The sequence below is a fragment of the Rhea pennata genome, chromosome 7 (assembly GCF_028389875.1).
Source record: "Rhea pennata isolate bPtePen1 chromosome 7, bPtePen1.pri, whole genome shotgun sequence".
Taxonomy (NCBI): Eukaryota; Metazoa; Chordata; class Aves; order Rheiformes; family Rheidae; genus Rhea; species Rhea pennata.
In genome coordinates this window covers 39,756,090-39,900,268 of record NC_084669.1, presented here as the reverse complement: position 1 = coordinate 39,900,268, position 144,179 = coordinate 39,756,090, and the positions used below count along the sequence as shown (strand labels likewise).

At 41.6% G+C, this 144,179-nt stretch overlaps 2 protein-coding genes and 1 pseudogene across 6 annotated transcripts; 1 reads left to right on the top strand and 2 right to left on the bottom strand.

Annotated features, from left to right (window-relative positions):
- Window positions 1-3,033: 3,033 nt before the first annotated feature.
- LOC134142922 (lipase member M-like) lies at window positions 3,034-11,370 on the bottom strand. Its single transcript, XM_062580491.1, has 9 exons — window positions 11,266-11,370; window positions 10,485-10,650; window positions 8,921-9,119; window positions 8,298-8,407; window positions 7,822-7,958; window positions 6,632-6,775; window positions 5,114-5,185; window positions 3,634-3,699; window positions 3,034-3,267 (listed from the first exon to the last, which is right to left on the bottom strand). Exons 1-9 carry the CDS (start codon window positions 11,368-11,370, stop codon window positions 3,034-3,036), a joined length of 1,233 nt encoding a protein of 410 aa, XP_062436475.1.
- A 19,330-nt stretch (window positions 11,371-30,700) lies between these two features.
- Window positions 30,701-36,257, bottom strand: LOC134142920 (lipase member M-like; annotated as a pseudogene).
- A 6,155-nt stretch (window positions 36,258-42,412) lies between these two features.
- Window positions 42,413-128,380, top strand: RNLS (renalase, FAD dependent amine oxidase). Of its 5 annotated transcripts, none has more exons than XR_009958945.1 (8): window positions 42,413-42,533; window positions 42,680-42,785; window positions 44,376-44,518; window positions 45,728-45,889; window positions 103,352-103,525; window positions 122,888-123,063; window positions 124,154-124,242; window positions 128,098-128,187. XR_009958945.1 is itself a non-coding variant. In XM_062580136.1 (7 exons), exons 1-7 carry the CDS (start codon window positions 42,422-42,424, stop codon window positions 128,248-128,250), a joined length of 1,023 nt encoding a protein of 340 aa, XP_062436120.1. In that variant the 5' UTR covers window positions 42,413-42,421; the 3' UTR covers window positions 128,251-128,380. The 5 variants fall into 5 exon arrangements, 3 of the variants coding, with proteins under 3 accessions (XP_062436120.1, XP_062436119.1, XP_062436121.1); XR_009958944.1 differs by lacking the exon at window positions 124,154-124,242 and adding an exon at window positions 127,415-127,539 and having other exon boundaries at window positions 128,098-128,183; XM_062580136.1 differs by lacking the exon at window positions 124,154-124,242 and having other exon boundaries at window positions 45,731-45,889; window positions 128,098-128,380.
- Window positions 128,381-144,179: the final 15,799 nt, after the last annotated feature.

Here is a 144,179-nt window from a genome sequence, read left to right as displayed (position 1 = left end):
TGAGCAATACCCTGCACACATGTGGGAATATGATTGAGTTTACTTCTCTTGCTTACCCCAGGGAACTATCGGCCCCTGCAGCACCCTAACATCCTTGTTCTACCAAGATAAAGTTCAGGTCCCAAAGCGACAGACTTCAGACAATGAAGGACTCCAGTCCTTGCAAGATGAACACAGCTTTGGAAGTATCTGTGAGCCTAGACCTTTAGGGGACCAGCAGCACCTTGCTTCTTTATCCAAGAGTTGGGAAAGCAGAGCAGTACCAGTATATTCACTTCTGTCTCTTCCAGAAGGTGCAGAAGGATAAATGTGAGCTTCTACCTCCAACAGAGAGGTGCCTCATGAAAGTTACATCAATCCCAGGGTTGTCAACAACTGCATGCAAAGGTTCATGTCTTAGTTTTAGGCTTAGTCCACTTAAGTACTCTTAAATCTTACTTAGTGAAGATCCTAAGTTGTTCACGGGTCTTAGCCTTGCATGAGTCATGTGCTTGGTATTATGCAACTACACAGCAACTAACTTTGTGACTTAATGTCACATACAAAGCACCACTATTGACCATTGATGGTTAATTAATATCTAAAGTTTAGAAAATTCCTCCCTGTATAACTCATTCAGTTTACTTATTGAGGCTATCTGAGATGATAGCCAATGAACATCACAATATTGATACTACAAGCACCTAGATTAGTTACCATGCTATTTCCTTTCAAAATGAGCCAGTTCGAACATCATTGATCCTCTAATATGAGATGAAAAATAGGAGTGTCTAAGGAATCTCTTCCAGAAAGATACAGTACTCCCAAAAGCTGATTTGGGAAGAACTTCACTAAAACTATCAGTCATGGGAGACAGCCAATGTATCAAAATAATGTGATACAAAAACTACACCAGAGAAGCACAGAAATGCCAAAAAATATTATAAACTGAAAAGGAAGAAAAGAATGTAAACACATTGTTTCTTATAATCCTTCAGAAGTTAAAATGTTGGTATTTTTCACTAAAAAAATAAATTCTTACAGGCTTTTAGAAGCCTGTTGGGTAAAGTCTTGCAAACCTTCAGATGTTTATTTGCAAAGACATGAGAGTCTTCTTGCATTTGCATTGACATTCATAGCAGGAATGCAATACAGTGCCAGAGGAATGCTGCTGTAATGCAGAGCCCTGCAGTAAGTAGTTAATGACTTGGAAAAATATGTCATTACAAAGATGCCAAGTGAGGTACCTAATCATCCTATTTCCAGATAGATCATATCTAACCTATAGCCTAATTTGTATCCCCATCAATTACCTAACCCAGACTGATTTTGTTCTTTGGTCAGTTCTTGCTGTGAGGGTGGAAAGAGTGCCTTTTACAGCCTGTCTCCCTTGGTGATTCCCATCAACTCAAACGCTACTTACTTCTGTCCTCCCACATGGATATGCACCAAAGACTCCCTCCCCCATCTCCAGGCACCTAATGACACAGTCTGTCACTGAGACCCTCAGCCTGGCTTTGCAGAACAGCTGTGCTAAGCTCAATCTCCCTTTTCACCCTCCAGCCTGCCCTCCAGAAGCCTGAGATGAAGGCTGTTGGTCACCTCATGGGATGGGGAGTACAGTAGCTACTACACTGGGGGCTGCAGGAGTCTTGAGATCCTGAACGAAGCTGGGATTGAGAGGACAACAAAATCAACATTTCTGCCACAAAGGTCACTGGGATGAATTTCAAGTCGCAACTCCAAAGCTTGAAGTTTTTCCAGGCAACCACCACAAGAGTGTTATTTAATATACTTCAGTACAGTGCATTTCCCCCAGCCTTGCTCTTAGAAGCAGCAGAACCATTTTGGTGGGCACTTGCCAGCATTACAACCCACTGAAATCTGTCCCTGAGCATGGAGAGTGTCAGACAAGCAACTTCCTCTCGATTGCACACAGCAAAAGATCTGTGCTGAAAATCACCGTATTCCTCAAGAGGTTTAAAGCAGTACAGGCACACACAGCTCAGTGGATCTTATTTTACTTTATTATTATTATTTGTACATTTTTGTGGAGAGAGGACCTTATCCTTTGCCCTGCTCCTAGACATATTTTAAAAATAAAGTTATGTAAACAGGCAAATTCATAATTCCTCCCCCGATCAATATATTACTATGAAGCATAATCCAAAAGCTGAAAATAGAGTTATACTTCTTACTGACTTCCACTAGACTCTTCTCCTCTCTCATATATATGGAAGACAGAAGCTCTTCCTGAAAGTTAGTGAAAGGTGACCTTTTCTGTTGGGTTTGTGCCTTGGAAATATTCCTTAGAATGGTGCAAAATTATGTTTCTTAGTAGAACTGACTGAAAAACCTGTTGTGCATGAGCAAGTACTACATGCATTTTGAGAAAGATGTTCTCTGCCTTAGCAAAATGGACAGTTCTCATTGAAGAACATCTGCTCTTTTCGTTGTCACTGCACAGAAAGTTTCTAGCTACTTCAAACCACAAATGAAAGTAATCAACTTCAGATTCTTGGGTTACTTGACAGAGAAGAGTCACCAGATAATGGATAAAGCTACACTGGCAGGATTCATCATTTGACGCACCATGTGACCTTGTCTGAGCATACCTACTGTCATAAAACCACAGCGTCTAGGACAGAGCTTAGCTGCTATCCTGGTGCTGCAGCTGGTAACTGAAGCATGAGGAGGTCAGAGCCCCACAACAGTGACAGGTGCCAAACTCCACTGAAACCACATCTCCCTGGACATCCATGTGTGTTAGGTTCCTGGGAAATTCAGGGTCAAAGAGCCATGCCAAACTCCCACAGGGACCCCAACCTATTTAATAAAAATCCTATGTGATTTCCCTACCAGTGGATTGGCCCGTTTACCTCAGTTGCCAGAGGCCAGAGTAATATAAATGCAAACCAATTGTAGCAGTTTAATGAACCTTTTTCCCCTCCTTTTTTCCCTCACTTCAAAAAAAAAAAAAAAAAAAAAAAAAAAAAAAAAAAGACGCCCCAGAAGGTAAATGAGAACTCAACAATTATTGCCACTGTTCTAACCCTAGAGTTTCTTCTCCATCAGTTCAAGAATTTCTCTGTATACTTCTTTGTATGCTTTCACACCCCAAAGGAAATCAAAGTGGACGAATTCAGGAATATACTTTTTGTATGCCACATTGGTTATATGAGATAATGTTATATTAACATCTTCAGGGACTGAAATCCAGTCCTTGCCACCATACCACGCAGCAAGGGGCGCTTTCATATTTCCCAGCTCATAGAAGGGAGGCACGGTCTGGAAGACAAATAAGATAGCTTGAAAAGGAAAAGGCTAGAAAGTCATGTGCAAGTCTAAAACACAATGAATTCTTGCATCACTGGATTGCTACTTGGAATTTCTTGTCTCTCCAGAGAGGTAACACAGAGAATATCACTGGAGATCCTGACTATGCCTTGGACTCCCACAGTTTTCATCAGAGAGTCAGAAAGTCAACACTGAAAAACATCATAGAACTCTTCTTTGTAAGAAAAGCATAAATTTGACTATGCAAGGTAGTTTCCGTAAATCCCAGCCTATCGCAGTCCAAGTCACAGGAATATTTTCACTGTCATTTTTTCTCTTTTCTTTTAAAACTGTTAAGTAAGAACAGTTTTCTCTTACCTGGTTGTAATGGAGCATGTTGTCTTGACCATAATCATAATATTTGAATTCCCCTGTTAGATAGAGCTGGAAAAGCAAGAGAGATGTGCTTATTTTCTGTATATCACAGGAGAAGAGAAGAATGATAAAAGCCGATGAGAAAGAGTGAACAACTTGTTTACCCTTGCATATTTTGAAAGATCAGAATGAAAAACAATTTCTGATTATTTAATTTATTTTATTAAAAGCAAAAAATCTGGACAAATTTAGAGTGCTAACTGATACCTTAGAAATCATGCATTTCTCTGAAAAGTTGTAATAAATTGACAGATAAATTGGATAGAAATGTTTTAGGATTTTTTTTTTTGAAACATCAGATGTGTCATTTCAAATGTAGAGGATCAAGTTTCATATTCCTCTGGGATTGAGGAGGAGGGATTTTGTCCATAAAAATCATGTCACTATCAAATAATGATTTGTTTTCACTTAATTGATCAGAACAACCCTCATTTATGATATCTACAGGAATGAAATTTCCATCTAGTGTTGGGTAGACTGCACTACTACAAGCAACCAGCTTGTCCTTTTTGTCCTTTGTGGGTCTCTACACTGTGGTGTAATAAGAGGAGACCTAGTATCTGTGGTGTAAAAAACTCCTTTCCTCCTCATGGTCCAGTGGAGGCTGAGCAGCTGAAGCTTGGAACCTAGGGCCAGCAAGGAGCTTGCTGCCAGCTGTCTGAGGTAGGAGCTTCATGGTTGGAGATGGCCAGGGAACCATGCTGCTCCTGTGGAACAATTCTGCCAAGATGCCTTGGTGACACTAATTGTCATGCATATAATATCACCTTTCAGGAGGACAGCTTGACCCCCAGGAAGAGCTCAACATGGCCTCCAAATTTGCCTGGCATGGGTCACATCTCCCCGGTGTGCACACAGCCTGCCTACAGCAACCTATTGCTTCCAACCCTCCTCCTTTCCAGAGTGACTGGAGAGCCTCAGAGTGTAAATATCTGGAGGCTGAGGTTTGTCCACCATCTGAGGTGGTATCTAGAGTACAAACAAGACTTAGCTTCAAAGAAAATGCAATTCAGTCCTTTGGGCAAATTTCCTTTAACTGTCATGGTCAATGTCTACAACAGAAGAATATGAATCAATGTACATTTTCAATGCTTAGTAGCTGTTCATAATGACTCTATTGACCCTCAGCTCTTAGCCTTTACTCTAACATCTCTTGTATTGGTTTATTTTCAGCCTTTTCCTTCCAGCTCCAGCTCCTACCAGCTCCAAAAATTCTAGCTCATGTTTTACTGAAAGTCATGGTCAGAAGAGCTGCATCTGTACCACCATTCCATGCCAGATTTCCTTTTTCTGTCTAATATATTCTACAGGAAAAGCAATGTAGGAATTATACTTAAGAATTGAAAGAAAGACCTTGGTAGCTGAGAGAGGAAAACATGGACTCTGATTGCACGTTATCTTACTCTGCAGCAGGAAATATTACCTGGCGCCAATGTAGCATGTTTTTCAGGGATGTTGAATCTGGGTAGCGGGCCAGATAGACATCTATGCGGCTCTGCAAGAATGCATTGGAGAGATTTATTCTCTGCATGGAGTAGAATTCCATTTGAACTAAATTTGATCCAGCTCAGTAGCCAGAAAATGGATCTTTCACAGATACAAGCTAGCCAGATCTTTTATTCACACAAACTGCTTTACCCTACCTCTGTGAAGGCACGCTCCATGTAAACACACACTGCAGACAGCAGCATGAAGGGTGCCATAGAGCTCCCTTCAGTAAGCCCAGCAATTTTCATGAGATACTGGGTCATGATAGGATTGATATGTTTTTCAAACAAAAGCAGAACTCTGTGTTTTGAGCTCAGGGTCCTTTTGCAAAGACAATATGACAACAGCTTACACATTGTTTCTAACACATTCCATTCATAGAAAACTAAATAATGGTATTCCTTCAGAAAGGTGGCCCAGCTCTGCCTGGGCCCAGCCTGGGCTAAGTTGTTATTGTTTGGTACTCTCAATGGATCTGTCACCTGTTTTACTTACAGAAGCAGTCTCTGAGAGGATCTAGCACTTGATATTCTGGTTGGACCTAAAGAAACAGTCCTTTCCCATGCAACTGGTGCCATCGAGGACAGGCCCCAAATGGAGGAGGAAGGGGATCTCTGTCCTCAGGAATTGCCCAGACTTACTTGGACACAGCCTTGAGCAACCTACTCTAGTTATGATGTTGGCTCTACTAGAGCTGAGGTTGGACCAGAGCCCTCCACTCAGGAGTACCTCCAGCCTGAATTATTCTGTGACTCTGTGTTCAGTGTAGTGGAGCACAGGAAATGGTTATATTTGTGGTTAAATATGTTTTAAAGGATTGTAGTCTGAAGTGAGGGCCTACCTCTCTCTCAGCAGTTGATTGTAGAGGTGTTCGTTTCATAATAACCCACTTTGTTATTAAAACATCTGTGAACTAACAGCATTCTCAGTGGAAAAAAAAAACATAGAAGTCCCAGGAATACTGAATTAATTCCTGCTTCCTTCCCCCCTGCATCATCCACTTCAGCAGGACAGTAAGTTTGGTGAACCCACGACATTATGAATGCTCCAGGCTTCCCTCTTCACACCACTATGGTGTCAATGCAAAAGCATCCAGTCTTCTGGACAGATGTCAGAGGCCAGATTTTTTGCCAGAATGAAAGATATACAAGGCCAGGAGAACACAGCTAATTTACAGCAATGTTTTAGCTACATTTGGTGCACTACATGGTTCAAGTCTTTGATTCTTTCACACAACTCACAAACCGCTAGGTCTAGAGTGTCCCATCTCTTCTCTCTTCTGGGATGCCTGCAGTACAAAGTTGGTGGTATGACCAACCCAGAAGTCATTCCCACTTTCAAAAGTGAATGCTAACAGGATACCTACTCTTTTTCTGAAGTTAATTGCATGTCCACATTAGGCTCAAACAATGCAAAACTAGGTCACTTAAGAAGGAATCAAGAGTGTACATACCACATTCAAGTTGTTGGTAAACCCACCAGGCAAGTAAAGTACCAAGGAGCAAAGACTTTTAAAGATCGAATAGCTACACAGTCGGGAAGTCACTTGCTGCAATAGCTCACCATTATCAAAGACCACTGTGCGTCCTAAAACGAGCTGTGAAATTCAAAAGCATTATCAGTGTGGTTCTTATAATTCTTTCATGGCACTCAAAGGAGGGCCCACAAAGAGAAGACAAACCTCTGGAGACTTCTTCCCAAGACAGGAACCTAGGCCCTGGTGCCATGTGGCCGACCCTGACACAGGGTGTTTTGGAACTTACTCTGAGCCTTGTGGATCAGGAAAGCTGTGGCTGCAGCTCTGTCTACAGGGACATCTCAAAGCAACTAAACTTGCCCTGCATTTACCTTTGATTGGAGTCTGCATAATATACTGTGCCATCAAGGTGTAGAACAGAGACAGCCATGAGCACTATGTACATACACTTCCACACCTTCTGTATGAGCATGAAAGTTGGCCTGGAGGTAATATTGGCAGGCCCATCTCCACCCTTGGAATGGACTCATGCTCTTACATAGCTTCCAGGTGTTTCCTGGCTCTCTATTCATCCCTGAAAGCTGCTGTCTGCCTTCCCATAGGTTTGTCATGCTTCATAATTCTGTCTTTTCTGACTTTTCAAAAATGATCATCGCACTGGAAAAGGATGATTTCTCCTAGGAGGAAGGATCCGTAGTTAATGTCTAGAAATAGTTCTTTGGCTAGGGCTGGCCAGCAAGAGATTTCACATGGTTTAAAGCATCATAGTCTCAAGAGTATAGGTGGAAATTTAACCTTTTCAGAACAAATGAACTCAAAGCAGAGGGAATACAGAGGGCAAATAAATGGAAGTGGCATATGAATACTGCACACCTTGGGTGCTGAGACCTTCACATTCCCACTTTAGTCCATTTGTTTCACCAGTTTCTGCAAACCCCCCCCTTTTTTTTGCTGAGACCTTTCTGAAGTGCTATCTCAAGAACTGACCACTAGTCCAAGCTTTCAGACCCTTCTGCCTTCATCTGCCCAAAAGAGATTGCTGGCAATAAAGACCAATGCTATTCTTTTTTCTCCTTCACTGATGATCTCTCAGATGTTTCCTGTCTGACCTTGTACTATAGGCCCAAAGGAGCAGCAGAGCCAGTGAATGTGTGAGGAGGACATACCTTAACCAGTGCCTCAGGAAGATCAAACAGCTTTACCAAGGGAGACCTCATATTTGAGCTTGTAGTAATAGGAGCCAACGCAAAGAACATCTTGATTTTGCGATCCAGCTCAGGAATAGAAGAAAATGCAATGAAACCTGCAAGAGTGGAAAGGAGTCAGACCTTGCCAACTCATTTCAGCTTCCAGCTTGATAGTTCACTCCAGCTGCAGCTCCCACAGGCCCTCTTAGCTGACAGAAAACAGGTATCGGACAGCGGTGGGTTATATCAGAAACCTTTGCTATAATTATTTTTAAATTATCTCTGTCAAAACTACTCTGTTAATATAAACCAGGATTTTTACCTACTCTTATCCTCTCATTGTTATGATGTGCTTTAGTTTATCTTCCCCCTCTATACTCTCAGGGAAAATGATGCCATTCATAAGGAGTACAAATTACATAATTCTACCAGTGCTCTGATTTCCTCATAAATACCTGTGGTGGTGCCTTGAGAGTAAGCCACATAGTATAATTGCTCCTGTCCAGTTTTCTGCAGAATGTAGTTGATTGTTGCTGGAAGGTCATACATGGCCATTTCGTGAAAACTGCAATGAAGATGAGCACATAAAAAATACTATTGTTGCTGGCCTTGGATGCTGAGAGCACCAGGCACTACATGACAAATAGTGTTGCTGAGCATTCGCACCAGCATGAATATTGTGCTTCTGTGATCTGTGCTTCATCCCTCTGGATTGCAAAATCAATCAATTTCCCTTAGAAGATTTACATGTTTACATGGGAAAGTGCCATTACTCCTATCACCTGGAGGAAATCTGGAGGCTCGATGAATACTATTTGAACATGAATCTGTATTCTATTTGCAGGAAAAGGTAAAATTCTTGTCTATGCAGTTCACAGCTGCATTAGGGAAAGAATATTTACGGAGTTGGCTAGGGCTCTAGCACATGTGGGCACCCACACCGTGTCATGGTGATGTAAGTGTGTGCCTGCTGGTAGATCCCACAGTTCTGTCAGTGGAGCTCTAATCTATGAATGTACTACCTTATAAAACAAAACAGGCAGATCTACCAGCATTTCTTTGGCTTCCTTGAAAATACCTGTAAGCTGAATATTCCTCCTGGTAAAATGCAAACTCTTTGTGTTTTCTTGACCAGCTGTTCCCTCTGCTGTTTCCTATCCAGACATCATAGCCAGCATCTGCGAGGATGAAGCCAAGGCTGCTATTGGGCAGGTTAGTAACCCAGTTGCTTCCCTCCAACACTAGGCCATGCTGGAGGAGCACTGCAGGCTTTGGAGCTGAAGAAAGAAGAAATGGATCATTTTCTCTCCCCGCTAATGTAATTGACCATTCACACTCTCAGTATCACCTTGGCAGCACTCCACTTAGGTTCACCTACACTATATACTCAGCTTTTTTTGAGAAGACGTTTTCTTTTTAGTGAGTGAGTAGACTGGTAATCCCATGGCAAAGAAAAATGATATGCTGGAGCTGAAAAATAAAGTTGGGCTTCACACTGAATGGAGCATGGTGAATCATGCTTGTAGGAAAACAATTGTGCCTCATATCTGTCTGGACATCAAATGTGCCTTCTCTATAGCATACACTTTCCTCACAATGCCTCTTCTCTGACCTTGTTACTCTTGGGTCTGATCAAGAGATATTGAAAAGCCAGCACAATCTAGGCTTGCCTCCTTCATTTGTTTTTCTGTCGTGGCACAACAAACACCATCCTGCTCCACTGAAAGAGATACAGATCCTGGAGGAGTCAAGAACATCTCTTCCACCCACTTCTGCCCACTTCAAGACATATGGGCAGATTCTAGCACCTCAGAACAAAATTAAAGACCAAAAAGCCTGATGTGCCATAGGAGGAGAGTGGAAGCAATTTAGTGATTAGTAGACAGGAAGTGAGAGTGGAGCAAGATTTAGGTTGGAAAGAACCCCTAGAGGTCTGTAGTCCAATCTCATACTCAAAGTAGATATAGATTCCCAGTTACAGTAGGGTCATCCTAGGGATATCTGAAATTCATATTGGAGCTGCAACCAGGCTGCAGCATAAAAAGGTTGGATTAAAAGTCCTTTTTTATACTTTTCCTTTGTTCTATTTTGTTGTTTCTTAGACCCTCAGCTTAAGACTTGCTTCTCCACCATGGAGAGCTGAAGACAAAGAGGTTTCCTAAAGAGACATCTGGATTATTACTTATTTATCATGTCTAAAGGCCAGCTCTCCTATTTCATGGGAGAGTGAGATCCTGCCAAGTATGCATCACCCTCTCTACTTTGAAATAGTAGTTCAATTCAAGAGGCATAAGCAGCAGAAATGGCAAGATGGCATTAGATTTAAGAGGTGATTTATTTTTACTGGCAAATGGCTCTTAGCTTCTCCACAAGGAATTCCTTACATATGCATAGGCCCATGACCATAGGTCATGGATTTGGTTGTCTTTGAATGGGTATAAAATTTGGGGCAAGATTTCACATTCTCCTTATCTTTCTCCTTTTCTCCTGAGACTAATCCAATAGAGAAGGATGCCTCCTTGAGTACCCAGCCTCACTTGGATCTTTGAATCCCATGACAAGGCAGCCCTGCCAGTGGCCTACTATAGACAAGCAAAGCTTTCAGAGCTCTGGGACCAAGCAGACTTTCTTCTGGTACTTACTGGAGCAGAACATGCTGGAGCCTTGTGACTCTGCCTCATGGGAGGAACCTGTACTTCCCAGGTTGTCCTTGCCATGAGGAATTCTCTGCATGATGAGGTAATAGCCATCATCCGTCACGACTTCGTGTTCCTCATAGGGGTAGCCATGGTAGTGAACAATTTCACCCTGTAGGAAGGAAAAGAAAGATTAGGACAAGTCACGGGGCAGATGGGGGATCTCTATCCCAGGGCCTTCCAGTTTTCAGCTGGACCAAGCCGTAGCCATCCTGATTAGGTGCTGGTGATTCCTGCTGGGAGCAGCAGGTGGAGTAGGGGGCCTCCTGAGATCACTTTCACCAGTGCTGCTGTGGTGTTGTGACCTTAGCTAAAATTCTTGGCAGATCATTTCCTTCACTCCCTTAGCATAATTCATAAAGAAAAGCACATAATAGATTTGTATTCTGCGGCCAAGGTTTCTAAAGAGCTGGGCAGCAATGAAAAGGAACCTCCAAGCCTGAGAGAGACAGCTGTTTTGCCATAACAGTCCCTGGATGAACTATGCCCTAATTCTCTGCTCCATACATAAGCACAGGGAGAAACAAGCTCCAATAAATCCTCAGCGAAACCCTAGTAAACGTATATGTATGGAGACTGTGGGTTTTGGTCAGACTAGAAAGCTGGTGTTGATATGCTGATATATATTACAGCAGCATAAATAACTTGTATGCCCAAACTTTGAGCTTTTTAGGGTGGATGAGAAGATCACATAACATGAAAAGAATGAATAGAAAACACAACTTACAACATCCATGAATGTCTCAGGGCTTGCATCTGTCTTTCCAATCAGTCCTTTTGACTTTTCAGTGCTGCACATTAAATAAGCAATGGTAACAAGCAGCCACATCATGGTTCTCTGCAAAACATGTTAACATGTATGAGCATTATACTGGGACAGAAGCCGGGGATTATGTGTATTTCGTTTGACATGCACCATGCTTTTATTAATGTGTTAGCCTGATCACATGACCAGTGAAACAATTTCAAAATTGAAATCCTACAGTCTTTTTTTTTTTACTTGTTCATATTGCTAATTTTGTAAAATGCCGGACTCCATTACATTTTAACAACATATTCTGCATCAGATCCTCATATTCAAAAAAGAATTTATGTGCACGTGTACATATACATCCATACCAATACATACACCAATACATCTACACCATACCAACCTGTGCACATTTGACCTCCAAGGAGGCACTTACAGACTATTTATTTAAAGTGATAGGTAGAATAGTCAGAAAAATAGATTATTTGTTTAAAAAATATGAGTCAGAAGTAAATTATCCCAATTTCATCACCTGAATGTTTGAGTTTTTGTTCTTAATATGAGATCAAATAATGCATTTTGTTTGGGCTGTCGTTATAGTTGAAAGGAAGAGTAGTGACATCAGAATGCATCTGAGCTATTTTTGCAAACCAAAGTAAAATTCTGTCCTGGAAGACCTGCTCTCATCCTAAGAAGGGTTTGTTTTATCATGGTCCTACCACAGCCCCCATTATTATCGTTCTAGTTGTTAGAGATAACTCTGGAAATAAAAATTTGTAACATATGGTCAGAGTATTTATGTGACATGCTTAACTACAACCATTCTCCACAAACACAGTACACTTCTTGTTATCCAGTTTATCAGGTGAGTGGAATAAAGAAGACAAAGAAGGTGGATTGAGCCTTGAGACAGGCCCTTCAAGGGTGACTGCATGGGGGTCCCAGTGCTCCTGGGTTTGGGTGTCTTTTACAACAAAAACATAACTTCTGTGTGACTAGAGTTGGAAAGGAACTTAGATCATGCCATAGTCAAACTGGGAAGGCACAGGGCTCACAACCATGAGCCAAATTCCAGCTGGATCCATGTGTCTGTGTTGGTGTGCATGTCAAGCAGTGACCACAGTCAGATGCCAGTGGCTTGCAACTATCTCTTTGCAAACTATATTCCTGGTGAATGAGAGACTGTAAGTAAGTGTGCTTCTGTGGTTTCCTAGCTAACTAATTTTCCTCTCTCTCTCTTCTGCTTAAGAAATCAGCTTTTCTTGCTGTAGGAGGTGGTTTTGTAGCCAGGGAGAAGACCACCTACTCCCTCTGCTGTTCCTGGAATGAATGCATGCAGGGTCATACAGTCACCACAGCACTGGTGAAAGATATCTCAGGGAGTCCCTACTCAACCTCCCAATTACAGCAGGAGACACAAGCTCCGGGGTCAGAGTGGCCATGGTTTGGCCCAGTCAAGTCTCAATCTCCTCCAAGATGGAGACCCTCCAGTTTCCTGGTGACCTGTCCCACAGCTTCACCTCTTTGGGGGAGAAAAATGTTTCCTTACATTCAACCTGACCCCTCAGGACAGCAGTCTGTGGCCATTTCTTCTTGTTATATCATCTGTCGCTACCTAGAAAGGATTCTTGCAGTACAGTGTGGTTCTCCTTTCCCACAGAAAGATAGATGAAGGGTCATTCTTGTGATACTCCTAAGGAGCACATAAGTGTCTCAGGGACTCTGGAAGAGATGGGAGAAAAAACAGGACAGCAGCTGTATGTGGTAGTCAGCTCTTCTGAGCAACATACCTGCAGTTGCTGGGTCCCAGAAGACTTTGATCTCACTTCTTCTTAGGCTTTGAGTCTTAGCAAAGCAGGATGAAAGAGATAAAAAGCATTTTTGAGGTGTAATGTCATGAGAATAATACACAAAATCAAGGGACAATCTTTGCTTGAGATGACTCTTTCCTCACAACAGCCAGCCTGGAAAAATAATCCTTTTGTGAGGTCCCAGGCAAAGGATACTCAGCTCAGCAAAGTGGCTTATTTAAAGCTCCTAACGATCTTTTGAGCATTGCAACAGGTTAAAACTTCTTGAAATAACAGCACATTTCCTGATTCCTGAGCATTCCCAGCCCTCCCGAGAGCAGCAATAACTTTCCTTCAGACAGAAGATTCCCCGAAGAAGTCTCACCATCTTGTCTGTGGGACTCTTCGAATCATTTACAGCTTTCTCCTAGTATCCCTGGGGATGGCCTATCTCCAGGCAGCCCGTGCAAAGGCAACTCACATGCTGTGTTGACACAAAAAGGCAGAAGAAATTTCCAGTTGCAGTCCTGCTGCAGCAACAGAAGGGATGCAGATGCCTTCCTCCCCAGCGTCCGTGAAGCAGGAGAGAGCAGAGTGCAATCCCTACTGCCAGAGCATGCCGCTCGCTCCTACCACGCATTAGGCTATTATTCCTTCTGCTCCACGCATTTGGGAGCGTCACAGATTGCCGCTCCCTCTAATCCATTATCCTGCTAACATATAATTTACCTGAGGGCTGGAATCTGCTCTGAAAGGAGACACCTGTCCTACCTAGGCTCACTTGTGAATATTTTTGTGGTGCTACAGAACAAACGAAAGTCAGAAAAAATTGTTTATTTCTATCTGATGCAGCCAAGTGTGAACTGACATTACAAGCAACTTTCATAGTCTGAAGGATGTGCTGCATCTGGACTGCTCTCTGCCTGTCTTGGAACTGGCATTGGTGCACTGGGGCACTGTGCAGAGTGGGGTTGTAGTCACATAGACTGCCTGATTCACTTCAACAGGCTAGTGTGGGAAATCCACCTGTCTCTCTCCTGCTCTTCTCGTGGCTTCCCGGTGCGCAACCAGCAGTGGTCTGGAAAAGGGAAACCTCTCCTTTAGCAGTCCCCAAAATGACTGTTGGAGCCTTCTTTAAAATTATTTAAAAGAAAAAAATAATAAATCCATGCTCAGGGGACGTAAGAAACTGGGGACAAAATTGTGTTTCACTCTCACGAGCCATAGGGTGAAGTTTCAGCGGGAGGCTGTGTCTTTTCTTTCTGTTCTCTAAGGACAGCTATTTAGACCACAGCACGGTGTTACCTTTTCTGCTAGGTACACAATCAACTTTCAATTACCTCCATCTTCTCAGTTATCTCCAGATATCTGTATGTGGTTGCCACAGCCCTCATTAGTCAATTTTAGCATGTCCCATAGTTCTCCCCTGGACTTCATCACTTTCCAGTCAGTAATGTTTCTGAAGAAGCACTTGCCACCTGCTCTCTGGTGACTATGGAGCTCTCTGCTGAGAGATGGGCAAACAGCAAGTGCAGACTGTAGGTGTATTTCTGCAATGTCACCTTCCAAGCCTCCTCTCAGCTTTTTGCAACATGCCTACGCACTTGCAAGTTCCAGCAACCTAGTGCTTCCTTTGCTGAAGCAGCACAGTTTATGCCTTGGTCTGATTCCTATCTTCTTTCCAGATGTCAATACCTGCCAGATTTGGCCAAATAATGTTAGTTAAAATGTGCAAAGCCAGGTCCTGTCTCTGAAAGTGTGTTCTTTGGAAATAAGACCTCCTTGATTCAAAACTATAAGAATTAACTTTTACTAAAGAATAGGTTGAGGCAATTTGAAGTCCTGACTTCAGTCCTGGCTCACTCTCTCATGAGCAGTGACTCAGAACCGAGTCTGACTTTTCCCCTGGAGGCAGAAGAAGAGAGGTGGAAAAACAGGATTGAATATGGCAAGACAAGAAACCACTGCCCCCTTTTGCCAGCACATACAGACACCAATATAACTTGTCTTCCTGTTAGGGAGAGGCCATCAGAGAGACTGGCTACTTTCTCATCTAACTGTGACCACTCCTTGTCTCTTTAGATCAAGTCTGGGGACATAGTACTTCCCCTGAGCTGAGCTTGACAAAAAGGTGCAGAGTGGGAGCTGAGCATTAGGTATGCTCTTCTCCAGTGACTTTCAACCCTCCATGTGCATCTTGGAGAGGGCTTTTGCTGAAAGAAGGAGAATTTACAGAAAGACTCCAACACATCTGCAGAGGTTTCACAAACCATGAGGATTAAGCGATTTCCCACTGTCCTCTCAACCTGTCTCTGCAGCAGATCAGTTTGCATTGCCAGTACTTCAGCCCCATGGATATTGGATATTCCCTGCCCCTCCTGAAGCACTGATAAAATCAAACTGGGAGGCAGTCAGAATGACCTCAATTCACAGTGAACTATTGCACAGAATAATAAGCCATGAATGAGCCAGTATAAACAACCATAGTCAGATCTCTTGAAGCATCAACATTTCTGTCTTGGAGGCTTATCTGCCATCAGCTGAAATGAGACCTGTACATGCTGCAGCCTGTAGTTCATGGAATATCTGGGCTACGTTTGTATCCCTAGTCACTCAGAGAGTTGTAGAAGAGTTTTATACTGAGGGACTGCTAGCTTTGGCCAGCATCTGACAGTGAATGGGGATTTGTGGCACTCAGTACATATCAAACATCACCTAACAAGGGAGTTGGTGTAGAGGCATTGCTGGGCTCAGTACCATAGCACAGAATCTACCTTTCCAGACTTAAAAATGAAGATCTTTAGTTTCCAGCAGACAGAAATGAATGAGTCATTTAAGAGCTATTTTTGTCAGGGAAGAATATGTCCTATGATTTTTAACTTGGTTTATGAAGAGACATTTATGCATCTTCAATGATGACCTTTGCTCTACCCCAGGTGTTAACGGGGAAGCATCACGGTGAAAATTGACATTTTTGTAGTGTTAACTGTCTGATGCCTCCTGATATAGCAGCACAAGGTCAGCTGCTTTTTCAAGAGGACTTGGCTCTCTAATGTCAGATGAATGATTATCGCTGTCAGATTATAGCTCAGATTTGCAATCTCTCCGTCTATCAAGACCACTGACAGGCAACATGCAGAGACTTTAGGCTACCAGTTGAGCCCAGTCTTCCTCACAATGTGTTGTCAGTATGGCAACGTCTCTGGCAAACTGAGTTGCTGAGACTCTGCTATCTTGAATGGTCAATGAATGTTGCACACTTTGTGACAATATTGTAGGTGACAATCTGCACAGAACAGCAGAAGCAGGGGAGAGGATCTGGCCTTGCATAAAACCTACCTCCCACGCAGAAGCAAAATTAAAATGATTCAAATTGCAGCATTGAAATTCAGTCCCACAATTCTTCTCACATGAGCAAGATTCAGTAAAAAGATGCTTCTGGGGTGAACCTTCTCTTTCAAGAAGAGCTATGACTGAGAGAGTATATCCTAAAATGTTCCCTGCACTGGTATTAGGAAGAAGGGACTCACCCAGACAGCCTCCTCACAATCTTCACTTTACCCGCTTGTTGACATTTTGATTTTTTTCCTTTCTCTTCATTCTCCTAAAATATCTTACCTTATTTTTTGTTCTGGCCGTACTTGTCATTATAGAAATAATCAATACAAGAGCAACTTTAACAAAGCCCTCTGCTCTCAATAGGGCTTCCTGCAAAGGCATCAACAACAGAAAGCAGTAGGAGTCACAGGAGTTTGGTGAGTGAAGGCAACCAAGCAATCTCACTACAAATGAATTTTTAAGTCCTAGCTTGCAAGTTATAACACACCCATTGTGCTTTCAAGATATGCTTTGGGGAACATCCTTGGGAAGGTGCATGTCCTTGGACCATGCTCGTGTGGCACATAGCACTGTAGCAGCTGTGCACCCAGTGACACCTGCCCACCCCTTTCTGCAGGTCTCCTCAGGCAGCAATAGCACCATACAGGGACCCGAGGGTCTGCATCAGAGGATGCCTGTCAGAAGCCAAGAGTGTTTCCCTTAATGTTTGTCTCATCTTTCTCACTATTTACAGCTTCTCCAAGATGGACATGAGAGTGGGGATCCCCTCTGAACTCCTCTGGCCCTTGACAAGATGCTCCTTTCATATATAGGTGGGTGTAGCTCGCTAGAGGAGCAAGGGAGATGGTGTGCCCTGCACTTGCATCCCAAGCACTCCTTCCTCCCCACCTGTTTTACCTGGGCCTTTCCCCCTCCATGCTGCAGTGGGGGAACACCATAGGCTCTTTGTCTCCTATTATCTCCCCTGCTGTGCGAAGAGGCGTCTCACCCTCACATGAGAGCATCAGCCCAAGCATTTGATAAATGAAGAAGAAAGTCTGGGTTGACAGCAGGACACTAAGAGTCTGTGACATGAACAGTGTTCATCTGTGAGAACATAAATCCTGGAATACTATGAAAAGAAGTTACAACTTCTTGTCTGCTTGGGAGGTTTTCTGAGAGCACAAGATATTTGATGGGGAGGCACGAACTAATTTCCCTTTCCATTTTCTTGTGGCATAGCTACAACCAGAAGGCTAGCAACTATGGTAATGCAGGGAACAGACTCAGATTTTAACTACAGATACTCTTTCCTAAATTGCTCTATGTTACTAGATCTTTAGCTAGCCACTCTCTTATTATGTAACCATGGACATCTGAGATGGAATGTTGTGTGGGGAACAGCACTTCCTTGCAAGAAAAAGAGAAAGTCTGGGCAGCAGAGGGTGCTGTGAAAGCATTTGTGAGGAAAATAATCTCCTGAACTCTCAAGGTAGCATCTTTGGAGACCAGCTCAGACTCCTGAGGAGACTAGATGCTGTTGGTTGTGGCTCATCCTGGTCTTTATGGTGTCCTAGGGAGCTCAGCCCATGTTTGGAGAGTGCCCAGGAACATGTTCACCTGAATGAGAAACCACCAGTGGAGTTTGTGCCCTCATGTCTGCCATTCACAGCTGTGATTGAAATGCCAGGGCAGGGGGGCACTAGCACAATATGCACAATGGTTGTGAGCTAGGTATGATCCATGGAGCCCACAGGACCACAGCCCACTCTCCAACCTTCTGATACCCAGAGGAGAAGTGGAAGGGAATGTTTTGGGGAAGTTGACTGCACCTACCTATGCAGGGGAGGTGAACCCCAGAGCAGAAGAACTGCAGTGATTGAGCCCTCTCTGCTGGAAGCATGGGGAGATGCCAGCTCTGCTTGGGTTCAACCTTTTCACCATCCATATTATTAACTGTAACTCCATCAACCATGCTTAAGCTGCTTAAGCTGCTTTTTTAGCTTCTGGGCTAAATATGTTTTCTTTGCATTCACTGCACTGATAAAGTATTCTATTATTTTAATACCATTTACCAGCACTGGATGTGAATGAGTGTTCAGGCTCATTCTCCAGGCTCCATGTAGTGGGCTCAGGTATCATTTGCAAGCTAAGCTCAGCAGAGGTGCAGCAGATATTTCCGATGTGAGAAAGAAGATTTTTATTTCCAGGGATAAGGAGCCTCCAGAATAGCTTTAATTTGTTCTAGGATTTCTGTTCCAAAAGATCTTCTGTTGCAAGAGACCTTCTAGTTCTAAGGGGAAAAATGAGTTTGAAGTGTCTTCATCTGCAGAGAAATAAGTAGTTCTGTTTCACTTACAGAAGCACAAAATATAAGCATTGTGTGCTGGTAAGCTCAATGAAGTCTTCATTTATGCTCTGAGTCTTTAGCAACCTGCAGTAGCTGTGAAGTTGATGTGTAAGTGAGCAGGGGGACAGACAAGAGCCCTCCAGAAGTTGCTGCCAACCCACACTTCTCTACTCAGAACTGATGAGGCCAGATCTGTAGTGCTGGGTCAAATTCTGGGCTCCACAGTACAGGAAAGACATGGACCTCCTGGAGCAAGTCCAATGAAGGGCCGCAGAGGTGATTAATGGACTGGAGCATCTCATGTGAGAAAAGGCTAAGAAAGCTGGGATTGTTTAGCCTGGAGAAGAGAAGGCTCGCAGAGATCTTATCAATGCATATAAATATCTGAAGAGAGGTGGTAAGGAAGATGCAGCCAGAATCTTTTCAGTGGTGCTCAGTGACAAGATGAGAGGCAAAGGGCACAAACTGAAACACAGGAAGTTCTGTCCTGTCTAACCATGTAAGAAAAATCTTCCTTACTGTGAGGGTGACTGAGCCCTGGAACGGGTTGCTCAGGGAGACTGTGGAGTCTCCATCTTTGGAGATATTCAAAAGCTGTCATCAGACACGGTCCTGGGTAGCCTGCTCTAGGTGACCCTGCTTCAGCTGGAAGATGGCCCTCAATTTCAGCCTTCACCATCCTGTAATGCTATGGCTGACTGCATTTCTTTGCCATGGGGTTGTGGTGAGGTTGAAGAGGGAAAAATAAGTACTTCTATGTTTTCTAGCTGGTTATGAAATTTATTGCTCTTCTTTTTCATGTAGATCAAGTGAGATGTTTCTTCCTGCATGTGTGTCTGCACTGCTATGTTTAATTTAATAAAATTCTTGAGCTCAGGTTTTTCTATTTTGTCCTGGGCATGAGTACTACTGACAACCCATGGAGCACGCCTCTGTCTCTGCTTTGCTTTCACCCTTTGTCACTAGGGCAGAAGCAAGGTTTTGTGCTATGTGCACTGAGCTCCATTGTTGCGTTATCATTTTATCAGTGATATGACTAACACACCCTTCCATTCCTCTGAGGCAGATTTACAAACCATGGCATGTCAGAAGTAGAGTGTCCTTCACAGGTGCAAGGACAGCTAATAGCCTGCTGAATGCTGAGCTGCAGAATACTCTCTTATCAGGCTACTGCTTAGATGGGAGGATGTATGGCATATGGATGTGCTGCACTGGCCAAGGGGCAGGTGCAGCTCTGGTGCTTCATGTTCCCACACTCCAACCTTGGGACCCACCATATCCCTCAACTCCTACTTGGTAAGAGAAAGTGCACACCTTGCCTGGAACCTCTGGTCTGACCCCTGCTCCAACATTGCAGCTCCAACATTGCAGCTACATCAGGTTGCTCAAGGCCATATCCAGGCAAGTCTAGACAATCCTCAAAAACAGAGAGCCCCCACTCCTCGGGGTTCTGCCCCAGGGCAGCATCATGCACATGGAGAAGGGCTGATTCCTTAGGCCAGCTGGGATTTCCCATGTTGCAGTTTGTGCCATAGGCTCATGCTTTCACTGTGCCCCTCTGAGCAAAGTCTGGTCCCACTGCTTCTGTAACCCCTTTGGCCAGTGGAGGATACAGTTGGATCCCTCTCCATCTCCCAGATGAACAAGCCCAGCTCCTGCAGCCTCTCTTCATATATCCTGACCTCCAGCCTCACCATTGCTGTGGCCCAGTGATGGACTCATTCCCATTTGTGGATGTCTGTCTTGTATGAGGGAACCCAAAACTGGACAGTGTCCTCTTTTGGCCTTGCCAGTGTCTAGCAGAGGGAATAATCCCTTCCCAGGGCTTGCTGGATGTGGTCTGGCCAGCTTGCCCAGTATCCTTTGCAGATCCACCATCTGTGGCATGGAAGAGATGAATCAAATTGTCCTTGGCTGTCAGGCTGTGTGCTGTTAAAATACCTTAAAGAAGCAACTGTCATTCTCTGTCTTGCTGGACCCCTGAGTAATCCTTGCTGTGGGCTCTCTCTGAGTGTAGTGTCTGCTCACAGTGTGCATTTCCTCTCATTTTAAGGGAATGGGAGAGCTAGGTGAGGAATCATCCTTCCACTGGAGCAACTGAGCCTGTCCAGGGAGAGAGGTTAAGGAGGTGGGAGAGAGGCTGGAGAAATAGGGGGGTAGGTGTAGGGAGAGCTGCGGGCTCATAGTTTTTACAGAGAGACACTGAGAGGAGCAGGTATTTCTGAAGAGGGCATAAAAGGAAACACTTCTAAAGAACAAAGGAAGACTAGGTGGGCTTTGCCACAACTCACAATGTCACTGAGTTAGCGGAAGGTGAGCCTGGAAGCAAGAATTCGCCTGTGAGTAATCACTGAGTATGAGCAGGAATGGGTCTAACTCTTTCTTATCTGCAGCTTTTGGGGTGGACTGTCTCTTCCAGACCCCCTGGTGGAAGCTAGTTCTGCTAAAACTGGAGGCTTTCCAGAAAGGTCTTTGTAAGGACCTCTTTGTAGCTCTGCCTTAAGGCTCTGTGCATCTCAGGGCACTTTCATAAGGGTTTTAAGAGTCTCTTCTTTCTAAGTCAGTTCTAGTGATAGCAGATAACTCTGAGGATGGTCTGTAGAGACCTGCAGCTTGAGAGATGTAAGCAGGGCTGGGCTAGGGAGAAGTAGGCTTTGGGGAGCAGCCTAAAGAGGTCATAAGGCTTTGAGGTATAGTTGGATTAGTATCAGACCCTTTAGCTGTGGTGGAGGAAAGCTGAGGGAGAAGATTCTGATGTCACTTCTGCTGTGTGGTGGCTGTCCCTGAAGATGAACATGAAGCAGGACCTGAAGTGTTGAGACATTGCTGGGAGCAATGCAGTCACTAATGATGCACTGTTCCAGGCCTGACAGTGTGCACAGCAAACAAGACCAGAAAAGCCTCCAAGGAGACTGACAGTAGTCTGCACCGTCCTTTGAGAAGTATTTACCCCCTCCAGCGGACCTAGGGCAAAGGAAGGGGCACCAGAGGTTTGCCATGCACACCCATAGACAAAGAGCTGTGGGATAGCTGAAGTAAGCTGGGTCATGGCTCCCTAGTACAAGACAGACATGGAGCTACTGGAAAGAGTCCAGTGTAGGGCTGTGAAGATGATCAAAGGACTGGAGGTTCTCTCTTACAAGGAAAGGCTGCAAGAGCTGGGCCTGTTTACCCTGAAGAAGAGAAGACTGAGAGGAGATCTTATCAGTATCTATAAACACCTTAAGGGAGGGTGTCAAGGGGATGGGGCCAGACTTTTCAGTGGTGCCAAGCGACAGGATAAGAAGCAACGGGCACATACTGAAACAGGGGAAGTTCCACTCGAATATGAGGAAAAACTTCTGTACTATGACTTTGTGATTTTGTGACATTTAACCTGGTTTTTGATAACATAACTTCTATTCTACGGGAAAACTCCAGGGTCATCCGAGGTTGTTCTTGTCATGACGGCCAATTTGCCAACAGTTGCTTGCTCCCTTTAGGTGGAGTTACCAGCTATGCCTTGCCAGCATCTCTTCCAAGGGCTTAACTGGAGAATGAACTGATCCTTTGTAGATGTCAAGTCACAGCGATCAGGTTTTTCCTGGATGCTACTTGTGGAGTAGCTGTGGAGTCTCCTTCCTTGGAGATATTCAAAAGCCATCTGGATACAACCGTGTGCAACATACTCTAGGTGAACTTTCTCGAGGAGGGGGGTTAGAGGATCTCCAGAGGTCCCTTCCAACCTCTACCATTTTGTGATTCTGTGGTTTGTGAAATGTCAGTGATTGAACTGTGCTAGCCCAAATGGGCATGTCATGTACTAGCTTTGGCCTAAGCAGTTGCCACTGGAAGATATGCTGGTCCAGTTCTTGGAGTCCTCTCTGTTTTGTTTAAAAGCAAAGTGATAGAAATTGACCAAGCAAATAGAGTGCAGCCCCAGGCCCAGCTCAGAGAGCACAAACATTCCTGCTGGGCAGCTCTTTCTACATCATGTTTCAAGGAGTATATTTCCATACTGGGATGTTTCAAGGAGTAGGAGTTTGGAGTGAAAGCTGAGCTGATTGTCCATCTATGGAGAAGTCACACAAGGCACTCGGCTTCCAGTAGATCTCAGGCCCTGAGCAGACACACAGGGCTGTGAAACTTGATTCAGGCATCTGAGGACTTGGGTGGATAGAGCTTTCCCACTGCAACTGCATTGATGTATGAATAGGATGTTTGGATGCCCAGACCTGCTCTGCACATACATCTCTAGAGCAAGGGGCAGAGGGAATCACAGTTCCCACTGCAGTACACCTCCCTCACTCGCACAACAGGATGGGGGCACAAGGCTGGTGACCATCCCAGGAAAGGAGCTTGCCCCAGGGTGGAAGAGGAGGCCGAGTAGACAAGATACATGAAGGGATCAAGGTTAAGGACAATATACTGGGGCCTATGAACTTTGGCCCTTGTTATCCCAGTACACCTTGTGGACTGGTTCGGCAGCAGGTGCTGTGGGTCAACAAGAGCATCTAGTACAAGAGTAGGAGCTCCAAGAGGCCTATGCAGCAAGCTCTTAAAGATCCAGGAGTCAGTACAAGGAAGGCAGGATCTAAACTGTGACTCTGTGCAGCTCCCACATTTCTTGTCCTTCCTTCTCAAGCTGGCAGAAAGGGAACAGATCAAATATCTCATCTATGGCCCTAGCAGAAATATCCCCAAGTGAGACCTAAGATTTTTGTTCCTACTGAATACTCTAAGGGAACTATAAAACAGTGTAGATTAAAATGCATTCATTGCTGGCCCAGGGGTGATTTTTCCATACCAGATTGGTTAAACTTGTTTTCTTTTCCCTGCTTTCTGCTTGGATGCAGCTTTGCAGTCAGAAAGGTCTGTCTCAGAGCCATTGTGGCCATGGCCTGACACTGGTGACAGTCCTATTGTAAACTAGAGTCTGCAGACTCTGGAGGTTCCTTCCCACCACCATTGCTCTTCAAGGAGTGCTGGCAGGGCTGTGACTCTTTCCTGAAAGACTGGCTGAGTGAAGAGCCATTGCTGAGGGCTGGTTGGTCAGTGGATGCAGAGCCATTGCTGAGGGCTGGTTGTCGTATCTGCCCATGAGATTTGCATTGCACTCGTTGAATTTCCACACCAATAAAAGTCACACTGTCAGTGTTTTATGAAACTAGTGTTTCTAACACTAGTTAGAATTAGCACTAGCCTACACTAGCCTAATTTCCTGGGTGAGTTCTACCTCTCCCCTTTTAACTCAGACACAATTGTGTCACCCTCTCTATCTATTAAGATTTACAAAAATGTGGTCAACCCTGTGCCTGCTGGCATGCATTGCCAGTGGGTACCTACAACAAAAAAAGCCAAATGTGAGCAGTCTGAGCATGCTTGGCTGCCTCAGAGCACCTTGCACTTTGTATTACAAAAGAAGAGGGAGGCTGCAGTCACCGTGCTGAGGTATGCCGTACCTCTCCCAGTACCACATATGCCACAAGGACTGGATGTTTCTGATGACAGGAACATTGCCCAATAGCATACCATCTAGCTTAAAGACAAATGGTGGCGATTTGCTGCTCTGCTCCCTGAGGTTCAGGACACCACATCCGAATTATAGGGCTGATCAGGAAGAGCAGACAGCGTGACTGGAGAGAGACTGGGCTGTCAGATGTTTGATGGACAAGTCTCAGCCTTTTTGTGGCCTCTCTTTATAAGCCAAGAAGACTCATTCACTCACTCTTGCTGTCCTTCTTGACTGCATGGATGGGCCTGGAGCAACATGTCAGGTCTGGTTTGTAATGCGTACTGTCCTTCTAACTCAGTCTGTTGCTGAAGGAGAGATTACTGACTGTTTTAAGAGGCTTTAATAGTGTCCTGATCATTCACTTGGTACTTCTAGAGAAAAGCATGGTGAATTTAGGCATTTTGTTCTCCATCACAGTTAAAATTTTCTCTGAAGATTCTGCCTTGCAGTTCTGCACCTGCACTCTTTGGTGTTTGTGAGTGAGCTTTGATGCTTCCCAGTGAGGTTAGGGCTACAAATGGCTTTGGTTTAACATCTCTAGGGTTCTGCTGATCTTCCTTCTACTTTGGCCATGTGGCGGGGACAAGGGCATCCTCACACCTATAACTTTGTCCCGGTTGGATTGCCTAGAGCCAATGCTTGGAGAAAATCATCTCTGAGAGGGGCAGTGACCGTCTTTGCTGTCCTTTGTTCTGCTTGCATGTGCCAAGGGACTTGTAGCTGAGCAACTGTTTGCTGCTGCATATAGCAATTCAGGGTCTAGATATTGAGAAGTGTTATCATGTCTCATCTGAGAAAGCCACTGATATAATCTTGGACACTTCTCAGTTCATTGGTGTGCTCTGGTACATACTTTGGCTGGGTACTGGATGCAAATGCTGTGAGGACGCATAGCTGAATTGGAGGGTCTGAAACATACTGGATCTGAGATGAAGATGCCAGGAACTGCTGATGCTCCAGCTGTATCTGAAGCATAGCGCTGTGTGGGTGTATCTGCCAACCAGAGGTAGGTAGCCAGGTGTAGGCACTAGTATCTGCACATTGGAGTTCAGAGGAGATCGCTTTCCTCTTGCAGAGCTCTGCAGAAGCAAGGCAGCCATGCTTGTGCTAGGCTAATGTTGGGGTGACTTTCTAGTGTGAAGAAAAATTGCTGCCACAGTCAGGGCTACATTTACTCTGTACTGGTGATCAGGAACTGGTGATCAGGAGTAGTCAGCATGGATTCACCAAGGAGAAATCCTGCTTAACCAATCTGATAGCCTTCTCTGATGGAATGACTGGCTGGGTAGATGAGGGGAGAGCAGTGGGCATTGTGTACCTTGACTTTTTATTAGAATAAAAAGCAAATAAATAAACCATAAAGACATTGTTCAAGGCAGTGATTGTTCAGAGATTTCTTTCAGTGATGTTCACTATGTTGGAGTTGGAATTACTCGCAAGTGTCATAGCTAAAGGATGCTTAAGCAGAAAAGAATCACTTTTGGTTGTGTCTGCAAAGGAATGTGAGCTCCTGCCTCATTTTATGTGACAAATGTATGGAGAAAAAAATTTGACTGGACCAGGTGTATTTCCATTCTAAAGTGATGGTTAGCTGGTTCAACTTTAAAATCTACTCATAGTTCTGAACAGCAAAAACATTGCTAGAGCATTTAAAAAATTTGTGTTGCAATTAAAAGACAGAATGATTTTTTATCTAGACAGAATTTCATCATTCTCAAATCACTAAGAAAATACTTTCTTTTTACTGCAGAACCGACTGGATGTATACCTAGCACATTTTCCAGATGATACTTCAGTAAAAACTCTTCTCCACTGGGGACAGGTATAGACTCTGATTTTATAACTACCTGGAAACCAATACTTTCTCTTTTAATCTGTGAATATATTTTATCATGCTGCATCATTCACACTGGAGACAGATAAGAAAGTAAAAGCAGCTAAGGCCAATAAAAGTAATTCTAAAAATGTTACAACAAGGTGTCTCAAAAGCCACAGCTGTCTCTGGTTGATGAAGGTAAAGCCACCAAAATGCCTGCTTCTGTCACATGTAAGGATCCCAGGCAGATGTTTCCAGGACTCTTTCTCAACTCCAGCCAGTTCTTGGCTTGATCCTCTGCCACATGGCTCCCAGACCTTTGAACCCCAAGAGCTCCAGGTTTTCAGTCCTAGCTGTGGATCACCACCTTTTCTGGTGTCCTGAGTGTCCATCCTCACCCACTTTGCAGCCCAAGCATCCTTCCTCTTGTTTCCCAGACCCCCCAACTGGAGTCACTGCCAACCTGCCCCGGGGACCTACATTGCGGCCCAAAGGAAAGGCTCAGGGCTTGCAGGACTGGCAACAGCAAGCAGCAGCCCCAACATCGGGGCTGTGCTGGGGCAGAGACTGCTCGTCTCAGCCTTGCAGCTGGTCCTTTCTTTATGGTGGGGCTGATCAAGGCCATTACCCTTACAGCATTAATTCTTTGCCTCTGCCTTTCAGACTGCCAAAACAGGGAAGTTCAAGCAGTTTGACTACGGGGAGAATTAACTATGGGGAGAAGAACCAGGAGAAATACAACCAGGTGGGCTGGGGACTTGTGAGGCAAGATAAATAGCAAAAATGGGAGAAGAGGTAAGGCTGACTGAGACTGGGATGAGGGCCCTCCCATGGCCTAGTATGCTTGTTATTGCCTCAGTGGCTGGGTCCTCCATCAGAGGACAGCCATTCTGTTCATCCTAATCCACTACCGCAGGCACAGCGAAGCCTCCTCCGCAAGAGTGAGCTTCTGGAGCCCTCTGTGGCTGACCTTTCCTCCTGGCCACTGAAAGACAGCACCTTCAGTTCACTGGAATTATTAGTATTATAATCCTTGAATAACCCAATGTTTTTCCTTTCCAGTTCACCCCTCCCTTTTACAGGATAGAAAACATGACTGTGCCAACTGCCCTGTGGAGTGGCAGACAGGACTGGGTGAATCCCCCTCCAGAGACAGAACGCTTGCTCCCTCGCATTACTAACCTCATTCACCATGAGCATTTCCCCGACTGGAATCACTTTGACCACCGCTGGGGCCAGGATGCCTTTCAGCGGATGTACAGGAAGATTGTCAGTCTGATGGAGAAAAATCCGTGAAATCTCCACATCCTGCCATATGGAAGGTCCACTCGTTCCCATACCTTTGGGGAGACTAGCTTTTTGTGAGGACTGTCACTCTGCTTTTTCCTTTCTTGAAACATCTCTTATCAGTCTGTTCCACACTTAAATGTAATTATGTAATTTCTACCTACTCTCTGTGACTATAGTTTGCAATAAACGTCTGCATCACAGCCTAACTCTGACTCTTCACTTGGTAGACACCATGCTTGTACTTGTATCCCATTGCAAGAGGTGAGGTGTGCCAGAGTCCTAGGCTGAGGGTGGTTAATTTTTCCTGTTCCTAGCTCAGGGCATTACAACGACCATCTTGTTTCTGAACCTCTCATGTAATGGAAACTGCAGGCTGGGCTCTTCCACTGCCCTGAGCCTTCCTGCCAACTCCTGCACAACTCTTCCCATGACAGTGCATGTCTCCCTCCTGATGACGGTGCTTCAAGAAAAAAACATGAAGAACACATCTGCATTGATTTTTCACCTTTTTTTTTTTTTTTGTTACCTCTTTTTTCCTCTTTTTTACCCTCAGAAACATCTTCCTTTTCTGGATTCCTTCATAAGCACTTCTTCTAATTGGGAAGCGTCTTCAACTGTAAAGTTACGGTCTCTCTTCAGCTGTAATCCATTGTCGTTACCATGATTTGATAAGAAGACATTTGGGACTGAAATTTTAGTCCAGAAATTTAGCATACGCTTTAGGGTGTGAGTTCAGTTGAAGGAAGAGTGGAAAGCAACTTTGTCTATAGTCCTGGAATGACTGGAAGGCATAAGTATTGACTTCAGAAGAGAAATAGTTCATCTGAGTGGAAGGAAACCAGAAAGGTAGGTGTATGCCACTTGTCTAAGAGGTTGTGAAAGTGCAGCTTTGGAGCATCTGCATTTGGATAGGTTTTTCTTGGAATATAAGTGACTCAGAACTGTGTTCCTGATCTCCTCCTGGGGTATATCTTAAGACAAAACTTTCAAAGAAGTTAAATTAAAACTGCCAACAACATTACCTAAGAATAACGCTCTGTACTGAGCATGTGTGTTTGAAAATCTTTCTCTCTCAGCCTCCAAAAGATGTGTAATACTCAGTTGTGAGGTCTACCTAAGCTTAAGCTGTGTGGGAAGAATAGGCAGGGGTTGAAGAGAGAATTTCTTTTTACACAGGGAGGAATTGGGCATCACAGTTTCCCCAGAGATTTTAGCTGATGTTACACTTACTGAGCACTGCTGCTGCCTCAGCTTTTGCTGTGGAGCCATGAGGAAATGAATTAAGAAGCAAGGACTTTCCATTTCACAGGGTTCAGGGCAAAGGATATCCAAAAGGGCAAGTGATTTTAATAAGACATTCCCAGACTGGCAGTCTTGGGTCTCTGAAGATTTGACAGGGCAGTATATGGAAACATCATAACATGCAAGGGGATCCCCATCTCTGACCTAACTCCCAGAGACTGTAGCAGATGTTCCTGTCTGTCCTCCACAAGAATGTACACCATGTGGCCATGAGGAACAGGGGACAAGCTCTCCCTCCATGTGCATCTTGGGGCTTCTGTTTCCCCTCTGGTTGTACGCTGAAGCCCTCAGTCCCATCCATCTGAACCCTGGGGACCTTGGATGCCTTTGAGTCCTCATCTGATGATTTGTCTTGACAGGACATGAGCTACAGGAAAGCTGCTCGGTCATGAGCCAGAAAATGTTCCTTCCTCTCCCTGCCAGATCCTCCATGGCACCAGCTTTAAGGGCTCTTAGAAGTGTTCTTACAGCCTTGTTCCTCATACACGCTCCCACAGGGTGGGTGGCATTTGTTGTAATTGCAGACTGCCATCCTTCAGGTACGATATGTGACCTGAGCTGTGATCTCCTGGCCCTGTCCGGTTATTGAAGAGAGCCTGCTGCTCTGATGATGTGCTGCTTCCTTTTACTACTCCCTTCTTGCAGCCCAGGGGCAGGTGCAAAGCGCGCTTTGCCTGCTAGGAAGGGTCCTGATATGACCAGGAGGCTTTATGGCTGGCTGACTCACATGGAGGTGTGTGTGTGTGAATCCTGCTGTGGCCAGGAGCATCACTTCAAGGCAAGCTCAGGTTGCATGTGGGCCACTGAACCCTTCTGAGATGTGAGGACATGGATTGAACTCATGCAATAGGTAAATAATCCAGAACCTACCTGTGCACACCCTTTCCTTCCTAAGCATGGGGACAAAGCAGCTTTGACGATGCAGCAAACACCACAATGGACACTAGTTTTTGCAGGGGCTGAATACAAGGTGTGTTGCCAGCCTGCTCTGGTGGCTGGCAACCCTGGCCCCCTGCTCCGCTGTCACATCTCCTTGGGATCCTTTAGCCCTGTGAGCAGAACGCTGTGCCTCCAGCCCAAGGAGAGAAGGGCATGCAGTGGTAGGGACAACTGTGCAGGCTCAGTACGGTGGTCTGGCAGTTTGGAGCCTCTGCCTGAGCCTCCCAAAATAAGGCCACAGGACCCAAGTTAGTTATGGTGAGGGCATCCCAGGGCTCTTCTTAACCTCATCTCCTATAGAGCATCGCGCTAAACTCAGAGTAACTTTATTACGGGTTTAAAGAGCAGACATACTATGGACTAATGAAAACAGCATGTGTAAAAATTGAAAAAAATGGAAGTAAAAAACCCCATAGCCACAATTCAAGTTATTTCCTAGGGAAGAAATGTTTTCCCATTTTCCCATAACTTCCCATGCGGTCTAACTGGTCTTCACTTGATTATCCAGGCCAGGGTGGAGGATCAAAAGCAAAATTGTCAGGATATGTGAGTTGAGCTGTCCATGTAGCTGAGCTGTCCATGTATCCTATGGGATGTTGCTTTCGTGGCCTGCTATCCCTGAAAGAACAGATTCATTTCAAGAGCATTATACTCTGTCCACATTCTGTCTATTCCTTCCCTGCCAATAGTGATGGATTTACTGGCAGGGAAACAAGACTGCACATGGCCACAACTGGCTGGTGAGTCATTGGCCTTGGATAGGGCACTCTGCAGGGCATCATCAAGTGTGGCCATGACTCTGAATGGACAGGGTTTCTAGGGCAGGGTATAGCACTGGGAAAGGAAAGAACAAAGTTGCATGTGCCAGCACAAAGGCTCAGTGCAGTTTGGAAGTGCCTTGTCTGCCACTTCCAATGTTTCAAAGGGTTGGATATGAGATAAGTATATGGAAAGGTGCTTGTAGTATCAAAAGCAGGGAGAAGCTTTTAAACACCTGGCCTGCAGTAATGGGGTGCAAGTGCAACCATAGTGATATCCACAAAGGAAAGAGTTAGACTTTGGCTTTAATGTAGAAGTTTATTATTTAAATATTCCAGAAAACCATGGGAAAGAAATATCACTGCACACCAGAAAGAAGAAGGGTAGATAAGAAAGCAGGAGCAGGCAAAAATTAAATGACTGTGTTTAACACACTAACTTAGCGTAAATTGACTGATAAATGTTTCCAGGAAGAAAAAAGCAGAGAGATAGCCCTCTCATAAGCCAGTTGCCCCCAGTGGATGGGAATGAGTGGCTCCTCCATCACAGGAGACAAAAAAGGGAGGTTTCATGGATTTTTCTCCATCAGATCAACAATCTTCCTGTACATGCGCTGAGGGGCATCTAGACCCCAGATGTGACCCCAGTGGGTCCAGTCAGGAAAGTGCTCATGGTGAATGAGGTTAGTAATGCAAGGGAGCAAGCATTTGGTCTCTGAAGTAGGGATAACCCAGTCTTGTCCATCGCTCCACAGGGCAGTTGGCACAGTCATGTCTTCTATCCTGTAAAAGGGAGCTGAGGACTGGGGAAAAAAAGATCAAATTATTCAAGGTCAGTAAAAATAATAAGTTATCAGCTGGATTAGTCATCAGAGTTGCTGAGAATCTGTCTCTTTCTCTCTCAGAGTAGCTGGGGAAGCCACCAGAGTGTTCAAGTCCTGGAACATATCTTTAGGAAACCTGAAAAAAAGCAACATGAGGCAAAAGAGTTCTGCAAGATTCCCTTCAGACTCTTCCCAGAGGGGCAGACAAAATCCCAAAAGATTCAGTTTGGACAAACAGGCCAAAAAGGGGAGCAGAATAGCTGTGCTCTGATGGAGGTCCCAGCCACTGAGGCAATAACAAGTGTACTAGTTGCATCAGTATATAATGCAATGGGTGCCTTCATCCCAGTCTCAGTCAGCTTCACCCTCTTCTCCCCTTTTTGCTGCCTAATTCACCACCACAAGTCCCCAGCCCACCTTGTTGTATTTCTCCTGGTTCTTCTCCCCATAGTCAAACTGCTTGAACTTCCCTGTTTTGGCAGTCTGAAAGGCAGAGGCAAAGAATTAATGCTGTAAAGGTAATGGCCTTGATCAGCCCCACCATACCATAAAGAAAGGACTAACCACAGGGCCTAGGTGTCTTGGGCTGTTGTCTGCTGTTGCCAGTCCTGCAAGCCCTGGGCCCATCCTCTGGGCCTCCCTGTGGGTCAGCGGGGCAGCAAATCAGCTGGCCCAGTTGGGGAGTTTGGGAAAAGAGAGGGAGGGTGTTCAGTCCATGGCATGGCTAAGTATGGACATTCAAGAGGTGGATCTGAGACATCTGTACTCACTCAGGATGTCTTTCTCACCTCTAGTTTCTACCTTGGCAGGAAGGAGAAAAACTTCTGCCCTGTCCTGTGGATTGCTGTGGACAACCTCAACAGTTTAGAATGGCCTGACAGAATGAAAAACATGAAACATGTGGTTGGATGATGCAGTGGGGAGTTTCTCTTGAACATTAACTGGGAAATTAGTCCCGTTAGGTCTTTTCTGAATGGCCAGTTCTGCACAGTTCATCACGACCATGTCTGGGAAAGGTTGACCTGCTGGCTGCAGATATGATGAAGCCTTGTTGAGCTCTTTCTGATCAGCAGGAAATGCAAAGTGCATCCACTCTGCCACTCTCAAGACTGTCACAGTGACTATTCAGACCCATCTTATTCTACACTAGAATAATAATTATTTGATGATCTTATTTTCTGAAGGAACGGATGATCCAATGAGGATGTGGATCTGATGTACTTCTGTCAATCTAGCACCATCCTCCTGGCTTACCTCCTTATCAGTAACCTTCATTTCCAAACTAGGGTCTCACTGGCATGTTCTTTCCCTAACAGGTTATACTGAAGTGTCTTTGTCTTGGAGGAGGAAGCAGATGGACATTGGATAAATGCTTCTGAAAGTATTGGCTTTTTCCATCACTCTAGTTCACTTTATGATTGGCACTTGCTCTTGCAGTGGTGATCACACACTTATTTATACCTCAGCTTTTTGCAGGGGCCACTGAAATCTTCCCATCTCCTTCCTCAGAGCACTGATAGGGTTGGTGGAAATATACAAGTGTCAATACAGGTGAGAGTTATCACTGGGTTATCAGGTATGACAAAAAGGAGAGTTCCTACCTGGCCCCAGTGGAGCATATTTTTGGTGGATGTATAGTCTGGGAAATGTGATATATACACATCTTTGCCAGGAAAAAAAAAATCTTACTCAGGCAGGAATTAACACTTGTTTACTGCCACAGTCCAAAGCACTCGATTATCACTCAGTCTGTTATTTGTTGTTTTTTTCTAGGCTCCCCAAATGTGAACTTTACCTTGGGGAAAGCAGCAGAAAACAAGATAAATATTCTCCCTATGCTTTGTGCTGCCCAATTGCCTTGTGGCCTGTCAGTTGCAGATGCTTATACATTAGGGCACCTTGGGGTAATTGGAAGCAAAAATTCCCCCTTTGTTTTTAGGTCAAGATGACATCAATAGCAATACAACGATCTTGTCACATCAGACCTTTGTTGCTGGTATCTAAGTATCATTGTCTTCCACTGATGCCCACTTCAGGCAAATGTAAATGAATAAACCGCTCTCACATACTTATAATTAGTTTCCTTCTCACAAGCGTGTGAGCTTCACCGATGAGAGCTGATCTTTCAGTTAGAGGCATATGGATAGCCCTGTGAATGTTTGTCACAAAAGCCTCTCGGACCTATGTTATACATCCAGGTAGCTCTTCAAAGCTAAAGTAACACATTGCAGTAAACAGCCTTGAGAATGGTTCTTTGATTTTCAATATTATGACTTGAGAGCAAACTAACTCTTCATAATTAGTTTGTACAACATTTCAGATAAGACATTTTCTCTTATAATTTGTTTGAACTGTCAATACAAATAATAGGGATCTGAAAACACCATTTCTATCTCCTTCCTCATCATTTTCATCCTCAGTGCCTCTGCCCCATGACAGTATTATTGCTAAGTAACTCAGACACTTAGAACATTTATCCCATATTATGACATGTATTATTTTGTCAGCCCAAATCAAAAGGTAATGTGCCTACTGCATTCAAGTTCTTCTTGTTAAATCCACCAATGAGAAAAAGTCCATCTGCACAGAGTTTGTTGAGTAGCTGACAGCTGCAAGCCTTGGCAAGCACAGCTCTCCACTTTCTTCGCAGCAGACCTCCCTCTTTTGTACCATATATCACCTGCAACAAGGCACAGACATTGCAAGTCAGTCCCTGCCCACAATAGGGCCAGCACCAATACAGCCCAGAGAGGACACCTGTCCATGGCAGACTACAGTGCTGAGAGAAAAGTCATTTTGGAGGGGTCAGTGTTTTTCCCTCTGTCCTCTGAAGGAGCTATGCTTTTCCAAAGGTTCAGGGAAGGAAAAGCTCAACATCAAGGCATGCAGTCCTCCCTGCACCAGTGTCTGGAAAACGAGCAAGGCAAGAAGCACACTCCTCCCACAACTTTTTTGTTTACATCCTTCTCTTCTTCTTTTCTTCCAAAAGACCTTCTGATTAGGGTTCCTGAGACAGGATAGGTTGTCTTCCTGAAATATTCATTGTTCTCTGTCCTTTTCTTCCTTTCAAAGGAAGGTGGAAAGGTTCACTGGAAAGGTGATGGAACACTCATCCTGGATGCCATTTCTAAGCATGTGAAGGATAAGAATGTGATCAGGAGTAGTCAGCATAGATTCACTAAGGGGAAATCATGCTTAACCAACCTGTCAGCCTTCTATGATGGGATAACTGGGCAGATGAGGGAAGAACAGGGGATGTGGTCTACCTTAACTTCAGGAAGGCTCTCAATACTGTCTCCCCTATCATCCTCCTATGCAAGCTCAGGAAATGCAGGCTGGATGAGTGGACAGTGATGTTGATTGAGAACTGGCTGAATGGCAGAGCTCAGAGTGTTATTATGAGAGGCTCAAAGTCTATTTGGAGGTCACCAAGGAGTGGTATACCTCAGGGGTGAACACTGGGTCCCATATTGTTCAACCTATTCAGCAGTGCAGCTGGATGAAAGGACAGAGTACATGCACCCTCAACAAGTGTGCTGATGATACAAAACTGGGAGGAGTGACATACACCAGAGTGCTGTCATTCAGAGGGCCCTCGAGAGGCTGGAGAGATGGGCAGAGAGGAATCTCATGAAGTGCAACAACATGGTCAAATGCATGGTCCTACACTTCAGGAGGAATAACGTTGTGCACCGGTGCAGGCTGGGGGCCTGCCTTCTGGAAAGCTGCCCTGCAGAGAAGGACCTGGGAGTCCTGGTGGATAGCAAGTTGACCATGAGCCAGCAATGTGTGCCTGTGGCCAAGAAGGCCAATGGCATCCAGGGTGGCATGAGGAAGAGCATTGCCAGCAGAATGAGGGAGGTGATCCGTCCCCTCTGCTGAACCTTGATGAGGCGACATCTGGAGTGCTGTGTCCAGCTCTGGGCTCCTCAGTACGAGAGAGACATGGAGCCACTTAAGAGAGTCCAGTGGCTGGCTACTAAGATGATTAAGGAACTGACATGTCTGTCATGAGGAAAGGCTGCATGAGCTGGGCCTGGTCAGCCTAGAGCAGAGAAGTCTGAGGGGGGATCTTATCAGTGCGTATCTGAAGGGAGGGTGTAGAGAGGATGGGGCCAGACTCTTTTAAGTGTGCCCAGCAATAGGTTGAGAGGCAATAGGCACAAACTGAAACACAGGAAATTCCACCTAAACATAGGGACAAACTTCTTTCCTGTGAGGGTTACTGAGCACTGGAACTGGACTGAGGTTGTGGAGTCTCCTTCCTTGGAGATATTCAAAAGCTTTTGCAACTTGCTGTAGGTGAGCCTTCTTGAGCCAGGGGGGTTGAACTAGATGACCTCCAGAGGTCCCTTTCAACTTCAGCCATCATGCGATGCTGTGATTCTCCCTCTGCATGGAGATAGGAGATTTTCTTTTTTTTTTTTTTCCTGATATTGTATCTCCCCTGGTCCTCAGCTTCCTTCCAATGGTCCATCTGTGCCCCTTCACAGTCTCTAAGAAGTGAGAATGGGGGAATGGAGCACAGCTAGTGGCATATCCTGGGGAAGAAAAAGTTATTTTACACCTCATCCTTTTCTCATACATTCCTACAATGCTGATCTAATGCTGTGCAGTAGGAGCTCCAGGCTAATTTTGCTGCAGTAGCATAAGCAACTGCATTTCCTGATTTATGCTATCAATTATTAAGTGTGTAATTAAATAGGATGAGAAAACCGTAACACAACACATACATTCAATATTGCATCAGGAAGATAGAAAAGACTTAATATCAGACCTTTAGCAGAATGGAAAGTGTAGCCAGGACCCACAACAAAGAACATTTTAATTTTCTCAGCCAGCTGTGGCACGGCCGAAAATGCTATGAAACCTGAAAAAAATGACAAGAGATGACAGAAATCCTATAAGTAACTGCCCTGTGAATCCAAGCACAGTTTCTGCTGCCCGGTCTTCTGCAGAATGAAGTCTACCATTGCCGGGAGGTCATACATGGCCATCTCGTGGAAACTGGAAAGCAAGGAGAGAAGCTGCATGTGATGTCTATTTCTTGGCCTTTCACTGCTGCAGATCAGGGCCACAAGATGCATCTCTGCTTAGCAGAGGCACTCCCACACCTCACTCCTTCCCTCCTAGGGCTGCCACTCCCCAGAGCATCAACCAGGCTGCCAAGTACAGGGGTTGCTCCCCTGCTCTCCCTACAGGCACAGTGCCTGGGGCCCACTGGAGTGGCAAGCAAGCAAGCAAGGATGCAATAGCAAGAACGGAGAAGACTAAATGAAAACACACTGAGATATTAAACAAAAAGATCATTAGACAATAATATACTTTAGAAAGCTCTTCTGCTGCCCAGAATTTGATTATCAAGTCTATCAAATTCGGTTTAAGCAGTATGAAGTAATCACGGATGTTTAAAGCTGATTTCTATCAATAAAGTGTTTTTAACTGATAACCTTGAAGAAAGTTTCCAGCCTCACATTTTGCATTTTGCACATTTTGATTAATAAATTAATCATTTCTTTTGTAATAATTACAAAAGATGTAATTATTATAAGGGCTATGGCTGTCTTCTGCCCTGTGTTCCTGGGAATACTGCCCTGGAATTACATAAGATGTAATTATTACAAAATAAATGATTAATTTATTAAAAAGGAAGTCTAATGGCAGATCTTATGTTTTAGAAATGACAATGCACCAGACAGAGCCCTATAACCGTTTGTTCTACAATGCTAGGGACAGAACTGTTAAATGTGAACTCAAGATTAAATCCCAGGCAACGGTGTGAAAACATCCTTGTTCTTCACATCCTCACAAGAAAGTATTAAGCACCATAGCCCACACACATGCTGCTGGCTTATCCTTCCTTCCATCAACAGCAGGGCTTTGGCTGTCTTCTGCCCTGTGTTCCTGGATTATACTGCTCTGGAAATCTCAGTGCGCAGATGATGGTGCAAGATATGTTCCAGCTGTCAACCTTAAGGGGACCTGAAATGTTTTCAAGGCCCACATCTAGATCTGGCAGTTGGAAAGTGCTCCTGGTTGCACATATCCATAGTAGAACTTTGATTCTTTTTTTAGGGACTTGGGAGTAAAAAGCACCTTGCTTTTAAGGCACAGAAGCCAGACTTTAATGGGTAAAACCTGTACTGTCTTTCAGTTTCTAAGGAAATGGACAATTGAAGCCTGTAATCCCAGGAAAGGTCAAGGGTCTTTGGTCATACTCATCTGGTAATTTCTCTCAAAGGTCATATGCAGTTTTTGCTACAGCATCATGGCTGATTGGGTCAAGATGAGGCCCTTGAGCTTCATTACATAATCTGAGGATCAAACAAGATCAACATTTCCCATATGTCAGTGGAAATGACCTCTAGCATTCTCTACTTCAGTGTCGCACTAGAAGTAAGATTTTTCCCAGCACTGGATTAGCTTGTCTCTGCCTTTGAGTAGTTAGCCACTCAAGCTACAGATCCCACATCTCTTTGGTGAAAGGCATTTCCTCATGTCCAGCAAGAACATGCAAAGGTGAAATATTGTTGTCCCTTGTCGTATCAGCTGCCACCAAAGAGAAGTGTTTGGCTGTATCACCTTTTGCCCTCTGAGAAGTCATAGGCTGCTGTCAGATCCCTCTCCACCTCCCCATGGCCAGACCAAAGAAGCTCAGCTCCCTCTGCTTCTTGTTGTAGAGACATCGCTGGTTGGCAGCCTCCATGGGGCCTCGCCAGTGTCTCCACATCCCTCTTACATTGCAGAGACCATACTGGACCCTCTATCCAGGTCCAGTTCACTATCTACTCTCACACTGCATAAAGGGAGTGATAGCTAATTAAAAACAGCTGGTCGTGCTCCTACTTACGTAGCCCAGAATCTGGATTCTCCTTTTTCAAAGAGAGCACATTGTTGGCTCACATTCAGTTTGCCATCCACTCTCACTCCCAAGTCCTTTTCAGTAAGGCTGCTGTTCCACAGTTCGTAATCAGTGCACTATCATTCCCTGCCCTCATTCAGAGCTTCCTGCCACTGGCACATACTTTAGCTGGGTGTTCAGCCCTGCCGTAGAAATATGTTGTACATCCAAGAGTTCCGATGCAACTCATGCAGTTCTTTTTTGTAGCATTCTTATTTTCCTTGCAAACAGTCTATATTGCAAGCTCACCACATGCACAGACTATTTTCCATTCCACTGTAGTGTTCTTCTTTAGCAGATTTATCTTCCCATCACATTATGTTTAATACTCATATCTTTTATAAAATCACTGATGAAGACTCACTCCCAATTCTTGATCTTTATCTTTTTGCCTCGACTCTTGGATTATCATAATACTCTTCTCCTAGGAATACCTTCTTATTTGCTTTTACTGGGTAGCAATTTTACCAAAGGAAATGCACTATTAACAGAAACTCTACTGAACTTTTAGACAAATTAAACTGGCAGTGAGAAAACAGCCAATCTTTCAGTAAAATACACCATTTTCAAGCAAATATAACATATAGATCATAAAAAATATTTACGAGGTTTGAAAAATCTCATTTTCATGAATAAACAGGTAACTTCTAGCAAGAAAACTTTGCCTAGCCCACTGGCAAATGTATAGCTGTGCAATTCAGCAGGTCTTCTAGGAGATAACACTTTCAATGGAACTCCATTCAGGATCTTTGGGGGCCTTGAGCAAATACCAAGTCTGGCAATGCTCTGAGCCCTAGGAACAGAAAGGACTTCAGCTTAGCCACATCTATGTCCTAAGCAACTAATTCCCCCAAAGGATACACAGCTCTAAATTACTGCCTGGCTATCATAGTGCATGAAGAGAAAGCATGCTGGAGAGGAACATCAAGACATTCCTTCTCGTAAAATATAAGCTAGTTCCTAGAATGCTTATGGAAAACCTTTTGGCGCTAGAATTAGCCCATCGGCACTTTCTGGAAGCTATCTGTCACATGCTCAAGTAATTCTTGCTGGGTAGCACAGCTAGGTGGGCTGCATTCAATTATGCTGGAAGCTGACCATCAGCAGAGTGGATCAGACTCAGTTCTAAAGAATTCCTGGAAGAGTGGCACTGAGAATGAGTCATCGAATAGCAGTGATGACTTATCATGTATCTCACACTTTGTGCTCTCACAGTCTTGTTCAGCATCATGATCCACTTTTTGCATTAAATACTCTGAGAGTTTCCCATGATACTCAAGGCCTGGCAGGTCAAGGTCTGTGGATGAGTTCTAGCAACCACATTCCATGTATACTCCTAATCACAGCGTGCTATCTTCCCTAGCTCAAATATCATACTTGATAAAATGCCACAAAGCCTCAAAACTCCAAGAAAGGATAGGGATATAGGTTTATTGAGGCATATGATTAGTTGAAAGGTGACCGTTAAACAGTTATAGCATCTATAGTACAGCCATAGCCATACAACAAAATAAGTGAGCAGTCAGTTCCCACAGAAAGTTAGAGGATTCCAGCAGGTAAAAAACTACATGCTCTGAGTCTAGTATATCTCTTGATCTTTGGATAACACTATGTATGCCTATGTTACTCAAATCTCTGGCCTTGTCAGGCAGATACAAAACAATTGAGACATACTGGGGTAGACGTCTTTTGGCAAGACATTGGTTCTTCAAGTACATGCGTTCCACTGCCTGTTATATAGCTGATTATCCCTGTGGATTATTGGTTGAGTTTTCACAATTAACAATGCCTTGTCTCTCACCTCAACAGCCCTTTTAACTCCCAGCAATTCCTTGTTTGACTACTTTGCCTTTTTTCTCAGCAAGGTGAAGCATGGCCTTTTACAGACTTCTTTATCTCTGCCAGCTTTAGCTTTGGAATCTAAACATCTTTGAAAAGAAGAGGTCAATAGGTATTGGCACCTCCATCCAGCAGGCCATCATATCGTAAAGTCAGAAGCAGCAGCTGGATGTGACTTTAAGGGGTCACTTAGACCTGTTCATACAGAATCACAGAGTAGTGTAGTTGGAAGGAACCTTTAGAGATCATCTAGTTCAACCCCCTCTCCTCAAGCAGGATCACCTACACAGGACTGCGTCTGATGACAGCTTTCAATATCTCCATGGAAGGAGACTCCACAACTTCTCTGGGCAACCTGTTCCAGTGCTCTGTCACTCTCACAGGAAAAAAGTTTTTCTCTACATAATCAGACAGGATGGAACAGAGTGTGTTTCAGTTTGTGCCCATTGCCTCTTGTCCTGTCACTGGGCACCACTGAGAAGAACCTGGCTCCGTCTTCTTTATACTCACCCTTCAGATATTTATAGACATTGATAAGATCCCCCCTCAGTCTTCTCTTCCTCAGGCTAAATAGGACCAGCTCTTGCAGCCGTTCCTCATAGGGCAGATGCTCCAGCCCTTTGATCATCTTTGTAGCCCTACACTGGAATCTCTCCAGCAGTGCCATGTCTCTCTTGTACTGGGGAGCCCAGAACTGGACACAAAACTCCAAGTGTAGCCAGGGCTGAGTAGAGGGGCAGGATCACCTCCCTTAATCTGCTGGCAACATTCTTCCTAATGCACCCCAGGAGACCATTGGCCTTCTTGGCTACAGGGGCACATTGCTAGCTCATGGTCAACTTGCTGTCCACCAGCTCTCCCAGGTCCTTCTCCACAGAGCTGCTTTCCAGCAGGTCAGCCTCTAGGCTGTACTGGTACATAGGATTATTTCTCCCTAGGTGCAGGACCCTGCATTTGCCTTTGTTGATCTTCATGAGGTTCTTCTGCACCTTGCTGTGCAGTCTGTCAAGATCTCTCTGAACGGCAGCACAACTTTCTGGTGTATTACTCCTCTCAGTTTTGTATCATCAATTCAATCATATGTAAGTATAGACTTTAAGAGAATTAATCACTTCCAAAAACTCAAGAAAAGTGATTATTCTCCTTGGCATTTGTATCTAAACTACTTGATCTAATCTTGGGCCATCCCAGTAGGACAGAAGTCATGACTGGCTGAAGAGAACCCGACAAAGGGTCAATAAGACAGTCAGAGGGCTGGAGCCTAGGTTGTACAAGGCTGAGAGAGCTAGGCCTGTTTAGGCTGGAGAAGGTGAAGTGTAGGAAGGATCTGCAACTTTCACTATCTGAAGGGTGTATTACTAAGACAAAGAAACCAGATTCTGCTCAGTGAAAGCACTAGAGGCATGAGGACAATTTGCAGGAAGGGAAATACTGCCTGGCACTAAGGGAACAGTCCTTCCCCACATGAGTGCTGGGTGATCTCCATCCTCAGAGATTGCCCAGACTCACCTGGACATGGCCCTGAGTCACCTGCTATGGCTGCAAAGTTGGCCTTGCTGCGAGTAGCAGCTGGTCTGGAGACCTCCAGAGTGCTGTCAAGCCTGAGCCTGGCTGTGATTTTGTGATTCTGGTTAAGTATCCTCTACCTCAAGTCTTTCTCTAGGCATCACAGCATCTGTCAGTCCAATAATTAGGTATTACATCTATTACTTTATCTGTGTCTTCTATACTCAATTTTTATTATTTAAAAAATTTATTTCTGGACCCATACCTATACTATAGAACTATCCTAGGCACTTTTAAATACTTGTTTTTAACCAAGAAAACCCACCACATCATTAGAAACCTATCAAGTCTCTGCATATATTCTGTTGATTGAATGATCTGCTTTTTAACACACAAGCATCCGAACCTTTCTTGAAACAAACTACTTGGGAAGCAATCATAAAGCCAGGTTACCACTGGAGAGGCATGACGAAGTGTAGATGTATGGCACTACCTCACCTGTTACCTACTTTATGTACCTTTGAAGAAGGCCAGCCTGGCATTTGGCAGTTCTCACAGGTTTCCTCCTCTTCTGCGCAGCAGGACTGGTGGAGTCTGCAATCTGCTGGCCCCACCTTGTGGAGGACTTCCATCTGAAATGAGCTACATTAACGGCAGAATTATACTCCTGGCAGCTGCATGATGAACTGGCTTCCAGAGAGTCACATTCTGAACCTACAGGTCACCAGCCGGACAAGTTTCCTCACACAGACTGAAGACATAGTCACGGCTTGCTTTTGGGAAACTCTGAAAGGAAGAAGCTGAACCTGACAGGAGCCCTCAGCGCTGTTTATTTGCACGTCACCCTTGAAGAGCTCTCCTCCCACTCGGGAAACCTTTCAAGCAAACCTTACGGCTGGAGACAGCGTGTGTGGGTGTGCGGAGGGCGTGTGCGGGTCGAGGGGGAGGTGTCCCGAGGCGGGCAGGCCCGCCGGGGTGCCCGCCCCCGGACGTGGCGGTCGGGCCATGGCGCGGGTGCTGGTGGTGGGCGCGGGGCTGACGGGCAGTGCCTGCGCGGCGCTGCTGCGGGCTGCGGCGCCGGGCCGCCTCGAGGTGTGGGACAAGGCCCGCGGCGCAGGTGGGGCCGCGACGGGCACCGGAGGGACCGGGGGGGGGGCGGGAGGAGAGAGCGCGCGGGTGGGCGGGCGGGCGCCGGCTGCTTGGCGGCGCCTCCCGTCACGTCACGTTACGTCACGGGGCGCCGTCTGACTGGCTGTCGCGCAGGGGGCCGCATGAGCACGAGCCGCAGCGCGCCGGACGCCGCCTGCACTGCCGACCTGGGCGCGCAGTACCTCACACTGGAGACGGGGCGCGCGGGCCCGCGCCGCAGGTGAGCGCGCGGGTGGCGGGTGGCCGGGGCGCCGCGCCGCTGCGGGGGCGTCCCTGAGGCGCGGCTGCGCCGTCGCCGAGGCCAGTCACCCCCGGCGTATCGCAGTAGTGCCGTCCCGAAAGATTCCACACCGTGCTCTTGAGTAAAACAAAACCACCCTTCGGGTCTCAGGAGTTAGCAGCTTGTCCGTCTGGCGCGAGTGCATGTCTGGGGAAACCTGGAGGGTGTTTGCCTGCAGGCGCCCAGAGGTTCATTGCCACGGTGACGCTTGGCCTGTGAGTGCGTGCACCCTGCTTTTGTCACTCGCTTTATCCTGTTCTCCCAGATGTGTATCTGGCTGTGGAGAACTCCGCTTATTTAACCTAGTGTGGTCTGGGCGGGATGCCTGCAGCAATGCAGAATCCGCAGCCTGGGTGAAGTGCTGCGGAAAGTCTTGTTGTCCTACTGGGGCTGACTGCCACAGATTGATTATGGGGTGAGTTTTGCCCCGAGTTGTCCCTCAAGTTTGCTTTTGTTCACTGTTCATGCTCTCGGTTTTGAGATTCCTTCGTGTCTGCGCATCAAGCTTCTGGCTGAACATAATCTTTTTTCTGTCCCTGTCCTTGGCAGCCGGGAACGCAGTTGAGAAAGTCAAGGACAAAGCAGGTGACAGTAGGCAAGATCATTTTTGGTCAGACAGGTTCAGTTGTGAAATGATCTTCCCAAAAATATCTGGCTGTCGATTTGATTCATTTCGTGCATATTAGAGAACATCCTGTTTGACAAATCCATGCACTGTAAGAAATGCAGAGGGATGCAGCCAAATGCCCATCTTTTTGAATCAATGAAGGTGTTTCTTTTCAAGAACCAATGTAACTTGAAGACACTTAAACATTGTGTTAAAGGCTGTAGATGACAGAGGAAAGCTAGGTATGAAAGAAAAAGCAAGAATTCTTTTAATTTAGTTTCTTGCTTTGTGGGACTATGAAATCTCTACCTTTAGAAGAGCTGTCCCTTCACTGCAGAGGTGGAGGAAAATCATGTTTGTTCTGATCAGAGGCTTGTTTGAACTTGTTCATTGCATGGGACTATATAAAGTAGACTTAAGAAGGGGATGGTAAGTTGTAGATGATGCAGGGTTGTTCGTACTAGTACCAGGTTGCGTGAAAGTTGTGTTGCAGACAGCTGCATCCAGCTCCAGGAACTTTCCTGTACTTCCACAGTAAAGGAGCAAGAAGTCAGTTTGTACAAATACTCAAAACTTCCTTCATGCTCCTTCCACAGTTAACTCTTTCAAATTTCTGGCTGAAGGGAAACTTTTCAGTCAAACTACTTTCTAACAAATTTGTATTGCAGGAGATGTAGGTAGGTTGATTTCTTATGAAAAGGCAGCCCCCACAAAACAGCAGTTCCTACCTCAAAACTGCAGGTATTTAACCTAAAAATGGTTAGTGTTTTTGCATAGTTTGAGTTGGAACACAGGTTGTATGAGGCAAGTAAAAGCTGTTCTTCATTACACCAGTTTTAGCTTCAGTTACAAAAAAATGATGACAGCTGCTGTGTGTTTTTATGCAGTGTATTTTCTTATTTGTGTTGTTTCCTCCTTTTAAGCTTCTATGAGGAACTTTTGTCTCATGGCATCTTGGAACCACTGACTGCACCCATTAAAGGAATGGTAGTGAAAGAAGGCTCTCGCAATTACATGGCACCCCAGGGCATCTCCTCAGTTGTCAAGTATTACTTAAAACAGTCAGGTAATTTTTAGATGCCATTGTATGAAATGCATGTTTGTAATTGTGGTTTTGATGATATTTTTGAACTGTTCTTCAAATTTAAATTTCCAATTAGGATGTTCAGGTTCTTTGTTTATGTATGCCTTGAAGCAGCATACCTAAACAGGTAACATGTCTGTAAGCTCTGTAAATTTCCAAGTCCTGCAAACACTTCACTGACTTCAGCTGCACTACTGGCATGTAAAAATGTAGGTACAAGTCTAAGGTCTGTAGGATCAAGGACTAAGCTTATATTTACACTGTTTTCATTAGTGTACGAAAGTCAGATCTAACACAACTAGGACAATCATAATTCAGCAGGAATGGGACTATGCTGTCTTTGCCTAGAGGATTAAAAAGAAATTTGAGTTGCATAAAACTTCAGTAAAGTGAGTGTTTTGATTTGTCTCATAACTATATAGTTAATTTAACTGCTGTTTAACTGAGTAGCTGGGAACATCACTGATGAGCTACATCCTGTGTTCAGTAGAAATGAATGCTTATAGAGGATTTAAACCTGCCGTGTTGGAAATTTTTTAGAAGTTCTTTAGAGGAGACTAAGAAGACCATATGCTAGTTTAAACTGTGTAATTTCTCTGTTTGTTGTAACATGGCAGGACTATTTTTTAGTGTTTAATAACTAGTTCAACACTGATTTGAAAAATGATGTTGTTAGCTTTATGGACAGTCAAGCTTTGAACCTTTTTCTTTTGATTAGTTATTTTTTAGACCCTAATACAAAAAATTATATGTGTTCTTATCTTCTGATATGTGAGATATGCTAACACGGACAACTTCTCTAACAACGTTTTTTAACTCCTGGATATCTGCTCTGATCACTCACCCTTTGCCACTCCTGTGCTCACCTGATTTCATTCTGCATTGGTTCAGCTTGCTAAGTTTGCAGATAACTAACCTGACAAAGAAGGTAGTTCATAGTCTTCTGCTAGTTTATTGAGCTGAATCATGTCAGCAAGGAGTCAGATGAATACTAGCCCTAGCATAAGGAAGGGATGAGAATTTTTCAGCTGATGAGGATCTGTTCTTTTAATGTCATAGGCTGGCTGTTAAATGAATTCAACTGAATTGTGAAACATTACATTTGTGCAGTCTCCAAATTATTAACGGAAATACTGTGTGTTTTTTTCTGTCAAATTTACTGTTACGTGTTTAACTTTTCCTTTTTTGAAGCAGGTGCGGATGTCTTCTATGAACATCATGTAACTCAAATCTCTCTTCGAGACGGGAAATGGGAAGTCTCCAGGAAAATGGGATCTCCGGAACAGTTTGATATTGTTATTCTCACAATGCCTGTTCCGCAAATTCTTCAGCTACAAGGTGACATTGTAAACAGTAAGTTCATACCTCAAAACTGCAGGTATTTAACCTAAGCTGGCAATTTACCATCTAATATGGCAAAAAATGACTCAACAGTCTGAGCTGTCAGTTACTTTCCCTCAGAATAGAAAGAAATAGAAAACAATAGGAGAAAAATAGGAGAAAATAGGCATTTTCAAGATTGTATGTGTTGTGCATGAGCAGTAATACCTTGATAGCAAAAATCTGTAAAGAGTTTTTTCTCTATGAGACAGTTTTACATCTGTTCTTTTTTGTGTACCTCAGGAACGGAACTAGTTTTACTGTAACTTGAAAATGACTGTGTTAATTTGGTCATTATTAAGTCCATCGAGATCCTCAGCTAGTTGCCAAGTGGTGGTTTTCTTGTTGCTGTCTCTTTCTCGAGATCTCTTACTGATTTTCATTGTTACCCTCAGTTTATTTGCAAAAGGAATAACCTGGAGGTAAGACTTGAATGACATCTCTAGTGTGGAAAAAATAACTAGAGCATTTCAATGAGACTAAAATCATATGAAGCAGAGGGGAGGAAAAGAGCCAGAGCAGAAGTTTTAGGTCTGAAGTTTATAAGATGAAAGCTGCTCAGACCCTCCAGCTTTGCAGCAAGCAGTAGCTTGTTTGCTGTTTCTGGTTGCCCCACAGAGATTATATTCCCCAAACACAATTAGATCTCAGTTATCCTTTGGTGATTTGTCTGGGTGAATGCGTTAACAGTGCTGTGGAGTCTTAGAAAGAGCAGTTCTGTGCTGAGAAAAAAAGCTCAAGTTCAGGGCTGGACAAGTTTACTGACTTAGGTACAGCGTCTTGGGTTTTGCGTCCATGGCCAGCTTTTCTCTGAACATTTGCATGTTATGTGAAGCTGATCTCATTCAAGTAAGCTCTACGCAAAGTCAGTCTGTCTGCAGTGTGCTCCTAGCTTTGTGGTTGCTGTGAGAGCTTGTTAGCTGACATATAGCCATGCTTGTGAGCAGATTTGGTATGTTTGCCATGAGACTTGATCTAAATTAAGGAAGCCTTGCAGAAGGGAGACTGTGAGGATTTACAAGGCAGCTACCTTGATGCGGGTCTTTAGGAGGTGGACTCTGGGCGCTGATGCTGAGGAGAAGGCAGCAGAACCAGCCAGACCTGGCAGCGCTGACTCTGGCAGAAAGGTATGAGGTATGCTGGACTCTGGATTTATCACCTCTGGTACAGCATTGTACAAGGACATGCTACATCTGGCTAGTAATCTTTCTTTGAATTCATCATGCTGGCAGCAGTGCAAGGGCGCCCACATGGCTCTATTTGAAACAGTTTTGATCTGACAGGGCTTACTACCTAGTCGCTGCAGCTCCTGAAGTAGACACTTTAATATATTTGTGTTTTTTTGCACTCTCTGGGCTAAAGCAGCTCTATCAGTACTCTAAAGATGAAGAGCTGGCTGTAATACTTGGCTTATTGATCTCTACTATATCTTGGATTTTAATGTATTTAAATATATGTGTCTGCTTTGGGTACTGTCTGTCTGTTAAAAGACATGAGAGCAATAGGAGAGGGTGGTTAGCGTAAGTTTCCAGGGCCTATCTGAAAGTGCTTCACAGTAAACAGAAGCTGTATGAGAGAAAAGAAGAGAAGAAAGTAGAAAAAAAAGGAGAGAGCTAGATGGCAACAGGTCTTTGAGCTACAGGACAGCATCTTAGGGTAGCAAAGGGAAAATTTATGTCTGATCATGATAGGGAAGAAGAGTATTTTCATTACAGTCTCTTATTTTAAGCATTATTGTCTAAAGAGACAATTATCCCATAAGAACAGGACTTCTCTGCTATTTATTGTTTTGTATACTCCATCATTTATCCTTTCTTGTACCATAATAAGTAATGGTATCCCCACTGAATTTTCTTGGGTATATGAGTATGCTCTTTTGCTTCATACTGTGAATCATGTCAGCAGGGTAAATGTATAGACATCATTTTTATAATTATATATTTCTCTAATATTTGGGTTTCGGTGGCCACGTGTGCATTATTCTGCAGTATAAAGATACAATAAATCAATGTTAAAAAAATTGTCTGACTGGTTGCTAACTGAAGCATGACTACACAAGCTTCAGAAAGTAAGAGGGGAGTGATGTATATATAATAAAAATAAATTTAAAAAAACTTCGCTAAACATGCCAGAAACCCTTGGAAGCAGAAGACCTCTAATTGTGTGCCAGCTGCACATTTCTGCCTCCTCTTAAACAGGTTATAATGACAAATTGTTTTTCTTGTGACAATTAAACCCTTTCGTGAACAAATGTGGGCAGGTCCCTTTCAGAAGATATGCTAAAACTGAACAGTTTGTTTCACTTGCTCCTAAAGTGCTGGAACTATTGGATGCATTCCTCACCATCTTTTTCTTAATCTTCTTTATAACTGCAGGATTAATTTCTGTCTGAGGGAATCTTCTTCCTCCCATCTCTTTCCTTCTCTCTTTCTTAATTCTGTGGGAGACTAGTTTTGTTTGCCTAATACAAATGTCAAACCATTGCTAATTCTTCATCTCAAGCAACAGGGTTGACTCCCTGTACCATAAAGTTCCCTAGCAGTGGAGCTCTTCTCTTCCATGTTGCTGTTTCTTTAGGCCAAGAGGTGAAAGGAGAGAATGTAAGGGAGATTTTTCAAAGCTTAAATGAAGAGTAGATTTCAGATTCTTTTAGACGTATAAATTACCTGGATACCTCGCTGTATCTCTAATCCTCTGAGCCTTGTATTGGCTTTAAATTGAAGAACTGAATTTTGATGACACAGAATGGGCACTTCTTGGATCTACCTCTTCTGAGATTTAAGATACTGCTTCATGATGAGGTTAAGCCTGTTTAAATGTGGATAGCTCCTGAAAGTGATACACTGACAATGTCCTGTTGTTGCCCCTCTGTCAGCACTAGTAAAGTGGGTAGCCACACTGTGATTCAGATCAGTTCCCTGTGCTGACTCAAAACTGACTCTGATAGTGTAAATGAATGTGTTGGTTTTCCCTTGGTTCTGCAAGTTGATCTGACTTGCTGAGTGACTACCCAGTGGCTGGTATTGCTAGCCCCCAGGTCTGCTAAGGCTGCTTTTTTGCGCTGAAAGCGTGTCAGTTATCTGTATGCTCTGATGTACCAAGGAGACAAAATTTGATGATTTCTACTGGAAAACACGTTTGTACATTTCTAATGTACAAATTGGTAATTCCAGCTGCTGTGCTAAAAAGGGAGATCCTTGCTCTTGGTTGCATACTTCCCCCTTGCTGTCACTCAGGATTGGAGAATCACTTTACTGTGCTGCTGTGCTCACACTACAGCTGAAGTGAACGATGGCATAAAAGGAAGGGGAGGACTTTCTCCTAGGAACAGCATGCTGTGAAGTCAGCTCAAATATCAGGTGTAACTCTGTCCTGAGACTGCAGGCAAGGGGCTTAAAGTGAAGAGAGGATTTAGAAGTGCAGCTACCTTAATTGTTGATCTTGAAGGCCTTTATTATATAGAAGACAAAACACTGAAGCCAAATGAGAGGTGTGGCCTTGTGATAATATTATCTCAATGACTACTGAAATAGTGGTGAGCTGTGTCAACACAAAGAGCATTGGCCCTTTCCCCAACAGTGAGCCCTGCTGTAAGCCCTTCTTTTTGACTGCAAGCAGCTTTCACTATACACCCTTCTGTGCCTCAGTATACCATCCCTATTTTGACAACTTCTTAACTAGAAGCAGCCTGTTTAAAGACCTTCCATATCCTTTGCTGCTCTTTTCCTGTGTGAGGTTACTCTCTGTCTTTTCACTTCATTTTTTTTTCACACTGGAGACGACTGAACAAAGGACCTGTGCCAGATCCCATTTTAGCCACTAGGTATAATTGAATCTATCAGTTCAAAGCCAAATGAAATTTTAAATGGATTTTGATGGAGGATTGTTAGTGTTAATGTATAAATAAAGACTGCAAAATAAGTGATGCAGCATAGGAGCTGTGTGGAGTAGATGAGGCTTTGATCAGTTAGTAAGCATCAGAATTAGGCTTTGATATAAATGTGTGAAATGACCTAGGTTGGAGTTGAGTGTTCAAATGACTTATCAGAAGTGATAAACAAATCTCCCCTTTCAAGATTCACCCTTTTGTTGCCTTAGTCTGGAGGTTATTCTGTCACGTGTGTACTTCTCCTGTGCTTGAGAGTATTTAACTGCCTAAATAGCGTATTTTTAAGCAGTGGTCCCATAAATCATCACCATAAGCTGCTAAACATGCTGCATGCTTATTTAATACCAGACTGCCTTGGACATCTATGCCGATGTTTTCAGAAACGTGTCCTGAAAATTAGGCTCCTAAATTTGTAGTTAGGTGCTTCAACAGAAGCATCCTACACATGTGCACGTTGCAAGTTCCTCATCATGGTGTGTGCGACTGCACTAGATTATGTGAGTGGCTAGGACTTGGCCAACAATTTAGGTGTCCTATGGTCTGATACTTGTACATGTTTACCTCTGTGTTTATTTAGAGATATTTAAAGTTAAATGTCCTGAGATCTGATTTATGAATTTGAAACTGTCCAGAATTTTACCTTCAGACTTACTAGTTCTTGGGTTTTTGTTTTGGCTTTAAGAGTGAAGACTAGGAAAAGGTGGGGTCACAGACTACTTGAGGGAGATCTCCTTTCCCCTCCCAAGTTCTTTTTTTCATTTATTTACATGATGCTCAGAGAATTAAAATTATGAAATAATGAGGGAGATATATCCTCCCATACATCCTAAATTTTCTGTTTGGTGGCAAATTTTCTGTCTTAACACTTGAAGGTATGCAAACTGAACTGTTTATCAGGTTGATTTATTAGTTTCAGACTTTTTGTGTTTTTAACATTTTAGATGAGACTTTACTTGTATTCTTTCGTTCTATTTATTTGTATTCTTTGGAATGAGCCGGTATTTATCGACTTTTACCTGAAAGAGGATAGGGAAGGCAGTGAGTTATCTATAGCCAATCTTTTCAGAAACTGTTATATTCATTTTTTCTGCAACTGTTAAGCCCAAATGGACTTACCAGTTGGATATTCAGCAGTAGTAGACATGAAATAGTAATGCTGGTGGAAGTCATAAGGTTCAAAATCTGTTAAACTGGAATTTTTGTTGAATTGGTAGTCTGTGAAATAGGCATTCGTATGGCTCTTTGATACTAGTATCTGATGAAGTTACCCTTTACTGACTTTTCTTTTTGGTTGATGTCTGGTAATAAACTTATGTGTACTGTGTTTACTTGAAGTTACAGTGGAATTACCAAACATTTATCAAAATTTATCAAAAATTTATCAAAAAAATATTTTTGCAATGTATTTATTTTTCCTCACATTCTCTTGTTTATATAACACATAGTATATGAAGAGTTAGTAACCATTTAAGTATTTTAGGTAGTTAAAGTTTAGTACTAGTATTGTGTTGAGGCAGAAGGGGAAAATGTTTAGCTACTTGCAACGTGTTTAGAACAACAATAGATGGCAGCAATCAAATAATCTTTAAGATATCTAAATTTGAAGGACTATATTAAAATTAGTGCATTGGTTTGTATTTGGGCTGTGTATATTTTGGTAGTGATTACTGTGGTTATGCAGAAGGTAGAAAGAAAATGAATAAACATGCATATGAGTTTGGTAACGTAAACTTGTCAAAAAGGGATAAAGTGCCTGAAAAGCAGAGTCTTTGAAAATTAAAGGACTAGATTTTACAAATATTTATCATCTAATGAATATTTCAGACATGATGCTGCTATATTATGCCATTGTTAGAATAATCCTAGAAGTATATGCTGGTTTGCATATGATCACTAAGTAATCCTTTTTTCTGTATTTTCAAATGAGATTGGCAAATATACTTATCAGTTCTGGTTTTGTTAAGACAGTAATGTAGCCATTAAAGGTTGCAACAATTTGTAGTAGTTTTTATCTGTGTGTTCAGAATGTTTTCATTAAGTTGCTTTACTTGGAACTAAAATTTACGGTTTTGTATAATAATCTGCTAATAAAAATGAATGCCTTGGCTTTTGTTTCAGGCTTGATCTAATTTTTTTTTTCATCTGTGTAAATGTCCCACATGCTTTATAAATAATACAGACAGATTAGAAGATGCAAGTAGAAGAGAAATATATTTCCTTAAGGCGGCTTTAAACTGTGAATAAGGAAAGTGAAACTTGGAGTTTTCACCAGTCCCAAGTTCCTGCTGAGCACTTTCTGTATATGTATTTATTTTTTGATAGAATGATAAATTCTGAATTTTGTAGGTCTGTTTCCAAACAAACTTAATAGGGCTTATCCGGACTTAAAATCTACTCTTATTACCTAAAATATCTAAAATGTCTATTGTAAACATGTACACCAGATTGTTAATGACTTATCAGACCCTAGGAGTTGAGGTCAAGCAGTACAAATATTTGTCCATTCTGGTAATACAAGTAGTTACTAGTTTTGAGTGAGTGTAGCTGTTGATATTAATGTAGTGTTTTAAAAAACATGTCACTTATTTGAAGTAGAAGCATCCTACTAGTGACTTAGGTTGTGAAAGTGGTAGGATCAGTGTTGGTAAAGTTATGTGATATGCTGACAGAAGTGTGAGGCAACCGTTGTTTAGATGATCAGTACTCTGGCAGGAATGCAGAACATATCTCTCCTTAGTGCAACCCACTACCCTTGCCCATGAGAGAGCTGTTTACACCATGTAACAGGAGGTAATAGAGCTCTTGTTAGCCCACCTTTTGGTTAGATGTTCTCCATTTGGTTTCTTGACTGTGAAATTCACCTGTCATTCAGTGAATGGCATCTTGTCCCAATCTCCCACTGCCAGCCTCTGCTTATCTTCCACTACAGCTTCTTGAACCCTTCACTGAGTTGTTCCGATTCACCAATCTGCCCTCAAACTTATATTATTTATACACACACACACACACACACACACACACACACAAATATATAGATCTATACATACATACATATATATATATATATATATATAGGTAGGTAGGTAGGTAGGTTTTGCTAGATCAAGGAGTTAAGTTAGTTCATGGAAGGGTGTGATGAGCACTAGAAAGCAGGCAGAAAAGAAAGAATGAGACTTCATGTACCAGAGCAGAGGAGGGACTAAGGAGGAACATCAGTGAAGATCAGAGTAGGCTGTGTATGGCCTGAAGACTGTTAGATTTTTAGGTATTTCTTTATCTAGAGTACTTATTACAGAGTTTTTTCTATAGTTAACAAACATAGTGAAAAGCTATTAAAAATAAATTACCACACCAATTCCAGTGACCTTCCTCATTTGAGAAGTGTAATGATCAAGCCAAATCTGTGTTAGCATAGGAGGTCTGAAAAGGAGAGAACAAAATAGGATAGGTGCCAGATACCAGGCTGCTTTGGGATTTTCTCGTTGTCAGTTAACACCGCCTGCTCTTGTCTGGTAAAAATATTAAACTTTGATTTGACAGATATCAGAATAAAACAGAAGAAACCAAGATATGGTGCTGTAAGAGAAAAATATTCTGCCTTTTGTCTATCTGGTGGTGATAGGATTTCAGACTTGGAGGGAGAAGGGCAGCTACTTCCCACTAGTTCCTTCGGCCTGACCAGCATGACAGCTCTTAACAGAAATCCTGCAGGAGGGCTGCACTATCTCAGAACATTTCTTTTCAGTGCCTGCTGACATTATAGAAACATTTCTTCTAGGCTTCTACCTTACTTCTGGAAAGTCAGTTGTACCAGTACAACTGTCTGTGGGACCACACAGCTTAAAAATACCCTCCCCCACTGCCCCCCCAAAAAATAAAAAGTAAAGTAGGGGAGTTATTTTTAGCAGGATCAGTTGTATGATCTTCAGTCTCCATGTGGCCCACAGACAGTTGTACTGGCACAGTCTGCAGTTCCAAAAAGGGGAGGAGAGCAGCACACTATCTGTGCAAGCGATTGACCCTCATGAGCAAAGAAGTGCTCATGATTCTATAGTTTGAATTAGCTTAGGTTTCCTGTGTAGTCCCAGATGAGATTCAAAGCACCTGCACCTCAAACTGGCAACAAATTGCACCAATTTAACTAAACTGTTTTTTAAAAAAAATACTTTTGATGTTTAAAGCCTTCGTGTGTTGACATACGTAATTTTGGCTGATCTGGCTATCTCTAATTATGGAAGCCTGGATCTGCTTCTCTTTCCTTCCTACTGCGTATGCTGAAAAGTGAAGGGCTGGTTGGCAGAGTGCTTCTGCACCAGTGGACTTTCAAACAAGTAAGCTTGTGAACTTTTTTTTAATGCTCATTTGGCTTCTTTATGCCATTCCAGCAATATATTTCAAAACTCGAGGATATCAGATCAGCTAAACTTGAGTACATGTGTATATTTGCACATTAGTTTTTTTCTAAATAATAAAGGTGATGGTATTTGAATATGGCTCATACTTGGAACAGAACAAATAAATGCTCTAAAATTTGTTTATCTGAACAATAAACACAGATACCTTTCAGTTTTTTCTAACAGCAGACAGTCTTTGGTACAGTTCAATAATTATGTTTAGATAAAGAAGTCTTTTCCAAGGCTGCTCTTTGCCATTAGCTTAAAAGAAAACGGGGAAAAAAAAAGAGTCCCCTGCCAAAAACTGTGAACAAACTGAACAATCCTGAAACTTCTTTATTTCTCTCTCTTGGGACATGCATTTAATGAGCTGATGGTTTCTGTGTTGTAAGATGGCCTGGATGTGCTACTGAGAACTTTATTGTTCAGTAAGCCTAGTTTAGGTATTTATATTAAACTTGAATTTTTAGACCCTGAAGGTAAAATTTTTTAATGGTAGATTTGGGGAAACAGAGATAATTTACACCTCACCTCTCCCTTTGATAAAAATCTCTACTTGACTTGAAGTTTAATTTTGTTTTTATGTTAGAGGGGAGCGGGGGAGGGAGTTAAAACACAGTGGAAATATATTTGGAAAAGTACTCTCTCCTTTCCTATTGCCACACCTGCTCAGCATCCTGACAACTGAAATACATACAGATGACCATTGACTGATTTTGAGGACTTAATTAATTGACTTACTTTAAATATGAAATCTACAATTTGAACTATTGCTTTTATAGAATTGAAAACTTTTAAAACTGGTGGAGATTTCCATATAGTCCTGACATTTAATTGCTTACTTTAGGACTATTTTTTAATTAGTGCTGCAATCAAAAATAAGCAGACAGACGTCTCCCCTGAAATACTTATTTTTTTTAATGCTGTGTTTTAGCTTGTTCTTATAACTTGGCCAATACCTCTAGACTGGGTAGGTTTTTATGGATTTCTAGGTGTTTTTTAATAGTTGCTGGCCACTCATACCACAGTAATTGAGACCATTCCTTTTAAAAATTATCTTTACCTCATAATGACACATCTGCAAATTTTAAGTTCATTTGAAGGCCATAACAGGTTTAGAGCAGAGAAAGGAATAATATTCATTATAAACTTAATGATATTCTGACTCCATTGAGTCAAATGTAAAATTTGCATTGGGATTGCAGTCAGCTTTTCACATTTAGCATCATAATTTCTGAGAATGTATGGTATGCTTTTTATTAAACTTCAGGAATAACTTGCGCTCAGACACTCTTTACAGAAACTAAATTCTTTCCCCTTTCCTGTGCCATCAGATGGGATAAAAGGTAGAGATATTTACTATTTTGCAGAAGTATTGCACTGTGTATTGTCAATCTTAAATGCATGAATTGGATCAACTCACTGATGTGACTGAAAACTAACAGTAGAGGAAAAATCCTACAGCAAAGAAAGACCTGCATTTGGATTGGCAAGCTGATCTGACTTACTCCGTAGCTGTGTAGGCTCTAGAGCTGAGCAAACTTGAAAGGGAAGGTTGGAATCCTCTTCTATATTTAGAAATATGCCATCAGATCAGTTTAAGCTGACTGTGAAACTTCAAGATACAAGATACAAACATTTTTCTGTTGCCCTGTTTTCTTTCTGCCTGTGCTCTGTTCATTACCAGTTTATGTTCCTTGATCCTCTTCAATGCATGACCAACAAAGAGCTGTGTCAACCCAACTGAAATAGGGATAGATGGGTATGGTAGTGGAGAAGGCCAGACAGCACTGACAGTGGATTATGCTGGCACAGGAACAGAGAAAAATGGCTTTTTTCTTCTGTAATTTCAATGCAGAATATTATAACATCCTATTAGTATTTCAGCTGTGTTGTGTGAGGTTTCCCTGCATTGCTTTACAAGCCTGCATTTACTGTTGACTGCCTTCTACTTCTCCAGGATTTAAATTCTCAGAACCTGTAAGGGAAATTCTTGCCAAATAAACTGTTCCAGAGACACTCAGAGTACTACTGTGTGGTCTCCTGTGAATCTGTTCTCTACCAGGAAAAAAAAAAGAAAAAAAAAAAAAAAGAAAAAAAAAAAAAGGAAGCCCTGATAAATTTTGTTCACAGACTGATGTAGTTCTTACCTCATTTCAAGACAGAATCTAATTGCCTATCCGGTATTTCAGAAGTTGTTGGTAATACTACATTCTTCAGGTTTATTGGTATTTCCAGTACTTTGTTACATCATGAGTTGTCTTTAAAAGTTGGGCAGTGTTTGTGGTCAGAATGAACTCTTATTCAGGACTTTCAGTCATAAGATCATATCTTCTGTTCTGACCCACATGAGGTTTCCCCAAAGAAGCAGATGACCATCGGTTGTCACCTGACTTTTTCATAGGTCAGATGACAGGGAGCAGGCATTGAAGTTTGTGCAAATGAGGGGGCTTTGTAAAATAGCTTGCCTAGAGGTTAAGTCTTGCATTTGTCATGTACCTTAATAGTTTGTTTTAAAAGCATAAATACTGTTTGAGCTTTATAATAAAAGTCAGTTGTGAGACTTCCCAAACCTCTACGGGTCTTGTGTTCATTAATCATAGTTTCTGTTTTCCTTAGTGGCTATTTTAGAATCTGCCATACTTCTTTATCTAATGATATTTTGAGGGTTTTAAAACTTTATTTCATATGTGATTTGCAGAACAATTTTAAGTATTACTTCACTCTTCTTTTTTTAAAAAAAATATCATTTGTAATGTCTGGATCTAGCCAGTGAATACTAGCAATTCAGTAAATTTCCAACATCTCCTGGGGTTTTGGAGTTTTGCTTTTGCACCTGATTTTATTGACAGAGCTACTGAAATTTCAATCTATAATATTATGAATTTTCTCACTCCAGATAAGAAGCCTTTGTGTATGTAAAACTTGATGGAAGGAAGACTTAAAACACTTGTTAGTAGCATATCAGCAGCAGTCAGGTGGGTAATTGTAAGCATTTGGATCTTGCTGACTGGGATCGGTAGAGAGAGAGCAAATTGACATTTGCTATTGGGGTTATCAGGGGAGCCTAAATGTGGTTGCATTTTAAGAGTAGATCAGGAAGCACCATTTACACAGTTGTTTTACCAGCCTGATGCTGCCCAGCAGGGAAGCAAGCAGTCTCACAATCCCAGAGCTTATTTAATTTACAGTGCAGACAGAAAAAAAGTATGTTAGCTGAGAAAGAAAGATATGATTGGTTAACTTCATTGATGTTACACCTTATGTTGAAACAATGGACTCAGCTTCTATAAATTATTAAAAATGTAAAGAGTGCATTGCCTTATTTAATGGGATTAAAGCTATCCTTTCACTTCATTTATTCAAAAGAACAAGAGATATGCAAATGAGGGTTTCCAGAGTCAGTCCTGAAGCACCAGTAGCCTCTGAGTCTATTGTGAGAAATAATGCTTTAAAAATACAGCTGGACTGAAGTGTGACTGATAGGTTCTCTACCTTAGGACAGATGCAAAAACATAAGTGTATACCTGTACATACAGAAGGATCGGCTGATCTTTTTCTTACTTGTTTTACTTTAAGGAGATGGTACTGTTTTGTTTTAGAGAAAGATAGAAAACTCATAAAAATTTAATTTTGCGAGGTTTGGGGCGTTTTGAGTAGTGACCCAAAATGAAACATGTTTGTGGACTTCAACATCTGATACTAGTTTAACTGTATGACTCCAATAACTGTAGTCATAAAATGGGTATGTTTCAAATTCAGTGCCTGCCTTGTACAGAATAAGCAAATACTGAATTGTAGCTGAACATTGTATTTGTAAATTTACATATGGCAATGAAGTCTCTGTTTCTGTATTGTGAAAGTAACTGCAAAAAATAGTGTTTAGGAGGAAATGGCTGTGAATATAGTGCATGAGCTAGAGGCTGAACAAAATAACTACCCATGGCAATGTAGGAAAGCAAATTTTCTAAGATGAAAAATACGCAGACAACAACTGATTTGAGTGTCTTGGCATAGCACTGCAGAACAAGAAAGCTGCATACACTTTTGTAAAGCATAAAAAAATGAATTTTCTGGCTGTATCCTTTTGTCATCAGCACAGAAGGTAGCATGTTTTGGAAAAGTGATCAAAACCTTTTCATCTGTGTTGAATTAAGGAATAGTTGTAACAAATGTAAGCTTGAAATCGACATTTCCATTTTATAAGGTATGTTGTGCTGCAATACAACTTAAAAGCAGGAAGAAAAAAATGACTTTAAAATGGTTGGTTGTTTCTAAACAGCTGAACTACTTTTAGAATTTATGACTGACTGAGCTGAAAAGATTGGGCATTTCCATAAGACAGTTGCCTAAGCAAGAGCTTAATTTTCTACTCTGAAGAAAATGTCATGTAATCTTCCTGAAACAAGGAAAATTGCATCAAATATGAGTTTTGAATGATTGTCTTTAATTTATCTACAAAGAATCATTGGAAAAATGAAATACTGACTCAACGGAAATTCTTAGGGCCTCAGTGTCCCTTCCCATGTTTGCATTTGAGCTAACATAATTTACAGAGTAAATACTTGTTCAAATTAAAAAAAAAAATCCTATAACTTACAATATTTTGTATGTTCCTTTGCATTTACAGTAGGTTATCATCTCTTCATAGTATGACATGAAATCTTAAAATAAATCTTTTAAAAGAATCTCAAGGCTGAGAGACAAGGGAAATTGTTGGTATATGTGTAAAAATTGAATAGTTTGACATTTTTTCATCTGCAGTATTGTTAGCATTTTATAGGTTCCTGGCTCTTCCCAAATACTTCTGAAGACATCCCATATCTGATACTTACTGATGTCAGTGTTAAGTCTGTTTGCATCATGTTGTACAATACCCTGGCAAGGCTCGCAGCTGTAAGATTGGGAAAAGGTAGACTAATGAATTACATACCTCTGGGGCTGTCAAAGTGCTTCCCAGAAGGCATTCTCCTCTTAATATGTGTATAGCTTAAAATACTGTGAAAGGTCATAGTTTTGGCAAGCAAAGGACACAGCATTTTTTTAAAGTTCAGCATATTGAATGCTCAAAGATTTTGCCTCTTCATTCTTCAGACATGGTGTGTGTTTTTTCTAGCTCTCTCCTCTCTGATGATAACACAATGACAAGCTTTCTCTTCTCATACAATGGAAGAAGTAGAAACAGCATCAGGTCTTTGTAAGAGAAAACTAGTGTCAGTTCATAGCATCATCCTATCAGTTCTTTTTTCAACGTGTAGGAGGTGTAGTAATGCCATAGGAAAATGTCTGACAGTTCCCTTTGAACAGCTTCAGTTCCAGGTTTTTTTAGGGATTGTGATTAGCTTTCACATCTTGTATGTGCCCAAAAATGTTGCTACAGTGTGGGATTGTAAAAACACTCTAGGGACAATTTTAGGGTGACCTGCTAGCCTGAATTGAAGGCCATATCCATACCATTTTAAGTATGTATTTTTTACACCCTCAGGAATCTTCTGACAGTGAAAATGTGCTCCTGATATGCATGTGCTTACAGGTGATGAGAGACATACTAACCTGATTTCTTTTAAATTCATTTTTTCTCCTTTCTGCCATGTTTCCTTTACTCATAAATGTTACTTTCCTACCTTTTTTGAATGTCAGTTTGGCAGTACTTACTTTTTATTGAAGGTGATTGTGTCAAAATGCTAGGTATTATAACTGAGTTTGTGGGGTCTGAGATTAAATTTTCAGTGAGTACCTGCATTTTCAGTTTTCTTTATGGAACTTGAAAAGCAGATAAACCAGTCTCTGAGCACCATTTCATGAGATTGGTATTTCTGCTATTTTTGTCTTTGTCAAATTTAACTGCTATAGTGAACAGTTACCATCAATGGTAGAAATATGCATATACAAATTAACAAGGAATAGCTTTTTGTAGCAGAGGGAGGGGAGAGGTTGGCTTTTGAGTACATTTGGTATGATGTACTAACAGCAATAAATTGTTTTTTTCTATTCCATCTGCTACATTTTCATCATGTAGTATGTTGCTGCTGATCTGCCAATAGCTTTCAAGGAACCAATTTTCTATTTTTCATTCTGTGTTACATTTTCAGCACTAATATTCTACAGCAGTGTCTTACTTTCTTATAAGTAGAAAAGGAGACCAGGATAGCAGATTTTAAAGTTTTATAGTTGATGGTATGTCTAAAATTTTGTGCATGGTATGCACACTGTAATGTATGAAAATTGGTTAACTTATGGCAGAGAGGCCATTTGCAATCAGATACAATTTACTTAATTTATCTATACTTCCACAACATGTGCTATGCATATTTGGTACATGCCTAAATGCTTTGGAAGGTCTGAAATGAAAATATAAAAAATGAAAGAACGTGTGATAAAACAAAAGAATTAAAACAGGTAAGACGTCTAAAATGGGATAGAGTGGAAGCCACATGAAACAGCTCGCTGATGGTGAGTGAAGCATTGTATGTCTACATAGCTTTAATTTTTTCAGCCTTCAGGCTGTTTTCTGTTAGTGATCATATTTTAGATATATCTGAATATCAAGCAAAGAATTTGTTTGCTTAAAAATATGGTTAGTGGAAAAGCAACTTAACTTGACAGAACATGGACCTGAGAGCTTCCTTAGTGTGAAGGTGGTTTGTATGCCAATACTGTTTTCAGCTTTGAGGAAAGCTTAACTTCTTTTTATCAGTGTCTCAAACTATACAAATGGAGGTTGATAGTTACCACACAGATAAAGAAGGAGGCTAAGATGGGAAGGTTCGATTAGGACTTGATTTTGAGGCAAGAAAGTCTGTCTGGTACTTTTTCACTCTAGCTCCACAAACCAGCACAGTTCTAGATAGTTAAGAAGCACTGAGGCATAGCATAACATTTAGTAAAATGTACAAAGCTTATTAAAAATATTAAATCTACACTTCCCCTTGTATAATGTTGTGGATTTATCAGGCTCTCTGTGGTGTTTTCTGCTGTTCTTCCCACACATTTGAGTAATTTTCTAATTTCTTGGGCCTGCTGACTTGCTTTCCTAATATTAATTTTTCCATCATTGCAGAACTGCATGGTTTAGGGTATGTTGCTTTTTTCACAAAACAAAAAGAATTCTTTTGCCAAAGGCAATAATAATAGCATGCAAAACATAAAAAGAGTAAGAGAAAAATAACTCAATGGTAACACATAGTCAGCTTTGTATCTATGCACACTATCAAGGAAGGAAAACTGTTCACAGGAGAGATCATTGCATAACTCAGAGCTGAAAATCATGTAGAGTCCTATAACACTGAGAAGAATTTTGGCACTTCCCCTTTGGTATGTTTTAGATCACTAAAAAAAGTCATGATATAAGAGAGAAATTAGGTAGTTTATCTTTCTTCACCATGCTTTGTTTTAATCTTCCTTTGTCACCAAAGCATATATTTTTAAAGAGAATAAGGAAGAAAAAAGAAGAACATGGTTTCAGTAAAAGCAAGGATTACTGCTGCATGCTGGAGCCATATTTTGCAAAACGTTACGGTGTATTAACAAAACTATTCTGTTCAGTTTCATAGCTTTTCCAACAAGTGCTGTACTTTATCTGTTAAATTCTAATTCACAGGTAAAACTACAGAACTCTTGTTATTCATCTTGGATTAAATTTGTTATTAATTCAGTTTTTATTAGCACATTGGATTGATGGTTCTCCCTCATGATCATGAGATATGTGATATGAAAACTGCGGACACTAAAATATCAGATAGATATGTTGTAGGGAACCAGCTAACTCCAACTATTTCAGTGAGAAAATGTAAGAGAAGATCAGATTATATAATTCTTGTTAACATGAGATGTCCTGTGCACTCACTCTGTACAACTAGAAACATCATTCTGTTATTTACCAGTTTCTCTGCAAAACTTAATGCCCTTGTGTTTGCAGACTCATTTCTGCATTGAAGTCTACCCCAACACTTCCTTCAACATACAGCAAAAGGGAAGAGATGAGAATTTCTTCTAACAGCATATGGTTTTATTTATAACATATTTCACAACTGTGACATTCATAGACAGGCCTCACTTATGTAATACACTCCCACTCTGCAAGCAAGCAAAACTTCAATGTGTGCACTCACATTTTTAAGAAAAAAAGACATGGAAGAAGGTGGAGTTTTGCTTCATCACATTGAGAATAAACATTAGTTCACTACAGTAATGGAAACTATTTTTTAGATAGTAAAAAAAAATACACTTAACTGGAAGTATGCTTCTTTACACAATAGCAGATAATTTCTAAGAGATTTTTATATGTAGAATAATGCCATATTTCCATCAGAAAATTCAATGACAACGTGGAATACTTGGAGACAAAGATGAGAGTGATAGAAACTAGTCCAAAGACAGATACTTGCAGTGCATGAATGAAAAAGAGTATCTGTCCATAAATGAATATAGTAGCTTTTTCTATAGTAGTAGCTTCTCTACTGTGTGATATTTAGCTTAAAAACGTTAATAAACTACAGTTTCTTGGCCTAATTGTATCCAAGTGATTAATATCTATTGGAACTATTGAAACAGACCTATTTTTTAATCAGTTATTTAAAAAATTATTTGATGTTTGTGTTCCCCTTTCAGATTTCTTTAACATTTTTATCTGTGGTAGATATGGTCGAAAAAGGGAAGTACAAACATTTCAAGTATTGACGTTAGTGCTAAACTTGCTGGCAATTTTTATGGTGACTGTTACGCAGCAGATCTGTGAGAGTAGCACAGACTTAGTAATGTACCTATGTATTTCTCAGAGTGTTCTTTATATTTTAATCTATAAATACAGATATTTATGGATTCATTAAATACAAGTGAAAAGCAAATGCTCTCAGCTGTAACCAGCTCATGCCTTTTATTTATTTATTGTTTTCCCTTCAAGTTTCTGGTTTGCTAATGACTGCAGCTCTCTGCTTAAAAGAAAACTAGAATCTCATCCTGGCCTCATCAGCTTGTGTGGACCAAGGTCATGATTTGCCATCCATATAAAGCTGAGGACTTCCTGTGTTACGTCCCTATGAAAACACATGGAACGATGGTCGCATTCCAGACAGCAGATTTTGCCATTTCCTGTGCAATATGAACTCCATTTCTAAATGAAGACAAAAGTCTTTGTTCTGCTGAGTCACACTCCAGAGCAGTAGACAGCTACAGCAAAGTTTGTACACTGTGTTCCCAGTTCCAGTTTTGACTTTGAAGTCAAAACTTTTTTCCTTTAAGCTGGAGTTGCAATATGATTTAGGATGCGTACCCCTGCACGCATTTTCTCTGAGCTCTGTTATCCTAGTTCTCCCTTTTGGTTGCAGCAGTACTACTGGCTGTCAGCAGTTTGCAAGTTTTGCCTGCTTCACATAAAACTGTTTTTTGGAAAGAGGGAAGTGGAAAACAGTGATAGCTTTTGTGACTCCAAAGTATATTATCTGCTAAGGTGATGAGTAATAATAAATTGTTATTTTTGAGGTACATAATTCTCTGATTGCTTTGAAATACATCTGACAACTCGTTAAAACATATTTGAGAGATGCTGGCTTGCAGCCAGTGGCCTATTAATGTAATAACAGGGTATGATCCATGAAGAAGACTGTGTAACATGTATGTTATAATATGCCTGGAACCTTCATGGGCAAATACCATTTGAATCTTCTGCAATGATGATAAAAATAAAATGTGATACTGCCTAGCAGTAAAGCCAATGAAAATTACAGTAGATTTAGAAAAGTGTTTAATTGTGGTGTCATGAAAAGTGAGGGAAGTGAAAGAAAGGGAAAAGAAAGGACACTGGGGGGGTCATCTTGCTCTTGCAGCAGCTAACACTGGGATAGGATGACCTGTTCAAGCTCTTCAAAGGCATCTGTTCAACTTTTTAAAAGTTATAGAGCCCAAACTTCAGCTACTGGTAGTGCACCTGCTGAATAGCTTTGGAAAGGTGAGAGGGAGAGGAAGGAAGCCCATAGTGAAATAAAACATCAGATTAAGTTTTTCATTCGAATGCTCAATCTAATGACTTGGTAAATTGCAAGTACAGCAAATAGTAAATTATTCCCATGGAAAATTTTAAGGGGGTATTGAAGGCTTTATCGATTTCCTTTTGAAACTTCTGACAGCTTTTGTTACAATCACTGCTTGCAGATTTTTTAATATTGTATGTTTAGTTCTAAGAAAAATCTACATTTGACATTTTTATCTCCATTACTGTTATTAGCAATTTTTAATAAGAACTAGAGCTGAGTCTCCATGGTATGAATTGGTTCAGATATTTGAAATGCTTTGAATCGAAAAGATACAGGATCTTTTGGAATGCCGTAAGGTATGTGTTTCTGGGAAAAGGTATTTTAAGCCTCTTCCTTATTTTTTTATTGCTTCTGCACACTTTATAGCATATCCTTCATTGAAAAAGTGCACGGCAAGGTTTGGAACATATTTAGCTTTGGTATATGTTGTTTTTTTTCACTCGAAATTAATTTTAAACCAGGTTGCCTTACTTGTGCATGGGATACTTGAGATCAAGTTGATAGGAGAAAGCATTGATTGACTAACTATGAATTTCTGAGTTTAGGTAGTTATTTGGGAGAAAATTTGTTACTTGAGAAAAAGACAAAATTCAGGAACTATCCAAAAAAAATGAAAATTAAAATGAGAAAATGTGTATGGAATCTCTGAATAGAAGGAAGAAATGAGAGGTAGTTAGCAGAAGAAATTCTGGCTATTAAAATTAACAGAAAATGTTGAGCATCTGAGAAAAGAACAGAGAGATTTACAAGTAAATGCTGAATGTTTACACAAATATCCAGTAATATGTGCCTTCTCAGCACCATTGTAAAGAAGGTATAAGAAGATCCTGAAAGAGATTTATAAAGCAAACCTAAATTCACTGTTAAAATAGTACTGCCAAACATTCACCACGAGGAAAGAAAGAGGATGTTGGATCTTTTTCTGCTCGAAGTTGAATTCCCATTGATTATTTTATCACAGCTAAATTTTGCTTCAGTTTCATTCTTCAAATATATTTAGTGTGGAAGGATACAATTACCTCTTCTTTTTCTAAGACAACTTGAAAGCCAAACATGAAGACCTGTATTTTCTGAAGGAAATGAGTTTTGCAAAGCTATTGAGAATGAGAAGGATAAATCCAGCTGAAGATGGGGAAGGAAAAAATGTATATATTCCTAGGAAAAGAGTTGCTAACATAGAGTCTAGAGGCTGTGTCCTTACATGCAGATGTGATTGAGGCTCCCAGTGCAATTTACAGGATTCATACACCGCCCAGTATGGAAAAGTATGTTTGATATCCCCAGACTGCCTTGAAGAATTCGGTTGTGTTTGTTAAAAAAAAAACACATGAGTAAAATTACAAACATACCTGAATGTTATCTTCATAACCTCCTGCTTACAGATACATGACTGTATTTATCTGCCAAACCATTTGAAAGAAAAGGTAATTGATGCGTGTACAGTATAAGGGTGTTAGCAAAGAGGAAGATGCTAAATGCACTGATCTTCCGCAAGAGAAAGACAATTACCACCAACCATCATCTTTTTTTTTTTTTCCCCAAAATGTTACTTGATCAACATAATCAAGTTACAGACAGAGCAAGTGCTCTCAATCAGTTTTTAGTTTGCCAATTATGGCTTCCATTTCAGACTTGAATAAAGCAGGCAAGGTTAGCGAGCCTGACAGTACCTTCTCTGATGCTCAATATTTACCAGGACAAGAAAGTCATCTTTATGTGATTCTATTTGAAAATTCCTGAAGTGTCAGATGATGGAGGTTAGATTTTTTTTTTTTTTTTTTAAAAAATAATTGATGAAGGAGGAACTTCCCATTTACTTACTAATCACAGTGCATCTCCCTATGTTCAAGTTAGCAGGATATAAGCAAACTCTGAAAAGTCATGTAGATTCATGGCAAAGTGACACAGTTGGCTGTTGCAGGACAGCCTGCTGAGAGAATTCTGGATTAAAGAGCAGTCAGAGCCGTCTGATGTTTTTGCTGAAACAGTTGTTTTGTTGTTTCTCTCAGTCCACAGGTACCTTCTCACATTTCTCTGTACAGTGTTTATGAAGTGTATGCTGTAGTCCTTTCCCATCTTCTGCTCAGTGCATGATGTAGGAGTGCATCCATTGCCATTTCATTTTTTTTAACCAACCTGTTGATTCAGGATGCTCTGCTATTCACTTTTTCTTGCTGCATAGTCCCTTTTCCATGCCTAATCGGCATCCAGTGCTTTCTCGGAAAGCTTTTACTAGCTATGAAGGTTTTATCTTTTGATTAGCAGATATCTGTCCTCTCTTGGACATAGCCACATATTAGACAGAGACCACAGTCCTCTTCTTCATGCTTTGAATGAGGTGTGAACAATAGCTCAAACTTTGAGGTTTCTTTCAGTATTTGAAGGTTTCCTCTGGCCCTGTAGCTGCAGTTTCTGTGATACTCAGCCAATTCAGGTCATTTGTCTCCATCATTAGTCTTTCCTAAGATCTCCCATGCAGCCTTGCTCCAAGGAAGAGCAACTAAAACATGTCCTGCAAGATGTCCATCTTCCTCTTTCCTTTTTGGAGTGCTATAGTTAGCCACCTTTGGGGCTTAGCTTCTCTGGAGACTCATCCAGAAGTCAGTCGGGCTTTCTTAGGTATTACTCCATATGGTCAAGTCTAAAGTAGAATCCTGCAAGGTTGAGCCATCTACATCTTCTCCAGGATGAGTCTGCCTCAGAGTGGCTTTTGTTGTCAATGCACTGTGCTTTCCAGTGTTGTTTTAGTGATGTAAATGATGAGCCTGCTGACTTTACAGCTGTAGGCTGCTCTGGGGCTTTCATCTACTTTCTACCTCCACTCCTGCCAGTGCTGGAACAGTAGCACTGACAGGTCTTGCCACCATGGCATGCTGTTAGTTCTGCTGTTCTTCATCTCTGACACCATCACCTTGGCAACAACAGATGGCGTTCCCATGCACTCTGAAGTGTCTCCTGCAAAGCAGAGTAATTTGGACTTGCGTGTTCTATCCTGTCTTCTTATTTACTGACACTCTCTCTGAATCACAGTGAGTCTGCTGCAGCAGCATCATATCTCTTCTAGCACATCAGTGTTAAGGGTGCTTGGTCTTCTGGTGACCTCCTCATAGATAGTGGAAAGCTGCTAAGGCATGTCCTTGAAGCTTTTTTTTTCTCCTTAGGCTGACTGAACAAGCCCAGCACCCTCAGTGTCCCCTCCTAGGACAGGTGCTCCTCTGGCCTGCTGACCATCTTAGTGTCCTCCATTTGCTGTGGTTAGCCGATGTCTTTCCTGTATTGAGGGTGCCAAAATTGCATGTAGTATTTGCGGTAGGTCACACAAGTAGGTCACACTGCTTAGAGGAGAATAATCTCTTCCTTCAATCTTCTGTCTGTGTTTCTGTTAATACAACCCAGGATGCTGCTGGCCTTCTTTGCTGCCTGTGCACAGTGCTGGCTCCTGTTCAACTTGATGGCCACCAAGACCCTCTGGGACTTTCCCGGAGAACTGCTCGCCAGCCAATTGGTCCCCAGAAAAAAATTGCCCATAGTGGCAGCTGCATCTCCAACCTACACAGAAAGAAGAGAGCTGAGCTCCTCTCTTGAGCCATAACACTCAAACCAACCACTCCATGCAGGTGTGCAAGTTCTGTGCAGCAAGGCATGTTTAAGACATTTGGGATTGAATCTTGCTTGGCAGTTTGTAGCATTACCCCAAAGGAGATCTTTGTTGGACTTAAATTGTGCATCTTGTACCAATAAAGTGCAAAATCAAAGCACGGACTTTAGCCCTTTCATCCCTACCTTTTTGAATATACAAATCTGAGAACTGAAGTTGAGGTGCAGACATTATTTCCATAAATACAGAAGTTAAATACATTTTGCATTGGCCTGTACAACTGTTCAATCTATTGTAACACTTAGTAAAACTTTATTTAGAAAAATCGAATCAGTTTGCATTGCTGAGGTCCTGAACTTGGCAATCACAAGGTGTTTCACAGGTTGTTTCTTTTTTCAGAGTTTGGTCAGCCTCACGGAAAGTCATTAACTATGGCCTTATTTTCAGTAAAAATTTCCATTAGTGTCCTGTGATAACTTCTACACCACCACTGAGAAAAAGAAAAATAATAATTCCATGAAAATAAATTTTAATTAACTTTTGCTACTAACTTGCTACTAATTTGCCGAATTTTGCTATTGTTGGTCAGTGTAAAAGTGGTAGTTCATATGTCTCTCTGTGCAGAATATGTTTCTCCTCAATTCTAGCTTATATCAAAATTACTTTCCATTTCTAGTTATTAGGCAGTGTCCAGCACCATTTTAACTTTGCCATCATGCTTTTGAGTCTGTGTCTGATTCCTCTTGTGCCTAATTTAACCGGCCATATTTCTAATTTTAAAACACTCTGTGGGTTCCAGAAGCAATATTCTTTGTCTCAGTTATTATTTGCCCTCATGGTACATGTTCAGCAGAAGCTAACGGGATTTAGTCAAAAATTTAAAATACGCCATTTGGCCAGATCGATACTTTCTATGGAGAAAACCTTTGTTATTGTTCTGTAAATAGTCATTTTTCAAACATTAGTCTGTAATTGAGCATTTTTCGTTAGATCAGTCTTAAGCCAAATTCTTCCAAAGCTGGGCGACTAAGATTTTACTATTACAGTATCTACTGATGAGAAATGCCTTGGTCAAGATACTGTCTGTAATACTTATCTGTCCTCAACAGCAAACAGAAAGGGGAGATGAAAGACTAAAATAAAACACTACATTGTTCAGTTAGGCTAGATTCTTAGTATTACACACAAGCCACACTTCCTTGTTGATTGTATTGGTTCTTTGTATTTTTTGTATGATCTAAAAATGTTGTTCCTTGCTTTTTTTCTGTTTGGGGAAATCAGAGTGAGTGTTCCCTTTATATGGGAACAGTTGCATTCAAAAACCCTTACTTTTGATATGCAAAAATGTTCATTTCAGGCTGATGGAAATACTGCTTTCTATGGCTTGACTAAGTTACATCATAATATAAAGCTTCCAAAGGTATTATTTTACACTGCAGAAAAAAGTGATCTTTAGGGGGGTAGTAAATCAAATGGCTCACTGGGGGTTAGTGTGTGAAAAACATGGCTAAGTTTTGCAGTGGCTACGGTAACGAGTACCTTTAGGAAATGAAAGGTTTTGCTCTTCCCTTACTCTGTCTACTGTCTGTATATGAAATGAATCTGTGTGTACAGGTGTCTGCAGGATGAGTCCTGGATGGTTTAACAGATGTTCCTGCTTAGCTAGGAACTGTATTTCTGAAAGGAGCAGTGCTCTCAACGGCTGTCATGCTAATTAACAGCTCTTACTGCTCTCAGCTTCATGATTTTTATATTGTGTCAGGGAAAATAACTGCATAGCCTGCAGACCACTTCCTTAGACCCTTTGTATCTTTGATACAAAAAGATTCTGTTTCCCTCAATAGGTAAAACAAAATCTAAGTATCACATGATTCAGTGATGGATCACTAGGCATCAACATTATCAAAATTTAGAAGAAGAAAATACAGGCAGGTGCAGGAAACACTGTTTATATTTTGTCTTTCTGTGTATTACATCAGTGTCATCAACTCTGCAGTAAAATTAAAAGATATAACTGTAGTATTACTGTCCAGTTGAATCTGAGATCCTTTCTCACTTCAAAATGTTATCCAGTGTGATTACAGTATTACAATCTCATCATCTTTTGCACTTAAAAGCATGGGAGGGAAACTCCAGTAAAAAAAGCCAATAGTAATCTAGGCCAACGAATTCATCAGCCTTCATAGAAGAAATGTAATGATTAGAAAGAATCCTATGCTCATGTTAACGGAAACCCCATCCCCACAACACAAACAGTTTAGCTGTGCTATTAGTCCTGGGAGACTACTGGGGATGTACTGCCATGTGCTAGTAACACATCATCATTAATAACAAATGGCTCTTTGAGAATGTGAGTTTCGTAGTACATCCAACTGTCACAAAGAAATACAGCTCGAAGAGTGCACCCTACATTTTAACTCTTATCCAACTTGGCTGTTGTTTCACTTCTAAAAGGCTGGGGAACACCTCAGAACAACTCCGGAGCGTGGTTTGGATCCTACTACACTAACAGACTCTCGAGATGTATGTTTTAAGATTGCCAGGTTGCTACTCTATTGGTGGTTTGTTGTCCGACATGTTTGAGTGGCAGAGAAACAAATGGTGCCGATACATGAGAGGGGTGCATTGACTCGCCTATACAAAGCTAGTCTGTGCTCTGCAGCCCAAGCACTCTCCAAACTTTCTTGACGGTCTGTGATCTGCAATGCTTTTATTGCTTCTGGAGCTGTCTGAAAGTCCTTTCCCTAAGTGTTAGTTCTGCTTCATGGGAAATACGATGAGAGAATTGGCAGGGAGGTGGAAGAAGTTTAGAGAACTGGGCCTCATGGCAATATGAGATATGGAGCATGGTAGCATGAGCAGTGTGAGATCGTGGAGGTAGGACATGGAGAACCCAAGGCAGTCCAGGAAAAGAGGGTCCAAAACTTTGAATAAGGTAGGTTAGATGGCCTTTGTCCTGATGTGATGGGGTATCTCATCTAGAGGACAAAGTTAAACCTAGTCTCCTTGATGATAAGTCCTAACCTCTGACTCATCCTGTTGCAACATCACTCATCCAAGCTGGTCTGTTCTCCTTGTGACAAATATCCCTTTTGAATTCATCATAGGCCCTATGCTGTTCCTGTGTTCTCACTCTGCAGGCTGCATCCTGAAAACTACTTTCAGTTGCAGAGTACAGTTAACAAAGTGGGACCAGGCACAGGAAGAGAGACAGAAGAAGTTACAAAAAACAAAGAAGGGGACAGCTTGCAGCCAGGTGTGGTGAGTCAATGTTAATTGTTGCCAAAGTCAGAAAGGCAATGACAGAAGGGGGATAGACTCTTGGAAATAGGAGCTCTGGGAAGGTAAAAAAAAATGTCAGGGAGATTAAATTCTGAATCTTTGATGCTGAAGGCTGCAAAGCATAGATACTTCTTAAAACCAAGCAGCGCAGATTTGTGATAAGGGAACCCACTACTCCTTTGCAACAGTCTGGAAGAGAGAGGAACACAGACCTTTGCTGAAGGAATTAGTTTGGAATTGTGTTGACCTTCAAGGTACATCCAGATGTAGAATCTGATTTCACACAAAAGTATATACTTTCTCAGGATGCTTTCTAACAAAATAAGAAATAAAACAGTATTGCACAGGTGTGGTAAACATGTTTTCATAATAAATGGTTTTGTGTAATCTAACTAGCCATAAATTTCAATGCTTTTACAGATGCACACTAATTGATTGTTCATTACCTGTTGAGGTTTGCACTGGATTGTACTTGAAAAACTGTGAACACAGTTTATAGCATTTATTTCTCTATAAATGTGTGATGGTTGTGCTTATTTGTGAGATGTGCTTTCGCTGTGTGGCAATTAGAAACACCTCTTCATGAAAACTAAAGAATGAGCTGTACATCTGTTCTGAACAGAGAACAAAACTGATGTAAGTTTTACATAGGGCCAATTACAAGATTAGAGTTTTAATTCTTTGCATATAACAAAATTACTTATTTTATTAGAATTAGATTAGAGTTCTCATTAATAACTTTTTTTTAAGTATAGGAACCCTGATAATTCAGACCCTTCTGATTAGAACTTGTATCTCTGGTTCTATTTTTGGGAACCAGTTGGCTAGCTAACAATAAATGGACATAATTATCACGCCAGCTCACCGCTGGCAATGATTTTGATGTCAGCAGTTTCACTTACTGAGGCTACAAATCATGAGTCATCAGTTTTATTAGGATTACAAACCTTACACAAGATTTGAAGATATTCACTTGATGATTTTCAACTTCCTCTAAATATTTGCAGAATGATGAAGAACACGTTGCGTGTTCTTCATATGCACAGGCCGCAGAGGAGATTACGTATTTTGGAAACTAGAGCAAAAACAAATTTCAAGTTAATTTTTTCTGACTTACTCTTGTTTTATAGATCATTTACCTACATGTGCTTGTGTCCAGGCAGTAGTAGATTGAGGTTTAATGTCCAGAAGAGATCGCTGATATGACAGTTCATTTATAGTGCAGGAACAGAGTAATACTCTAGCATTCTTTATTTGTGAGCATGGATGCAGACATCCCTGGTCTCTCTCAACCTCTTCAGACATTCCTTGAACCTTGGTAAGAATTTTGCATTTCCCCAATCTAGATGGAAAGCTGCCCACTGAGGTTTGCTGTTTAGGCTGTTGGAAACCACATTAGCAGAGCACTAGGAATGACTCTTGCAAAATGGAGCACATTGGCTGCTTCAGAGAAAAGCCGTGTTTCACTTACCAGTCTGCCTTTTGTATGAAGTGATCTGATGCAGCTAAGCAGACTCCTTCTGTAAACTGTTACTCTGTTGGCGCCTGAGTCCTGACGACTGTGGAAAGACCTGAAGAAAGCAGTTAAGCCTGGTGGATTTGCAGTAGCTTCAGGGATGCTCTGGGTTTGCACAGCTTTAAAAGAATATATATATTGAACGTATGTATGTATATACATATAGGCACATGCATATGTGTGTGTTTGTATGCAAGATATCCTTTCAAAGCGTTAGACTGACCTGTTCATTTCCCAGTGAATTTCCTAGTGCTGGTTAAGTGTGCATGTAATATTTAGAAATTCCTTTTTACCACACAATCTTACAATTTTGGCTGAAACATTTGGAATGTCAATCATTTCTCATAGGACGATTGTTTCTGGAAGGTCCCTCACTAATCATGTTAAGGCAGCATCATTTCTCCCTTTTTTCTTTTCTCATAACCAGTATGTCTTATTTATCTCAGTCTGTTCTTTACATTGATTCCAAGGAGATGAAAAGTAATTGAACTCTGTTTAGATGTCAGTGGGACATGTTTGCAGGATATAAGGTAGAAAATGACAAGGAGAGTTTGAGGTCTTTGGCAGCCAAATTAAAGTAAATAGGGACTCGGTGATTGTCCAGTGAACCAAAATCTCTTACACAAAGGGTTTTATTTTGTTTTTGTTTTTGTTTTTTAATTTAATCTGTGCAGAGGTTTTTCTCAGTTAATGGGGAATGGCAAAAGGAAATCCTGTATACTCTTTGATAAATTAGGTTCTATCTATTGCCAAAAACAGAGCATGCCAGAAGTGATTTTTCCTAACTTACTATGGGATCTGAAAATACTTACTTTTTCAGCTAGGACTTTGTCTGTCTTTTGTCTTCAAATAAGATGATCAGTTTTGGTTACAATGAGTTTTTCTGTGAAACAGATTAAATAGCTACTAACTGACTATTGCTTATCACTTGCAGACCATTTTAAATGAACTCGCACCATAAGATCTGCCCTTTTTACAATAAGCAACACTAAGTGACTTTAGCTGGGTAGCACTGCAGTAGATGAGGGGAATCTGGCACAATATTTTGAAGGTGAGATCTACCAGTGACTTTAGTTTGCATTGGAGCTGTGTTTTCATTCTTTTATACAAGTTGGTAAAACACAGCTGCAGTGTAAACCAAATGTGATTACAACAAGCTTCAACTTAGGTAATTTTGAACAGACTGCCTGAAATTTTTGAATGAATCCAGTATGACTGGATAAACAGTATAATGCTCAGATCACATCAGGATGCAGATTTCCTTTTAGAGGAAGCAAACTATGGTACATAGGTCAGCATCAGATTTATTCATGCGGCCTTGAAATACAGGCCTGTTTGGACAAGTAATGAGAACTTTGGACTGCCTTATTGTTCCCTCCATTGTGTACGCAACATCATATTAACTTGAAAATTGTTCGTGATGTGCATGATCTTCCAGATAAAACATTGCCAGCTTCACTCTTGGTTTGATGGTGCCAATGTTGAGATGCAGCAATGGTATCTGTGAATGCAGGCCTCAAACTTAATTTTCAGCTGATGATAATACTGTCAGTTGCATGCAAAAGATTGTTTGGGGAAACCCATGGTGTTTCAAGTAGCCTGAATTACGTTCCTAGTTGTGGTCAGATTCTGTGCTTTGGAAGTCTTGCTCACAGTCAGTTTGAAATCTGCATCTTAAATTCATCCTCATTAAAATAAGAGGATTTTTCATAAGTATTCATCTTTGTGTTACTAACTAATATGAATGCATGACATATTTGAGATTTGTCCCTGATATCCTCTATGTGAAAGGACAGCTTAAAAAGTCAGTCAGTGCAGACTGACACTTTTTCTCAAATTTAAGCCCTGTGCAAGTTTTAATAAAAAAGCCCCAGATTTTTACTGTAAATAACAGCCTTTTGAATGTGCCCAAAAACTTTTGTGTTTCACAGCAACACAGAAATAAAAGATCTTCAGTTTGTAGAGTTGTCGAACTAAAAAAGGGATCTAAGTTGGTGTTCTCATTGAGTGAAAATAAGGGGGCATGGGAAAGTACTTGACTGGCAGAAATGTTAAAACCGATTAAACAGAAAATGCAAACATGCACAATATTTGAAGCGAGCAGTGAAGTTGTTGCCTCAAGATGGCGGTTTGACTTGATAGGCAACTTCTGTGTCTGGCAAACATCCTGGGGCTTGCTAAAGGCCGGGGCTTGTTCTGACAAACCTTTGCAGGCCTATCAGACTAAAACAGCTGTTGTGGAGAACGGAGAGATCCTCGAGCATCTGTGGTGAAAGGCTAGTATCGGCAGGGACAACCCCAGAACAGATTAGGTAGACACGGTAACTTTATAGCTAGTTCTGCACTGCTCCAAGAGAAGTCACCAGCTAAAAGTTAAATAGTAAGCAACAAGAGAAGTAACATTTAGGTTTATTGACAGATTATGGTAAGTGGGGACTGTCGCTTGGAAATGATAATCCATGTAATTTCAACCAGTAAAATGAGGGATTCAACAAAAGAGTTTTTTAGAGGTTCCTCTGCTGCCACAGGTAATTTTGTGTCTTGTAAAGAAATAACGTTGGATATGTCTCCGAATAATTTTATTTAGCTGTTATTTTTCTTTACTTTGGGGGTTTGTGAGCAGTGTTTGTAGCCTTGTTCATTAGATAGACTTCGTTCAGTTAGGAGTATGTTCCCCATGTTCTGAAGTTGGTACCAACTATTAAAAGACCTCATCCATCCCAGTACTTCTAATCATCCAGGGAAGATGCTTACTAGTTGAGCAGAATATGTGCCCAAGTCATAGAGCTCTTGTGAGCGTGCTCCCAGAGACAGCATGAAGACATGCACTGGAAAAAAACAAAATTGGCTTCCCCTTTGCCTTGCTTCCTTCTTCAGTGATGCCCTGCAGTCCTGTGTTTTGATAGTCTTTTCATTCGCAAATGTAAGGGGAAAGAGTCCTGTTAAGCTTCCACCCACTGAAAAACTCAAACTTCTGCTTGTGGAAAGGGTTTTACAGCATCAGCCAGGATACACAAGGGATAGAGCTGTGCAAGGGGGGATGAGAATGACAAAAGGGTTTTGTTGTGGAGGTTTTTCTTAAATATCCTTGAAATAAAAAATTCTTTGAAATAGAGAAAATGAGCTCCCACCCAGCGACCAGCCAAGTTTCCCCTGGGAAATTGTGCACCATTTTAGCATTGTTTGTCTTTACTGTGGAGTTCCCCTCTAGGGCCTTTCCCAGATGCTAGAACCTAGCAACAAAAACTCCCTTTCAAATTAGGGTTCCAAGAAATTGGGGACAGCCTGCACTTGTGCATAGGGAGAGGCCGTCACTGGCTGAGCTGGGACTTGAGTCCCTGGGGTACAGATAGCACCAGTTCTCCCTGTGGGCTGACAGCGCTGCTTCATTTTCATGTTGGCATGCTCCCCACATACAATATTGTGGAGGAAATGTGGTATGGGTGATGCTGACATTTTTGCTTCCTTTCCTTACTTAACGTACTGAATTTATTTTAAACAGGATTTTCAGGTGGTTAAACTACTACAATTGCACTTCTCTGTTTTGAGGAGTTATTAATCTCTTTGAAATGGTGGAATTTGTGATTTAATGTAAAGAGAGCTCATGAGCTTTAACTCTTTTGGAAGAACCTTGGAAAACTGCTAAATGCATTGCAACTTAACCACGAAACAGTCAGGTATTTTCTGTTTCGGTTGTGCTAACTGAAGTGAGAGAAAATAATCATGTACAATTTAAACTATAGTGGATAAATTATTTTCATTATTTTACAGACAGACTGATATTTTGGGGAGTGATTTGCTTTTTGGGGGTTGGGGGAGATTTTTCTTAGTTATAGTGAAGGAATTTTATAGGTTACAGGAATCCCAGATGGAATTGTTGCCTGGTTTCAGAGCTGTATGAGATTTAAATCCTTCATATGGGAAAGGACATTAGATAGCATAAACTTCAATTTATTATTCCAGTCTGCTAAGCTGTTGCTCTAAAAAACTCAAGAGAAATAAAGACATAATGTGTGTTTTTGGTTTGTTAAAAATATATGTGACTTTTTGAACTTTTAAATAACATGCACAAAGGCTAGACAAGTCTTTGCTGCAATATCACAACCTGACCTCATTGAGCTATTTATTGTTTGGCTGGCTGTGAATATGCTCTTTATGTGTGTATAGTTCTTTCATGTTAATTTTAAAGGAGCTCCCACTCATAAGCTCATAAAGTACAGACATCAACGGATTAAAAGAGTGACTGTCTGTCCAGAACGCTGCAGTGCTGCCTTCCAGAAAATCTTAAAGTAATTATACATACAACTCTCGTGGAATGAAAATTGGCTGCTTGATATTTAATAAACAGAGATCTGCTTATCTTACAAAAAGCAGGATACTGCTGATTTTACAGCAGTACTGAGCATTTTCATTTCTGCACAGAGAATGAAAAGTGAGAACCTCTTTACAAATGAGGTGTCAAAGATTTGAAATTAAATTTTTCCATACTATTTTTATTGAGACTGTTAAATGTAGTATTCAAATGTTCTTTTACTTTTTGTTTTTCTGGAGTCACTATGGAAAAACATGAACAAATAATCAGTTTAAATCTATTTTTATGAAGGAATTTGATTATTTCACCTTATCTACAGTTTACCACTGAGCTAATTTTTTTATCATCACTTAAATTTTTTTCTTATTGCAGGCATTCTTTTCAAAGAAATATGAAAGAATCTTTTGTCTGTTAATCTTCTAGAGGATCTGAGAAAGACTGTGTTATCCAATAGGGCATTATTGAAAAAAAATGCATTCTTCTATCAGATAGATTTATTATTATCACATTTTATAAAAATCTACCAAATGTTTTGGAAGATGCAGCCAGTTCTGCCAACTGTGAAAGTTATTGAAATCACAACCAACACAGCAATATCAGGCAGCTAGAAAAGCCACTTGGCTACCTCCACTCTGGCAACTGCACAAAGAATTAAAAGCGATCAGAAGCAAACGGAGTTCAATTAAATGCTGAGTGTGGAGACCATGCTTAGACATCATTATTATTAAGTTCTGTTCCCATTTTACTCTGTTTTTCTTCTGTTTTCAATTATGTATGTTCTTAAATAAGATATCACTAAACGCGACACAATAGATACGTATTTCACTTCTAGCCTTTGAGAGGAAGCTGATTAACGGAAAAGGAAAAATATAGTGGCTAGATGAGGAGATAGGCCATCTTTACTTACTCAGCAAGCAGATTTGCTACATTTTCTGAGTAAATCTTAATTTTTGATCCTTCTTATGTGTGTCTTACTGTTTAATCTGATGAATGCCAGGAATCAAATATAGTAAATACATTTAAACCACCCACAAATACTCTTTCCTCCCTATTTCATCCCAGCCAGCCTTAAAAATAAGTGCTATGTGTTTTTGTTTACCACATCCTTCACCACATGATACTTCCAAGCGTAGAGCCAAGAAGACTACATACCAATACAGTTTAGTGATTGAAAATTAGATTGCAGATTACAAAGTCCAAAGGGACCACTATGACCAGATAAAACTGTCACCTGTAGGCCAGAAGACTGTCTTAACTGGGACAGATCTAGCAAGAAATACTCAATCTAGGCATAAACATTTTCAGTGATGAATGGTCCAAACGCTGCTAGGTGTGTTAGTGGGGTTTGTTCTGGTTTTTGATTTTCAGTTTTTGGGAGGAGCAAGAAGTATTCCTTTCCTTTCCTTTATGACAGAAATGATTTATTTCTGTCACTATTGTAAATACCATGCTTTTAAATGAGTATAGATTTAGCTAGCAATTAGATCTTGTTAGACTTGTGTCTGCCAAAGTGAAAAGCTCTCTATCAAATGTTTGTTCCCCGTATTTATGGAATCATAATGGGATTAAATTATCCCTCGGCCTTCTTTTTGATGGTCTGGCTAGACCACGGCCCCTGAGATTTTCATTAGGAGACATGTTTTTCAATCCTATGTCCTCATATAGTCCTAAGTAGGGCTCATTGCATGAACCAACTCTGCACGTGTTTTTTTCACTGAATAAACTAGAACATCGAGGCATTCTTTTTGTGACTGTTTTTCTCCTCACAAAATACCTGATGTGCAGCACACTCTTAACATTTGTGGTGAGAAAACCAAATGCAGCAGGAAGATAGCAGCAGGATATTTGCAGATGCCCAAATAGCAATTACAAGAACTGAGGGGCAATTGTGCCTACACTGTAGCCTTAAAAAAAAAAAAAAAAGAAGAAAAAAACTCTGCAGAATTGTTTGTGTCCAGAGACACTATTCATTCCCATAACTTTCAGCATCCTGCTTCTTTCCTCCTTAAAGCAGTTTGCTTGCACAGCTGACAGCATGAGTTAAACCTGGAGGCAAAAGCCCCCTTTTTTCTCTGTGTCCCCTTGCAGTTCAGCAGTGGCGTTGAGGATGTGGCCAGAATCGCTGGTGTGGTGATGCAATGATCTTCCCGCAGTTTCCCTAGGGACAGACAAGTTCTTTTGCAATTAGCATAATTGACTGGGAAAGAATCTGTTTGCCTCCGGATAAGGAACTGTGGGATTAAACCTAGACACATGGTGCGTATGCTGAAATGAAGACGACCATAGTAAGATGGGAGGTACTCTGGGAACATGCCTGCTTGGGGTAGGCAAGCTGAAGCACTCAGCCCACAATCCTGGTTGGACTAACTGCATTTTATGCGCACACACTGAATTTCTGTGATAGAAAAACATTGAAATTATTTTTATATTTATCAGCCTCTATCCATCTTGTTTCATTTCATCAGCATATCACAAATTCCTGCCATAAAGCATTGCTTCAGCAGCTGTGGTTATTCTAAAGAACAGGTGATTCTATATTTCACTTTGGACAAAATTGGGGCTCGACTGAAGCCATTGGCAAAATTTCCTATGACTTCAGTGAGGCCAGGATTTCACCCTTTATTAAAGTTCAGTAAGACATAAATATTGTTGACATAGGAGCATAATTCTTTGTCGTCTACATGGCAGACTTGAGCCAAATTTGAATTAAATCTCAGACCTGAAAGTCTAGTTTAAAGGTCCTTTTTCATTTTACAGACAACAATGATTCCTTGGTCTGTTGTAGGCAATACGTGCGCATTTGTGGTTTCAAACCACTGCTGGTGACATTAGCTACTGTTTAATCTCTCTCATTTCTGTTGAGCACTCCATGTGCTATGCAGCAGGATATACAAGTGATCTCATTCAAATGGCTTTATCGACAATGCCATTTGAAATGGTGGATTGAAATAAAAGCACTTAATGCAGAGGTCAGTGAGTGCCTGATGTTCTCTGCAGAATCCATTTGTTGTGTAAGCAGCTCTACTGTAGTGGCGCCTACTTTAATTAAGTCTCTGACAGTATTTCCATAATAAACCATATTTTTAAACAGTTTATTACTCAACTGCAAAATTTGCTGCAGGCTGAGATTTGGACAAAGAAAGCTTCAACCTGAAAGTGTTTTCTTAACTTAAAAAGCTCATATATGTATTTTTTTGTATGGCTACAAAGAAACCTTTCTTGATTCATGGGGCTAAAAGTTTTGTTTATAAAAATAAAATTTTTCAGTCTTATAAACAAGCAGATTTAACCAGCCAGTCTTGACCCTGTTACTTAGGATATTTTTTTTAACTATGAAGTAGCCATTATGCTCATCATATAATTTGAATACTGAAATATCTTTATTAATGTTTGTATGATGATTGTATGCTAGGCAGTTTTCAACTGTAGAAAAGCAAAATCATGCCCTTTAATTCCTTTCCCATAAATCACAACAGAACAAGGGTAGGAGTGGGCATGTATTATGCCAAACAGATGAGTATGGCAGCAACCTGGAGCTCTGCTAAACATGGCTGCAATGCACTTGCTCTATTTTGTTTTTAGCCAAAGGCCTAAGTAGGAAATTTAGAATAACATGTTTTAATGAGGCAGGTGCATTATGTATGAACTAACAGAGCAGACCATCTGTTAAGGTCCAGAACATAATTTTTGGAAAGAATTCCTCCCAGATAACTGGCTAGCTTTTCTGTATTTTGTTTTGATTTTTTTTCCTGGCTTCTGGTTTGTCAGGTGAGAAAATGTGCTGCTAGTGGAGTGTCAAGAAGACTATTTAAAGCCAGCTTCAAGAGAGAATATCTTCTGTTCAGTCAGTTTTTGCTGAAAATTGGATTCTCTTCAGTGTATGAGAACATCTGACCTGTAGAGTTTATTTGTGCAATATTTAGTTTTAGGAACTGCATGTGATTCTGCATGTGATGTAGAAGTTGAAAGTTACCTGGGACTTACCCTAACTTCTGTATAAGGGACTGAGCTGTAATCGAGTTCCCTTTTAGCAATTAATTGTTTGAAGGTTTTGAACAACTGAGTAGGTTTTCCTACAGTCTAAAATATAACCAGATTTTCTTTGGGTTTTATTCTTCCAAAAGAAGTTTGCTATTTTGAGTTATCAATTTAAATTGAAAAGCATTACTGTTGTTTACTGTTAATGTCATAACATTTAGCTGCTTATTCTGAATTTTATTTAAACATACATGAGTTGATCCAGAGAAGAGATGTAATACTCTGAAAAACCTGGACTACTTACTTAAAGTGTTTCGGTTGCCTTTGTGACAAATCCGGATTCGGCAGAATGAAAGGGTTTGTCTGAAATAAGTCACTTCCCATCCTAATGATTCAGAGCGAATCTTCGAATCAGTAACTTTAGGATATAGTGGCTGTTTTGTTCAGCTTAGTGTGTGTTAATTGAAAACCTGAAATTTGTTTGCCTTATTAGATATGAATTAACAATATAGGACACATAATAAATGTTACCCAAGAAATTAAGAGTAGCATCTTTTCCAATGAAGTGATGCTTCTTGCAACAGTTACTTTGCAACTTAGTTTTCCCACTGAACAGTTGTGTGGTACAGACTTCCCATGGTCATTTATGGGATTTTTGTGTGAATCAAAGATATTTGCTCCCTGTTTTGGAGTGCTTGATCAAGAACTTGGACCTTTTTTTAAAAAATAGTAATTCTACCCTGCAGAAGATTTCAATTTGCTGACATAATTCTAGCATTATTATTTATGGTTTTTTTCCCTGTCATGAATTTTTCTGTTTGAGTTTTCCTTGGCAATTTTTGTCAGAGAGCTTTGATTATGTCAGATAGAAATACTGTTTTTGCATGACCATGATAGTATTTTTCATGTGGTTATAGTGGTATCAGTTTTATTCTGCAATGTATACTAGGGTTTCTTTTTTTTATGCAAAGTTACAGAGTCACCTGAGATTCCTGGCTTCTTTGATGATGTCTGGAAAATTCATTTTATACTGCATATGACTAGCGAGATAAATTTTAACATATGAACTCTGAGACTCAGGAATTCAGAAAGCAAACAGATCATACTCTACACTTGTTTTCGAAGCCTGACCCAAGAATTCGGGATGGTTAAGTTTAGTGATGCTGTTACCAACATGAGGTAACTTTACGCAGCAAAGGCTGTTGCCTTTATATCTTTCTGTCTGATCACTCATGCCTAGAAATCTGAGGTGCTTTCTACTGCTTTGTGCTTCAGCGATGTGTTCTGCAGATATTCAGCTCTCTTGCAGCAGATGGCAGTGCTACCAGTGCTTTCCGTATGTCTTTACGCTGATGTACAAACAGATCTGGACATCCAGATTTTTGAACGCAAACGCATGATTGCTTGTGGGCTCACATACTCCCTTTAGCCTGTTGTCCAAGTTGAAAGCGATTCAGCAAAGGGGTTGTGTGAAGCACTTCTCAGGAGCAAGGAAATGTGCTTCTTGTGGTACATGGTTGCAGTAATTCCAGAGGGTCATATTTAAGTAACTGAGAGAATCACAACAGGTTGAGACCAATTGCTGTTCATCTTCTCTCTTCACAGCCTAAAGCTTGTTGCTGACACATTTTCCTAACAGCTAGGCAGCTTGGCATACCCTTGAATGTTTTCTTCTGAAATTAAAAATTAAAAATATTTTCTCCCCTCTTTTTCTTCACCTTATGAAGTTTGTATAAAACTTAAGATTTCTTTTTAATTAAGACTCCACTGTCAAAATGTGAAGTTTCCTTGGCCTGCCCATTCCTTAAGAAGAATTATTCACTAAAACTAAACAGTTACTCTCTTTAAGTGGGAGGCTGTTTGATAGCTGTTATTAGCAGCTATTATGTTAAATAATAACATATTTCATTTGTATGGCCTTGCATCTAATCATTAATTCAATACTGTATTTCACCTGCCAAATTGCATGCTGTATGAACACCCAGAATCACTGGAATACAATACAGCATCATTCTACTAGCTCTGTCTGTATGTTACCTTTAGATACAAGATAACTTCTTATATGTGAGGAAGTCATATTTTTATCTTGACTTACATAACTCATATGACTAATCGAGTAAGGTGAGGAAGAGAGGAAGTATCATCCGTGTCCTCAGAGCTCTTGTCTGAAGGTGCAGTTTTAAAAGCTAGTGCAGCAAATTCCACTGCGTTCCTCTGGCCCTGAACTGTTTTTGCTTACAAGAACACAGTCCATATGCTACCAGTGCATGAATCAACCAAGCCTTTGGCAGGAATGCCACAGTTTGAATGCTTACCCTTCCATAATTCATTTCCTCCTTAGATGAGCAGCAGGGTATAGCTAGGTGAGCGAGCATTAAATGGTTTAAAACTGGTTGAAATTTGTGGATTGATATCAGTAGGCTGGAGTTCGACAGCTCCCATAAATTGCTTAAAATTTCAAAGGATCAAGTAGATCAAGTGTCTCATCCTTGCCATGTCACAGGTCACCTTCATCCAGATATACTGGATGCAACCCTGTCTAACAGGCTCTAGGTGACCCTACCTGAGCAGAGAGGTTGAACTAGATGATCTCCAGAGGTCCCTTCCAACCTCAGCCATTCTGCGATTCTGTGGTTCTGTGATATTCTGTACTGAGACTAGTAACCTGGACAGCACCAAAGCATACTTATGTTTCACTGAAACACTCTAATAGAGAAATTCATTCTGAGTTTGCAGAAACCATCAAAGGTGAAGCATCTATTAGCTAACCGTCTATGTTTTTGAAAACTTTTCTTTTTAGTTGTTGGAGCTCTTTCTGGGGAAAGCTGCAGATCCTCCTGGTAATGGGAATTCTGTGTCTAGAGAGAGGCTGAGTTTTATCTCACCTTTCAGGTATCTTTTTCTTCCAGATCTTTTTAATCTCTCCTCCTACTTGCTGCTGTAGGTTGCTGCATAGTGATACAGATCATACATGATTACCCACTCAGATGGACTTTGTGTCATCAGCAGATTTCACTGCCATTAATTTTTCAGGAATTAAATTGTATGTATAGAAATATGCACTCATGGTTGCTTGTCAAGACCTGTCAGCCAACCAGTTCCTGTTCCTTTTAATATGTGCTCTATCAGTATTTTGTGATATTCTCTCCTAAGTGTTATATCATGTAGGGCTGTTATATACTGTGCAAAGATTTGTATATTGCCTACATGTACTTACTTTTATTAACCAAATCAACAGTATCTCTGAAGGGAAGTGAGATTTGTTCAAGAAGACCTATTTTGGACTCATATTGTCATTAACTCTGTCTTCTTTACTAAGTGTGCTCCGTATCAGCTTTTGTATCACTACGCTTAGGACCAATGCCAGGCCAATCTTCCTTTCTTCCCCTACCTGAATGACATTTCTTTGTCTTAGTGGCACAATATTCAAGCTCTTCCACATCTCTGTGATTTGTCCAATATACTAAGATATATTAAAAATCTACATGAAACAGACCACAGGAACATTGCCTGAGCCAGCTGTTATAACACTTTTGAGTGGAAACTATCCCTACGTGCTCGTAGTCAAGCCTTACAAATAGTAAGCACTTTCTCAGTAATGTACTCCAAGATACTTTGTCATCCATCCTTACATGATACAAACACTCATTCTTTTGTTCTCCATTTGGACAGTAATACAAATGAACATTTTGCCTTCCTTGTATTTTTAGTGTATTTTACCATTGCATCTGCTTGTAGGTCTGAATTCAGGTTAACTCTTATTTTATTAGCCTTTTGGTTTGGTTTGTGCAAAGGTAGAGTGAACTCAAAACTTCTTGAACTGCCTGTTCGTTTAAGCAGCATAATAATTTTTTAAATGTACTTTATGATAGAAAGATCTCCTCTGGCATGATTCTGCAGCTCTGAAAAGGAAATCACAACTTATATAGCATTTGAATTAGGAGAAGAAAAGTAATTCCCTAGATTAGTCTTGTCATCAGTTCCAGTGGAAATCATTAAGGAGTTTTTTAAGTTCTGCCAGTGTTTCCTAGAGTCTGAGTTTCATCTGGTTTGGGGGATGGGGGATGTTTCTCTGATTTTTATTTTATATATTCAGAAATATTAGGATATAGAGAGTAATTCATAAAAATCTTAACAAAGTATCTCTGCTCACTAATATAAACTTTATAGGAAACTGGAAATCAGTGGATATCAACACTTTACCAAAGTTAAGCTAATTAACAGTTGTAACCCTGAACCATAAAGATGACAGCTAGTCTACTAACCCTCTGCTTGATGTGATAGAGATCCAGTATAAACCCTATAAACCTATTTCCTGTTTGCGCTTTGAGTATGTAGCTGACATGGAGCAATGTAAGCAAGAGCTGCTTGTGGAACGTACCTTGGGAAGCAGAGCAACATTCACCGGATACACTTGTGTTAGCAGTAGCAGCATGGTCCGCTGAGGTTGATGTCTGGTTTTCTGCAATTCTGGGCAACTATGCATTAAATATTGAGCCTAGTTAATTGTAGAAACAAAAGAAATTAGAATCGTCTCCCTTTTTTCTTACGAAGGCAGTAATATCTGAGAACCTCACTTCAAAGTCTACATTCTGATGGCTTCCATATCTAGTAACTAATCTTGTCAGTAACAATCTGAACAGTACCCAGCAAACTAGAGTTATTGCACCGGCACATCTTTTGTGTATTTTATCATCAAGTATTTGTTTAAATTTTCATGTGAAAACACCAGAAACTAAATAGCCTGCCTATTTATGTGGCAAAAGTCTAGACCTGAAGAAAGCGAGCAGACCCTCAAATTGGCTTCTGAGACAAAACTTTGGAAAGAGGAAGGAGAAAATAAAAAACAATTTTACCATAAGCAGTATCTGCAAAAACCACAGCACCCACAGTGAAGATACCAGAATATGGCTGAGGCTTTCAGACATGAAGCACCAGCCAGGGTAACTTCAATTCTTAAACCACATCATTGAAAATAAAGTATCCTGTCAACTCAGTAGAAGGATTCATCATCCTCTTGTCTCTTTTAAATGTAGGGAGACAGGCCGTCTGCTATGGAAGTGCAGAAAAGTACCTGTTGATCATAGTTGTGAGCCTGCATTCCCATGTACCTCTGTCTGACTTCAGTTCTGTGTTTTCCTCTTGGTTTGTCCTTCTCTTTCTCCTTGAAAAGCGATTTTTCTTTAAACTTTTTACTTTACTGAACTGTTACTGCTGCTATGTTTTCCATGGTCTTTTCCTCTTGTCCTATTGCCTGGTATTTCCGATTGTCCTCCTTCTTTACATACTGCCTTGTACTTTGATTCTCATTTGTCTTTCTACTTCTCTCCTGTGCATTTCTTGTTCTCTTCCCTTCTCTCTCCTTCTTACCCCCTTTCATCCCTGTAACCCCAGTCTTATGTCTGCAATGCTGGAATTCATTGGAAGGGATGTTTTCCCCTCTCCCCTACCCTTTCAGATACTGAGATATGTACATAAGAATTCAAACATGTTTCTAAAAATAGTAAAAGGATAAAATGTTTGTTTCCACTTTTGAGTCTTTGCTTTATTAGAATTCCTGTGGGGAAAGTGCCATGAAGTCTCTAACTAATTCAGTTGCAGGGAAGGAAAAAATAGAAAACTCATAGAGGAATACAGCCACAACTTATTTGATTAAAAAAATACAAATCTCATGTGTGCTTTACCCATGCACAGTATAAGTGTAGCCTGTGTAGCTCTAAATGGCATTTTATACCCTGGATTTTTTTACTTACATTAAGAGATCACTGTGTATTTCACAGTTCTAGCAAATGATGTTAAAGTTAATGTAACTTGGTGTGATATTAAAAGAAAGTGGTTTATCTGGAGAAGTTCTAGAGAAGATATGACTGATGCGAGTTTTGAAGGATGAGAAACTTCTTCCTACAGGAAATGCTTGTGCGGAGAGGTAGTTGTGAAGTCTTGATGTTTCCCATTGTCCAAGAGATTCTTCTTCGCCCGCAAGGGGATTTGCATGATATCTCAAGTCTGCTTGGAGATTTCTGGAGTGAAAATAGGTGAACTGGGGCAGGGGGGTTACATTTTTTACATAATGTTATGGATACTAAGCTTTAAATTATATCCAATTTTTGATCTGTAAATGTATGTAGTATGGTTACGAAAAGCATCATCCCTGCGATGCTCTGGTATTAGGTAGCTTTATGTTAGGAGATGGATTCCTGAAACTACATGTCCTGAACTCTCTTGGACAAATTATTATAGTGTAGACAGCTTCTAAAAATAAATGTTCCCATCAGATAGTATGTCGTAAAATAATAAAACTGGCTCTTCACAAACGTTTTATTCTCTTCTTGAATGGATAAACTTTATGGTTTCATTTCCTTCCCCACAACCCCTTAAAACACTAATAAACCAGACAGGTGAACTGTACCTTTACTGTCTGCTTTTAAAAAGTATTTGGAGTGAATTAAAGGCTTCATTAAAATCCTCGGAGCCTGGGAAGGTTTAGACATGATTAGGCAAAATGCTGATAATCAGCAAATGCTGATAATTGTGCTAAGGAGTACGGGCACTGTGTTTACACATACTGATTCATGTTGGATTATATTTGTCTTTTTTTTTTTTCTGGTAGATAGGTGAAAAACTAATGTCCTTGCCTTGTGTGTTCTGTCATCTTTCTGAATATCATTCATCCTTTCTACCTTAGCTCTTCCTGTCTTCTTCCTGAAACCTGTTGCATCTTTCCACTACTTGCATTGTGTGTATATTGACAAACCAAGCACAGTTCTCTTAGTTTGTTCTTAGTGGAATATGAGCACAGTCCCCTACAATAATTTGTATGCCTTTGAAAACACTTGACTTGAAAGCCTCACTGGGAGTTTAAATTACATTTAAATGTATTCAGTGTTTAAGCTCGTGATGAGAAGATTTCTCCCAACAGTAGAAAATCACAGACTTCCTCTGAATATAATTTAGTCAGTCCTTTTTTCTGCAAATATTTGTGTGTGATTTGCCGTGAATTTTCTAGCACCTTGGTATCAGAGTGTCTGTGCCAGTGCCTTTCCTTCCTTTTTCATCAGTAGTTTTCTGATTATCAGAATTGTCTTTTCATTATTAGACATGTTCCTTCACATGTATTGAAATGAACAGCAGGAACTGCCATTGTGTGAGTTTTCAGCTTACCAGACACCTGAGAGGACAAAGTTTTGTCAAATGGGGAAGACCATCTCGTTGCAGCAGCTCCACCTCTCTTGAATGGTTTGTGCTGGTTTGACAGGACTAATCATACTAAAGGTCCCTTCAGAACTCCCCTTCTCTTCGGGGTTTGTTCTCAACTGCTATTTTGCTGGCTTGTTTACTTTCATCTTAGTCCCAGCTTTGATGTAGTATAAGCAAAATAGGGAACTGGTTCCTATCTGCTCCATGAGGAAATCATTATTTGCAGATAAAAAAAACATACTGAATCATATTCATGTCCGTGTACACGTTGGACTGACTGTACCATCATGGCTTACATCTCTTAGAGAAATCAGGTTTCCTGCCTATTTCAGGGTATTGCAAAATCAATAACTACTGTATTGTTTATGTTTCTTTAGTGAAGCAGTTCGCACAAGCAGTGTGATTTCAGGTGTGGCTAGCCATTCATCTAGAGAGTAATTTTAGGAGAGCACCTTTCTTTGCTGGGTCCAATAAAGCTCTCCTTTCCAGGAGATGTACCAGCATGCACTGTGATCCTCATAAATAGATCCAGGTTTATTGAAGTAGAAGAGAATAGTAACTAGCAGAACTGTTAGATGACCTATCTGAGGGTGATAAAATGTATATGCAACTTCAGGCCAGACTAATAAACTGAGGAGAAATGGCTCAGAAACATTTAAGCTAAATTATGTGGCAAATAGAAATTTATGATTATAATATTAAAGGAGGGAAGTGGTTTATGCTGAATTGAGAAAACAAAACTTATTGAGAACTAACGGTAGAAAAGATGTCCAGAAATACCCTCCAGAAGTGTCATTTACTTACTCAGTTGCCATTTTTTCTTAAATTATTAAAGCAGGAGACAGATCCTCCAACATTTAACGCATTGTTTCCTGACCAGTAAAAAACACTTGGAAACTCTAGCTGTATTATCACAGAAGAAGGGGGTGGGGTGGGGAGGGGAAGATGCCTTTATTCTAGAATTGCCATTTTAATGACTTAGTTGCATAGTAGGCCTAGAAAAGTATGAAGCAAGTTGATTGGGAAGTCTTCTGTATGTATTCTCACTCTTTTCTGAAATTCTTGTAAGCAAGATGCTTCTAACATGCCATCTGTTACTGCAGTGCACCAGCTCCATTCAGATACTGGTTTAGATGACCGGTTTCAATGCTATTCCCTACAATGTGTTCTATATCTTTTCAAAAAGGGCAGTGTTTTGTTCTTTCCTCCTTTCATTTTGACGATCAGAGCTGTAAATATGTAAAGTGATGAGAGAAATCAATCCTAACTTCTTATATCAAATGAAGAGACCTGATCTGACTATGACCAGACCTGAGTGAGCTCTGGGACATCCTATGAAAATGTAAACTCGTTTCTTCCTAGAATTGTGAAAGAAAACCAAATATTAAACATGAATTAAGAAATAGTTGAAGAATAGAAGAGGGGGATATCATGATGCCACCATACATATTCTTGGTGTGCCTACAACTTGAATGTTGTGTGCAGTTGTGTTTTCACCAAAAATGTTCAGAGATGCAAACAAGGATGGATGACCAGGGATGTGTAGCAGCTTCTCTGCAAAGGTTGACTAAATAGCCTGGGATTCATCAACCTAGAAAAGACAGCAATGACAGAATATTAGCAGTTTTTGAAAGCATAAAACTCTCTTCCAATACAAGAACTTAAGCCCAATAAAGCTATTGTTCATACTGAATCAGAAAATGAGAAGAAAGGGAGCTCCAAATAGAGGTAGTACTGGAACTTGCTAACAAGTCTGGTCTGAATAGAGGAAAAATCCCTTAAAAATCCCCCATTAGAGGGAAATTCTTGTTAAAAGTTGAAGACAATTCTTGCATCTTTTTGATGTTTACGTCTCTACTCTATATTCTTTTCCTTTTTTTCCTCCTGGTAATAAACTAGACATGCATGCCTACTTCAAAAAGACAAAAAAAAAAGTTATTTTTTCTTGTCTCAAATGGAGATTTTCAGTGCTAGCTGACTCCTTCCTCAATAATTAATGCATGAAAGTATTTTCTCTGGTACTTATTTAAATGGAAATATCTATATTATCCATTATTGTAAAGCTGCATTTTGATTCTGTGAGCCTGCATTACCACAGTTTGGTATGTGTTTCAGGTATTGAGTTGAGTTTAGTAATAGGAAAGCTTTGAAAGGACTCACTCTGAACTGAGATCTTGTGGATGAGCTTCCAGTTGCCATGCTTCAGCTTTGCATGCCGTTGGGGTCTTCCATTGTATTCAGTGGGGAGCTGCAGCCCAGAAACCAAAAACATCAGGCAGATCTAATTCAATTTATTTATGTGTTTATTCTGTTCGAGTCAAAACAGAGCTGTAAGCCAACATCTTTCTCTGTTGCCTTGAAAAGCTGTTAATGCCATTTCAGCAACTAGTGTCATACTTCAAGAAAGTAAATCCTCTCACTTTATTATTCAACTCAACGGAGTGTACAGTAGGTGCATAAATTATTTGCTAAATGTTTTTTGATTAAGATTATGCAAGTAATGAGTTTTTACATTTTGGCACCAAACTGTGGAACAACTCTGTGCAGTACTTTGTTACTTGATGTAGAAAGAGAGCTCTTCTAAGTCCTCTGTTAAGCCATGAAACACAATGAAGATGAATCTGTATTAATTTGTAAATTAATCCAGAGGGATTGTGAAGGAAAATGACCTTTATTTACCTTTTTATTAAACTTTCTCAAATCTCTTTGCCCAATGATAAGATCTTAAATCCATATGTAGGTCTCAATAGGGTCAGACAAATTTTCTCAAAGATGTCTTTAGCTTCTGATAATTTTGATATCAACCATAGAAACTAGGGGACTTGGTCCAGACATCATATACTAAGTATTCCTCTGCCTGTAGCATGAAAATTGTTTTTGCAGGTAAGCCAGTGAGTATTATATGGTAGCATGTCTTACTTATTCTGTGTTGTTACCTATAAATAGCTACAAAGGGGAAGTTGGAGTGCATGTGTGTGATGTATGTTCATATAATATGTATTATATGCATGTATCTAATTTTATTTGGCCTTTATTGGTTAATTGCTTGGGACTATTTGTAAATGTCTATAGCATATAACTATGTTCAAAATCTCCCAGAAAACCCAGTGGATCCTGGTTCATTATTAGAAGGAGTGAGTCTCACTCTTGAGGGGTTTATATGTTGTCCCTCCCCAAAAAATCTGGAAGAAATTCCCCGGCTAAAACACAGGCATTTTGAACCATTACAAGACTGTTTTTCCTCCCCCAGGTGGGTGGTGATGTAAACCAGAAGTTTGGAGTCTGAAAAATCAGTTATTGCCTCTTCCTTTAGCTTTACTTATTTATAAATGTCATATCCTGTTCTTCTCGGGGTGGAAGCTTAGCTAGAGGTCCATATTTTTAAAATTAAGCTGTCATTAATTTTGAAAAATACTATGCTTTCATAAAGAATCAAAACCCACAGATACACTAAGCTACAGTGACATTTTCATTCAAAGATGGACAAACTGGTGTGCTGTGCATTGACATAACACAAACTATAGGTTCACTATACTGGCATATGCATATGCAGTCCTAGTACACAACTTAAGTTTTTGTATTGCTTCCAACAGCATGACCATGGAAATGACTAAATTATTGGTTAAGAATCAGCTTCTTATGCTTCACCTTTTTCACTCTCAACCCAGTCATCCAAATAATGAGTTTAAAAAATAATAAAAGACTTCATTAACCAGAGTGCAAAAAAAGTGAATCTAATGACAATGTACACATTAAATCCACCCACAAATTAGATACTCTGCATATGGGCTGAAGAGAGCAGTATGGAGCTTCTTAAGTGTGCATAATGCAGTGTACAAGTTAAGAATAAGCTACTGAATGGGGAAAGGAGGATAGAAGTTTGTTAAATACAAAATTCAAAATATATATTAAAAAATAACAAAAAAGATTATTGCTTTGGATTGGGGATTTTTTGGAAAAAGTATGACCTAAACATACATATAGTAGGAATTAGTTTAAAGGGAGAGGAAACAAAGGTAATTTTAAAGTATGCTTCTGTACCTAGTCACCTGCAACAAAAAAGCAAGATCTAGGATCTACTCCAGTTTGGTCTGGAGGAGGGTATGGACACTCGCCTTGGCCTTTGGAGTGGTGTCAGGGGGCAGGGAGGGATCAGCTCCTTGAGACACAGCCCTTCTGTTACTGCTAAATGAATCTTAGGAGAGGACTTGAAGCACAGTTCAGTGTTTGGCAAAGATCCCATGGAGTCTCGAGAGGATTTCCAGTGTGCCAACCTAACAGGCCCTCTCCTCATTCCTCCTTTGTTGGTACTTGTCTGTCTTCTAGGAGATGATGGTCATCAACCACACTTTGTCTCGAGTTCTAAAACTGGAGGTTTTGTTTCACTGGTTATTGCAAAAGTTGATTCCAACTCAACACGTGGTAATGTAGGAAATTAATATAATGTTTCTTATGAAAATCAGTGGAGATTTTAGTTTAAAATTTTGTGGACTGCTCTTCATCTTGTCAATAGGAATTGATGGACATATATTCAATCTTAGTTCTTCTCAAAATCATTCCAAACTTGATCAAAAACTTACTGGCACTGTCATTTTTTTTTCAGCATTTTTTTTTCTGCTTAATCATATTTGGATTCCTAAATATGCCCTCTGTGTTTCTTTTATGTGTCACATACTTTAGATAAAAAAGCTTTCTAGTAAGTCAGTCTGGACCAAAGTGATTTGTAATAATATTAAATTGTTATCCTGAGTCTGGACATTGCATGCGTGCAGGAATAAGTGTTGTGCTGTAGTCCAAACAAGATTATCCAAATAGTAGGGGAGTGTATTAAGAAAATGAAAACTATATTGCAGCTACGTGAACTGTACTTAGTGATTATTTCAGCACAAATGTAGGCACAGCTGCATTTAACTACTCCACTGCTTTTTTTAAAATCCAAAGTTGTTTGATAAGGAAGCTGAACTTAAAAACGAAGTCTTTCTCATAACCTCTGCTCCCTCCTACGCAAACGCCGAAGCAGGAACAGTCTGCATCTTGAAATGGTCAGCACAGTGGCAGAGGGCCAGTGTCATGGTGCGGTGTCAGCTCTAATGACTGTACAGTGGGGGATTGCCTGAAAAGTCTGTGCTTTGTGACCACCGAACTAGAGATCTCAGAGTAGCAGCTTCTTGTTTTAGAGAGGAATAAAAAAGGTCTCCGCAAGCCTGCTGAGGAAGAAGTACTTGCCATCCAAGTAGGAGTCACTGTGTAATAATGTGCCATTCTGAATAATTCATGTCCCAAACAGAGCTACAGTAGCATTTTGTCAGCCATGACAATAAACCATATCTCCAGGTACTTAGCTGAGCTACATATTCTGCTGGGCGAGCATCTAATTAAAATCTGTTAACATGATGCCTAGGATAAAAATATCTTTGTTACCGTTTAACCACAGAGTTTCCTATTTAACTTTTAAAATAGTGATGATCGCTAGATGCATAAAAATACTGTGTTGCCAGTGGCATCTGATTGACATGTTTAGATTTGCTCCTAGCATATCAGAAAACAAGATATTGCAAATAAAATCTTAAACAAAGCAACCTGAGAAAATAACAAAACTTTTCAGTGGAGAGCATTAGTTGTAGGATTATTGAGAGCATTTCTGTAAGAATAGAACATGGTCATGGAAATAAAGTATTGAAAATATGAAGAAGGTGGAAAGACCTACCTATTCAAAGGCCAAATTGAGTATTAGGGGATGCCAGAGGGCCTTGTTCACATTAAAGGTTTGTTTTTCTTCCTAGCTAACCCATCTACTGGAAAATTTGGGACACTTACCAAGAGCCTGTATAAATTGGGCAGCTTTTCCTAAATCCATATATCTGACAAAATTTTCCAGAAGGAGAGAGAGAGAGAATAACAGCTAACAGTGGCAGGACATTTTATTTTTCTCTGTGCCATTCTGCAGCGGGTATGGACTGCAAGTTGGGCAGGGCTGACTCTATTTCCAAAAGAGGAAGCTGAGGTCCCCAAAATTGGGGGATGGCTAGTCTGTGACAAAAGATAGCCAGGTTCCTCCCAGGGCATAAATACATCTTTCTATCCATTCCTGTTCAGTTTCCCACCAAGCCTTCCAAGGGATGAGGGTGACATTTTCTCTGCAAATACTTTGAAGTGGGAATTAGCACTAAGACATTTCATAAGCCACAGTTGCTGGCAAAACTTCAGCTGAGAGGTATGCTTGCTAAAACTCCAGCAGGGAGGAATAAAACATAACTGTAGAAACACCTTTTCCCTCCTGTAATTCTTGTGGATGAATATTGGGGGCAGTTTCATCTCTTCATACATATCACAGTGTCCTTTGGGATATTTTCGTTTTTAATGATTTGCTACAGCCCCAGCAGGACTGCTATGCTGAGCAGAAATTAATAGTTTCATCAAACACATCTGTGTCAGAGCTGCTTGCTAGGAATGTCTTTTAAAAGTGCTAAGAACAGGTCTACATGAATCAGGAATTCCACTGGACTGGGAGAATACTCTGACGAGGTTGAAGCTAGGATCTAATAGTATTCCCATGAAAGCTAAAGCTGTCGGCTTGTTGAAGAAAATAGAGTTTCCAGTAAAAGAAGCGGTAACTTGAAACAGTGATTTTTTCTTAAAAAGAACTAAAAGCTCAGCATCCTCATATTTTGCTACTTTAAAAGCACTATCATTCCTTAAAGCAGTACTGTATGTTTTTTTTTCTTACTGTATCAGTAGTTGGCAATGTCTAGATGTGTCTAGATTTAAAATACCTAGGAAGCAGTTTTGGACCTATCTAGTGATAGCTGCTTGCAGTGACACAAATTATGTCTGGCTGTTTGTTGTCTTCTTTGAGGCTGATAGTTGTCAGGATGCAACGTCTTCTGTGTCACCAAACAAAACTGGACAGTCAAAAAAATAGAGTGATTTTCCCTCTCATCCCTGGAAGTCTTTCAAAGCAGGATCTCAATTTGTTTACCCAGGTTTACCCACATATCCTTATGTGCATGCAAGAACTGGATACAAGCATCCCAGCTGAACTCTGAAATCATATGATGACTTGATTGGGAGATAAGAATCCACAGGCTTTTAGAAGTACAGAATTAAGACTTGCAAAACTTTCCAGAAGAGTAATTTCTTTAGTGTATCTCACATTTTGGCAGCCTTTTTTCCCTACAGTTCTGAACATGGTTTCTCCCCGTACCCAGCAGCTGTGACTTTCGGTGATGCTCATGAACATTTATGTGAAGTTATGAGTAACCTCTGCTTCACTTACTGGAATGATCTGAATCCTTAACCTACCTATGGTTTCTCTTCTCTGTCTCTGCTTGCTCAAAATTGCAGTTACAAACTCTAATCCCCGACAGAGCCTCTGAGCTCTACTGTGAGCTGGTAATGGTTGATTCGGTTGTTACCTAGCTTCTGCAATTCATTTCTGCAGATAAGGACACCAGCCATATCTGCTGTTTAAATGACTAAACTTCCAGAATTATACCTTGGTTTTCCTAGTCAGCTCTTGGCCATCATAGCAGCTAGATTTATTTTTCGCTTCCCTGGCTTCTAAGATGGTAGGCTGGGCTCCATCCTGGATGGGATGGCCTGGTGCCCATGCTCCCAGCCTGCCAACTGAAACCTTGGCTCTCCTCTTTCATGTTGGCCCTGATGGGATCTCTAGGTCCTCTCCTTCCCACAACATATGAGTGAGGCAGTGAGGTGACATTAAATCACTGGAACAGATAAAAGGCTCTTACTATATTTATTGAGTGTTACAGATAAGTAATCCACTCTGCTGTCAATGTCTAGAGAAACAGCAAATAAAGTATACATACTGCATGCTTTGATGTGATGAAATCTCCAGAGGACATTTACATTAGTGGTGTTCACAGTGCAGCTGCAGCTCAAGTTTTTCAATGGAAAATATATAAGATTTTCATGGGTTTATGCATTGCTTTAAAATGCTATGGCTGTTTCTTGTATGCTGGACAATTCCATGGTCTGCAAGCTGTTTTTTTCCAAAATGTTATTAAAATCATCTTAACCATTTTTATTGGAATAGGAAAAATTAATAGTTATTTTGTGGTTTTGTACACAACATTAAAACAACAGTCTGGTTTTCATTTAAACCAATGAAAGTATGGAGATTCAAAATGAAGGCACTGTTCCTGTCCTTAGATCAACTTCTTTCCCCACTAAAAATGTGTAAGGCATGGAACAAGGGAAAAAGATCACTCTTAGAACCCATAGCATTGTTTTTGCATACGGTTCAGGTTTTTGTTGTTGGATTTCTAAACCTGACATAACTTTATTGCCTATCTTCTGAAGACATAAGGACTTCCTATGTCTTGTAAATATACAGCAATTTTAGAGTCCATTGGACCACAGACATTATTTTAAAAATCCTAAGCAATAATTAAGCAAATTGCGTAGCAAACGTGTTGGTACCTGAATTAATATGCTGTTTACTTTTGAGATATAAACCTGAACATTTGGGATAAAAGTCATAAAGAAATGGAAGTAAATCAATGAAAACCTTTTTCACAATAATTACACACATTTGGAGGACAGCTGATACATGGTCCGGCAGGGCTGACATTCAGAGTTACTCCAGCATGCTGGAGAAGAGGGCACAAAGCCTCACAACATTCAGCAGAGACAAAGCTCTGCCCTGGGACAGAGCAGCCTCCTGTACAGGACAGGCTGGGACTGACGAGGAGCAGCTCTGCAGATAAGTGCTGGGGGGTCCTCATGCTATTTATACGTTGGCCAGGAGTCAGCAGTGCGTCCTCGTAGCAAGGAGGGCCAGACCCTGTGGGGCTGGGTAGCCTGAGCACAGCCAGCAAGCCTAGAGAAAGGGTTATGCCCTCTGCTTAGCACAGATGAGGCTACGTCTGCATCCTGTGTACAATTTGGGATTCCCACTGTAAGAGAAACGTTGACAAACTGGATCAAGTCCGATTCAGGGCCACAGCAATGGTGGGGCTGAAGACCAGGGCATTTGAGAAGAAGCTGGAGGAGCTGGGCTGGTTCAGCCTGGAGATGAGAAGGTGAAGAGGAATCCAACTGAATCATCCACTGCCCAAAGAGGTTACAGAGACGAGTGAAAGCGCCAGAGGCACCATCACAAACTGCAACACGGAAAACCTTGGCTGGCGCTAAGCAAACCATCCTTCTCCATGCAAGTAGTACTGCCCTGGGATAGGTCCCCAAGCACTGAAGGATCTCCATTGTCAGCGAGTGCCTACATATGTCTGAGCAACCTGCTGTAGCTGCTCTGTTGGCCCTGCTGTAAGCTGGATTTGGACCAGAGATCCCCATCTGGAGTGCCTCCAGCCTGAGCCTGGCTGGTAATTCTAATCCACATTTAGACACAATTCCACAGAATGTATAGGATACAAAATAATACTGGGCATGCCTGTGAATGGAAATGGGAAATTCACTTGTGGAAGTGTGAGATGTCACCTGCTTGAGAAGGTGTATCAATTTCTAATGTGTGGGGTAGAAAGAGAATGGTTAGTATCACAGGGTTACCCCCTTTGATTCCCTCTCCTGTCTTGGAACAGACTCTCTTCAAGCTATGGTTTATATTTGGGAGTAAGCTCCCTGGTTCAGTGTCAGACTGCTTGTCATGTTCAATCCTGAAATCCCAAGTACAGAGCAGGAATGAGTCTGGAGAAATTGCTCAGTGCTTGTGTTTCGCTTTTTTCTGGGACTAGTGAGCAACACACCACTCTGACCAAAATACCTGCAGATTCTTGGCAGTATAATCTATTGTCCTTAGTCTGTAAATTGTTCCATCTCCCAAAGGCAATGAAAAGGGAGTTCTTTTGAAAGCTGTCCTTCGCTCTTTGCTGTGAACATGCCACCCTAGCTGTATGCAGCCCTTTAATCTGTTAACTCAAGAGTTCTGTGACTTCAAGTTGGTGCCCACACTCTTGAAAATGTCTGCTCTTTCTCATGTCCTCTCTGCTGGGAGGTTACTCAGCTAGCTTGATTACCTTCCTTCATCTTCTTTCTCCAGCATCTCCCTGTTGAGCTCAGCATATACTTATGTACTTGAAGTCAATAGAATTGCTACTTATCTTTGATTACGGCACCACTGTTCAGCATCCCCAACAACCCTAACCCCTCTTGAAACTTTATAGCTTGTGAAGACAGGTCCATAAAGTGATGTCAAGTCTTAAACGAGGTACTTAGAGCCAAGTGGATGGCTCAGCTTTGGCAACGCTTACACTGTGAAGGTTGTATCTACTGAAGTGCTCCCAGTAATAAACCACACCTAGGCAAGTTTATACCCACAGTTCAGTTCAACTGCAGCAGCCAACGTGTGCTGCAGACCAGAGGCAGAATGCAAAATACAGTTCAGTTTCCACAGGGCTGTGCAGTCCTCAAGACAGGGAGTTGATTTCTATCTTAAATGTATCTCTGCAGTGTAAAAATTTCTATGTACTGAACTTTGCCAGGGGAATTTGCTTCTCAGGATGAAAGAGGCTTTGTTTATTTGTTTTTCCCCCAGAGGGAAATAAGTTGCCAAACTAACCTGGACAAATAATAGTGCTTTAGATGGGATATTGCAGCTTGATATTTATTAGCTTGTTTATAGTACTTTTATATTCTGTAAGAGCACAGCAAGAATGCGTAATACATTGTGATTATTTATCATAGCTTTATGAGAGGGACCTGTTGGCAATGGACTTTTCAAAACCCAGCTGTATAGAGCTTTTACCTGAAAGAAGTGACATCTAAGTACATCTTGGACAAACAGAAAGGTTGAATGCTAAGCCAGCTGGGGAGCAAGATTTGTGTGAGTTATTCCCTGTGAGAGGGTATTAAGTAATGAGAAGGATAAAGAATAGGAAAAAGAAAAGAGCAAATAAAAAAGGAAGGGAAGAAAGATGTAGAGAAGAGGGGAAGATGCAGTGAGGCTGAGGTGTGTTGGGACCAGCAGTAAAAGGCTGAAAGAGACACTGAAAAGAAAGCATGCATTCAAAACCATAGAAAAGTTTGATGATATCGCTGCTGGCCCTTCTCTTGTTTAAATTGCTTTTGTAGCTGCTTTGTGCCTAAAAACAAGAAGGGCTCTGTCAGGCCATCAAGTTCAGTCCTGCCCTTGCAGCCACTGTATCATATGATCCCTCCCCTAAATTGGTGGTGCTCCAGGCAGCTTGTTTTCCAAAGATCATGCAGTATTGGTGGGGAGAGGGAAGTGTGAGATCGGTGAGGTTTCTGGACTAGATCTGTCCCCTCTGTTGTGTGGTGTGTGTTTAGCAACTGCTGTGTTCCTGCTAGTGCCCTTGTGATCCACCAGGAGGAATTGGGACAACAGCTTCTGAAATTGCTAAGATCACTGGACTTGGCACTGAAGAGCACTGCCCAGATAGTTCCCGAGTGCTGGCACACAAGTCGCTGTACTGTTAAATTCGCAGTTCGACTGGGGAGTTAGCACAGGCCAGGGAACATTCACAGTAGGGCAGGATATACAAGGCCCTTTCATGTCAGTATTCTTTGCTCTAGGACAGTCCTCCAGCAAGGCCCATAGCCATGCCCAGTCTCCTCCCTTCTCCTCCTTGTCACAGGCTGTACCAAACAGTGGTACTACACTGCAAAAATTCCATGCCTGGAGGCTGCAGAAGCTGGAAAGAGCAATGTAGAAGCAGGGAAATATGGAGCAGGAAGGAGATCACAGCCTGTAGAAGACTGTCACAAAGCTGGGGGATTCTAGCACCCAGCCAGAAAGGGTTGCAGGCACACAGCCTGCCAGAGCCAGGGTAAATGTAATATCTTTACATAACGTGAAAAGCTGTGATCAAAGTCAGCACTCAGGTACAGCCCTGCCTGGTTGCCCTGCCAGGCTGTGCTGGAGGTTTACCAAAGTGGTGAGGGAGTAGCACAGAGCCCCTACTCACCCATGAGGGACCTAGATGCTCTCCTCTGCACCACACACCATGCTCCCAGGTCTTAAGGAAGCAGTTTAGCCCTGGAGGAAGGAGCAAAGTATGCCTGGGAAGGGCCTTTCTCCACACTGTGGCTTTCAATCCTTACCATCTGCCTCAAAAGAATAAGCCCATCTCTGGCAAGTCAGCAGTTGGTTTCTACAGAGGTGAGCAAGAAGGGAAGAGGAATGGAAAGGACATGGGAATGCTCAAGTGCTAGATGTTGTCTTGGAGACGTTGGACAGCACACACAGATGGGAAGTCCACAACACATCTGACGTTCTGAAGTGAGATGGGCTTGCTTGGTTCCTCAGATAGGACATGCTCAGGGTCAGGTGGAAAGATGTGAGCAGCTCTTGCAATAACCACTATCATTTTTTCCCTGGAGCATGTTGTATGTCATCATCTTTCCACAGAGAGTATGAATACTTAGTGCAGCATCCATACTAGGCAGTAGCATACCAACAGCAACCTCCATATCCTAGGTCTTGATCACAGACTAGCAGTATGACAAACAGGAACCATACTATACTATAACTTCCCTGGAGGCATCTTTACCAAGAGGAGGTGACAACAGAAGGCAAGGGATCATTGGCTCAATACTTAGAGCAGTTCTGGAGATCCATAAGGAAGATTGGATCCTCCTTGGAAAAGTCTCGGTCCAGAGGCAAACAGTGAGAGCTGGGCTCCCTTACACCTTCTCAGTTAGGACATAGACTGGAGAAGGGAAATTGCTCATCTGTGTGAACTGCAGAGGAAGACAGAAAAAAACACATTTTGAAAATGGGGGATGAGGCAGATGCCTATGAGTAGCCCTGTGTGCTTTTAGGTGAGAGATTGTGACTGTGTACCCTACATCCTCCCATTAAAAGCCATCTGTCTATGAAGAATGGCCTCAATGTCCTTGATGAACCTTCTCTGGTGGTTTGCCAAAACTTACAAGATATGGTAGGCCTTGTGGATAATTTGTTAAGCATTGTAGATGACACCGAACAGGGACATAAACTGTGTCCCAGCACATTTAGGGAGGCCACATGAAACTGATGCCAACTCGGACCAGTCATGATGAGGAGTTTGACCTCAGCACCTGTAGGCTTGGTCGTCTGAAATGGTCAACTACAGGCTAGCAGAGGGCTTATACCAGCCCTCCTCTCTGTCAGGATGGGCTCAGGAAGGTGCTGTCACCTACTTAATGTCCACTGTGTATAGAACTTTGTAGCTTTTTGATGTTTTTGTGGTCCTGCCTAAGCTTTTCTATGCACAGAGCCATTCATGGAGGGTAAAGCCCCCTGCTCCCCTGCACCACCAAGTCCCCAAAGAAGATATCCCATCCCAGTCATGTGGAGCCTCTTGAGTATGACAGTTCTGCTAGGTTAAGAAGCAGGGAGTATTCTGTGTGGGTCAAGTTGGTGTGCAGGACTACTCAACAGTGTCCATGCCAGCAAACTTGCAGCTGGGTTGTAGCCATCTTTGAGTTTGCTCATGGGCCACTGGCTGCGGTGCTGGAGAACAGTCTCAGGTATGTTTTGTTTACCTGAATAGACACAGCATGTTAAAACAGCAGCCAGAGCCCCATCAAGCCTTCTACAATGCTGAACGGACCTCTCACCATGCAGCCTTGATGCTGTTTGACAAGAGTAGTTTACCAGTAGAAATAATGGGAATGTACCCTTATGCAGAGCAGTGGTACATGGGCTTTTCAAATTCAGTGGCAGTTGTTACAAAGGCTTCCTGGTATGAATGTGCTTTTAAGTGTGAATTAGATTGGAAAATTCTCTGCCTGCATTGTTGGATTGCTACCCCTGACAGGCACTGTATGAATCAGGAGTCCTTGCATTATGGCACCAGATTCAGAAGGTTCGATTTATGGCCATGGTTCCTAGAATTTTACCTTGGCACAGCAGGAATTATCAGTTCTCAGAGAGAGACTGTGTAATAATGTAGTGTGTGATGAAGTCTTTCTGGTTGTCAGTTTTGAAGACCAGTGTTGTTCATGACAGCAAGGTCAGTTATGTCAGCGTTTTTCTTTAATGCATTTTAATTGCAGTCAGAGGGAGGAGGCTGTGATGTAGACAAGATACAGGGAATCACACAATCACAGCCAGGCTCAGGCTGGAGGCACCCCTGGGTGGGAGTCTCTGGTTCAACCCCAGCAGTTGCTCACAGCCTCACAACAAGTTGCTCAGGGCCATGTCCAGGTGAGTCTGGCCAATCTGTGAGGATGGAGATCACCTTTAGTGGACCATCTTAGTGACTCTTCACTGGACTGAAGAGTCTACTCTCTTTGGTGGTACAAGGAGAGATGTAGTAACTAACTCCACGAATTGTCAGACTGATTTGTTTTTATTTTGCATGAAATAAATTAGTATTTAAGTGCACAGTGAGACTAAAAATACTTTCTGTAGCTTTTTATGAAGATTATAAAGTAGAGAAAAAGAAATCTTACTGTAATTAGAGGTAGAAGAGTTAATCTCAGAAAGAAATGGATTCAGGGTTACTCTAAAAGTTTCTAAACTACCTGAAATTACCTGCAGCGAAAGTAACTGAGCTTCACTGTAAACCTTTTGTATGATCTCCTCATTTCTGAGGGTTTCTCTAGTTGTCCTCCTTGCTATTGTGTTAAAAAAAATGGCTTTTAGCCCTTTAGCCTAAATTCTCCTCTTGTTCTTGATCACAAGCCTGCTAATAGTCTGGGTATTTCATTGTCACTCAAGAATAGAGTACAATATAAAAGTACTAGGTCCATAAGTTTTTTGTTTTTTTTTTTTTATCTCCTGTTCTCATCCATTTGAATTGCAACACAAAAATTGCAAGGCCTGTATGAGTATTTTTTCCCAGAGATTCAAGAGTTTCTATAGTCAATCCATTGATAAGTTAAGTCATTTGTTTGTTTGTTGGGTCATAAAATCATTTACCTTATATGTTAGAGGTAAACTCAAACCTCTTAATCCCACCAAGAAAATCTTCTTTGCCGATGGAGCACAGTATAGAAAAGAATTTGAGAAAAAGTCACTTGTCATGGAAGTTTTGAATCACTGGCAACTAGCAGAGACTAAGGAGATAAACCACTAACAGATAGGCAGGGGGCAAGTGTGAAGGACATACTCTTCATAAATGCACCATAAAACTTCATGAAGAGATGTCCCAGAAAAAAAAAATAGAAAGCACTAGGTTTATTATTAAAATCTTAAAATTTGAGCAATCATCTGGTCATTTTCAGGAAAGATTAATCAGCTTAACCACAGGCTGCACATGTTTAGTTTTCTGAGAGAAAAAGCATTGCCTCTTTTTTTCTTTTTCTTCCACAGTAATTAATGAAAGTCAAAAGCAGCAGCTGGAATCTGTGAGCTATTCCTCTCGCTATGCTCTGGGACTTTTTTATGAAGCTGGTACACGGATTGATGTCCCCTGGGCTGCGCAGTACATCACCGATAATCCCTGCATACGCTTCATCTCCATCGATAATAAGAAACGCAATATAGGTCAGTGCTCCCATTATTTCCCTTAAACACAGTGACAATAGAGGGTGTAGATCATGAAAAATGCTGTTTAATTGAGTGTTGCTATTCTGAACAGAGTACGTATTTAACTCCAAGCCACAGTGGATAGCATTTAATGTCACATTTAGCTTGTAATAAAATACGCAATGAAAGCAGGAAGGCCCTCAGAAAATTACCACCCAGCACATGGTTTATGTTATTGCATTTATGAAACCAGTGTTGGGGGATTAGAAACATCAAAATGTTGCTATTCCAAGGAAGAGCTTGAGTTCCTTTGTTTAAACTTTAATTCATACACATGCCAATTTATCTCCCATCATCCATTTCTTTAAAACTGCTGTTCTTTCCTCTAAGTATTCTTGGAAGTAGTAATGAGTTATATAACTAAGACTGTTCAGTCTAATTCAGACTTAGCTAGTGTGCTTTTATAATCATGGAAAATCCTTGAAATGACTGCACACAGTATGGCTGCTTTGCAAAGTTTGGAGAGCATCCCACAAGGCAGACACTTCTCATCTGTTTCTGGCAGGTGGCAGTAAAACAAATGTATGTTTCATTTATTAAACATATTTCATATACAAAAAGAATGTTTGCATAGAGTATCTCAAGAATTGCTACTAGCATTTGGGTTTAATCAAGTTAGTTAGAAACTAAAAAAGCTTCCTAATTCTGTTACCAGCACACATTGCGATCGTGATCTAGTTAACATCATCTGTGAAATGGTGGTAACAATCTACCCATTTTTGCAACAACCTAAAAAGCGCAATGACTCACTGTTACAGCATAAGGAAGTGTTTTCATAATCAGATTTATTACCACATTCACTTTGCTGAAGCATGTTCAGATGTTTAGGATACTTCTATTTCTAATCTTCCTTGTTCAGTCAAGATTGATTGTTTCCTGTCTGTTGTTAATAATAGTAAGTTATGTTAGTACCTGTTGGGCAATGCATTCCAAAACTTATCCATCACTCTTAACATCTAACCACCATTATCATGCTAGAAAATAGCCGTAAGATCAGATGTGCCTTTCTGCTCTTACACCATAAATATGCAATTTAATATTATAAGCTGCCATGAAGGAGTGTCATGGAATCATAGCAGTACTAGTAGATGGGACCTCTGGAGGTGTCTACTCCAACTCTCACTCAAAGCAGGACTGTTGCTAAGTCAGGGCCATGGTTGTTTGTCTAAGCTGAGTGTTTAAAAAAACTAGGATGGAGATTGCCTAACTCTCTGGAGACTTTTCTCAAGGCTGCAGCCCTATCCAGGTGAAATATTTCCTCATCTCTAATTTGGACTTCCCAAGGCACGGCTTGTGGACATTGCCTCTTTTTATGTTGTCTGACTCTACTGTTTAGAATCATAAAATAATCTGTATTGGAAGGGAGCACGGGACATGATCTGATCCAACCCCCCATTCAAGGTAGAGATAGAGGTGAAGTTAGATCCAGCTATGAAGTTTGATCACATTGCTTATGGCCCTATGCTATTCTGGTTTGAATATCTCCAAAGATTGAGATTCCAGAACCAATCTGATTCCCTTTTCCAGTGTTTGACCAACTTCATTGTAAAAAAAAGGTTCATAATAGTTAATCAAAATTTCCCTTGTTTAAACTCTGTCTGTTGCCTCTCATCTTTTATTTGTATACATTCAAGAAGAGTATAGCCATATCTGCAACGTTTTTGGCAGTGGAAGATGCAATTGGATCCGCCTTCACCTTCTTTTCTCCCAGCTGAACGAGCCCAGCTCCTGCAGCTTCTCCCTGTGTGCCCTGTGCTCCAGCTCCCGTCATCTCAGTGGCCTCTCTGTACAGTGTGTCAATGTCTGTGTTGTACTGGATAGTCTCAAACTGAATATAGCATCTAGTTGTAGACTCACAGGTACTGAATAGGGAGTACTGAGGTTATCACTTCCCTGGACATACTGGTGATGCTTTGTCTAGTGCCACCCAGTATGCAGTCAGTTTGCATCACTGCCGCAAGGGCACACTGCTCATTTATGGTGTGCTTCTCATCCCCCACAATCTCCAGACCCTTGCCTGCAGAGCTGCTTGCTATCCTGTTGACCTCAGCATACACTTTTGCATGGGGCTGTCCCTTCTCAGGTGTAGGACCTTATATTTTCCTTTGTTGAACTTCATGGTGATTGACTTCATCATCTTCATAATTGCCCTTAAAATTTAGTTGCAAGCTGCTCTTAGATCCCTTGTTCCATCAGCCTCCCCTTGGCCTGATCCAACAAGCCCAGATACCTTCACCTCTCCTTTTATTTGTGTTCTCCAGATCCTGACAAGCCTGCTAGCTCTTCGCTTGCTTGTCTCCAGTTCTCCACATCTTTCTTGAACTTGGAGAATAGGTGGCAAAATTGGATACAGCACTGCAGTTGCAGCTCTGTGAGTGCCAAGTGTTGCGCGGGGGGGGGGGGGAGGGGGATAATAAGTAATGGAGATCTCCTGGATATACTCCTCATGATGTAGCTCAGGATGTGGATTGCCACCTTTGTACTGCTAGCTGATATTCAAGGTGGCATCGACCATAATGATCTTTTCAGACCGATCTGTTGCTCAGCTGTTCAACTGATGCATGGAGTTATCCTGTCTCAGTTGCAGGAGTTTACATTCCTTCTTGCTGAAACTCATGAGATTCCTGTTGGCCCAGTCATCAAGGTTTTTGTAGTCCCTCTGGGCTGAAACACTACTGTATTTTGTTAGGCACTCCCTCTAGTTTAGTGTCATTCTCAAATTCTCTGAGAGTATACAGTGTATCATCTTCCAGGCCATTGATGAACAGTATTTTTCCCACTATCAATCCATTGAATATTCAACTCATTACTGACTGCCAGGTGGACTTAGAACCATTGATCACTCCCCTTTGAGTCCAGCCATCCAGCCAAATGAGCCCCTCTTCATTGTGGCTACCATTGAAAAGCTAATGTCTTATATTTCATTCAAACAGCTCTGGGGCCTGAGTTCTAGTGTTTCGAGCTATTACAGTGCAGTCATAGGTCAGATGATAACAGGAAATCACCCTGGTCTCACAATTTTCACAAGAGTATTTTATCTGCTCTGTTCCTAAGAAATGCTGGGCCACACAAAATGACCATCCTGAGTCAGCCCATAGGGAGTCATATGAGAATTTGTCCTGAATTCCCTGTTGAACAAGGAATAAGTGTGAGGCAGATGTGCTGTTTGCCACATGTTTAAATACCCTGTCCTTCATTTCCAGCCCAGGTTAGCAGTAGCTGATTGTACTAGGCTTTCTGTTTACAGACAATAGAACTGGCATGGAAAGAACCCTATAGGAATTGGTACAGACTCATTACCAGCTGGGGATGGCATTAGTTATTTCAGGGTCCAGGTGCAGATAGAGAAACCAACTGGATGCAGAAGGTTCCACATCACTTTAGGTGTCTCCAGTGTAAACATCTCAATCCAAGCTCAACACACAAGACACCTTCTACAATCAGTAGGGAGAAACTAGCACTTTATGACATGATTCATCTAAGCAAATTCAAAGATCCTCTTCAGGGTGTAATGCATTCCACCTGGAAGTGCTGATTTCTTTCCATTCACTGAGCGAACAGGTGGATTGCTGGGAATCCACCCTATTTGCTCACATAGTTCATAGCTGTTTTGGTGATCGCACTGTGTCTCTGTCAAGGCGTAACAGTGCAATTTAAATCAGCTCTATATATGCCTTTCTTTGTACCAAAGCCACCTGGATATCAATGGTGCTTCAGGTGCCTCTGGAAATACTACCAATTTATGCTTGGAGCAAAAGCTGCGGAGATTTAATAAACTTTCCACTGTTAAAGCCCAGTTTTGTCATTTATCCTAAGAATTTAACCTGGTGATCTGAAAAGAGGGAAGATAAAAGAAGAGAATGGCTGGAGTGGCCAAAACAAAGATGCATCTATTCTGATGTGTCTCCTCCAACAGGGGCCAATAGTGAGTATATAAAAAAAAGTGTAAGGACAGCCAAATACAGAGTGATTTTTTCTCTGGCATTCTTTCCCTGCTACTGACAATGCGCAGCTGGAGATTTTCCTGAATCTAGGATGATCTCACCATCATTATGTTTAATAGTACTTGATGATTAATAGCACCTACTGGTATTGTCCATCACAGCCACCTGATATCTAGCTGTGCAGAAGCAGAGGACATAGTCCAAGGGGGAAATTCACCTATCCTCTCCTTACTTGACTGCTTGTATGTGTTCAGAGTGCCAGCTTTGAGAGCAGTGAATGTGACTGACTGATCAGGGAGAACAGGGAAGTTAGTCATGTGCATGATCAGCACTGACACCGAAGAATGTCTTGTTATAACTCCCTCCTGTGGGAAATGAATATCTCCAGACAGATGCTTCAGAAGATGGATTTCCATTCAGTTTCTCAATCACTTTGCCAGAGATTATTTGGTGAAATCCAACCTACAATATATCAAAAGAATGATTGTATTTTTGAATATTTTTTCATCTTAACTCTGAGTTCTATATAGACCACATATTGTCAGATAGCTAAATACAATGTCTTTGTTGTCTTCAAAGGCAATTTAACCAAACGGGAAGCATATTATTTTGGGCCTATTGTTAACCAATACCTAGAGATTATCAAAACATCAGTGTTGACATATATTTTTCTGACTGAAATTTCCCTCGTATCACAGGAGTGATCTCTTTATGTGTGATTTTTTTTCTTGAAAAACAAATTGCATACCTTCAGAGGGTAGAACAAGCTGGGGGCCATCAAATGAAGATGATTTGTTGCACATAAGCCCGCTTCATGAAATACAAGCAGCCAACCGGCCATCTTGACTGTGCTGTCTTTCCTGGTGAGCTTGCATTTTGCAGGCTTGAACTTTGTTCCAGGAAAAGTAGTGCTAGGCTGAGAGAGAAGTACGTGTTAACAAGGAGAAATACTTCTGGCTTTGAGTGTCCCTGCTGAGCACAGGAGGATTGGAAAGCATGCCTGTATCCTGTTTTGTAACAATATACTGAAATACAATGTTATAAAAAGCTAAAGAAGAAGCAAGAAACTCACCTAGTGATATTCTTTTCTTCAAACACAAACACATTCCTTCTAATAATAGGTAGAACCACACATGCACACACAGACACACACACACACACACACACACACACACTGAACGACATGGGCAAGGGGGACTTACTGTGAAATTTACTCACATACAGACTACAGCAGCCAAAACATTGGATTATAAAGTTCCTTTACATTTGTTTTAACATATATAAAAACGCTTTGCATTTTTTCTCTCTGCATGCTTCTTACCGACCTCTGGAACATTTCAATGAGAAGTACAGCACAGCACCCCACTGTCCCTTATTCACTGTTGCTGATCTTGTAACACCATGATCCACTCACTCACATCATTGCCTTGTTTTTCCATTCTTCATCCTTTATTGATCTTGATTCATCTGAGGAAGATGATGATGGCAAAGAGAATGTAAGTGGTCAGAAAGAGGCCACAGGAACACTCAGACTAAGATCTGTATTGGGCATTCAGTCTCATGTGTGAAGCAGCTGAGATCTTTCAGAATTTTCTTTTCCTTCTTAAAAAGCTGACACCTTTTCCAGCTGGTGCCTGACTGGTTCTGCTTCCCTTCTGTATGCCATACACACTGTCCCTGTCTATTCATTTAAGTGCCTGCATGCACCCCTCCCTCCATTATATTAATCTTAAGAGGAAAAATTGCTTTACTGCCCATCAGCTATAGCTGTAGTGCTTTTCAGGAATGCATAGTGGAGGGTGGTTGCAGTTCTGTAGGCAAAGCAAAAGCAACTAAGAAATTGGAGGCAAACAAAAATATGATTTTTTTGGTGTTTCTGCACCTTACTTTGATGTGTCCACAGTAAATACAGGTTTATCCAACCCTAGTTCCCATCTCAGATGGTAACCATTTAGTAAAGAGCACTGAACTGTACTAATCCATTGAAAATAATTTCAACCTTCTGCTAACAGGCTCTTTGTTAAACACTGTTAAACAAAAAATAGCTACATCTATATAACATCTACTTAAAGGCAAAGGTATTTTTAACTGTTAGAGTCTAGCCTTCATTATGAAAGTCCAAACTTTTTTGTTTATTTGTTTCTATGAGACTTGGTAATCCTTCCTTTGACTCATTTAGTAAGGTAGAGATGGAAAACTTCTTTTGTTCCAGTTTCACATTTTATCAGTGAAATACCTGAAACAGACTCATTGTTATAATCACAACAGGATCACAGAACCACAGAATCACAGAATTGGTAAGGCTGGAAGGGAACCTTACCCATCCAGAGTCCAGGTCTCTGGAGATCGTCTAGTCCAAACTCCCTGCTCAAGCAGGTTACATAGAGCAGGTTAGACAGGATTACATCCACGCGGGCCTTGAATATCTCCGGAGAAGGAGACTGCACAACCTCCCTGGGCAGCCTGTTCCAGTGCTCTGTCACTCTCACAGTGAAGACATTCCTCCTCATATTCAGGCGGAACTTCCTGTGCTTCAGTTTTTGCCCATTGCCTCTAGTCCTTTCGTGTGGGACAATAGAAAAGAGTTTAGCCCCATCCTCTTGACACCCTCCCTTCAAGCACTTACAGACATTGATAAGATCCACCCTCAGTCTTCTCTTCTCAAGGATAAAGACGCCCAGCTCTTGCAGCCATTCCTCATAGGGCGGAGGCTCCAGCCCTCTGATCATCTTTGTAGCCCTACGCTGAACTCTCTCCCGTAGCTCCATGTCTCTCTTGGACTGGGGAGCCCAGAACTGGACGCAGTACTCGAGATGTGACCTCACGAGGGCTGAGTAGAGGGGCAGGATCACCTCCCTCGACCTGTTGGCAACACTCTTCCTAATGCACCCCATGAGACCATTGGCCTTCCTGGCCACAAGGGCACATTGCTTGTTGTCCACCAGCACTCCCAGGTCCTTCTCTGCAGAGCTGCTTTCCAGCAGCTCAGCCCCCAGCCTGTACTGGTTCATGGGGTTATTTTTCCCTAGCTGCAGGACTCTGCACTTGCCTTGTTGAACCTCCTCAGGTTCCTCTCCTCCCGACTCTCCAGCCTGTCTAGGTCTCTCTGAATGGCAGCACAGCCCTCAGGTGTATCAGCCACTCCTCCCAGCTTGGTATCATCAGCAAACTTGCTGAGGAGTCACTCTGTCCCTTCATCCAGGTCATTGATGAAGAAGTTGAACAGGGTGAGACTCAGTACTGAGCCCTGGGGAACTCCACTAGCCACTAGCCACAGGATCAGTTCATTGTCAGAGCTAGTGAGTTGCAAATGGCTGGGCAGACAGGAAGGTCAGTAATTATCCAGAAATACAAGCCTTTGCTTGCTTGCGGAACAGTATGCTTCCCTAAGGAAAGCTCTTACCTTGCAGTGTTGTGATGAGGCCTCTGAGTCCATGCTTATTGCGTGGCACTTGCAAACTAATAATGCCTCTTTTTTTCTAGGAGATACGGCAGTTTACTCTATCATGTGGTTTTCTCCTTCATTCCTTTATGTAGTCTGCCCAAGTATTTCCTGTTTTTTCAAATAGTTCTGCCTTTGCAAAGTCCTGGCAGGGAATTTGAACAGGAGAGCGGCTGGGAAGGGGGCCTTCAGACTAGCTCACTCCCTTTCTGTGAAAGATAATTGCCCTTTATGTTGACTCCAGAATCCCTTATGTTGACTTTTGTTAGTGTTAGAGGACTCAAGACACAAAGAAAAGGGGCAGAGCAGTCCCATGACATTTACAATGTAATGTTGTTCATTAAGTAAGTCAGAATCTCTGCATTCAACATAACGCTCATCAGCATGTCCTCTGGACATATCTAGTGGAGAGCAAGCCTTGTGACCCAGCCACCTTTCTGGCTATCCGAGTATGTGAGACATGACTTCATCCACTGAAATAAACACACTCTGAATAACTTGAATCTGGATTTCTCATATAACCAGTGGCCACAGGCACTTTTCTGAGTTTGGGTTCTGGTAATACTACCAGAAGAATATAGTCTTCTGTCATGGAATAGCCGTCACTGTAGTGGACAGGAGATAGTGAGCCTAATTGATGCAAGGCTGAGTGTATCAGGAAAGGGATGGGGCACTGGCATCCAGAAAATTCCTTCTCATGCCTTCCCTAGCAGGACTTCAGGGCAACGCAAATTGCATAGGATAGCCTTTGCAGGGCAGGACTGTGTCTGTGTTTCAGAAATTGCTGCAGTTTTGAATGCTACCATTAGTTGGCTTCAGAATGACACAGACTAGTTCTTTACTGATGACTACAGATGACATCTGATTTCTTCACAATTTATGTAGAAAAATCAACAATAAAGCCGTTTCTCTGATACTGCCATTACCAAGGTAATCTGGAGCATGATAAGCCCTTACAAGGCCTCAGAGAAGCAAAATTTTTTCCATCAGCTGAGGATTTCAGCTGCTGTTTATAAAATTTGTCTCCATCAGCAGAGGTAATGCACTTGACTGTTACATAACAGAAGAACCTACAAGAAGTGTACGTAGAATTCCCTGTGTGGTATATATGAATATTAAATATTTTTGTGATTGGCTGCCTTAAACACTCCATCAATATTTATAACTGGTTGGAGGGACAGTGGGAATTCTTCAGCATAAATTATTCCAAACCTCATTTTTGTAATACTGCAGTCTTTGCATCTCTTTGCATTCTGGAGAACTAAAGATAGATGACATAAAAATGGAACCAGTTGCCTTCTCTTGTTTAAGCATTGTGAGGTTATATAATTTAAAAGAAAGATTCATTTTACAGGATTTCAGGATCAGTGTAATTCCTAAGTATCCCTTTTATTTTTAAAACAAAGATTCCTTTATCTTCTCAGTACCAAAATAAGAATTTTTAGAAAGATGTAAGAGTTACAAGGTTATCTAAGTCTTCTTCTCAATATATGGCCAGTTTCTTCATAATCTCCCATCTACTCTTCTTGCATTGTATGAAACTATTCAGAAACTGTCTATAAGGCTGAAGAAATGCTGAATTTCTGAATATAAAAGATTTAGTACTATTCCATATATGGACACTACCAAACAGTGATAAATTACAACATTTTTTATTCCAGGGAGAGTAAGAGACCTTACAAACCACAAGAACTTTTAAGTCTAACTTGGGAAGCTCTCTAATCCTTTTGTAAAATAGCAGTGTAACGTTTTGAAAGCAGATCTCCATCTCTCTTGTTCATTTCTAGGCATGAGGAAGGCACTGTTCTTTTTTCATTCTAGATACAGTTTTATTAAGTCTGTATGTTGACTTCTTTTCCAGCAGGGAGAATCAGTCTGCTGAGCCTTTTCAAGGAGCAGGGATACAGCATGTCTGGAAGAGTCAAGCTTCTTTACTGCTGTCTGCATCAATCCAACAATATTTCAGTGCACTTTATTTGCAGTCTAGCTTTTATGGTTTATTTGACATGGCAATGACAAAGTCCTTTCCCTTTCCCTCATATTACCCGGATTCAGAATGGATTTGCAAAACACATTTCCCCATTGAGAATAAAAATCCTCAGGGTCAGGAAGCAACTAAACCTTGTTCTTTTATTGGTATCTTACTCCAGGTTTTGTGTCACTGGGCAAGAACATGAGAAAAAATTCGACACAGTTCAAGGAAGAGAACGCTCTTATGGAAGATGTGTCTTTCATGAATATACAGATTTCATCTGTAGACTGGTTTGTAATTTGAGATCTGTAGATGCCTTAGGAAGGAGAAACATGTTACTCATTCCAACACTGGAGGAGTTCCAGCACTGAACCCTGAAACAGTAGCAATATGATCTCAATTTTAAGTTAGCCCTGCTTTGAGCAGGAGGTCAGACCTGAGGCCTTCAGAGGTCCCTCCCTATCTAAAACCTATGATTCTGAGGCAGACAATGTTCTGGTAGTTATTAATATTCTAGTGATTAACATACTAATAAATTAACTGGAAAGTGGGTCCAACCAAGCCCCGATGGCTAAAATAGGCCTTTTCTTACGCTTTGTCTGTGTTCACTGTTCAGAATATTTTAAGGTCAGCTCAGCTGAACCAGTCAAAATTTTCAGTCCTCTTTGTGGGTTTTTATGTGGAAGCAACTACTGAGCCTACATGCTGATCTGTGGGTCTTGGCTCTTATTTTTATGTCTTTATCAAAGTAGATCTTGTTCTCCTGCAAGTCAGTGGGAATACAGGCTTTGCAGAGCCTGTAAGCCATAGGACATATCCAGGAAATGTAGAATACAGCACATGCTCCCTCACACGTCTCCACAAATGTGCTTCAATCCTAAACCAGCCCAGCCACTTCTAAGCATGAAGCTAATGGCCCTTTCTGAATACTCTGTCTTTGGCGCCTCTGTGCATAGTGAGAGCAATTATGTCAGTTGTGGTATAGGGCGTTTCAGTTCAAAGCTTTTTAGCTTAGGAACTGCACGATATGCTCCCAGATGGCCTTCAAACATAATTTTCTATCTGAGAATATTATTGTTTGGATGAATCCAAATGGCTTCTGCTTTCTTCTGGAGACGCTAGAAGTTACAGCTGCTTCTCCCCTTCTTTACCAAGACACCACTGCTGGCATCAGTGGCAGTGCAGAAGGGTTAAAAGGATCTTTCTCATGTTACCTTCCACCATTAAAATAGCCACAGAAGTACTGTTATCCATCCTCTTTTTGAAGCCTTGAAATCTGTGCTATCCACTGATTCCTTCCCTTCTACAGTTATTTATTAATATGTTATATTCATAGGACACAATAGATACAGATACTGACCATTTGCCAGATGAATCCTACAATTTACAGGCTCTGATGTTGTTCTCTCTACTAAAGAAACATGCAGTTTCAGTCGTCTGAGAAGGCCAGGGATCACAGCTAGCTGCCCATTTAAATCTCTAAAATCTTTTCTTTTGAATTTAGGGATATTACACCCTCAACCTGGCCCAAAATTACCAGAGAGAAGTAGCCTTTGCATTTTGCAAGAGAGAAAATACTTGTGGATAGATAGTCTTTCTCTGAGAGTTTCTGTGGTTTTGTTTTACTGAGGTGATTATTATTTTTTTTCCCCCAGAAAAATTCTGACCTGTCTGTGCCCTTCCTTCCCTGAGACTGATGGTAAGGAGGGCATGGCCACCACAGGAGATGACTTTACATCCTCAATATCATATAAGAGTTTCCTAGGGGAAAACAATGTCTCTGTGAGTGGACTTGGCACCACAGACAGTTCATTTTGTCACCATTCTGCAGAACACAGTGAATGGGGAGATAGTCCTGCAAGTCTTTTTGTACTGTTGTAATAGTAACAACTAAGCTTTTCACACGAGCAGCTTTGCTGAGAAGCTTCAGCCAAGATACCACGTTATTCCATCTTTGAGATTATTCTGCATTAAATATGTTACTCAAATACAGAAGAGATCTTTCTGACTTCAGATGTTCTTGAGCTACAAACCATTGGTTTACAATGCTGTGTGTGTATATGTATGAGGGGTGATACTGGACTCATCCTTCTGCTTTGCTCGTCTCTGAAGCATCTTTTATAAGTCTCATTCTTTTTCTGGAAGAGCCTCTTAGCAAGCTTAATCCTGTATAAATTCTTTCCGTCAGCAGTCTTCCCTTCTTTTTCTCTACATACCATGTATAATTTCTCCAGCTGTGAATTAATGATGACTGTCAAGACAGTCTTTAAATGTTCAGAAGCTGATAGCCTTCCTTTCCTGCTCAAAAATCAAACACATCCCCTCATCCAGCTGTCATCCTGTTGTGGGGGATCGTCATCAATTGTGAGGGAACCTCCAGTTCCCCCAGGGATTTCAGTATGGGGAGACTTTGCTAGTCCTTAATTAACTCATTGTTGTAACTGGCTAAAATGTTCTGTATGGTGACCTTCCAATTTCTTTCAGACTTTCTCTCCTTAATACTCCTTCCAGAAGTCTGATGTGTCGTCTACCTGTAATAATTTGTACTCACACTGCTAAGTGTTGAGGTCTTCCTTGTCTCTTCAGTGACTCATACAATCACAGCCAGGCTCAGGTTGGTGGCACCCCTGGAGATCCCAACTTGCAGCAGGCTGAATGTCACAGTCGCAACGTGTTGCTTAGGTTTGTGTCCAGGCAAGCCTGGGCAATCCCTGAGTCTGGAATTTCCTTCACCACTCTGGGCACTGACCCAGGGGTGTGCCATGCTCATGAGGAAGGATTGTTTCCTTATGTCCAGTTGAGATTTATCTTGTTGTTATTGTGCACATTGACTCTTGTCCTTTTTTCTGTGCATTTCTAAGAACAATCTGGGTCTGTGCTATTTAAAACTCTCTCTTTAGTAGATGGAAGATGGAGTTAAATCCTCACTTTTCAATTCTCCTCTTACTTTTTTTTAATCTCTTTTATTTTCAATTTCTTCCTTTTCATTTTCCATGGATGTGGTTTCGGACTTGCTCAGAGGGATACACACTCCTAATCAGACTGATAGTGCAGCTGGACTTTTTTTACAAGCACTTCAGGGTCTCCCATAAGGTATTTGTGGACAAGACTTAACTGTAGGGGATTGGTAGGTCTTTATATTTTTACCGCGAGCCAAAATCTAAGAATTGTTCATCATCTCCACTGCTCTCCTCAGCCCTGCAAGCTATTCAGAACCACTTCAGGTTGATACCAGTGGTAGCCAAGACTTGGTGGTGGCCAAGACATTGCCAGAATGGTGACCTTGTTAAATCTGGGTTCTACACCAGAGCTTGATACTGCCCTCTTTCCCGTGACTACCAACCAGCAGCTCCGGAATCCACAGGCTGTGTACAACCCCATCAGCTACTGCTGGGCTGGGTAAGCAATTACTGCTGCTTACCATTCTCCAGCTTTACTGCTGGAGACTGGACATTTGGCTGGATGAGGTAGTATTCTAAAGATCACACAGTTCTTTTCTGTTTACATGGAAGTAAAATGAATCTTGGACAGAATGTATTTAACTTCATGTTCTTCCATTTACATCCATTATTTGTCTGTGTCAGTCTTGTGCAATACAATAAAGCAAAAGAAATTAACACTAAAACAAAGAAAACTAGCACTAAAGCAAAAGAAACTGGTAGTTTTAGAATTCCATCTTCCATAACCCATAGGGGACAGGAGACTCTGGATTTATGGTGCAAATTGAGCCCACCAAACAGGCACAGCCACATGAGACGTTACCAGCAAGCTGTTAGGTCCTACAATTCCCTTCCTGATGGCTGTCTTACCAGAATCTCTGCAAAAATCTACTTTCCTCCTAGTATTAGTTAACAGAGCCAGACTGGAGCAGATGAGGGGTAGGCACACATTCCATTCAGCTGACTTTGCTACTGTGGTGGCATAGCATGCACTGGAAGGATAAAAGACAGCCAGGCACAAGCTTGGTGCTCTTAGGATCCCTCAGCAACTGCAGATGCTAAGAACTCTGCCAGCATTGGCAGAGTGGCTGCTCACTAATTAAGTAGGTATAAGCTACAACCAACTCTGCAGTCTCATTCTGGCTCTGATCTACCCAGCATCCTATGCCTTCCACCACATCAACTGATCAGATTAATTGCCATGCAGCTGGGATGAGAGGGAGGAGGAGAACTGGGAGCAGATGGAAGTTTTTATGTTGCTTCCATTTGCCTTCACATCATTACCCCTCAGATTGCAGAGAGTTCCCTGGCCTGCTACATTGTTATCTGTTAGCACAGCCTTAGACTTGCCACAAATAAAGAAAATTAAAATCTCACAAGAAACCCTGCCAGTAGCCCTGTTTTTTAAATGAGCTGTTGCTGCCTGATACAAACACATTGGGAAGAAAAAGCCAGTTTTACTCCTGTGACAACAGAACAGTCATTCATACCCAGTGCAAAAGCTGTAAGGTATCAAGGCTTAGATTCCCCCTTTGCTTTCAGGGGAAAAACTATTTTAAACTCTTCTGTTAGTATTTTTGTAGAAGAAAGAAAAGGGCTTGAGGCTAAACTTGATCCTTGCAGTCCACATATTTCAGTACTGGAAGACTGTGACTCAGTGGCCTCTGGAAACTCTCCAAGCTATGAGTAGTTTGAAGGAGGAATTAAAAACTCAACGAACTGCCTGTTTTCCTGAAACTTGTTTTGTACATGCTATGGAAGAGATGAGAGGTTTGAAAGAAGCAGACCCTGTCCAAGAATCATTGGCTATAACAAGTCACAGCAAGCAATGAATATTTATTTTATTAAAGTGCTTAGACATCTTTTAATGAGCCTTTTTACCAAGTAAACGTGCAAGAAATTGCCAAAAAGCCATGTACACTATAGTAAATCCCAAGGTACCTAAGGGGCTTCGCTACTCAGCCTTCTATCCATGACCATCTCCACATAGAGAAGTCAGACTTGAAATACTGTTTTTTCCCCACTGAAATGGGAACCAGAGACTGAATAGTGTTCCTAGTGTTTTTCTAGCACTGAAAACAAGTATGTCTGGCATATGAAATCAGGCTTGGGGTTAGTAGAGAGGAATCCTAACATGGTGAATCTAACCCTGTCTGTTTGAGACCCAGACCCAGTCCAAGGTGTCCTGTTCATCAGAGCTCAGGGAAGAAGGTGCCTTCTTTGGCTGAATCCCTGCTTCTAGACAAGGGTAGTCCTTGCTCCCATCTCGAATACATGTCAGGTGGACACCTTGGACCTGTCATCCCCGGTGAGGCTTACTTTCAGGCCCAAGATACAGGTGGCATCAGAGAGCAACATCAGCACTTCAAACAGTAGTAGGAAGAAATTCAAAGCTTCTGGACCCTTTAGGAAATACCCCAGGGAAAGAGCTCTTAATACTGCTAGAAAACAGAGCTTGCCAGCCCCTCTGAGGGAGTTAAGTAAGTGATCTTTTATTCTTAGAAATGCCTCAGAGGGAAGACAAGAACTTTCAAAAAAGGCAGCACCATGACAGCCATTGACTATCCATGCATTCCTGATCACAGTCAGGAAATATGTCCCCACCCTTTTTGCCACATTTTCCCAGTTCCTGACAGTAAGAGTTGGCTGAACTGGCCCAACAAGGAAAGAGACGAGTGAAAGAATCCTTGCAACTGAAATTAAAGCCATCACTTTCATCCCTGTTGCAAGTGCGAAGATTTGTTCCTGTTGAGCCTCTGAAGTGATCAGTCTAGGACAGAAAACTTATCAGAGAAAAAAGATTTAATTGCCTTTTGGAATTTGAAATTCATCTTCTCATGGAGTTGTCCAGCTGGAGGAGTCCTGTACTTCTTCACCAATGCAATAGAGGGAAAGATTTCTATCAAGCTTGTAACGTAATGGCCAGAACTGTTCAGAAAAGATTCAGCTAGTTCTTGGGGTTTTTTGATTTTTTGGTCAGAAAAAGTTCATTTGTTGGAACTAAAATATTTTTCTAGGAATGTGCTAGTTCAAACAATCGTTTTGTCAAAAAAGGTTTTCCATTTCCAAAGGAGGGAATTTATAGTTAATGGAACAAGAGGGAATCATTTAATTCAGCTACTGGCCTGGCGAGTTCAGGCACTCAGCTGAAATACAGCAGAACCCAGGTCATGTCCTTGCTCCAGCAAATGCATCCTGCTCTTTCAAAGTTGAACATCCACAACAGGAAAGACCCACACAAGCATGTGCTGGATCCTCATAGTGACTTGGCACAGGGAAATTAATGAACCTGAAAATCCCAAATTCTAGGCAAATTTTGTGACCCCTGGTTATTGGCTGTCCTGGTCCTCATGCCTTTGTTTTATTTTTGTTTTATTTCATTGCTGGAGAGATTTAAAAGATCTTAATTTTGTTCCAATAGAGACTATAACTATACAATTGTAGAATAATTCAGGCTGGAGGCACCCTAGGAGTCTCCAGTCCGACCCCAGCTCAGAGCAGGGCCAGCATCACAGCTACAGCAGATTCCTCAGGGTTGTGTCTATGCAAGTCTGGGCAATCCTCAAGGATGGAGATCTCTCATTGCTTGTGCTCTGTCCCAGGGATGCACTACTTGCATGGGGAAGGGATTCCCTGGGTTGCAGCTTGTGCCCATTGCCTCTTATCCTTCACTCTGAGAAGAGTCTGGCTTCATCTACACAGTTTTCTTAAATGTTAAAGAGTTTCTCGTACTGAGGGAAGCCACACTGCTCCATCCAGCTGTAGCCATGGCTACTGTCACATTCCTCCTCTGTCCACAGTGCTGGAGATTGTCTGTATGCCATTGGGACTTGTAAAGGAGATGATACACAGAAAGGGAAGATAAAGGGACCGTAGTAAGAAAGACAAAGGCTGAAGGGTGACAACCAACATGAAGCTGAACTGTTTCCAAGTCAGCTGGGGTTACAATATGTGAAATGCCTTCAGTTCATCTTCTTGTACTGCAACTTAGTTTATTTTTAAGGGGCAAATTCTGTTCTGACTTGTGTTCACTTGTACGTATTTTGCCCCATGACACAATTTACATAAAAGGTTAATATTCCCCAAAATTTGTTTGTAGACAAACATACATTCATTTCCTGCAAGTTGCTAGAGCTGGAAAACTAAAGTTGAACCTGCTTACACAGTGCAAGAAGAAGTACTGAATTATCAAGCTAACCTACCTTTGCTTCTGCTTCCCTTCTCTCCATAAAAGTGAAGTATTGGTTTTATTCTAGCATTTCAAGCATGTAAATGCTGTTGGGTGGCAAATACGTGACCAATCAAAATTATGGTGTGAGCACATGATTGTCACGGTAAAGTAACACTCTTCTTTTTTTTGTCCTTTACTGCAATGATAATTTTTATCTTGTGGTCATCTCATGTTCAGGTCTCTCATATTTCTGCATTACAGAAATTGTTCCGCTAAGGGTGCCTGAGATAACGCGACAACTCTGTATTTCATTTGCTTCACTGTTGTTCATGAAAGATTGTTTCTTCCATGTCCCTAAATCTACAAACATCTATGATGAATATGTATGAGAAACTTTCTGTGAACACCTTGATTGTGTTGAGTGGCAGAAGAGTTCCATGCTTCCCGCTGGGCACTGCAGCACATGCAGCTCATGATGGTGCTATTTGCACCCAGTGTAACATCTTGGTCTCTGGGTGCTAATCAGTCCCACAGCAACTTTCCTCTGTGCAGCCAGAGCATCTAGCCACAGCCAGTCATTTCCCTTTCTCTCATTTCCTAATGACCTTTCAACATCACTGTCCTCACTTGCTAACTGCAGTTGTCCCCTGATCCCCACTCCCGTGAGCTGCTGCAGACTAAGCCTGGGAAGGAAAGGCAGAAGGAAGAAATGGAGCCAGAGGAGAGCACATAACAACAGCATAAGGAGGGAGCACTGTATCTAGGAATGAGAGTGGTATGTTGTAAGAAAGTGAAAGAGGTGGGGAGGAAATCACAACTGTAAGGCTTTCAACATGTGTTTTAAATGCACAGGGGAGGATGAATATAAATTGTATTCTTATATAGGTAGTTAAGCAAATCAGCTGCAATGCTGTAGTTCCCCTAAACCCCAGCAGCAGGTCAGCTGAGTTTGCACAGCCATGATACCTGCACTCCTGCAGTTCAGAAAGAGGCGGTGGTTTACTCACGCTTTCAGAGTTTTGTCATCATTGGTGTGATGGCTTGTGTGTGTCAGACTTGTGGTCTCTGTGAATGCTATTTGTTTATTTTATATTTGGCATTTGCTGCTGTGTTCAGAAGGACTTCAAATGTCTATAACTGTAACAAGAGCTCATAGCCCTTTGTGATCAATCCCCACAAGCAACCGTAAATCTGCTGTCTTTGCATTTTGCCAGGATCTGCCCTCGTGAACATTAGTGGGGTCACGCACAAGAAACAGGACTGTACCAACTGATTTTGAGTTGTTTATACGTTGGCTCCATAGCAGCGCTTAATCGTAGGCAAATTTGAAGTCTCCCAGTGAAAAATGAGTTGTGTGACTGCTGCTGGCTCATGGGAAGGGAAGCAAAAAAGAGGGCACTGAAGCAGCAGCATTTGGAGGATCTGCTAACACCACACACATTTTCTCATCTGTGTGCTAAGATGCTGTGCCACACCATTGTGTTTTTAGAACAGAACAGTGCTGCTTTTCCAGTAATTTTAAACCAGGTTTAAAAATAAGGAAATAAAGAAAATATGCCTCATTCAATACCTTAAACTTAATTCATGGCTGGGTGAGTTTCAGCCCAACTCACAAAAAGGTTCTCATTTACTGTTCCCAGAGATAACAAGTCTCCTGAATGCATTCGTAGCCTTTGGAAAGCCTTAAATCCACAAGTGCAATCCAGGCAAGATCTTGTGGTTTGGCAATTATGTCTGTGCCTCTCTGACTTCCCTGTGATTATAGGGGCACTAATTATTTTTATATGTAGACCTGGCCAGAAAAAAAAAAAGGACTACAAAACAGTTTTATTTGTTTCTGTTGTTCTGTTTTGCCAGTTTGCCAAAATCCCAATGTTGTGCAGAGATGGTGGAGTTACAGTGACATTTGGGTGGAATGTGGGCAGGAGTCCAGTAGCACTTCATTTGCCAAGCAGGTTTGTGCTAGGGATCGGCCAGCTTCCCTGCGAGCTCCTTCTCCCAAATCCCTGGCAGCCGCCTGGTTGAGCTGCGTTAGAGGCAGTGATCTGGGGTTTCTGGGATAGGCTCTTTGGAACCCAGACCTGTCCTCCTTCTTGTAGAGACTGTGCAAATATCTGAGGGGAAAAGGGGGATTTTCCAACTCAGAGCAACCCTGAGTATGAAATAACAAAATCCCCCACAAAACCAAATGGCTTTTCACTGCTCAGCTCTTACCAGCATTGTGAACGAGCAGAACTTGCTGCATATGCCAGTCATTGTGTTCCTAAGGGCTGGCAGTCATACTCCCTGTCAGGACATCTGTCTGTCCTCCTGTCCCTCTGTCTCTTCATTGCCACTCTGCCTTTTAAACCTTCTTACCTATGTGGACCCTGTTGAGGAAAGGAGGAGTTTGCTTCCAAAGAGATGTGATTGCTACTAATTTTGTGGAAACTGGGTCTGACAGGAAGAGTATGGGGTGAGCTCAACATGCATGTGCTCTTTATTGCCTGCTGACTAGTCTGCACGTACAGGCAGTCAATCAGTATATTCACAACCTATACTGCTTTTGTCAGCTGCAAGTTATGGGATATGAGAAGGCCTTGAGGGTTCTGTAGGAGACATGTGAATATAGGGTTATTGCAATAGGAAATCCATCACAAAATTTGCAAAAAGCCTGTATTTCTCCACTGTGCTTCTCCTAAACAGCTTGTGTTGTTGTTATTTGTGTCATTTCCACCTGGAAGAACAGCAGTGCTACAGATATCTACACTTTTCTTCTTATTGACTTATAGTCTAAAGAGGCACAAACGTCAGCATCCAGGGAAGGCAAATATTAATGAACAATCATTTGAAGACATTTTTTTTTATTTTAGAGTCTCCTGAAATTGGACCATCAGTTGTAGTTCACACAAGTGTGACATTTGGACATGATCACCTGGAATCAGAGCCTGACGAGGTACAGCAGTTAATTCTCAATCACCTGGAAAGCATTGTGCCATCTCTGCCTAAACCAACCAGCATCAAATGTCAGAAATGGAGATACTCTCAGGTAATCCATAATAGGATCAGTTAGCTGAGAGATGCTGCCTGGATAATGCCAGGCTACAGATTTAGTCTCTAACAAGAAACAGGACAACCCAGTGGTTTCATCCTCAGAGAAAAAGAGGGAAGGAGATAGTTGTTCAGTATCTGTAACATATTCCTCCATGTAGCCATGAGCAGCATCCAAACCTGGCCAGCTGCAGCAAGGTCATTTCTAGTAATCTTTTTATATAGTGGTCCTTGCTCAGTGGTAAGTTATGCAGTGCCCTTATAAGTAGGAACAGCAGCAGTGTACAGGAAGGAAGTAAATCCCACATACTTCAGTGGGATGTTTTTTGGTATTTAAAAATATGACTCAATCTGTCTCTTCTGCATCCGAAAGTATGTGATATTATTAGCAAAATTCCCACCCTACCACAGAGTAGCAGAGTGCTTGTGTTCAGATGTACTAATTGTTATTATTTGATTTGGCCAAGTTCAATTTAACAGTATGTTACGTGAAAAATATTTTAAAGTAAACTACCTAAGGGTAATAATAGCAAAATGTGTATATTTTACAGACTTCTCCTAAAAATCTAAGGAAATTGTTGGCAATTTCCTAAAGTACTGGAGTATAGCTACATATTTACCCAAAGCCTCTTAAGCTGAATTACATTGGTGAAATTGAATGTGGAAGCTGATGCAAAATATTTACTTAAAGCAGTCCCCTTAAAATTTTTCCTTTTCTGAAGTCTGGAAAAGTTATTGTGGATGGCTGGTTGTAAAGTTTGCTCATACTGCTGATCTGCATCCAATTTAAGAACTTGGCCTTGTTAGCACAAAGTTTATTTTAGCATGAATTAGATATTGGTAGCTTGAAAATCACTTTCCAGTGCATAGTATTTGTAATTGGTTGTCATATAAAAATGATCTTGACGTATGTTTTAGATACCTCAAAAAATAAAATGGTGGTATGTTTTATATGTTCCTCTCTATCAGTTCTGGTGTTTTTTGTCGGTAATAATATCTCTGTATAGAATTGTCACTATTAATTCTTCCTTTTATGATACTGACTTCTATTCTGTATTGTCTGTTACCTTTCTGCTTCAAACTGCAAGTGGTCATGAGAGGTGCAAGCTATACAGAGCAGAAGAATTTGATCAGTCCCCAAAAGGAAGACACTTGGTTAACCAGCTCCCAAAACAAAGTGAGAAATATTTTTTAACAAAATTAATGCACCCTTGATGCTGCTGCTACTACATAGCTCTGTCATAAAATTCGGCTATTTTGTTTATTGCTACTAGCATTAATATGTCCTTTCCATGAAATATCTTAATTTTAGCGTAGTGATAAAAGTGACATGTAAGCATGGCCTATTCTGGTTTATTTCACCATGAAAACATGGATAAAGGAAAAGACAAGAAAGGAAGTTAATTTTTTACTACTGAATAAAAAAGTCTCAACTGCAGTCTACCAAACAGTTACGTTTTTTTAATTCTAGCAAAATCAATTTTTCTTGATGGCCAGAAAAGATTTATTGTAGACTTACAATAGTCTATATCTTTTAAAGATAGTTGGAACAGGGACTATAGGAATGAATTTTATTTTCTATAACTGTTTAAAATTTGTAATCTCTCTAGATCATTATAGATCTATCCTCTTTCCCCTATTGAAAAATTACATTCATGCATAATACTACTACTCTGTTATTTTCTCGAACACGAAACCACTGTACAATTTACAGCTCTTACCACTTCCTTCGCCTGTCATTCAGTGGACAGCCCTTCTCTGTGTTGCCTGCTGTCTACCATGCTGCTGCTAAATAAAATAACTGATTTCAGCAGCTGCTTGTGTTTTATGGCTGTGTCCCAGGCAAAATTATCACCAGTCTTTAACTCAGTGAATGAATGTGGATACGTCTTAGGCTGCAAGAAAACTGGTGTAGGTCAGATCAGTTATCTCGATAAAGCAATCTCTTTTGCCAGGTGGGCATCCTATAAAATAATCACTAGCTAAATTATTATCTGGGACAGAGCTCCCTCTTTCCCTTAAAGCCATCTTTACTTTCAATTACAATAAGCTGTTGCCACAGAAGCAAAGGGAACTGATAAGATGGATGCATCTTTCCCCTGACTCCTTTAGACAGGATTTATCCTGCTTGTTAATTAAATCCGGCTGCAATGTCCTTCATATGGCCAAACACAATCCTGGGATTAAAATGCAGACATTACAATTATCTATGGCGGATGAGGGATTAGGACTTCCAAACTTCTACTGACACTACTTAGCAGCACAGCTGCAGTTCTGTATCCTCTGCTTTAATTATGATCAGACACTATTAGCATTCAGAGGTAGCAGCTTCCCAACCTATCATGTCTGACAGTCAATTTATATATGGGGAAGAGAGATTGGGAAAACACAGAATCATAGAAATATTGATGGAAAGGGACTTCTTCAGCTCTCTAGACCAACCGCTTGCTCAAAGCAGAGCTATTGCCAACACTAGATGAGCTCAAGTGATGCCTTTGTCTAGCTGAGTCCTGAAATCTTCCAGGGATGGAGATCCAACAAGCTGTGCCATATGGCTGAAGGTAATTTGGACTTTATTTTGGATCACAGCTTTAAAAGAACAGGTAGGAGGAACAGGATAATGCCTTTTACCAGTCACCGTATGTAGAGTGAAGACCTTTACTGTATTATACACACAGTAGCGCCACGCAGGTAGGGCAATGTAGGCTCAGATGTGAATGTATTGCTATTGTGATCAGTATGACAAATCAGAAACTCTTGTAAAGAGAACATAGAATAAGCATAAGGTACTCAAGAATGAAGGACATTGTTGCCTTATTCTGCTTAACCTTTCTTCATTTTTTATGCCTAGTGACCTTGATCTATTAGAAAAATTTAGGAAGAAATTAACTGCTGACCTAAAATGAGTCAGAGAAACAAGATCTCTGGCAGGTTTTACAGTAAATCACTAGGCTGTTCCATTCAGTAAATGATAGAGAATGTATTACAACTTGCTACAAATTTATTTCAGATGATTGCCTCTTTTAAAGAAGAAGCTAACATTCTGGTAACATAAAATATAGCCAGTAACATAAATGTAGATGTTTTGCAGCTGATCTGTACTTGAAAATGCCAAGTAATGGCATGGCAGCAGCCAAGAAAATTATTTTTAAAATGAATACCATGCATATTTTGAGATTGAAATCAAATATTTATCAAAGGAGCCTTAATCAGACCTTGTCTGCATGCTATTTACAGAAAGAAAGTGTCGATTGTATCTTTAGCAGTGTCTAAAAGACTATTCTGCTATTCAGATAGAAAAGGAGGCCAGAGTGGTAGAGCTGGAGACAGGATGGACTGTATCAAGAGTGTGCATTACACAGCAGTGAGGAGCAAGGGCAAGTCATCATGACAGTTATTCCCTTGAAGTCTGCCTCACTTCCCCATTCACCTGATCAAACTGATCATGTTGCAGGCTCTATCGGAAATGACAGTTTCTCTTTCCTTCTTCTGTTGGTGCCATCCTATCCATTAGCTCTCAGAAAAGCCAACAGAGGGTGAGTACGGGAGAAAAGGGGATACAGAGCCAGAACATACAAGGCTCTGTTGGGTCCTCTAGGATTCAGTAGTGCTGACCTGCTGACCCTAATGTGTCCATACACAGAAGTCATGGCGTCACAGTGATCATAAATAAATAAAAGAGAGCACCCAGGATTAAATTGAAAATCCAATGACTTTTCTCTGTTGCAGTGGTGACTCTTATAGAACCACAAGAATTAGCCCAGCTGCTTATGATCCATCCCTTGGCCTGATTTCCAGCACAGTAGTGCTGGTGCAGGGTTCCTCTGCCCACTTTTTTGAGTTCGGAGACAGAAGACTTGGTTTGTTTGGATTAAGTATCTTTTTCTTTCTTCTACAGTTCTATCATTTATTGAAGTGTTTTATAAATGTTTACACAGTTTCCCACAGCTTTAGTCTCAGATGATGAAGATCTACAAGGCCTTACTTAGTTCAGCTTGAGAGAAAGCGGATAAAGCCAACACCTATGAAAATAGGGTAGCTGAATGCCTCAGAATTTCTGTTTACTTAGAGTATTGATTGTGTGTGTGCTACCAACAATTCAGGTCATGAGGTTTCTGGGTCAAGATCTTGATCAAGAGTGGAATGAATGGCTTAGTAAGTCTGAGGTAACCATTGAAGACTGAAAGAGGTGCTATTATTCCTTTGCTGCAATAGCTTTGTTGATATTTAATATATTTTCATGTCCCATTTCACGGAGTTCATCACTTGAAATTCCTAATTTTTTGGCACATTTCATGGAGAGGGGAATGTGAAACCAAAGAAATCATTTTCATTCAATGTCTCTTGAGTTGCATCAGCAGATATGAACTGCACCTGCCGGGGAGGACCTCAGACCTGGAAGAGTGAGAGAAAAAGCATTTGTGTACTTAGGACATGGTACTCGAGAGGCGAGGCTATTCACTGTAGACTATAGGTAATGGAAACTGAACACCTATCTGCAGAGCGCGCAAAATTTCTGTGATATTGCCCAGTATTTCTGGGCAACACAAGTCAGTGTTTCTGCTGTTGCAAATATCTTTGGAAGCCGGAAGTGTTGACTGCATTAGAGGCTTTTTTCTTCATTACCCTCTTGATGCAATCCTGCATCTCATTTAACAGTTAAATATCTGAAGTTTATGCAAGCCCACCTTTGTCAGTCAGAGATCATGTATCTTCAAACCTCTGGCCTAGAGGTCTGTAAGCCTCACCTTTCCATGGACTATGTTCATTTGTACAGAAACTGACAGGGAGTAAGACCTGGGTGGCCTACAAAGTTTTTAAGTTTCCAGATACAGAAAAGCTTCATTCTAGTTACTTAAACTTGGAGGATAAGTAATTGACTGTGGTACTTTGATCATTAATGCTAGAACCTAAGATTTGGGTTAGAGGGTGCTTCATATGAAGCCATGTTTGTCAGTGATACAGCTTTTTCTGGCATGGAATTCAATAAATACTTACTTTTTTCTTTTTCCTGTATGTTTTTCTTTTTCAGGTTACAAAGGCTGTACCCAATTGTCCAGGACAGATGATTCTTCATACTCAACCTCTCCTAATTTGTGGGGGTGATGGATTTACTCATTCCAATTTTGATGGCTGTATAGATTCTGCTGTGAGCCTTGTGGAGGCTATAAAGTCTCATTTATAGCAATTTAAAGTCATCTGCTATACATAGTCTAGATTTATGATGAATTTTACTATGTTAGATTGCATTCTAGTTCAGTGTTAACATCACTGGCATCTATTTTGCAAAAATAAATAAAGGAAGATCTGTTTAAGTGTTGCAACAATTACTGGGATGGAATTGAACTGAATTTTCCATGATTTGTCATTTGAGTGGTTACTTTGTTAGAAAGGAACCTTTTTTGTAAGCTTTCTTCTTACCCATGGCACTCTCTAACTTCAGCAAGTGTTACAAGCTCTGGGGATATTGGATGCTTCTTAAAAAAACACTATTTGCTTCCTCGCTACCTCTTCAAATGTTTACATTTGAACCAGTAAATGCTCAGTCCTTGGTCTTTGCTCAAAGCTCTTACTAACATCAGCAGGAATTCTGATTCTAGTAGTTTCAGCAAGGAAGTCTAAGTCCGCATGAGAAATACTAATGGTTAGGTCCAGCATTTGGCGCTTGCATCTGTGCCTTGATTGTCTGAACCACTGAGCTCCAGCAGTCTTGCTGGATCTGCCAGTGCTTTTACAGACTATGAAAATGATGTCAAGGAGAACAGCTTGACTTGAGGCAGCACAAAAGCCCTTGAAGCTATAGAAAGCTAATCTTTCACTGATTATTTGAAATCCTGGAAGTGACGGAAGAAGCACACGTAATTGATCCCAGCGCTGTCATAGATATACATGGTAATTTCTTCCAATGCAGATCAGAAGTGGTCATGTTTATTGTTGTGACTATGATGAATCAGTCATGGGACACACCTTTCTATGTTTCTGAAGTTAAACGGCCTGCTTAAGGTCTAGCTGTGCCTCCATGCATGGGCAACATTTAGGTGAGGGTTAGCAGTTCTCTGCCACCCAGCTATTTTAGCCTATAGTTTCCTGGAACGTTGGTTGCAGATTGCTGATGGTGTCCAGCTGTTTGCATGATGAAAGTGCTCTGTAATGTGCTGTAGGTAATTTTTCCTTCTCTTTATTTCTTCCATGCTCCATTTCCTGCTAATCAAGTAAGACAGGCTTTGAGTGCAAAATATGCTCCAAGAGCTCATGTCAAGAGCGTCATGATAGAAGTTAAAATGATGTAGCAGTGAAACATGGTACCTGTCTTGGGTGCAGTCCAAGCAACATTAGCCCAGCTGCACTCATGAAAGAATGGAAAAAAGTTGAAGAAGAACATGAACATGTTTCTAGAACTCTCTTAACAATAGGGCTGCTCTCCTCAGGTGGTCTCTAGAATAGACTTTTGCATCTGGGCTGTAACATGAGTTTGACATAGTAAAGCATGTTGACCAAGAAAATAAATGCACTTAAAATAGCTCAGTATTTGCCAGGAAAGGAAAGTCTCTAGTGCATCATGTCTCTCTTGATCCAGGGTCCCCTGACCAAGGAGCATCCTGGTAACTGAAGAATCAGGATAGCAGCAGCAAATGCGGAAGATGGCTTAGGTGCTTTAATGATTGGCATATGCAAAGAAAAAGTATAGAAAATAATTTTTCTATGTCTGATCATAGTACATGGCAGTGTATTAATAAGAAAGCTGTGCTGAAATTTCAGACTTAGAAACTCATTTGATGTTAACAGTTGGTATGAACGTGAGGTGAGTTCTAGACAGCTATATACTTCTAGATAACTATATACTTGATTTTGGCAGTACAGCTGTAGAAGTACAGTGATATGTCCAGGGAAGTATATAAATACACATGTGTGTGAACTAATTTGATTTGAAGTCCTAAAAAAAAATAAGAATCAAGTGTAATTGTCTTTAAAATACTACTGGTCAGAGCTTTGAGTATTTATAAGCTACTGAACTGTGAAGTCCATTTTGAAATTGGTTAGAAATTAACCAAGAAACCATTTATTGATTCTAAATTTGACTTTAATTTGCCCTTCCTCTTTAATTACTCGTAGCAAGTATAGCAAGTTAGATACCTCTCTGTACCACAGCACTGGAAATAACAAAATATTATTCTCAACAGACAAAATTTTATCTATGTATCCATTAAACAGGTATAATTCAGTCTCTTAAGCCCCTGGATTTCACAAAAATTTGACATCCAATATTCACAGCAACTGAATGGTGTAGTTTACTGCTTCTTATGACCATTTCTTATACAGTATTTTAAGTGACACTAAAAACTTTAAAGCTTAAATAAGATTTAAAACAGTCTTTGAAAGATATTTCATGCTACCATCTATTTTTACTAACTTTTTGTTCTTTCCCTCAAATTATTCATGTTTAAAACTAAATATTGCCAATTTGTCTGTAATAATCCACTCCAAATCCTATGGTTTCCTTCACTTCATGGTGTTTAGGAACAGGAAAGATTGGTGGGCATGTATGTGCACACATCTTTTACAAAGACAACTGAGCAGGTATCTTCCAAGGATCAAGGTAACCAAGAAAAGCCACGTGGTTAGGGAATAAGTCTAATCTGGTGAGGAATTTAGTACTGGCTTGGTTTAGTGTGAGCTCAAAAGTAAGCAGAGTCCAAGCTTGCCAATACTGTTCTATGTTGCAGTGTTGGAAAAGCTTAATCAGTGAACTGCCTTCTGGCTTATCCTCCTGCAGATAGCAAACAGAAGCAACCAAGCCACGTTTTGTTATATTTGTTCCTCCATATATTTGCTGCTATGGCCTAGACAGCCTGAAGGAACTGGTTCTCAAAGAAGTAACAGCTCTGCTGTGATGCTGAGCTACACAAGAGGATTTCCTTGGATCAGTGGACACTCGATAAAGTCCCACAGGCTTCCATGGTCAGGGGCCCAGCTGGGAGAGTTGTACCGCAAGGGTATCATGGCTGGGTTTCCTGCTGGATGATCAGTTTCTCTAGAAGGTGCTGCCATAACAATCAGATCAGCCACTGCTACTGTTATCTGCGTGACCCATAGTGATGGTTTCTGGGGACCCATCCCAACCATCTCCCTTCATCCAAACTCTGCCTAGAATTTTTCTCGGTGCGTGATGAAGGATAAGGGAAAGAAGTCCATCCTTTCCCTGCACAAGCAGGCTGTGATTTTAGGGGATTTTCTCCAGACTGGCTGCTCTTCACCTCTACAGCTTCTTTTCCCCAGGCTGCTCTGCCTCTGTGCTGCAATTTATCAGGGAAGAGAGCTCACATTTTACACAGAGGACAGTTGCTGCTACATTAAGCTGTCCTGGAAATTAAACAGCAGCCAGGCGACTTTGCAGCAAAAATATCCCAAGATGGCAGTGCCTAAGGACTGGTTGGCAGTATCACAGCAACAGGCTCAGGAAAAAAATCCTGTAACTGCAGATAGCCAGCAGGTTATATAGAGCCCAATGCCTTGGTGAAGATATCTGTAACATCACATTTTGATTTCAAAGAATAGGGCTTAATAAGATACTTGAGGAGGAGTATTTTAGCAAGAGAAGTTGATAAACTTCAATATATCTTTTTAAAAACATATGAGACCAGTAGCCTTTCCTAAAAGCTGGACTTTACTGCAGAGCACAACAGCCACCAGTTTAGTGATATTTCACAGAATCACAGAATGTTTGAGATTGGAAGGAACCTCTGGAGATCATCTAGTCCAACTCCCCCTGCTCTAGCAGGGTCACCTAGAGCATGTTAGACAGGATTGTGTTAGGGCGAGTTTTGAGTATCTCCAGAGAAGGAGACTCCACAACCTCTCTGGGCAACGTATTCTAGTGTGTTATCCGTAGACCCTCCTGTGTACATCCAGTGGCTTTTGAATTTGCAGTAATCTACAAAATATATGAAGGTGACACCACATTGAAATAATTTGTTGACTGGAAGCCTCTGACCTATCTCCTGCTGTATAATCACAGGCATGCAAATACTTGTACGAGATGTATACATGACAATGCCATTAGAGGAAGCTTCCTTCCCTTCCCCTGCTTTTTATGCCTTTGGGGCTGACATCTGTAGATGGCTTGCAGTGGAGATGTTCATATCTCTGTGCAACCTAGGGTTGTCATCAGTGACGTGGAGTCTAGTTGGAGTTCCCCAGAGCTCAGTACTGGGTCTCATGCTGTTCAATTTATTCATCAGTGACCTGGACGAAGGGTCCGGGAAGTTTGCTGATGACACCAAGCTGGGAGGAGTGGCTGATACACCTGAGGGCTATGCTGCCTATGATCCTTTATTCATTTCACAGCACTTTTACACCATCCCAGTAATCTGCAATCGGGGTAAGATGCTGGAAATGGGTAGAAAACAGGCATGGTTGGTTCCTCGCCTACAGGGCCCTGTCAGAGACTTACAGATCTCCTCAGCTGTTCAGCACCAAACAGCATTTCCAGAGGGATCTGAGAGTGACCATGGCTCTGACCAAGAATACTTGCACCACAGAGGCTCCTGATGTCAGAAGGTTGTGTTGGCTCTGCCTTGGTGCTGGTGGCATGAAGGCAATGGCACTGACACTGCACCACATGTGGTTGATTATTTCTTGGGAGAGCCGTGTATGGGTGCACATGGCAGTTCAAAGAAGCAAGAATGGGCTGCAAATGTAGCTAACAGCAGTCTGCATGGTACAGCAACTTGGCTTTCTCAAATGCATTTGATTTAGGACCATATGAATTTGTGATGCAAAAATTTCATTGTATGGCATTAATGGAGCAAATGTTAGGTGAATCACATCAGGCTTAACCACAGGTCTCAAAAGGTTTCTGTTGGCAGGAGATGTCAAGGTACAGCTGACATCCCCCCTGCCCCCATCTATGATTCTGCTGTTTGGCCAGTCATGTAAAACCTTTCCTGGTAGAATATACCACTGATGCAAGCCTTTAATGGAACAGTAACTAACAAGAAAGAATTGCTGCTAGACAGAGGTCTAAAGGTAGTTAAATGTTAAGAATCATAGACTGGTAAGGTTGGAAGGGACCTCTGGAGATCATTTAATCCAACCCTCAGCATAGCCCCGTACAGGGATTGAACCCACGACCTTGGCATTAGCAGCACCATGCTCTAACCAACTGAGCTAAACCATAAGAGATCAACAAAATGCATTTAATGTAACTGAACATAATATGAAAAAGCAGTGATTTCACTAGACGCACAGCTGAATGCCAGGTGTCAGCCCTGCAGAAATAAACAAAGTGATATTTGATGAGTAGAAGTTAATGCAATTGTGAATTGAAAGGTTTTGAGCATTTATGGCCTGATCTTTGCTTGTGACAAGGAAGACAATATTGTATCATAGAATTAGTAAGGTTGGAAGGGACCTCTCAAGATCATCTAGTCCAACCTCCCTGCTCAGCACAGTCACCTCGAGCATGTTAGGCAGGGTTGCATCCAGGCAGGCCTTGAAGATCTCCAGAGAAGGAGACTGCACAACCTCTCTGGGCAACCTGTTCCAGTGCTCCATCACTCTTACAGTGAAGAAATTCCCCCTCACATTCAGGCAGAACTTGCTGTGCTTCAATTTCTGTCCATTGCCTCTTGTCCTGTCACACGGGTCAACTGAAAAGAGTTTGTCCCCATCTCCTTAAGTAGTAGTTACCTGAGAGCTGAAATGTTCTAATTTAATTGAAGTCTTTGGGCATTAGCTGTAGTTTACAACATATAGGAGATAAGACACAGCAATCACTCCTGTCTGAGAACAAGGAGATACAGGTTGTAAGCAATCTGCCAGTTGATCAAAATTTATGTCCATCCAGGCAAAAGCTCAGGAAATCAGCCGGACAAGTCTCTTCTGCTTTTTGGATACAAACAGTGACCTCTGAAACATTACCATTGGTTTCCCACCTTGGGTGGGGAAGTCAGTATTTTTGTCTCATTGCTCTCATCTAGAAAATGCAGTATCACTCTAAAGAGTCTAAACTGCCCAGTGCCTGGAACCTGCTGGGCTCACCCCAAGAGGCACATGTCCGTAAATATGGAGAGTTCAAGTCCTCTGGGATCCATACTGAGATGAAACAGAGAAAAGTGGGCTTTGTAAAGATTAGTAAAGATATGACCCCAACCTGTCCTCCCCTTCCAGTACATCTTCATCAGCCAGGTTTACATCAGTGTAAGTTTAACTGATAAAAGGAGGACATTGAAAACTAATCAAAAACATAATCTCCTGCTAAAGTCTTATGACGAGATTTGCAGTTATTTTCAGTTATTGAATTTTAGTTAATATTTTTTTTCATTTGTGAGCTGCAGGTAATTATTATTCTCTTACTCAATGAGTAACGAACACTACAAAGGAAATATGAATATTTTTGTCCGTATTTCTACTCTGTCTTAACAAAACAAGTAGATTTTGTTTAAATCACCTTAGTCTGGAAAGAAACTATAGGAAAGAACATTCTGATGAACTATCATGGAATTGGGAATGAGGGGAAAAAATTGGTCTTTGAGAGTCATCGTGATTCAAGTTTGATCAGGATTCTGGCCTTAAAATCTCTGAACCTGTGATTTCTTCATTATCAGATATTTTGAGATCTAAAAACAACCAAAGCTGTAAGACTGCTGAAAGGATAGGTCAGAGGCATCTCCACTTACTATCTATCATTTGTGGTATTCAAGTCTTCTTCTGATAAAAGAAATCTCTACCACAATTAAAGAAAGCATCATTACTCTTTGGCTTGGAACACTCCTGTTTATCAGGTTGTCAAAAGAATAAGGCAGAGCTGCAGTTAGAGATACCTTATTTTCTGTTTTCTGCCTGTCACATAGTTTTGAATTAATCTTTATTTGTATTTTCAGTGGTTTGGCTCTCTTCCATTCAAGACTGAATGGGGAGGGGTGGAGGAAAATGTAAATTTTAGTGTGCTTTAATGCAAACCCATCTTTATTTGAAGGAATAGAACATAAGAATGTTTAAATAATGCAGTCACAGCAGTGTTGCTTGGAAGGACCTCAAGGGGTCCCTATTCCAACTCCTGCTCGTAGCAGGAATCAGCAGCACTGGTCAGGGTGGCTGTGGTTTGCCCCTGCTGAGTCCTGAAACTCCCCAGGATGGAGATCTCCCACCTCCCTGGATACAGAGCTGATCCCCCTCCAGGGGAAGAAGTGTTTGCTCACATCCAGCCTGAACCCCCAAGCTGCAATCTGTGTGCATTAGCAGGGTCCTTGAAGAGCGAGAGTCCAGGTCATGGCACATGGTGAGAAACTGTGGCCAATCCTATATGCCTCTTCCCAGCTGAAGGCCTGTTCCTGCTCCTTCACTGTCTACTGTGTCCAGTGAACATGTCCCAGTGACATATTTGCCATGGGGAAGAATCCCTTCCCAACTACCCTCCACACCAGGGCTGTATCTGCCCCTATGCTGAACTGCAAAGTGAACATCTTGTTATGTTCAGCATGTTGACATGCTGTTGCTTGGGATAACTCACCTGCAAGCCTCTTGTAGATGATGCTCTGTTTAATGCAATTCCTAGGAATTTAGCCCTCTTCTGAAAAGAGCTACAAAGAGCCCACTGGTGCCCAGCTTCTCAGCTTCCATTGATTCAAGGGCTATAATGTCTGTAAAGATCTGGACCAGAGTTTTGTGGAATTTAATTTTTAAAGGGTAACTGAAGATGGAGGATCTTTCTCTTCTGAAAACAGATAGTAGATTTCCTTAGCCCTGAGCTGTAAAACATTCCTGCAGCCAAAGCCAGAGGAACAAGATCTGGTTTACAGAAACCACGATTTACTGTTCTTGGGATATCCCAACATCACCATTTTGACATTTGGATCTTCTGGAGGGCATGTACGGACTGTGGTGCACAGGTGCCAGCTGGATGCAACCCAGTTTATACATTCTGATATAGATAGATATAGATAATATAGATCTAGATGTATGTATACAGTCAAAGCCAGGCTCAGGCTGCAGGCACTCTGGAGGTCTCCAGTCCATCCCAGCTCACAGCAGGGCCAACATCGTGGCTGAGCAGGTTGCTCATGGCTGTGTCCAGATGAGTCATATGAGGAAAGGCTGTGAGAGCTGGGACTATTCAGCCTGGAGAAGAGAAGGCTGAGAGGGAATCTTATCAACACACATAAATATCCAAAGGGAGGGTATAAAGAGGATGGGGCCCAAGACAAGAGGCAACAGGCACAAACAGAAACACCGGAAAGTTTCATCTGAACATGAGGGAAAACTTTCCGATGAGGGAAACAGAGCACAGGAACAGGTTGCCCAGAGAGGTTGTGGAATCTCCTTCCTTGGAGACATTCAAAAGCCATCTGGACACAATCAGGTGCAACATGCTCTAGGTGACCCTACATGAACAGGGGAGTTGGACTGAATGATCTGCAGAAGTCCTTCAACCTCAACCATTCTACAATTCTGTGAGTCTAGAAAATCACGAAGCACAGAGATCCCCCACCACTCAGGGCACCACTTCCGTGGGAAATAGAGGAATAGGAGAATAGACAGACCCAAAGACCTGTCTTGCAAGATGATGGTAGTTTAATCACAGGGAGACACAAGTGTAGGAAATGCCTCTATCAGCTTCTTTATTTCTCAGAAAGAGATACACTCTAAAATGAATTCAGCTTTCCAGTTCCTCCTCACTCCCACTCTCCATCATGAATGAATTTCATTGAACCACAGAATGTTTGAGGTTGGAAGGGACCTCTGGAGATCATCTACTCCAACTGCCCAGCTCAAGTAGTCACCTAAAACAGGCTGCCCAAGACTGTGTCTACTAACAACTTTCAATATCTCCAAGGAAGGAGACTCCGCAAGCTCTCTGTTCCGGTGCTCAGTCACCCTCACAGGAAATAAGTTTTTTTCTTCTATAGTCAAATAGGAGGGAGCTTCCTGTGTTTCAGTTTGTTCCCATTGCCACTCATCCTGTCGCTGGGCACCACTGAAAAGAGCTTAACTCCATTTCTTTACACTTGTCCCTCAGATATTTATACACACCAATAAAATCTTTCTGAGCCTTCTCTTCTTTAAGTTTCTCTTCTTTAAACAACTCTCTCTCAGCCTTTCCTCATATGACAGAAATGCCACTCCCTTAATCATCTTAGTAGCTCTCCACTGGACTTGCTCCAGTAACATCTCTCTTGTACTGGGAGCCTGGAACTGGAGAGAGCACTCCAGATGTGGCCTCACCAGGGCTGAGCAGAGGGGATGGAGCACATCTCTTGACCTGCTGGCAATGCTCTTCCTCATGCTGCCCTGAATATCATTGACCTTCTTGGCCATAAAGGCACATCGCTGGCTCATGGTCAACTTGTTGTCCACCAGGACTCCCAGGTCCTTCTCTGCAGGGGTACTTTCCAAAAGGTAGGCCCTCAGCCTCCTTTGGTGCATGGTGTTATTCCTCCCCAGGTGCACAACACCGAAATTCTCCTTGTTGGACTTCATAAGGTTTCTCTCCGCCCATCTCTCCAGCCTCTCAAGGGCCCTCTGAATGGCAGCACAGCCGTCAGGTGTATCAGTCATTCCTCCCAGTTTTGCATCATCAGCATACTTGTTGCGGGTGCACTCTGTCCCATCATCTGGCTGCACTGATGAACAGGTTGAACAGTTTGGGAGCCAGTGTTGACTCCTGGGGGACACCACTGGTTGTGGGCCTCCGACTAGACTTTGTACCACTCATCACAACCCTCTGAGCCCTGCCAGCCAGCCAATTCTCAATCCACCTCACTGTCCACTCATCTAGCCTGCACTTAAAGTGTCAAAAGCCTTCCTGAAGTCAAGGTAGGCAACATCCCCTGCTCTCCCCTCATCTGCCCAGGCAGACATTCCATCATAGAAGGCTACTGGGTTGGTTAAGCATGATTTCCCCTTGGTGAATCCATGCTGACTACTCCTGATCATCTTCTTATCCTTCACGTGCTTAGAAATGGCATCTAGGATGAGCTACTCCATCACCTTTCCAGGGATCAAGGTGAGACTGAGTGGCCTGTAGTTCCCTGGGTCATCCTTCTTGCCCTTTTTGAAGACTGGAGTGACGTCAGCCTTCTTCCAGTCCTCAGGCACCTCTCCTGTTCTCCATGTTCTTTCCAAGATGATTGAGAGTGGCCTAGCAATGACTTCTGCCATCTCCCTCGGCACTTGTGAGTGCATCCCATCGCTGACGCTCTTCCATCAAGGAAAAGTCTTCCTTTCTCCACACTTTTCCCTAGTCTCTGGGTCCTGGGATTCCTAAGGGCCAGTCTTACCATTAAAGACTGAGGCAAAGGAGGCATGCAGTACCTCGCCCTTTTCTGTGTCCTTTGTCACCAAGGCCCCTATCCCATTCAGCAGCAAGCCCACATTTCCCCTACCCTAGTCTTCCTTTTGATATTGATTTCTTCTTGATCAAAGAAAAAACATTGCACTGGTACAGTACAGTACCTGATTGAAAACACACATCACTGAACAGTGGCACCAAAACCACATGTAATAATGACAGACGAGTTCCTGTTTGAAAAGTGCAAAGAAGAACATGCCTTTATGCAGCCCAGATTATACAGTTTTGTCTGGATCACTGCTCACAACCTCAGCTCAGAGTGAGCCTGTCTTGAGTGGGTGGTTGGAGTAGAGACTTTCCATCTATCCACAAGATTTCTTAGTCTATGAATAAATGGAGAGTTTGCCTGATTGCTCTGTGTTCCAGAATTAATGTAATGAACTTCACATGGCTTTAAACTCAAATAATGAGCCATGGAGTTGGTAGCAGACCATTAGGAGACCGAAGCTGGGATTAAGTGTCCAAACACTCTCTGAGAGATGAGGACATTTTCTGAGCTGTTGAGTGAATGCTTTGAGCTGCTGTGCAGATATTTCTGAGAGGCAAGAGCCGGTTTTGTCTCTAATCCAAGCTCTGACTCTGATGTGCTGTTCATAAGCTGCTTTGCGTGGCAGAGCTGAAACCTGAAATACCAGAGCCTTCTGCTGCTGTTCTGCCTGTATTGCTGCACAGTCTCTCTATTAGCCTTGTTGGGATTTTGCTTAATTCTCACATTTAGGTTGCACCTTCAGGATCAGCTGGTGATGATATAGCAGTAGTATTTTCAAATATGACCAGTGCTTGCAGTCACACTGGGAGAAACAGCTTTACAACCAAGTGAAGCAGGCCATACCAAAAAGGAAAGAGAGAGACCTCTATGAAAATGGACTAGGAGAGCACAGCATGCAGGACTAGAGATAAGGCACCTCTGAGGGCAATTGAAGATGAGATAATGTTTGGTTTATCCATCTCAGCTTTATTTTCAGAATGATCTGAGCAAAATTTCTCATCTGGAAACCAATAAATGGAAAGAAGTGAGAAATACCCCCAGGAAGTTATTGATAGATTGGAAATGGGAAGATTTAGCATTCATAAAAGAGGGTACAGGACAGATTGCTGGTAAAAGCAGTTGCTACTGTCTTAGAAATTGTGGTGCTGCAACCCTTCAAGTTCCTCAAAAAGCCTCCAGTTCTGCCCCACTGCACAACACAGTTAAGCAATGTTATAACCCGGTGGTTTAGGCATCGTGCTGGAGTGCTGGGAGTCCATCCCCTGCTCCAAGGAAGACATGCATTCACAGTCATCCAGCAGCCTCAGAAGGAGTCTCAACCCTGCTTATGCTGGTGACTCACCCTGCTGGATTCCAGCTAGGGCAAACAGGCAGATCTGCTGCTCTCACTGCCGCCCCGTGACGGAAGGCAGAGGCCACCATTTCCTCCCACTGTCTGTCACATGTGCAGGTGAGCTGTGCTCCCCAGGTGCCCCCCTGCTTGGGAGATGCAGCCAGGGAAACGCCTTGATGGCAGTCCTGCTGGGGCTGGCAATGTGGCCCTCTCGAGCTATTCTGTACCAGCCAGCAGGATGTTCTGCCCATGTCAGGGATACAGGCAACTGGGGACTTTGCCAACAGAAATGCAGCATCAAAGACACTTCAATGCCACCTGGGCTGGGAGATCTGAGACATCCAGTCTCACCTGGACTGTCACAGAATGGGAAGCACCCCCAGCTTTTTTTTGCACTGAGCTTCACTGTAGCTTCGGCCCTTCTGTCTGATTGCTCCGAAAATCTGGACATGGGGTTGTTCATGTTTCCAGTGCAATCCGGGGGCGGCCAGGCGTCTCTGCTCATGGAATTAAACACACGAGTGTTTTCCTGCCCCACTTCTGAGAGCTGAAGTCACGAGGGTGAGCAGAAAGCTGAAGCTTCGTTCGAGCCAAGATCTGAAATGCAAAAGCAACTTCTTGTACAGGCACAGAGCATGTGTGTGCGTGTGTGCGCGCCTCTACTGTGGGAAAATGAGCCTATTCCCCGTCACCCCTGCCATCTGACCGCTCAGCTGATCACGAGAACATTGCGGTGAACCACAGCTCAGCTTGAAATTATCTTTTCAGCACACGGTTCCTGTCGCACTGAATGGCACCTCCTCCCTCACCTGTGCCCGTGCTGAAACATCCTTCCTTTCTCAGCACTATCGCCTGCTCAGATCTCTCCGTGGAGATCACGCACTTCAAAATCTTTAAAGCAAAACACACCCTTCTGCAAGGACTGAGGTGTTGCAAGATGATGGGCCCACTGGCCTGAGTCAGTGCAGATCTGTGGGAACAGAGGTACACAGAAGGTGTATGAAGAGCCTTGGGTTAAAAAAAAATCAGCTATGTAATTTGAGTTTGATTTTTTTAAAAAAAATAAAAGTATACAAACACAAAGGCTCTTTCAAACCAAAAAATAATTGTCATAGCAGTTAGATTCACACGATCACAGCCAGGCTCAGGCTGGAGGCACTTCTGCATGGGGTGTCTCTGGTCTGACTCTAGCTCACAGCAGGGCCAATATCACAGCTAGAGCAGGTTGCTCAGGGCCATGTCCAGCTGAGTCTGAAGCAATCCCTGAAGATAGAGACCCCCCCCCCTTCCAGCACCTATCCCAGGCAGCACCACTTGCACGGCAGAGGGGGGCTGTTTCTTTAGGGCCAGACAGGATTTACCCCATTATAGCTCATGCTGGCATTTCTGGTGCTTTAGGTGTTTCCTTCTGAGCAGAGTCTGGCCCCTCTGTCTCTGTAACCCCTTTGGGCAGTGGAAGATGCAGCTGGATTCTCCTTTGTCTTCTTGTCTCCCGAGTGAACCAGCCCAGCTTCTCCAGCCTCTCGTCATGCCCTGGCCTCCAGGCCCACCACTGCTGTGGCCCTGCACTGGACTCGCTCCAGTCTGTGGATATCTGTCTTGTACTGGGAGCCTCAAATGGTTACAGTATCCAAATATGGCGTCACCAGCGCCAAGCAGAAGGGAGTAATCCCTTCCCTCCACTTGCTGGCTGTGCTCATGTTTCTTCTCCAGTGTCACACTGTTAGCCTTCACTGAAGGACTGCCTCCACCATGTGAAGTGCCTGTGCTCTTGTTTCAGTGCATGGAAGTCATGCTCATGCTGGACACAGAGCTATGCACAGATCCGGCCATATGCTGCATTTTTCAGCCCAGCTTGAGGGGGGGAAAAAAAAGAGTGCCGACCAGCAGTGCACTGCTCAGCACGGGAATATAGGTCACAGCCTCTTCCCAGACAGCTGCTTTCATTGCCCAGAGCAGAGGAAGGGGGAACAAGCCAATAGGCGAGGCGAGGCTCAGCATCTGTCCTTCACCATCCCCAGACAGTGCATACCGATTCCTGCTTAGCACCCAAAACCTTAGTGAAATGCAGCAGGCGAGCAGCAAAGCAGAACACAGGGGCCCATTTATTGGTGCTTCTATATTTGCATCAGCCACCAAATGAATGGTGAATGCTCATGTGGCCATTTCCCATCACAAGTTAAACTGAGCCACTGAAACACTCTTGATATCTTCCAGTAGATTTTTGTTTCCAGCTACTCACAAATGTATTGTATTAATACTTCTTGGCTGTGCACAATTACTACACTTTATAAGGAGATGGTGGAGCAGTTCTGGTCCAAAACATAGACTACCACCTCTTTCTGTTTTGGATTTGCTCTCTTTCTTTGCACACCCAGGTTGTGCAATCCTACTTTTCATTTATTCAAAAAGCAGTTGTGGAGAATAGCTTGGGAGTGTGAACTGCAAACACAGTAGAATTGGAGCACTTAAAATAACACCTCTAGTATATCAAAACCCAGCATTTAAGCCAATGTTCTGACCCTTGCAGGTGTGACAAAGGCTTGCTGAACTCCTGGCATTTGCAGAACACAAGCAGCCTCTGCTGTGTGCTAACCCAGTTTTACTACTAACCCAGAGTTAGGAAGATGAACAAGTTTCCCAAACATCACATGGTTAAATATGGTTTCTGGCTGGTTTTCCAGATAAAATGTCTTGTTACATTTGCACTCCCAGGACCGTGCACTGAAAGTAGGAAACGAAACAGCAAATGAAAGCAACCCATCTGGTCCCTATTCCTTTACAGCTCTGCAGACTCATAACGAGGAATTAACCCCCTTGTGTGCGACAGATGCTTGTGAGGCTAGTACAGCTGATTATAGGTCAACTCTCACCCTGTACTTTGCTCCTTGCATTTCCCTACTACATCAATAGGCACGTGTGCCGTTTATTGACCCACTTGTTGAGTGCCAACTGTCCACTGTCCCATTCTGAAATAAACCCAGCCTGACACCACCTCGGCACTGCCAAGCTGACACAGCCAGCATCTGAGGTCTTTGTTGGCATCCCCAGCAGCTTCTTGGGAGCATATGAGCTCACGCTCAGTTCCTTCTCTCTCTTACTGAGTCCCTTCTCATGGCCTGGAGACATAGCAAGGAACCAAGGAGGACTGTTGCTCCTGAGCAAAGGCTGGTGGGTGAAGGGGAGCACAGCTGAGTGAGGCATCCCTCCACAGCAACGTGGGGATGTCACCACAACCGTGTGCTGGATGTGTCCTCTCACAGCCCACTGCGCACAAGGGAGCTGCTCCTAGTTTACACTCCTGTAGCATGTCCTTCCGCACAGGGCGCAGATTTCTGCTGGGTCAAAGGCACATTGCTTAGTTTACCTTGGATGTACAGATCCAATAGATATAACCATGTTTTATTTAATGAAATAAATGATCTTCAGCAGGGAAAAGAGCCAGTAACAAGCAGATATAAGGTCTAATCACACATTTGCAGATCTGTTGGATCATTTTCCCACTGTAGACCATGATCAGCATGTGCAAATGTGCTCTGGAGGAGCCTTTGATGCACTGGGCAGACTCAGAATGCATCAGTTGTCTTTCTTTCACGAAGCGGCCATTCAGCTCTCTCTGGAGCAAGGGTTTTCCCCTGCTGCCCTTGAAGAAAAGCGCTTGGTCCCATCACTACCCAATGCAGAGAGAGAAAAAAACAGACTGCATATAAAGCCCATCACAAGCACTGCGAAGAGCCCAGAAATCCATGGACCTTTCATGCTCTGCTCATGAAGAAAAATGGGGAACAAAAAAACTTTGCAAACATTATGAAAACAACAAGAATAGTAAAAATGGAGGGGGCTGAGAGCAGAGATGGCATCAGCCACCTGCAGCTGGAGAAATGCACTCCAGAGCAGGCTGTGCTGTTGCATTGTCAGAGAGCACCATGGAGTAGAGCTCTACATTGGAAAGGGGCAATGGAAGAAGCATTACCACCTCCCTCCACCATGCTACTCCTTGCGTACATTTGGACATATTGGCTTACTCCAGCAATCAAATAACCCTTTGGTACTCTTTACTCCTGGCAGTGGTGCACAAGCGATACAACTACTGGAGTATGAGCTGGTCTCTGCTCTGGTTCTCACAGCATTTGTGAATGACTACACTGCAGTCACAGTACTGACTGCAGAGAGGTGGAGCTATAGCTCAATTCTATCATTGAACTACTCTCCTGGAGACAAGAGCCCTTGTCACAAGCTGTCAGACCTCTTTGATGAGGAAAATAGAAATCAGTCTGCTTAGTGCTGCTGAGTAGATGAAGGCTACTAACCTCCGGCTTGCTGGAAGCAAGGCTGGGTTGGTTTCCATCTGGTCACCAGGAATGGCTCATGTATTCCCAGTCAGTCTCTGCTTGCAAGAAGGATTTTGCATCCCAGCAACCTATAGAAGCTGCTGGAAGATGT

Coding starts and splice junctions, on each gene's coding strand:
- LOC134142922 (XM_062580491.1), bottom strand. CDS start 11,370: ATGATGTGGCTGCTTGTTACCATTGCTTATTTAATGTGCAGCACTGAA. Junction 10,651..11,265: donor CTGAGACATTCATGGATGTT/GTAAGTTGTGTT, acceptor TCCTTCCTACAG/GGTGAAATTGTTCACTACCA. Junction 7,959..8,297: donor CTCTCAAGGCACCACCACAG/GTATTTATGAGG, acceptor CCACTCTTGCAG/GTTTCATTGCATTTTCTTCT.
- RNLS (XM_062580135.1), top strand. CDS start 42,422: ATGGCGCGGGTGCTGGTGGTGGGCGCGGGGCTGACGGGCAGTGCCTGC. Junction 42,786..44,375: donor CGCGCGGGCCCGCGCCGCAG/GTGAGCGCGCGG, acceptor CCTCCTTTTAAG/CTTCTATGAGGAACTTTTGT. Junction 103,526..122,887: donor TAATAAGAAACGCAATATAG/GTCAGTGCTCCC, acceptor TTTTTATTTTAG/AGTCTCCTGAAATTGGACCA.